Raw genomic sequence first — 129,274 nt, forward strand, 5'->3', positions numbered from 1 at the left:
TACTCTGGCTTCCAGGCCCTTTCACTTCTGAGGAAGAAAACCAAGGACGCAGAGGCCTTGTGCCGCTCTGCGGGTAGGGCTGAAGTGAGAGAGAACTGGGGCCAGGAATGAAGAGAGTGAGCAAGAATGCACAAACATGCTCCCTCTTTTAACTAATCTATGAAATATGTAAATAAAGCCATGTATATAAGATCTAACGTTGTCTAGAAATATAAAAGTGAAACCAATCTTCAATGCACGCTCAGACCCATGATACTGCCACAGAGGGTGATAGGATGAAAATTGCCTTCATTCAAGGTCATTTAGGGGACCTTTTACTAAACCACATTAAGCGCTTACTGCCCAGTTTATCATGCACACAACCGCATTAAGAAACTCTGCGAGATTTCTGCAGTTAATGCAAGATAAACAACTTTAACTGCTTTTTGTGTTAGGGGCATGGAAGACATTTTGTGGTTAGCCTGTTGCATAAAATGCATTAAACTCCAGTTCTGTTGTTAACGCTGGACCACTTACTACCTCCAAAATGGGAGGTGCTAGGCTTCAATGCTAAGAAATGTAAGGTCATGCACCTCGGAAGCGGAAAATCCATGCAGGACGTACTTCTTGAACGGAGAAACTTTAACTAGGACTTCAGCAGAACGAGATTTAGGAGTAATCATCAGTGCAGACATGAAAACTGCCAATCAAGTGGAGAAGGCTTCATCTAAGGCAAGGCAGATATTGGGTTGTATCAATAGAAGTTTCGTCAGCCGAAAGCCTGAAGTCATAATGCCGTTGTACAGGACCATGGTGAGACCTCATCTGGAGTACTGTGTGCAATTCTGGAGGCCACATTACAGTAAAGATGTGCGCAGAATTGAATCGGTTCAACGGACGGCCACCAGGATGATCTCGGGGCTCAAGGGTCTCTCGTACGAAGAGAGACTGAACAAATTGCAGCTCTACACTCTCGAGGAACGTAGGGAGAGGGGAGACATGATCGAAACATTTAAGTACCTCACGGGACGTGTCGAAGTGGAAGATGATATTTTCTTTCTCAAGGGACCCTCGGCCACAAGAGGGCACCTGCTCAAACTCAGGGGCGGAAAATTTCATGGCGACACCAGAAAGTATTTCTTCACAGAGAGAGTAGTTGATCATTGGAACAAGCTTCCAGTGCAGGTGATCGAGGCAGACAGCGTGCCAGACTTTAAGAATAAATGGGATACCCATGTGGGATCCCTACGAGGGTCAAGATAAGGAAATTGGGTCATTAGGGCATAGACAGGGGGTGGGTAAGCAGAGTGGGCAGACTTGATGGGCTGTAGCCCTTTTCTGCCGTCATCTTCTATGTTTCTATATGTTTCTATCTGCAAATGCAATGCAGCAGCTATAACGAGAAATGTTGGGAACATCCCACTTTCGATGATATCACTTCCTGCTTCTTTTCACGAGTGGGGACATGGTAGAGGGAAGCCTGCAGGGCCAGCCCGAATTGCCTGTAAGAATTGTCACCAGCAAAGGCTCTGAGGTAGACCAGGTGGGGGGGGGGGGGGAAGTTTCAGACAGAGACAGGCAGATACTGGACCATGGCCCCCGGAAGAGCAGATGACAGTTTGAGATGAAGAGGAGAACAATGAAGGCATGAGTAGGGGCAAAGGGGATGGAAGGGAAGAGAGAGGAGTGGATGCAGAGGCAGAGGGAAGGTTGAGAAAAAAACTTAAATATGTACGGGCATGGGCAGGGCCCACCAAGGTCAAATCTGGGCCCACACAAAATGGCAGGTCTGGCTTCGCCTCTGGTGACAACTGCAAATTCTACTGCAGTTTACTAAGACGGTCCCGTAGTATCACTAAAGTACAATGTTAGCATAACAGGCATGCAGCATCTCCTTTCTGGAATGGAGAACATGAATCAATTTAAAACAATTCCTAATGTTCTGTCAGCCTAATTGATAATGAATGTGGTTTTCCCAGATTCATATCCCAGTAGGAGAGAAACCAACTTAACTAGGATTAAGAAAAAAACTTCACACTAAGGGAACATTGACTTTCATGATCTGACAAACAATTTAGGGGTAAGCTCAGGCACTTACCGCAGGGTAAAAGCCCAAATTACTACACAGTAAATGCAAAGGCTCTGCAGGAACTATTGACATTGTACCCAGCATGAGCCCTGTAGTTATTGCACAGAAAGCAAAGTTACTTGCTTTTAGCAGATGTTCTCCCAGAACAGCAGGGGCCCAAAAAACAAACAGGATGCAGGGAATTATTAAAAAAGGGATGGTTAATAAGACTAAGACTGTTATAATGCCCCTGTATCGCTCCATGGTGCGACCTCATCTGGAGTATTGCGTTCAATTCTGGTCTCCTTATCTCATGAAAGATATAGTGGCACTAGAAAAGGTTCAAAGAAGAGCGACCAAGATGGTAAAGGGGATGAAACTCCTCTCGTATGAGGAAAGACTAAAAGAATTAGGGCTCTTCAGCTTGGAAAAGAGACGGCTGAGGAGAGATATGATTGAAGTCTACAAAATCCTGAGTGGAGTAGAAACGGTTGATTTTTCACTCCGTCAAAAATTACAAAGACTAGGGGACACTGGATGAAGTTACAGGGTTAAAACCAATTGGAGGAAATATTTTTTTCACTCAGAGAATAGTTAAGCTCTGGAACGCATTGGCAGAGGATGTGGTAAGAGTGGATAGCGTAGCTGGTTTTAAAAAAGGTTTGGAGAAGTTCCTGGAGGAAAAGTATAGGTGCTTTGGGCTAGGCACCTACTTTTTATAGAATCGCATTTTTGAGTTATGCATCTACCTTTCAATTAAGTCCAATTAAGGTCAATTGTGAGGTGTTGAGTGCCAGTATCAGCACTGACTAAGCCTCAGGACCCAAGTGCTAGTAATCAGAAGAAATAGCCGGCTATTTAACTGGTCAGGACCCATTCGTGGCTGGTTAAATAGCGCTGAATATCAGGCAGTGTAAAGTTACTGATTGTACTGAGTTTTATCAGTGTAGGAACCTGTGGATTTTTGTACAAGCATTGTGCATTAAAAAAAAAAGTCTCTCAGGATCTTCCAATAGTATTATATTAGTGACGTGTGATGGTTCGGCTGCTCCGAAAAGAACAAAGGAGAAATGGGAGCATCCTAAATTGTATTGGTGAGAACTCAAAAACAAGAGGAAACTTTAGGAGGGGAAATTCTGAAAACATAAAAGTTTTAAAATTGAGGTCTGTTGGCTTTAGCCTCCCGATTCCTGACCCCAGATGAAATCATTTTGGCTTTGCCATTTAGGCTGCAGTGTTTGCTGGTCCAGCAGCATCTTAAAGTTAGGGGGAAAATCTGAGAACTGTAGAGCAGAAATGTTACCCAGACTTCCGAGGAGTGTGTGGCGCAGTGGTTGGATCTACAGCCTCAGCACCCTGGGGGTTGTGGGTTCAAACCCCGTGCTGCTCCTTGTGACCCTGGGCAAGTCGCTTAATCCTCCACTGCCCCAGACACATTAGATAGATTGTAAGCTCACCAGGACAGGTAGGGAAAATGCTTGAAGTACCTGGATGTAAACCGCTTTAAGTGTGGTTGAAAAACTACAAAAAGGTGGTATCCCTTTCCCTGATGTCATAATGCCTCATTCCTCCAATAAGAGCCAACCTTATCAGTGATGTCACAATGGCTATAAAAGTGTGTGGCGCAGTGGTTGGATCTACAGCCTCAGCACCCTGGGGTTGTGGGTTCAAACCCCGTGCTGCTCCTTGTGACCCTGGGCAAGTCACTTAATCCTCCATAGCCCCAGGTACGTTAGATAGATTGTCAGCCCACCGGGACAGAGAGGGAAAAATGCTTGAGTACCTGATTGTAAAAACCGCTTAGATAACCTTGATAGGCGGTATATAAAAATCCTAATAAACTTGAACTTGCTCGGTATGCAATGAAGTAGAAATCAGGGGAAACCACTTCACCCCAAGCTCCAGATTGAGGGAGAATGAGAAGGCTGTGCCAACCAAGTTCTAGGCTAGGAGAAAAGAGAACAACTACAGCTTTTGCTGCTGCAGCCTTACAACTGGGAAATGAAAGAACTTCCGTAGCTTGGAAATCCACCAGGGCTCGGCATCTGTCTGTCTGACCCCCCTTTGGGAATCTGCAGAGCTGCATGACTAAACTGTGCTGGTTGGTTTGCAAGATTGAAGCGAAACACTGTATACAATGGAAAAGGGTAAATCATTTCTAAGTGACTCTGCTTAATGTCCCAAGAATTTTTCTACTATCAAATTCTTCAGTAATGACTTTTAATGGTTTATATCGGGGCTCTCAAAGTCCCTCCTTGAGGGCCGCAATCCAGTCGGGTTTTCAGGATTTCCCCAATGAATATGCATGGAAAGCAGTGCATGCAAATCCATCTCATGCATATTCATTGGGGAAATCCTGAAAACCCAACTGGATTCCGGCCCTCGAGGACCGGAGTTGCCCATCCCTGACATAGACACTCTAATCTAGGGGTCTCAAAGTCCCTCCTTGAGGGCCGCAATCCAGTCGGGTTTTCAGGATTTCCCCAATGAATATGCATGGAAAGCAGTGCATGCAAATCCATCTCATGCATATTCATTGGGGAAATCCTGAAAACCCAACTGGATTCCGGCCCTCGAGGACCGGAGTTGCCCATCCCTGACATAGACACTCTAATCTAGGGGTCTCAAAGTCCCTCCTTGAGGGCCGCAATCCAGTCGGGTTTTCAGGATTTCCCCAATGAATATGCATGGAAAGCAGTGCATGCAAATCCATCTCATGCATATTCATTGGGGAAATCCTGAAAACCCAACTGGATTCCGGCCCTCGAGGACCGGAGTTGCCCATCCCTGACATAGACACTCTAATCTAGGGGTCTCAAAGTCCCTCCTTGAGGGCCGCAATCCAGTCGGGTTTTCAGGATTTCCCCAATGAATATGCATGGAAAGCAGTGCATGCAAATCCATCTCATGCATATTCATTGGGGAAATCCTGAAAACCCAACTGGATTCCGGCCCTCGAGGACCGGAGTTGCCCATCCCTGACATAGACACTCTAATCTAGGGGTCTCAAAGTCCCTCCTTGAGGGCCGCAATCCAGTCGGGTTTTCAGGATTTCCCCAATGAATATGCATGGAAAGCAGTGCATGCAAATCCATCTCATGCATATTCATTGGGGTAATCCTGAAAGCCCGACTGGATTGCGGCCCTCAAGGAGGGACTTTGAGACCCCTGGACTTTATATGGTCTGAGTTTCTGTGTGGAAGAAGTGTGGAGTGGATGCATGAACTGAGCCTTATTTGGCCTCCTGGCCTACGCTCTAAAAACAAAGTACTGTATACTCAACCAGCTCTATACTTCAGAGTGCATACTAGGCAACTGCCTCGAGCAATCCGAAACAGACCAGGGCAAATTAGAATGCAAATATCACAAGCAAATCACAAGATTAGATTGTAATATGTGTGACTGGTATAATCTTCTTCCCAATTTGTATTTAGAAATGACATTTTCAGAACATTATGAAGGCAGTTTCTATAATCAAGAAAGTTTCTTGGACAGTCTTTTTCATTGGGACTCCTCGCTGCAAAGTAACAGGACACAACCTCTTTTTTGAGGCAGCCTGGTCAGAGTTATTTAAGTCTGTCACAAGGCAGTAAAATGATCCCCAGAAGCAGAGCAGCTGCAGGAGGAACCTTTCAGCCCTTCCTTTGTTTCTCTTTAACATGAATTTAATTCATCGTGCATACATGAATGTACAAGCACAATCCCATTTTGGACAGAACACAAAAATCATAGAAATAAGATTTATTTTTTCAATTTTCTATACCGTTCTCCCAGGAGAGCTCAGAAAGGTTTACATGAATTTTTTCAGGTACTCCAGAAATATTCCCTGTCTACCCCGGTGGGCTCTTAACCTAACTAATGTACCTGGGGCAATGGGGGGATTAAGTGACTTGCCCAGGATCACAAGGAGCAGCGTGGGTTTGAACCCACAACCCCAGGGTGCTGAGGCTGTAGCTTTAACCACTGCGCCACACTTTCCCCAAGGTGGCAGATAAAGGCCAAATGCCCGTCTAGCTGGCCCATCCGAAGTAATCAATATCTCTTTCTCTGAGAGATCCCACGCCTTCTTGAATTCAGACACAGTCTCTGTCTCCGCCATTTCTTCCAGGAGACTGTTCCATGCATCATCTCCTGCCCTTTCTGTAAAAAAAAGTATTTCCTATGATTAAGACGTCCAAGTTAGCATGTGTCAAATTCAGCCAGCATTTTAGAAAACAACCGCTCAGAGGTAGAACCTTTTCTAAAATGCATGTAAGAATGCACATGCATGCACTAGTTACATGTAGTGGGAGCAACCACTGGATGATTGTCAGTATTTAAAATATCAGTGGAGGCAACCAGGCAAAATGACATTTAACATAGAACATCAGTATGGCAGAAGCTGGACCTGCCTGTGCTCTATTTTGGAAACTTATAATTACTGTAAGTAGGAAGCCCCCGATCATTTGGCAGAATTGATTTTTGTGAAATGGGATAAAAATGGGAGATTAAAGGAGTAACCTCCCTAATCCCTCCTCTAAAGAACTACCCATAACCAGCACTTATATGTAGCCGAGAACAGCTGTAAATCCCCATTGATCTTAAATGTGCATTACGCTTCTCAAATGGGGAACACACGTGCCCAAATCAAACCCTCTTGCTACACATATGTATTGAAGATTTACATGTGTAAATCCCAGCTTTCTAAAACTGGATTGTCAAATGAAAATGCTGGTCTATACTCATGTCAGTCATGAATGTTATTGCAGTTAGGTACCATCGACTCGTGCTCGAGTCCTAGTGACAAGTTTCAAGTTTATTTAAATTATACTGCCCAATCAAGCCTTCTAGGCGATGTACAAAAACATTTTAAACAGAAACAGACCAGGGGAAATGACAGTTTTTAAAGATATTGACGAACGGAAACAAAAGGAAAGAAGGGTTAGAACTACAATTGATAGAGAGAAAGAGGACACACAAGGGAAAGAATAACAAACGTAAAACCTTTCTTGAATCTAAGTCATCCTTAGAAGGACAGTTTAAGTTACAAAAGCATCAAGGAAGAGAAATGTCTTTAGCTTCACCTTAAAATTGGCAAGAGATGTTTTTCAGGCAAGTAATTTGGGATACTATTCCAAAGAGAGGGGGGCGCTAACAGAGAAAATTGTAGTCCTCATTGTGCTGATATGTTTCAATGAGGAGATGGTAAGAAGGTTGTGAACTGTAGATCTTAAGGTCCTAGTTTGGTTATATGGGATAAGTAAGTTATTAATAAATTATGGCTGGTTATTTACTCTGGTTTTAAAGGTTAGTAGAAGAATCTTATAGGTGATCCTATGTTCTATTGGTAACCAATGAGCTTTATGTAAAAGAGGGGTAACATGGTTGTATTTTTTTGCATTAAATATAATTTTTACTGCAGTGTTTTGTACTATTTGGAGTCTTCTTATTTCCTTTTTTGTTATGCCTTTGAGGAGGGCATTACAGTAATCTATGCATGAAATAACAAGGGAGTGGATTAAAATGTTCAGGTACCGGGTTCTAACTTGATGAATTGTGGATCTAAAAAGAAATCGGTTTTGTGCTAGTCTGGAAAGGTCCTCCAGCATCATCCCCGTGGTTGGTTTCAACATGTCCAGCCATCTTTGCCTGATTCCTTCGATCTTCCCAAACATGATGTCCATCCCCAGTGATCTCTCTCTTCTGATGGTGTGACCAAAATAAGACGGTCGTAACTTCATCATTTGAGCTTCGAGTGACATAGCTGGTTTGATCTCTTCCAGAATCGATTTGTTAGTTCTTCTGGCAGTCCATGGCATGCCCAAAATCCTTCTCCAGCACCAAAGCTCAAATGAGTCAATCTTCTTTCTGTCTTGTTTCCGTAGTGTCCAGCTTTTGCATCCGTAATTGACCACTGAGATAATGAGCGTGTGGACAAGTCTGATCTTCATTTGGAGTGAACCTCCTTGTCTTTGAATACTTTGTCAAGAGCCTTCATTGACAAGCAACCAAGTGCTATTCTGTGGAGTATTTCCTCCCTGTTAGCTGCTTCTTTGTTTACAAAAGAGCCCAGGAGATAGAAGTTATAAAGAATTTCAATTGCCTTCAAGCTCAAAATCTTCTTCATTTTTATGTTCATGATCTTCGTCTTATGTTCGGTTCTAATCCCATGTTATGACTTTCAGCTTTGACTTTTCTCAGTAGATACAGCCTGTCTTCTTTGCTGCTGGTGATGAGCGTTGTATCATCTGCATAGCGCAGGTTGTTCATGTTTCGGCCACCAACTTTGAAACCGACACTCTCTTCTTCCAAATTTGCGTTTCTGAAGATGGTTTTTCGCCATACGGGTTGAACAGGTAAAGTGACAAAATGCATCCTTGCTTGACGCCACGTTTTCTTGAAAATCAATCAGTGTTGCCGTATTCAGTTCTCACTGCAGCTTCTTGATTTTCACATAGGCTCTCTATCAGCTGAGTTATGTGTTTGGGGATTCCCATTTGCACTAGAGGCCTCCATAGCTTATTGTGATCCACAGACAGTTTTTGGTATTCTTTGCTCTTCTCCAATATCCATCTAACACTGGCTATACTGTTTTGTTCCTCGACCTTTTCTGAAACCAGCCCAAACTTTGGGTAGTTCTTGTTCAACATATGATTGGAGCCTTCGTTGCATTATTTTCAGCAATATTTTGCAATTGTACAGTCCTTGATCTTCTCCAAGCAGGGACCATCTATAAATGTCAAAATGTACAGCGCTGCGTACACCTTTCAGTGCTATATAAGTGATAAGTAGTAGTAGTAGATCTTTACGTCTGTCTCTGTACATCTTATATATTGGCTGCCATACCATATACTCTCATGCATCCTAATGCACTGCCTTACCACGCTTTGTACTGTCAGATACTATTAGTTACCTTAATGTCATACCAAACTCATATCACCACCACCCCATGCTGTATGAGGCCTTGTCCTATCATATCCTATCATGATATAAAATGTCGTGACATGCTCTACATTACTATACCCCATTATAATTTATTATGTATGTAAACTTGCCCCGTTCTGAGATCTTCTGTGAGAATGGGATGTAAATCCAAAGAAATAAACAAACAAATGCACGGCCTTGCATTGTTTAGCGTTAAATCTTAGCTGCCAAATTCCGGACCATTCTTCAACTTTTGCTAGGTCCTTCCTCAAGTTCTCCACAGTATCAGGGGTGTCTACCCTAATGCAGATTTTGGTATCATTCGCAAAGAGTTAAATCTTACAAGACAGCCCTTCAGCAATATCACTGACAAAATGTTAAGAAGAATAGGCCCAAGAATCATACCTTGAGGCACACCACTGATAACATCCCTTTTCTCAGAAAGATCTCCATTGACTACTACCCTCTGTTGCCTTCCACACAACAAGTTCCTGACCCAGTCCATCACTTTTGGGTCCATACCATTGACACATACACCACATTCAATTCTCTGGACACCCAGTCAAAGAAATTGATCAGATTTGTTTGACAAGACCTGCCTCTAGTGAATCCATGTTGCCTCAGGTCCTCAACGTCACTATTCTTTGTTTCAGAAGCATTTCTATTAATTTACTTACCACAGAAGTCAGACTTACTAGCCTGTAATTCACCTTCTTCCTTATTTCCATTTTTGTGGAGAGGCATCACATCCGCCCTTCTCCAGTCCTCAGGTGTCACTCCCGAACTGAAAAGATCAGCCAGTGGAGCTGCCAGAACTTCCCTGTGTTCCTTCAATACTGTCAGATGTACACCATCCGGCCTCATCACTTTGTCCATCTTTAGCTTAGCTAGCTCTTCATTAATAGAATCCTCTGAAAATCGTTCAGGGTCTACCAGACCTCCATCCCTATTTGTGTTTGTCTTCTGCGGTCCTACTCCTGACGCTTCAGCTGCGACTACAGAACAGAAATATCTTTATCAGCTTCTGCATATTTCTGACCTTCACTTTTGAGTCTCACAATGCCACTCTTGCACTTCTTTCTCTCACTAATATATCTAAAAAAAGTGTCTTGTCCTCCCATTTTAAGATGGCTATTTTTTTTCTTTCATTACATCTTTGCTTTCCTATTTGACCAGCGTCTATTAACTTTTCCAGATATTTTTGCCTGTCTTCCTTTGTAGTTTATGAAGCTAACTTCTTTTTCCTTACTTTCTCTGTCTCTACTTTTGAGAACCAAAGCAACCTTCTTTTCTTCTAACTTTTACTTACTTGCCCTTACGATAGCTCCTTTCAATTTTGCCCACTGCTTTCCCACTTCTTTTAGATGTTCCCAACCAGACGACTCCTTGACGTAATCCTCCATCTAAACAAAGATTTTTTTTAGTCTACAACCTTTGCTTTCGAATGAGCCCTCTGTATACATCTTAATATTAAACCACAACACGCGGTGATCACCAGATGTTACCTCAGAGAGTGAAGGGAGGTAAAATTCCTAGACATAATAAATGACTGCTTCTTGGAGCAACTGGTCCATGAAATCAACAAGAGATGGAGCTATTTTAAATCTAGTCCTTAGTGGAATGAGGGGCATATTACATGAGGTAAAGGTGTTGGGTCCGCTAGGAAAAAGATCATAATATGATCAAACTTGAACTGATATCTGGAGTGAAATCACAAAGGAAATATATTGTAGCAGATTTAATTTTTGGATGTCATCTGCGAAGGAGTAAATCGGTCCCACACCGCAGGTTGCTAAGCAAGATGAAATCAATGGGGTTAGGAGAGACACTAACTGCATGGGTCAATATTTGGCTGAGCGGCAGACTTCAGAGGGTGGTGGTTAATGGTACCCTTTCTAAAACATCGGAGGTGACCAGTGGAGTGCCGCAGGGCTCAGTCCTAGGTCCACTCCTTTTCAACATATTCATAGGGGATCTGACTCAGGGGCTTCAAGGTAAAATAACATTATTCGCCGATGACGCCAAACTATGCAATGTAGTAAGTGAATGCAATTTACAGAATTATTTGGCACAGGACCTGCTTACATTGGAAAGTTGGTCCTCAACATGGCAGCTAGGCTTCAATGCTAAGAAATGTAAGGTCATGCACCTCGGAAGCAGAAATCCATGCAGGACGTACTTCTTGAATGGAGAAACTTTAACTAGGACTTAGTTTAGATTTAGAAGTAATTTTTAGATTTAGAAGTAATTATCAGTGCAGACATGAAAACTGCCAATCAAGTGGAGAAGGCTTCATCTAAGGCAAGGCAGATATTGGTTTGTATCAATAGAAGTTTCGTCAGCCGAAAGCCTGAAGTCATAATGCCGTTGTACAGGGCCATGGTGAGACCTCATCTGGAGTACTGTGTGCAATTCTGGAGGCCACATTACAGTAAAGATGTGCGCAGAATTGAATCGGTTCAGCGGACGGCCACCAGGATGATCTCGGGGCTCAAGGGTCTCTCGTACGAAGAGAGACTGAACAAATTGCAGCTCTACACTCTCGAGGAACATAGGGAGAGGGGAGACATGATCGAAACATTTAAGTACCTCACGGGACATGTCGACGTGGAAGATGATATTTTCTTTCTCAAGGGACCCTCGGCCACAAGAGGGCACCTGCTCAAACTCAGGGGCGGAAAATTTCATGGCGACACCAGAAAATATTTCTTCACAGAGAGAGTGGTTGATCATTGGAACAAGCTTCCAGTGCAGGTGATCGAGGCAGACAGAGTGCCAGACTTCAAGAATAAATGGGATACCCATGTGGGATCCCTACGAGGGTCAAGATAAGGAAATTGGGTCATTAGGGCATAGACAGGGGGTGGGTAAGCAGAGTGTGCAGACTTGATGGGCTGTAGCCCTTTTCTGCCGTCATCTTCTATGTTTCTATTTGTGGGCTATGTCAAGGACAGGTCTAATACAGAGGTGGGGGAAGGGGAACCCTAGAAGAAGTGGCAGAAACCTTTAAAAACAGCTTTTTCAGACCCCCCTCCTCCTCCCTCCCCCCTCCCCCCGCCCCCGATTTTGTCCATAAGATGTAATAGCCTCACTCACTGACATATGCTCTGAAGGTGCTGCAGCCTGCCTTAGCTGGATCTGGGAGAAGAATCACTTCCTCAATCAGTCAGTCCTCCAAATGACGAGATCTTCGGGCTGCCAGACGGACTGAAGCCGGACTGATAATCAAACCCCATGAAACCACACACGTGAAGGGGGAGGCAAAATCGCAGCTGTCACCCTGAAGAGCCCCGCTGAGCCCCCTATGGGAGTCTAACAGCCTGCACTCAAGCCCCTGTAATTCAGTAAGTAAGCTAAGCTTCTAAGAGTATGGACCCCGAGCTCCACAAAGTTTCCCGCAGGCTGGCCAAACAGGACCCCATAGGACTAACCTGCCAGCTGCAGACCAGAGTCTGCTTCTCCACATAGACAGAGCTTACCCCCACCTAAGGAAGCTCTGGTGCACCAAAATCCACAAACCTCCCTGTATGCTTGGGATAAACTGAGTTTGTACGTCAAGCTCCTTCCCTTACCTTGTTTAAAAGTAGGCTGAAAACCCACTTTTTGGTATAGCCCTCAATCCATAACCTTAATCCCCACTGCCCACCACCCTAGCCAGCAGATTAACTATCCCCAACTGTACCCCCACTCTGGCATCCTGATTGTCTGTTTAGAATTTGATTGTAAGCTCTTTCGAGCAGGGACTGGCCCCTTTGTGACCCTGTACAGTCATGTGTACATCTGGTTGTACTCTAGAAATAACAGTACAGTAGTAGTAAGCTTAGCATGGTTTAAAAAAAAGGTTTGGATCCAAGATGGATGCCACTACCTGCTAGCTGAGAGGACGCCTTCTATCTTTGTCCTACTTTCCCTGCAAAGGGGTGAGAGGTGCTCTCTATCTATGCCTAAGAGAAGGGGGAAGAGTGTCGGTGGATCCTCCCGATGCTCAGAACCACCAGCTATAACTATAGATGATTTTCTTAGACAACTTCAACATGGACAGATGCCACCGGGGAATCGCCCGCTGGAGCTGCCAGCAAGGAGTAATGCTGGGGCGGCTATCCCTGGGCTAGATGTCACGCTGAGCCCTGACCTCAGGACTCCGCCTCTACAGTCGCAAAGAACAAGTTCCCCGCGAGAAGAGACTATCCCGGAAGAGGAAATTCTCTCAATCTCGGAGGCCAGCAATTTGGAGGACTTGCCTGTGGGAACAGCACAGAGAGGTATTCCCTCTCTGAATGGAAATGCAGTCGGGACGTATTCAGCTCATGAGGCACGAGCATCTCAGGAGGTAAAACAATCTAAAGAACTGTACTGTGTTATTCCAAGTTTCAAATTTCCAAGTTTATTAGAAAAATTTTATTAATCGCCTATCACATTTTCTAGGCGATGTACAATTTCATAAGAAATCATTTGGGGTGACAAATCTGACAAACAATATTCAAAGTGAGTTAAAAATAATAATTACAGACATTGCTATACATAATTTCTACATATAATTTCAAGGCAAAGGAGAGATTATTAAAGGATTACAATCAATATTAATTTAATTTAATTACATTTAAGGAAAAAACAATAGGAGGGGTAACAAATAAAATTTATATTTAATATATAAAGTAAAAAGTGAAAAGTAAAAAAGTTTTTAAAATATAAAATTTATTCATTAAAAGCATCATTAAAAAGGAAGCTCTTAAGTTTGGATTTAAATTGACCTCCGCCAGGCGTGGGGGGGAAGGGGCGGGAGGGATGGCACCTGAAACCCCGGTGGCGGCCAGCCGCTGCCCGTCGGGTAAGCCCGCCGGGTTACACCTGCAGTAACTTTTTCTCCTTCTAAATCCCACAGAGGTTTGGTGGCGAATTTAGGTAATTCCACGAATAGAGTATTTGGACAAAGAAGTAAAAACTCAGAAAGAAGAAATAAAACTTTTAAAACAGGATTTGACACTGGTGACAGTAGATAGTAAAAAAATGGATAAAGAGATAACCACAGTTAAACAAAATGAAGATTTAATCGTAAAAGACAATGTTATGTTGAGGAGGAAGAATGAGGTCTTTGAGAATTGTAATCGTGTTAACAATTTACGCCTGATAAATTTCCCCAAGATTCCCTCAATCGCTCCTCGTGATATGATTAAACGTTATTTCATGGAGGTATTGGAAATACCAGAAAATTCCCTACCTCCCCTCACAAGGGTTTATTATCTACCTATGAAGTCTCAAGAAATTCAGGATCGTGACCATCATGGTCCTTTGGATGTTTCTGCACTTTTGGAGAAATCCGATACAGAAGTAGCTTCTCCAGCTACTTTATTGTTGACTATAGAGTTATCTCCAGATAAAGATTGGATTCTTAAATTGTTCTTTAAAAGTAGAATTAAGGACTTTCTGGGGTTTAAAATACAGATTTTCCCCGACGTTTCAAGAGAAATGCAGAAGAGGAGACGAGAATTTCTAATGTTGGAACCAGGGGTGACCCAACTAGGGGTATCTTCTTTTTACAGTACCCTTGCAAGTGTATTATCAGATACTGTTCTTTTAACTGTGTTTGTAGATCCTGCTCACTTAGTTTTCTCTCCCTAAGACGCTTGGAAAAGGATGGTGCAACAACTACTGTATAGAATGAATAAGTCCTTTGTTTCAGCAGCAGATATACATATCTTTATTATAAATATTACACTTTAGTAATTATACTCTTTTTTTCTACTTCTTGGATCACTTATGAGGACTTGAGTGTAATTAAGGAATGTATTATTTCATATTTGATGAATTTTGTTTAAATTGTTATATCTTAGATTATGCTTTCTGTACAAGATGTTAAGCTTGGAACATAATTTTGAAATTTAATAAAATATATAAATTACAAAAAGAGGTTTGGATAATTTCCTAACACAAAAATGGACTTAGTAAAATGCACTGCTTATTTCTAGCAGAAGCAACATGGGTTCTTGTGATTTATGTTCAAACGATATTCATGGGTTTCTTTTTTTGTTATTTGCATTTGGCGGTCATAGCTCAAGGCGAACTGAGGTGACGCCTTTCCCGCGCCAATGTCTTCAGCTCACCGCGCATGTGCCGACCGGGTCGCCAAGAACCGCCTCTTCCACTTCGACACGCCCACCACACGCGCGCCAAAACGATTCCCGCGGCCTAACCCGCCTCCCCTCGCGTGCCGGGACCGCCAGAGCCCGCCCTGCTTCTCGCGTGGGACCAATCGCGGCCGCCCCTCCTCCGGCTGGCAGCCAATGGGTGCAGGGGGGCGTGGCAGGGGGGGACTCACCTCCGTCTCTGCCGGAACTCGCGCCTTCATTTCTGTGCTGTTGGACGCTCGCTCGCTTGGGAGCTATGGCGAAGTCGGTACAGCTATCTTCCGGTGCCATGATGCCTCTGCTCGGCCTGGGGACTTGGAAGGTATGAGGCGCTCCGCCCCCCCCCAACTTTCTCCAGGGAGAAGAGATGGTCCCTGCTCGGTAGAGCTTACGCTCTCATCAAACAGGGGGAAGGGGGGGGGGTCGAGGAGTCTCTCGCGCAGCAGTTAAAAGGGGTCTTTTGGCGCCGCCCTTCGCCACGAGGATACAGTCAAATGCTAAAAGCCCCGCGCGGGGGACGGGGAGGACCTGGGCTTCCTCTTTCGAGAAACAGCCAGGCCTAGGAGCCAGCTTGGGGGGGGGGAGGGGGCTTGAGCCCCTCCCCCGACACTCTTGGCTTAAAGAAGGTTCAGCTTAGAGCAGGGATGCCAAAGTCCCTCCTGGAGGGCCACAATCCAGTCGGGTTTTCAGGATTTCCCCCATGAATATGCATGAGATCTATTAGCATACCACGAAAGCAGTGCATGCAAATAGATCTCATGCATATTCATGGGGGAAATCCTGAAAACCCGACTGGATTGCGGCCCTCGAGGAGGGACTTTGACACCCCTAACGTAGAGAAAGACCCGGGGACAAATTCCACAGGAACTCCATTTCCCCCGTCCTTGCCCGTGGGATCTCCCTTGAAAAGAGGAGACTGAGAGGGGACATGATGGAAACATTAAAGGTACTGAAGGGAATAGACTTAGTAGATAAGGACAGGTTGTTCACCCTCTCCAAGGTAGGGAGAACGAGAGGGCACTCTCTAAAGCACAGGTGTCAAAGTCGGTCCTCGAGGGCCAGAATCCAGTTGGGTTTTCAGGATTTCCCCAATGAATCTGCATGAGATCTATTTGCATGCACTGCTTTCAATGCATATTCATTGGGGAAATCCAGAAAACCCGACTGGATTCCGGCCCTCGAGGAGGGACTTTGACACCCCTGCTCTAAAGTTAAAAGGGGATCGATTCCGTACAAACGTAAGGAAGTTCTTCTTCACCCAGAGAGTGGGAGAAAGCTGGAACGATCTTCAAGAGGCTGTTACAGGGGAAAACACCCTGCAGGGATTCAAGATAAAGTTAGACAAGTTCCTGCTGAACCAGAACTACGCAGGTAAGGCTAGACTCAAATAGGGAACGATTGCCGTACAGCAAGAGATTAGAGAAACTGGGCCTCTTCTCCCTCGAACAGAGGAGATTGAGAGGGGACATGATCGAAACATTCAAGGTACTGAAGGGGATAGACTTAGTAGATAAAGACAGGTTGTTCACCCTCTCCGAGGTAGGGAGAACAAGAGGGCACTCTCTAAAGTTGAAAGGGGATAGACTCCGTACGAATGTAAAGAAGTTCTTCTTCACCCAGAGAGAGTGGTAGAAAACTGGAACGCTCTTCCAGAGGCTGTTATAGGGGAAAACACCCTCCAGGGATTCAAGACAAAGTTAGACAAGTTCTGCTGAACCGGAACATACGCAGGTAGGGCTGGTCTCAGTTAGAGCGCTGGTCTTTGACCTAAGGGCCGCCGCAGGAGCAGACTGCTGGGCAGGATGGACCACTGGTCTGACCCAGCAGCGGCAATTCTTAAGTTCCTATGTTCACGGTCTGAGCTCTAGAATATTGCTACTTAGGTTTTTAAACTGTTTGAGGCTTGTGCAGATGAGGACGGAGCTCTCCCCCCCCCCCCCCCCCCCAATAATGGCTCCGACGCCCTCCCCGAAGTTCCAACTCGAGCACCCGACCGGGCTGCAGCGAGGGAGCGGATGCTGTCTTCCCCCTTTCCCCAGAAGCTGGATTACCGCCAGGCAGCAACACCCTACCCTGCAGTTACTTTTCTACGGTTGTTTTAGGGCGAGGGCTGCAGCCCCACCCAACCTGGACCAATGCCGGTTAAAAAGTCCCGCTGCTGGCATGCGAACTGCATCCGTGAAAGTGGCTTCTAGCTCCCGTTTTGCTATCTGGCTAAAGAAGCAGTTTAACCAGATCTTTGCAGAAGATGGAATTAATAAAATTATGCCCTAGCAACGAATACAGTTAATTGATGTACAAGCCAGGAAAAGTTCTGGGATGCCTGCTTATGCTCACATAACAAACTTAATGTAATTATGCTTTTTTCCCATAACTGGCATGCTTTCTTTCATGGTGCAGAGCAAGCGGGCCAGGGTTTGTTGTTCCTTTCATGATCTGTTGTGCTTTTTCGCCTCTTTCAGATGTAGCCTTGGTTCGGTTACTGTACTTCATTCCATGAGCTCTGCACTAAACATTTACCTGTTTGCTTTTAAGTGGAAGAAAACTCTAAGTACAGCCAATGAGAAAAGCCAAACTTTTTTTATTATGTAGTATTGTTTTATGTTACTTCTGGTAAGAGCTGTTTTGATTAGATTGTAAGCTCTGTTGAGCAGGGATTGTCTTACATGTTTAATGTACAGTGCTGTGTACATCTAGCAGTGCTCCTAGAAATTACAGTAGTAGTAACTGAGGAAAGAAAATGACTTATGCAGTTTACCCGATTCAGCCTGTGGCCTCTTGTGCTGCAGCCACTTCAATGGACTGAGAATACAGCCTGCTAGAATGTTAGATACCATCCTTTTCTTATTCCCCGGTCTGCTTTTTTTGTTAGTGCTTTTAGCCCCATATTTAAAAAAAGTTATGTGAAACAGACTTTCTGATAATAAAGGGCAGGTGCAGTCTCTTGCTGCCAGACACAGCTAAAAACACTTGGATGGAAGCCTCAAATGATGTTGTCTAGGCTGTGCTTAACAAGGCTCTGAGGAACCTCAAACTGGACTCGCTGCCATATGATTTTAGTAACACAACAGCAATGCCAGAGAAACTCCCTAACCCCTTACTTTTCCTTTTTAACTGTTTGATTAGATAGTCCCTGATATAGAAATGATAGTAGTAGTTGTCGTCATTAAAATTTGATATCCCTTGTAAACCACTTAGATTTTTGACAAATTTAAAACATAACAATAGAATACAAAGTCACAATTGGCAAACAGAAAAAAGATTGATTTCTGTTGCAGAGCCATCTGTAATCTTGACCCTGACACCATTCATAGGGTAAAGTTCAAAGGCTATAGGAAACAAAAACTTCTAAAGCTGTTGCTTCAATGTCAGAGAGGGTTCCTGACTCAAATCCTCTAAAAGAGTGTTCCAAAAAGGAGCTGTAACTGGAGGGGAGGGGGGGGAGGGAGGGAGTCAAGAGCTTGCTTGCTTAATTTGGGCTGTAATTCAATAGCAATCTTAGCTGGACAGGGAAAAGCTACACTCCAGAAGTACTGTATCTGGTCTCTGCTTTCACAAATTATATTTTTGCTGAAATACTAAAGGAAACTTTGTTGGGAGGGGGGTAGGTAAAGCAATGTCAAAATGTATCCTTTCTTAGGACACTGGTTCCTAAATGTTGATGCACATAAGGAGGTATTAGAAAGTCACATCCCCCCTCCTGCTATTCTCCACATTAAATCATCTAAAAATTAGAATCAGCAAAGTGATTCACTAAGAATAATACCAAATAGAGGTGCAAAAAATGTTTTGCCACTCAAAAGATCTTGGCCATTATGGATGGTGCCCTTGAAGTTTTCAGCCCAGTGAGCTGAGGCTATGGAGAACCCCCCCCCCCCTAGAATATTTGGACATTATCCCAAAAGTTAGAGAGCAAAACAGTCCTACATGTATCTGGATCTTGTTTTCTGCAGTTCCAGTTCCATATATATATATATATAATGTTCAGAGGAAGTAAATATAAGAGGGTGGGACACCTTATTAATGGCTAAACAGATTAGGGTTCTTCAGCTTGAAGAAGAGACAGGATGTGATAGCTTAAAATCTTGAGTGGGTGGGAATTCAGAAAAAAAGTGATTAAAATCGCTAGTGACTGTAGATGGCTAGAGGTGCCAGCTCTTTCTGATCTTGAATCCTTTGGGTCTAGATGTGAGAAGGTGTTGCATGGGTCATGTACTCGACTGCCAAAAAGCATCTTAGAGCCAAATGCTTTAAACCTCCTCATTTCTAGTCACTAATTCCAGTACCACATCTGTTTCTAAACACAGGGATCAGGGCCTAAACCCTACTCTACAAACTGCTTGCAAAAGTATGGATCCAGGGCTGGTCTATTGTGCATGCTAAGCCGTTGCCTGTATTGTAACACTAGTCTAGTGGCTTTGTGAACTGTTGAAGCAGCATATGGTGATGTGTCTGAGAGTGAGCTGCTGTGAAGCAAGTGTCCATGAATTTGCATTAGATTATGAGGGAAGAGCAGGAGTGATGCTGAAGGTGAAATGGATGCCTGATCCCTGGACAGGAAATGGCATTGAGTGCTGGTCATTAGTTTATACCCAGTTGATACTGATTCTGTTTTGTTTAATTCAGTCTCCTCCAGGCAAAGTAAAAGATGCTGTGAAGGTGGCCATTGATGTTGGATACCGTCACTTTGACTGTGCCTATGTGTACCAGAATGAGAATGAAGTTGGAATGGGAATCCAGGAGAAGATTCAAGAAGGGGTGGTGAAACGAAAGGAGCTGTTCATAGTCAGTAAGGTATGACAGCTATAGGAGAGGAGAATGGAGCCAGTGGGACATGTTTAGACCTGATGTGGGAGGTGATGGATTGGATATAGATAGGCAGATATTCTGCTACTGCTACAGTTAAGCCCTTAAAAAAAGAATATCTGGAAAGCACTGTGACTGATGCTGCTGTCTGGATAGTACAGCAGTGATATTGAAAGTGCTATTCAGATATTATCTAGATAAAGTTAGAAAGTTAAAAAAAAAAATCTATTTTCTGTAATGATTTTCAGTGACGCTGTCAATTTTGTATGGATTTAGTGCTGAATAGCTATTTTCATTAGTTTTCTTTGTGGGCAGGTCACAGCTTCCTGCATCTCATCTTTGAGGCTTAAATCCTTTTGTAAGAAAGTGCTTTAGCTTTGCAGCAGTAGTATCATGGAATTCATTGTCCACAGAACGTAGAGTGGAGCAAGACCACTTTCACGATTCATAAGCAATTGAAGTTCTGGTTGTTCATAAGGTTATTTAGACTTTGAGTGAAATTTTTTAGTATTTATTTATTTAAAAAAATTTCTATACCGTTTTTATCCAAAACGGTTTACAAGGGGTTACATACATAAAAAGTTAAGAATCCATGCAAAAAGATAAAACAGACATATTTAGTCTAACATAAAATCAATTGTGCATCAATATAATCAAAACATATGTATTCAGTCTAACATGAAATCATTTGCTCAAAAAAAATGCATCAACAAAGAGTTGGGTCTTCAACATTTTCCTAAAGGAATTCCTCTCTCCACATTATCTAATCTGGCCAACAAGGCCATTCCATAACTTGACTCCTGTATTGATTTTGATTTTATTAGCTTGTAAACTGTCCTGAGCTAGTGGTTGACATAGGATTTTTATATATATACTATGTTAAAATCAACAAGTAGCAGATGTTATCCAGATAAGTGTTTGAATTTCAGACCTTTTCTAGTATAGATTTCTCACCATTCTTCTACAGCTATGGAGTACATTCCACGAAAAGTCTTTGGTGAAGGCTGCGTGTCAAAAGAGCCTTAGTGCCCTGAAAGTGGATTATCTGGACCTGTATCTTATTCACTGGCCTTTGGGATTTAAGGTACTGTAAGTGACTATCTGGCTATGCGCCAGGTTAAAGAAGGGGGAGAGGAGTAACTAGACACACATTTTAAGAGGTTAATTGAACATCCAGTGGCTGAAACTGGAGGAAGGAAGTTCTTTGGCTGAGGTGGTGTCATAACAGGGTGAAAATCTGTGATATTTTAAATAGATGCTAAATTATCTAGGGGATCTATACTGGTATTATGCACAGGTCTGAAATACATCTAAATGAAAATTAGCTTATGTTGCTTATTATATACACTGATAGGTACAGTAGTAGAATGCAGCACTTAAGATTTGGGATGGAAAGGAAAACAAGCATTAATATTCGAACAAATACATGATCAACGTAAGGATAATCAAACACTAAGCAAGTTTCTTAATATGCTGTCTTGGTAGAAGTAGTAAATGAGTTTAAAGATTTCTTTATCCAGTTCAGGAACAAATTGTATAAGAGGTCGCTGAAAAGTTCTCAGCCCAACCAACAAAGTTGGGGCAGTCTCAATCGAGGGGCAAATACTTTTTCTGATGAAAACGAAAAAAGTAGAAAATCGCTGGACTAAGTGTATAGATCCTCGATGGAGACTGCCCCAACTTTGTTGGTTGGGCTGAGAATCAGCAGCCCCTTGTATATCCAATACTGAAGGATGCTGAATAGTGCTGGGAAAGCTTCAGATTTAGACCTGGCCACTCAAGTTTTGTATGTCATCTGCTTTGCAGGCTGGAGAGAATCTCTTTCCTACGAATGACCAAGGAGATATAATTGCAAGTGGTACTAGAATTGAAGATACCTGGGAGGTAAGGACAGTCACCTCATTCTTTGAAGCTTGAATGCTGGTATTTGATCCAGAAAGCAAGCCTAAAGCTGAAAAGACTTTGTCACTTTCCCCTTCTAGGGTATGGAAGAACTAGTGGATGCTGGCCTCGTAAATGCTATTGGAATATCCAACTTCAACCACAGTCAGATTGAGAGGATCCTGAACAAACCAGGACTGAAGCACAAACCAGCAAATCACCAGGTAAAGGCTGTAGGGAACCTGCAGAATAAATTGCTATAGAAATGTGGCAACTGTGGTTTTGCATCCTAGGGAAGGATATTTTCTAAGAATAGATTTGACAGTGATCTCTTCCTAAGCATCTGCTCCAGACCATTCTCTGAGTCTGTATGTGTCCTCCTACCAGCAGATGGGGAGACCAAGAAACTAAACCCTGTATAGTCCTGTGACCCTCAGCATCTGGTAAGTAGGTGCCTGTGGGACTTTTGGGCTGATTTTGATAAAAATTTGTTTTTACAGTAAGGCAGAGCACTTAATTTTTTTTTATTTTATTACACATGTGGTAGGGGTGTTCAGTGCTCTGTTTTAGCCTGTGTTGTGGAATCGAAGTATCTTAGGGATCTGTGGTGCACACTCCATGTTGCTTGTGCCTGCCCCCCCCCCTTTCTGCCTTACCTTAGAGAGGGGTTCCTTAAAGCTGTCCTCTAGGCTAGAAATGAGCAAATGGTAGCACACTTGGGTGGGGGGGACAAATGGTAGGCAGGATGTTTCTGCTGATCCTTTGATAGTGTTCCTGCCTTGGGTGGAGGCAATTGAGAGACTGCTGTTTGGATGTTCTTCGTGGTGGCTTCCCGTAGGAAGGGTACAATGTTTTGCCTGTACGATGCACCGCGTGGTCTTGTTTAGCAGTGGTTTATGCCGTGTGTCTGAAGAGGCTTCCGTAGAGGAGTCGGCGGGTTCTTCTGTGACACGACCAAATGGGAGTCTGAAGCAGCACAGATTTATTCTGACTCCCAGATCTTGCCTTTTTGCTTTGAATGCCTGGGGGCAGAAGACCCTTCAGTTTTTACTAGGCAGGACTGCATGCTCTGAAAGAATCGGCCCCGGCAGCAGGAAAGGAAGCTGCCCCTTGAAAATCATGCAAACACCACCCTAGGCAGACTGAGCACCTTAGAGTCCATTAAGGTCTGAACCAGGGAAATTTTGTCAGCTTAGCCTTAGATGCTGCATACGCCAACCAAGCTCAGAGCCACAGAGTACAACAAGGGGCCACCCTGAGAGCAACAGATCATACATGGCATCCGAGAGATAAGCACCCATCTCAATTTTGGTTACTTCATGTTCCACTAAGGACCAGTCATCAGACTCGCGGTCAAAGACACACTCGGCCCACAAAGAACAAGCCCACACCACCACACATCGCTGCCTAGACCGCTAGGGCAGTGACATCAAAATTCTGCATAAGAAGAGACTCCAGCCTACGCTCCTCCAAGTCCCTCAAAGCTGAACTGTCCTCAGCCAGCACCCTATACCATTTTGCGAAGGCTGAAACCACCGCGTCCATCACCACCAACTTCAAGGTATCCCTATCCCCCTCTGGGATGGGATACAGGCGAGTCATAGAGCACGCAAAACGAAAGGGCGACTGGCGCCTTCCACTGTGCAAGCACGATATTCCAAATATCCTGATGCATAGGAAAAGAATGGAGGTTGAGCGCATCCTCCAGATGAGAGGGTCCATGGCACGTGGGGGCTCCTTCATGTCTTCCTCAAAGCGCAACACAGAGGAAATCTGCAAAATATGCTCCTGGAGCTCTTCCTGTTGAAAGATGTGCCCCACTGACACATCCTTGCCAGCTGGCGGAACCAAAAAACCTCCACCAGTGGTATCCATCTCACCAAGAGGATCCTGGAGGTCCACCAAGGGGTCCAGATCCTCACCAACTAAAAACTGCTCCTCATACAAAAATCATTGTCCCAAGAGACCCTCGGCATTTGAATGAAAGAGGAGGAGACGGGGAGGCCACGCTGCTGGCCCACAAGCCGCCTTCCTGAATCGGCGGCGGGTCAGCTTGGGGGACAGGCAGGCTTTGGTGTGGCTTCAGGGGAGGGACAAAGGCTGGAAGGCACTGAGGGGGACATTGTAACCAGTGTCACAACTAGATTTTCTCATTCCAAAGAAAAATGTTAGAATAAGAAACAAATGGGAAGAAAATGGCCTAGGTAAGCTGGTAGATCAGTGGGTGGATCACAAACAGGGTGCCATGAGATGCCGGCGAGGAGAGGCACCAGCTCACTGCCTACAGGATGTGCCTCTGATGATGAGATACGTTCTGTAGGCAGTAAGCCGGCACCCGTGCCTTTCCTGCTCCAGCGCACCATCTGGAGGGCCTTAGCTTATGCACGTGACATCATCACGTTGACACTTCAGGGTGCCCTCCAGCCGCGGCCTGGAGTTTACTGTGCTGCCAAGTAAAAACGTTTGCGGGATACTGTGGTAGATAGAATAATCTTCATAGATTGTGGTAATCCTTGCAGAGTTGGCCATGTTGCTGCCATAATGACATTTGGTGTCTGTCCTCTGTCTAATTTTTTCTTCTAGTTCGAATGCCATCCATATCTCACCCAGGAGAAACTAATCAGCTACTGCCAATCCAAAGGCATCTCTGTGACTGCTTACAGCCCTCTGGGCTCCCCTGATAGACCCTGGTAAGAATGCTTCATGAATTGGATTTGACAAAGAAGAACGAGTGCAGAATGTGCTGCATACATTTGTGTGGCCTAATTGTCTTTGGAGGTCATCTTGCCAGGGAGAAATTATGTTCTTGCTACTAATTTTCTGTCTTTTAGTCCCTCCAGACTGGCACAGAACCCCCACCCTGTCATGTTATTTTGTATTTTTCACAAAGTGTACAGTTTTCTGTGGGTGTTGGGGTAGTTACAGAAGTTGGCGAACTGTGGGACGTTTGGGGAAGGTTTTTGTTTTAATCAGTATCCAACCGTGTTTTCCTGGTCCTCTTGGGCTAGGCTTATGTTTTATCTCCATGTGAGTGCGGAGTAGTATGTTCTACTAGTTGATTTCTGCTTGGCTATTCGTAAAGACTGATTGTAAGAGGGACTGCACAACCCACTTGTACTGATGCCAAAAGTCAGTGTCTGTCTTCAGCTGCTGGCAGAGGAGCGTAAACCCATCTGTTTCTGTGCTGGTCTGGAGGGACTAAAAGAGAAAATTAGCAGGTAAGAACCTAATTTCTCCTTAACTGGCATAAAATTTTTGTTCAAATGGCCACACAATTGCTGGAACCAGGGGAAATCAAGTTTAAGTCAACTGATGAAACAATTTTTGTCAGGTGATGACACATTTCACTGCTGATGTTATCGAAGTAAATCATCCTTTGAGTTTTTAGTTTGTAGCCTGGGCTATATGTTGCTTGCATGTATGAGCTACTGGTGGATTAGTAACGTTTCTGAAATCTCCTTAGAGCATAGTGATGCCTTAATCAACCTCTTGCATTCACATGGCCCAACTCATGGGCCTGTTAAGGAGAATACTGTCTGGGTTTCTGAAGAACATATTTGTATGGTTTTTGAGACTCCAATGACTACATCATCAGGAAAGGAGAATAGCTATTCACAGCTCATCCTGTCCAACATTAACAGCTAGTTTAAGGTATTGTACTCTGGGTAGTAGAATGATAAATAAATGGTATGATTTTTCCTTTTTGCTACCTTTCATCATATTTTGTTGTCCCTGTGTAAACTTTGTTACATTTAAGAATTTTGGGGCTTATTGAATTGAAAACTACCTTTTGTAATTTCAGCATTGGACTGCATCCCACGTGTGTTTTAAAGTTAAGTAGAAGTAGACAGTCTTGATTCACTTTGAAGTCCTTTTTAATCTTAATAGGAACAGTGGGTTTAAGATGCTGCTGGACGAGTTTTGCAGCTTAAAAACAGCTGTTTCTAATGGTATAAAAAAAGGATTAGAGAATGTACAGTTGTGCTACATGGCTTCAAACATAGCTAAAAATATTTCATCAATTTTGATGAAGCTTATCTCATTATCAAAAGGCAAAGTGGGTTTAAGATTTTGCAGGACATCCACTGGTAGTTCTCTTCCATTTCCTGACTTCTTAACCCTGGGATGCTTCTAGTCATGGCTAGTCAAAACATGAGCATCCAATGGGAAACCTTTTTACCAACTTTGTGGCCACCTAGTGATCCAACAAAGCATCTGCCAGTATGTTTAGATTCAGCCTAAAAAGGTGTCCTAGAAATGTGGCTTTCACCCTGGTTGACAAACTTCTTTCCATAATCTGAATCCAAAGTTGACATCTTTTGTATCTTCCACAAAAAAGTGGCCTAAAGGATCCCTAACCGTGGACCTAGTTGAGATCATGCCCCAAAACTTTGGATATCTAAATTAGAGGTTCCAACAAATCGCCTGAAAAAATTTCATCGATTTGAGTGGGGAGGTCTGGACCACTTGACCTGGCATGACTCTACTGAACAAAGTTTGTCAATGTAACTGTGGCCCAATGTATTCAATAGACTCATGGACAATGGGAAACCTTTAGTACAGATGACCCTGCATTCTGTTCACATCCATTTTTCTGCTTTCATTCCTCAGCAGACAACCAGTAACGGAATTGTTTTATTTAGGGCTAAACCTGAGGATCCATCCCTTCTAGAAGATCCTAAAATTCAGGCAATTGCATTGAAGTATAAGAAAACAGCAGCTCAGGTACACCCTTAAGCAGTCTGAAACTATTTTCATTGTAACAGTGTCGGGGTCTCTGCTGTAGGGTATTTAGGCCATGAGGAGACTGACATAAGCCAGACTAGGATAGTGAAGCAGTGCTGCGGTTGGTAAGAGTTGAAGCTCAACAGACTTCCACACTGAGGCGAGTGTTCCCTGAACAGAGTCTGGGCAGCTTGTGACAGCTAGACAGAGAATGAAAAAGTGATGTGGAAGGGGATGAGCCAAAGGGAGGAGCTGGATTGTTGGATCTGTGACTTGCACTATGGAAACTGGAGTTGCTTTAGCCTCTCTCCAGACTGGCACAGTTCACTAGCTCACCATGACCAGCAGGTGGAGACTGAGACAAACTTTTGACTGTAGTACAAGTAGCTGTGCAGCCCTTATCCTAACCAGTCTGTTCTCAGTCTCCAGCAGGTAAGCTGCTGCAGTCTTCCCTGGTTTAGTATAAGGCTATTGGAAGTTGTTTAATGGCTGCCTTGTCCCCCGTCTGGTACCATACTAAGCATAGGGGGGACCCTTTTTCAGGGTCCGTCTGACCTCAGGGATGTCACACTCGACAGGTTGAGTCCCCCCCCCCCAAAAAAAAATTTTTCTAGAGGTGCCTCAGCTGTAAGCCTTGCCACTGATACCGGCAAGGCATATGACTTAAAGAGCCAGTGGAGTCTCTTTTGAAAAAAAAAAATTCTGAGGCAATGCCGGTCTGAAGGGAAGCCTTCAATTGTCTGTAATTGATTTTTTCCAGTGCAATAGGTGAGACATTCCAGACCATAGGGTTATTTCCCACTACTCACATGGTCAGCAGAAGAAATCCATTACAGTTTTTTCACTCTGTCTCTACTGTACTTCTCAGGCTAGTTTAGCGCCCTGGTTGAGGGGCGACTTCCTTTCCTTCTGCCGGTTCTTTCAGCGCATGCCCACCCTGGTGCCAATGGGTGCCCAGATGTGGGAGTTTTACCAGGGGTGGGCCAAGATCACAGCGGATCAGTGGGTCCTGGAGGTGGTTCAGGGTGGTTATGCTCTGGAGTTTTCCCCGACTAAACTAAAACTTAGTTTTATACACTGGGTCATCAAACTAAACTAAAACTTAACTTTATATACCGGGTCTTCAACCAGAGGAAGCTCGACACGGTTAACAATAAGTTAAAAGATAAGCTAAATACAAGAGGATTAGTTTTCAAATGTTAGTTTCAAATGTTTAGCAAATAGAAGTTTTTAAAGATTTACGGAAAGATTGGAAAGAGCTGGGACACCTCAAAATTAAAGGAAGTTCATTCCATAATTGGGGAAATTTTAAAAGCCAGAGAGAGGCTAAAATTTTTGACTCCTTGAATTCCTTTCCTAGAAGGGAGGGAAAGTTTAAATCAATGAGTACCTTTCGCATATGAAAATCTATAAACATTCCATAAAAGAGGAACAAAAATACCATATAAAATTTTTAAAATAATACATAAACATTTAAACTGGATTCTGTGATAAACCGGGAGCCAATGGAAATTCAAAAGCAAAGGAGTCGCGTGGTCAAATTTGCTTTTTCCATAAATCAACTTCACAGCGGTATTCTGAATCAATTGTAGTCTTTGAAGGCATATCTTTGTGGCTCGGTTAACATTAAGAATAGAGTAATACAAAATAAATCTAATTTAGACCCTTGCCAGATCTCTTTCTCGCTTCTCCTTGTCAGGCAGCATGGAAGAAGTATACCTTCTTCAGAAGAAGCCTGTTCCAGATTTTCTCATGGCTCATTCCACTGGGGGGGGCAGGCAGCTTCTTGGGCTGAGTCTTCTCTTGTGCCTCCAATGGATATCTGTAAAGCTGCGGTTTGGTCTTCTCTCCATTCCTTTGTGCATCATTACCATGTGGACATTCAGGAGCTTCGGGACACGGTGTTCGGTGAGCGTGTTCAGGTGGCGGCCCTTCAAAGGTCCCACCCATGATGGGTACTGCTTTGATTCGTCCCATCAGTGAACTGTGCCGATCTGGAGAGAGGCTAAAGAAGGAGAAATTAGGTTACCTGCTAATTTTCTTTGTTTCTCCAGAGACAGTCCGCACCTTGTCTCTGACTGTTCTTTTGTGATTCTCGTGAAGTGTGATTTTTCTGCGGGATCTCGTGTTTTTAGTAGGGTAGGGGAGATTACAAGAACAGCGGCATTGGCGTAGCTGGCGAGCTGTTTTTCTGAAGGTACTTCTATTCAGTTTCCAAAAGTATTGTTCTGTTAGTTGTTACCCCTGTTGGGAGTGTTACTGTTAATGATTAGTACTTAGTTCCGAATGGCTATTCGACAGACTGGTTAGAATATGGGCTGCAGAGCTACTTGTGCTACAGCCAAAAGTTTGTCTCTGTCTCCACCTGCTGGTCATGGTGAGCTATTACCCATCAGTGAATTGTGCCGATCTGGAGACTAAAAGAAAGAAAATTAAGCAGTTAAGAACCTGATTTCTCCTTTTGGGATCACTACACGATCTGTTCTTGACAGTGAGGTTAACAGAGACTACCTAGTTAACGTCATCTTCCTAGATTCAGAGCAGTCCCTTCTGATGTTCAGATTCTTCAAGGTAAAGAAGAAGGTAATGCTATACTTGTAGCGCAAATATTGAAAAAACAGGTCAATGTCTCTCCTAATCTGGGTTTCACTACTCTCATGTTGCTGGGAATGGAAAGCTCCTTTTTGCAAGGACCAGGGCCCAGTCCTGTTCTTGAGAGCTTGGCCATTGGTCCCTATATCCAGATCAGCACTGACAGCTAGACAGTGCATCTTTTACAAGAGGAGAGCTGCAGCCCTAGGAACAAATTCTTCAAAATTATTGGGGGTATTGCCCTTCATTTGGATTGGAGGTGCTCAAATATATCTTTGGTTGTGGCTTTTATAGTATAGTGTTCATTTACTAATGGTTAGTGCCCCAGGGTCCTTAGGAATAAAATAAAGTTCTGAAGCAGATAACATTAGTAAGTGTTTAGCAAAAGATCAAGTATTTAATTCTATGTGAATGAATTAAAAGTAGTTTCCCCTCCTTTCAGATTTTTGAGTTGTGAATTTTTTTGTGGTGTCTTCGAGGCATCTCTTACAATTTTGTGTATCATGTAGTAACCATAAATAACCAAACTGCTTTTGTGCTACAAAGTTGTTTTGTAATTAGAAATTTATTTTTTTTTTGCCACTTTTATGGTGGTGTGGTGTAGGTGTTGATCAGATATCAGATCCAGGAAGAGCGGGTGGTAATTCCAAAGTCAGTTACTCCAGCCCGCATTAAAGAGAACTTCCAGGTAAGACAATCCTCTGTGGCTCTTGAAAAACCATGACAAAAAGTGGATGCATTTAGCAGTGTGGCAGCCTTCAGGCCACCCAGCTCTATGGAAGACATCTTGGAGGGATTCTTTTTAGCTGACTTTGTGAGCAGTTTCTCTTTCCACATGCACAGGCATATTATGTTTTGTCACTTTTCACATCTACTCACTGTTTTATGACCTCTCCCACACTTTTGCTCTTGGCTGTTGGGTCTCCAACTGAGGCAGCTGATTTTGGTGTCTTATCCAGGTTTTCGACTTTGAGTTGAGTAAAGAAGAAATGGCTGAAATTCTCTCCTTTAATCGGGACTGGAGAGTGTGTTCAATGATGATGTAAGTTTACGTGTTTTCTTACTAGACACTGAAAGTCAGCAAAAGGCTGCTTTACCTTTAAAGGTGACAAGTGCATTTATTGAGCTATGGGCTTCACCTAATGGAAATGTCTTTCTAGTTGATATTTACTATTACAGTTATCTTGTTTGTTCAAACTAAGGATATTAATTATAGGATATCTTGGCTCCCAGCTGCAGAGGCTTGATTGTTTGCAGATTTTTGCTCCCTATTTAGGTGGGGTTTTTTTCTATTCTGGGAAGTTAGACTTTCCCCTTCCCCAAGGGAAAAAACCCCAACTTTGTTCCTTTAACTCAAAACCAGCCCTAACTGGCAGTTTAAATGTATAACGGTTCTGGAAATTAGCTCTTATTTATTCATGTAAGTTAATATATACCGCAGGACCATGAAGTTCTATGCAGTTTACAATGATTAAAAATAGTACAAATTGAGTGGAATTGACAAGTTAATACTAGTGAATCGTGGCTCTAGGGATCATTCAAATGGGAAAGATTGTACAAATCAGTTGCCGAAGTAGTTCAGGAACAGATATGTTTTTAGGTGTTTCCTAAATCACTTGCAGCTCATGTATCATAAAATTGGTGAAACCTCTCCTGAGCACACATTGTAACTTTTTAAAGGTAGCATTAAACACATGTCTAAATGCATTAGGGAAAATAGAACAACACTCTCTAGTCACCCAAGTTTGCACAAGCACTGAAAGGTGCAGGACAACATCCTATATATCAGGTTTCAAGAGCCAGAAACTAGAGAAAAAATAAGTTTAGATAGTTGAGCAACTTAGTATGAACAGCTATGGTAATTTAGAATAGTGGCTTCTGGTGAATCCTCAGCCAGCAGACTGTGAATATTCCTGTTCACACCCAGTCAAGGTTTAGGGATCACTACGGTGAGACTTGTTGTTCTAAATTATCTTTCTCTTTCTCCGTAGGTGCAAAAACCATGAGGAGTTTCCTTTCAAGGCTGAGTATTAATGCTCTTGGATAGAGAAGCAGCACACTCCAGAAAAGCCAGTGCATGGTATTGCAGCTCCATTTTGGAAGGGAGTGAAAAGGGAACCAGGGCAGACCATTCTGTAATACATTAGCACTTAGAGTAAAACTAGAACTGCTTATAATCTGAAGCAATGTTACAGTGTGTGTTGTGCCTTTCAACTCTGAAGTTAGGGCTGCTCTTTTCTTGTAGGTGAAGACAGTAGGCACTAGATTCAAGGAACTTGGAAAAATCCATGATGCCGCATTCATTCTATTTGAGCTTGGGAGGTGGGAGTGAGGCTTTGAACAAGGGATCATCAAAATCTTTCCACACTTATTTAATAAATAGTGTTGAAAAAAAATATCACTTTTGCCTGCTTGACTAGACACCTGACATGCCCTCTTACTACTTCTCCCCTCCCCCAAAATAAGTGTAGAAACATTTTGAAGACACCCTCATGCTCAGGTTTTGCAGAAAAGGATAAGAAATAAAGCTGAGCCCCCTGGTTAAAACTAGTCTTTTGCAATCAGATCTTTTTTCTTTTTGTAGAAAATGGTAGGTCTATATGTTACAAACCAAAGAGAATTGACCTCAGAGAATCCATAGAGAAAAGAGTCAAAGAGAAATCCCGCACTGAAATCCGCCAGACGATTGTAAAGGTGAGTAGCCAGTGGCGCACACAGCTTTTCATGCTGCCAGCAGCCTAGCAAGGAGCGGTGCAGGGCTGGCTAGCTGGCAGCACGAAAAGTTCACTGCTGCATGCCGGCTGGGTGTGCCACTGGCTACTCACCTTTACAATCTTCTGGAGGATTTCAGCAGGGGATACATGCTGTAAAACCAGGGAACAAACAGGTATGCGAGGGAGGGAAGGGGGGAAGATGGTAATTGTTAGTGTCGGCCAGGGCAGGAGACGGGAGGGATTCCTCCTGTCCTGGCCTAAGGAAGGCCTGCAGGAAGTCGGGGAGGGTTTCCCTGAATATAAACTGGGACACCCATTTTTTGGCCCAAAAATCCCAGTTTATATTTGAATATATATGGTATTTTTTTTTCTGTGATACTGTTCTGTACTATGTAAAAATAAAATCGTTCTGGTTTATGGTTGTTATATGGGTATACCTAAGTGCTTTTTTTTCTTTCATAGCACAGAAAGCCTTGTACATAAGCACAACAAACTGGGGAGGGGAGGAACAGTCCTAGGTTAAGGATGCTTCGGGGGACCCCGATCCATCCAAAGGGGAGTGCCGCCACAAGACAAAGTACAGAGCTTGCTAAGATAACCACTACTCCTAGCAAACTATGTCATTGTAACAACCAGGAGTGTAAGTTATGGGGGTGAGGAGAGACAAGAACAAACTAGGAGAGACAAGAACAAACTAGGATACCAGTCTGCCCTGCCCCCACCATGGCTCCAGATGAGACTGTACACTTAAAGGCCTTGCATAGGTGGTGGAGAGGTCCAGGGCAGTCCTTGTACCACCAGCAGTATGTGTGCAACCTAAAGCTCTGTCCTTAGGCTAAGCCATGGAAAATGACAAAAAGCAACCTTGTTTCCCCAATCCACTGGAGAAAGAAAATACTAGCTAATCCAGCGCTACATCTCTCAGGTATGAGGCTTGTGTCAACTGGAAAGTTGTCTTTTCAGTCTGCTGAGGCGCATAACCCCTTTTTAGGGACTGGTCGAGCAGAATAAGAAAACAGCTCTGTGTATACCCTTGAGAATTGTGTGCCAAAAACAATGAAAATTTCTGCAAGGTCAAAGTTTGGCCTTGTCCAAAAATAAATAAATAAATCAATAAATCAAAATTAGTGAGTGTTGTGAAGGTTATTTGTTTAGAATTTGTTATCCCTCCGCATTAAGTTGTCTTTTGAATATATGTTGCCTTTTTCTTGGCGTTAAATGTACTCCACAGTTTTTTCACTGATCCTGCCTTGGAAAAAGATGCAGGAGTGTTTTGCTCCAGATACAGAGTTTGATGACCCCACTAGCTATTTGTTTCTGATATGAGAGTAGGCCACTGATGACAATCTCTGATAGCCCTCACAGCCTCTTCCGTGGACCAGGTGCCCTGAGCTGAGTGACCTAGATACAGCCCCCCAACCGAGAAGACTGGCATCCATGAGCAGCACCATCCACTGTGGCTGATCCAGACTCACCCCTTGTACAAGATGGGGGGGGGGGGGGGAGTCTGAAGCCACCAGCGAAGACTGTCCCCGAGCTAAGCCCGGAAGCAGCACAGGGTGATCCAGACTGTGCCTCCGAGGCAACTACATCGAGGGAGGCCACCATCCACCCCTCAGACTTGGAGGAAATCCTGCGCCTGAGGACACCGGGATACTAGAAGTAGGCAAATTTGAAATTGCAATTTGCTCACCCAGGCCTCCAGATGGAAGACCTTCCCCACAGAGGTGTTGAACAAGACACCAAGATAGTCCAGGTGCTGAGACAACCGGCTCTTTGCAAGGTTGACTACCATCCCAGCGACTGCAGAAACTCCACCACCTGAGCCGTGACCCGAGTGCACTCCTGGAATGACTTGGCTCAAATGAATCAGTCGTCCAGATAAGGATGAACAAGGATGCCTTCTTTCTGCAATGCCACTGCGACGACCACCACCACCTTGGTGAATGTCCACGGAGCTGTGGCCAGACCAAAGGGAAGTATACAGAACTGACAGTGTTGCCCCAAGATCGCAAAGCGCAGGAAGCGATGATGGGAGGCCCAAATAGGAATGTGTAAGTAGGCCTTGGTCAGATCGAGAGAGGACAGAAATTCCCCCGGCTGAACCACCAGAACCATAGACCGCAGAGTTTCCATGTGGAAGGAAGGCACATGAAGAGCCCTGTTGACTACCTTCAAATCCAGGATGGATCGAAAGGTCCCTTTGCCACCACAAAGTAAATCGAGTACGAACCTGTGCCCCAATCCAGCGGGGGAACTGGAACCACCGCATGAAGATCCAACAATCTTTGAAGGGTCTGGCGAAAGGCCTGCTGCTTCCACGCCACCTGTGAGGGAGAAGCAAGAAAACGATCTGGCAAGGACCGGGCAAACTCCACAGCATAGCCATCCCGGATCACTTCCAGAACCCAGTGATCGGACATGATGGCTGCCCATAGTGGATAAAAGTCTCTTAACCGGGCGCCCACAAGGAGTCATTGTGCAGGAGACCCATTGGGGGTGCTACCCGCATCCCATGAAAGGACTGCATGCGCTGGAAGAACCTGCCTCTTGAGAGCCCAGGAGACTGAAAAGAAGTAGCCCCTTGACCAGAGCAGAAACGGCAGAAATCACGCCCACGAGCAGCGCCGCCTCGAACCAGCGGCCTAGGCCTATCCTCAGGCAAACAAGGCACTTCAGAATCAGTGAGACTCTGAACCAACCAGCCAGGTCCTCACCAAGCATGAAGCCACAAGGTACGGCATGCTGCCACTCCTAAGGACAGAGTTTTGGCAGAAGCTTGCAAGGGGTCGTACATGGCATCCGAGAGATGATAAGCACCCAATTCAATTTTTGCAACTGCTTGCCTTAGCAAGTCCCAAGTCTCAGATTTAATCATCAAGTACATGCTGGGCCCAACGAAAACACGAGCCACCAGCCCGCCACACACAGCCGCCTGGACTGACAGAGCCCTCACATCAAAACTCTGTTTAAGGAGGGACTTCAAACTTACGCTCCTCCGGGTCCAGAAACTTGAAGTCTTGCAAAGTGCTGTGGTTGATTACAGGACTGTTTTCCTTATAATGGCTGCCAAGTTAAATAAGAAGGAAAACATTTCAAATATGAAGCGAGAGGAACCTTCTAACCATGTTACTAGGATCTGCCACACAGATAAGTAGGGAATGACCACTAGCCCCAAACTAGATATTAATTTCTATTTTGTGTATTCTGCCATTATCTGCAGAACCAAAAGATGTGCCTGGCATATGTTCTTGTTGAATGTTAGCTGAAGGCATGGCACAGTTTAGTACAAGGAAAAAGCATGGTTGCTGCTTGTTTTATAGATTCACAGCTCTTGGTTATATTGGACGTCAACTTTGACTTTTTTTTAGACACCATAACATATTCAACAGAGTATTTATGACCCCCCTGAAGCAGGTGACCTTGTGTTAGGTTTTTTTATCTGTTGGTGCTTTGTTAAGAAAGGACTGTGCTCTATAATTTTGCACCTGTGTGCTATAAGCCCCTTGACACAGTCCTACTTTTAGGAGACTCCCTCTGCAAGAACTAGTTACACTGGGACTGGGAACTTTTCACAAGACCAGTCTTCTCCACCTTTAAATGTAAAATTCATTTTATTTTTGCAGTATAAAAATCAGACAGCCTTAAAAGACTCAGGTAAATGAACAATGGCACAACAAGCAAATAAATAAATAAATAAAATAAAATAAATAAGGGAAGGGTGAGGAAAGGCGACTCACTATTAACTCTGCAATCCTTTGTCCTCTGAGCAGACCAACTCTCCATCCTCTGAGTCATCTTCATCCTCATCACCCATGTCCTGGGTGAAAGAACCTGACCTGGGACCTTTGCAGATCTTGAGATGCCTGGTGAGGTGGTATTTGGTGAGGAAAGCCTTGGAGCACTTCTCACAGACATAGTCCCGCTTCCCTTCATGGGAGTTGAGATGTTTTTTTAGGTGATTTGTCCTCCAGAACAACTTGTCACACTTAGGGCATTTAATCTGGCGTTCCCTAACAAGGAGAAAAAGAATGCTTTACATCTTTAATCTAGCTGAACATCAACAAGACACAAAAATATTAAACAGTAGGATGGGCCAAGGCTTAATATTCAATAATTATTTTTACCTCCTAGCCCATAATATCTAATTTCCTCAGGAGTTGTTCATGAGGTACTTTTTCAAATGCCTTTTGAAAATCCAGATACACAATATTGATTGGCTCATCTGTATCCATGTTTGTTCACGCCTTCAAAGAAATGTAGTAAGATCTCCCTTGACTAAGTCCATATTAACTTTGTCTCATTAATCCGTGTTTATGTATATGCTCTGTAATTTTGTTCTTTATGAATAGTCAATACTATTTTGCCTGGCCCTGACATCAGGCTCACTGATCTATAATTTCCTGGATCCTTTTTTTTTTTAGATAAAAAATGAACTTGCAGAGCTATTGTTAGTAATCTGTAATTTAAATTCTATCAGTACTCTGGGATGTATACCATCTAGTCCAGGCAATTTGCTACTCCTTAATTTGTCAAATTGCCCTATTACATCTTTCAAGTTTACAGAGATTTGTTTCAGTTTCTCTGATCCATCAGTATTAACTACCATTTCTGGCTCTAGTCTTCCTCGGTGAAGACTGAAATAAAGAATTCATTTAATTTCTCTGTTATCTTGAGCCGGTAAAAGAGATAACTTTAAACATCTGTCAGATCCATTCTCGTCAGTCTTTCTTCCGGAAGACCTAAATATGTATACTTTGGAGGAGAGGAGGGACAGGGGAGATCCGATAAAGACAACAGACATTTAAATACTTGAAAGGCATTAATGTAGAACCAAATCTTTTCCAGAGAAGAAAAAATGACTTAGGAGTAATATTAGGAAATTCTTTATTACGGAGAGGGTGGTAGATGCCTGGAATGTCCTCCCAAGGGAAGTGGTGGAAAGGAAAACGGTGATGGAATTCAAAAAAGCATGGGATAAAAATAGTGGATCTCTAATTAGAAAATGAAGGATGTAAATTAAAGAACTAAGGCCGGTATGGGACAGACTTGCACAGTCTGTGTCATTTCTTTGGTGATTCGGTGTAGGACGGGCTGAGATGGGCATCAATGGGAACTCCACTAACTTGGAACATGAGGATGTTACTGGCCAGACTTTACGTTAGATATCCTACAAACAACGGGATGGTTGGATAGGTTGGAGTGAGCTTGGATGGCAACTCCAGCATTTGGAATCTAGGACAACACCAGGTAGCTTTAACAGTCTAAGACCCAGAAATATCAAAGAGGAGACAAGTTAAGTTTAATCACTTATAGTATTTCTTAATGGGTATAACTTATGGGCAGACTATATGGACCGTTCAGGTCTTTACCTGCCGTCATTTACTATATTACTATTAGAGAATGACACGGTGACAAAATTCATCACCGTTCCCGTCATTTTCTAGTGTCTATTTGAACCTCGGTCCTTCTACACCAGCATTCTTCAAAGCAAAGCTTGAGGGTCAGTGGTTGTGGCCATTCATACTCTGATTCTTCCCTCTCTCTTTAAAGAATGACATGAAGATGGTTTCCCGCGGTTATCTGCAGGAACGGGAACGGTGATGAATTTTGTCACCGTGTCATTCTCTAATTACTATATCTCCTAATACACTTTATGACAAAGACCACTAACCAATTCTGTACCAGCCCTCTGGACCGATTCCATCCTCTTTATATCTTTCTGAAGGTGGGATCTCCAAAACTGCACATAGTATTTCAAATGGGGCCTCATCAGAGACTTATATGATGACATATCACCTCCCTTTTCCTACTGGCCATTCCTCCCCTTAGTACCCAAGCATCTTCATGGCTTTGACCACTGCTTTTTCTACCTGTTTTGCCATCCTGAGATCATGAGACACAATCACGCCTAAGTCCTGCTCTTCTTTCGTACACAGAAGCACTTTGCCTCCAGATACTATACCGTTCTGGATTTTTACAGCCCTAGTGCATGACCCTACATTTTTTTAGCATTAAATCTTAGTTGCCAATTACCGGACCATTCCTCAAGCTTTGCTAGATCCCACTATTACAGAGCTTTGCCAGACAATCCTTCTACAACATCACTGTAACTCTCTTTTTCTGGATTTAACTAAGGTCAAGCTGAAAGCCTTGCAGGTTCTTATGAACTCTGCAGCTAGTTTGATTAGTGGCATTTCTATAACAGCACACATTACCCCAATCTTGAAGCGGCTCCTCTAGTTACCTAAATTAAAACTTAGTTTTATAAACCAGATGATCAGCCAATTTAGAGCTCGACTCGGTTAACAATAAAAAAAAAAGGAAAAACACAAAAAGAACTAAAACGAGAGGTAGAAGTAATTAATTTCCAAAGTGTTTGGCGAACAGATTTGTCTTCAAAGCCTTCCTGAATGATAAGAAGGGGCCTAAGCTTCTGAACGAGAGCAAGTTATTCCAGAGCTCTATCAATTTGAAGGAGAAAGAATGACTAAATTGCTTAATAGATTTATTTTTATCCCTAAGAGAGGGAAAGGAAAGTTTTAATTTCTGAGAACTTCTGGCCAGGTGAGATCTACACACATTCCAGTCCAAAGGGACAAGAGTAAGGTGTTATCTTTGGTATACCAGATTTTGTACCAATTCTTCTGGAAGGATTATAAATCAAACAGAGAATTGCGTTCAGATGGTGCTATGAGACTCTTGGCAACTACTGAAGAAAGTGAGATAAGTAGCCACAAAATCTAAGATGTTTTCTGCCGCTGGAATGTCACTTTGGAATAAGCTATCGGGACATCTAAGATTCAGCACTGACCATTTTAGTTTCAGAAAGCTGTTAAAAACCAAGCTATTTGTGGACACCTATTTGTAGAGCTACTCAGCCTTCATATTAACATATTTCCAGGTAGATGTAACCTCTGTCTGACTCTGTGTTTGAGTCAATAAGTGGATTTCTAAGTGCCTTTGTTATTAATTGCATGGGCATTGTTCATTTGTTGGGTGCAATTTTTTTTTTTTTTAATTTAAAGAAAATATGTTTTACGGTACTGTAATTTAGTTTTAATTTTAGAAATGGAATTTTTGTTTTATACTCTGCAATTATGTATGTTTATTTTTTATGGAAACCTGTATAGAAATTTTTTAAATTAAATAAAGAGCCGGCCCAAGGACAGATCCCTGCGGCACTCCACTAACATCCTTTTCCTTCTAGCAAACTCCATTTACTCCTACCCTTTGTTTCCTTCCACTTACCCAGCTTTTAATCTGGTTTATCACTTTAGGGCCCATACTTAGGCATTCAGTTTATTTATCAATCGCCTATGTGGCATTGTGTCAAAGCTTTGCTAAAGTCCACTTACACCATGTCTAGCGCCCCTCCCATATTCAACAGTTTGGTCACCCAGTCAAAGAAATCAATCAGATTTGTCCGACAGGTGTACAGCGGCAACTGAGAAAGCAAAGAGAATGTTAGGACTCATTAGGAAAGGAATGAAGAACAAAACTAAGAATATTATAATGCCTTTGTATCGCTCCATGGTGGAACCACACCTTGAATACTGTGTGCAATTCTGGTCACCATATGTCAAAAACTATATAGTGGAATTAGAAAAGATTCAGAGAAGGGCAATGATAATATTAAAGGGGGTGAGATGACCTATATGAGGAAAGGGTAAAGTGGCTAGGGCTCTTTAGTTCGGAGAAGAGATGAAAGAGGTCTGTAAAATACTGAGTGGAGTGAAATGGGTAGATAAGAATCATTTGTTTACTCTCCAAAAATACTAGGACTAGGGAACATGCAATGAAGCTACTATGCAGTAAGTTTAAAAGAAGCCGGAGAAAATATTTATTCACTGGAATTCATTGCCAGAGTATGTGGTGAAAGCAGTTAGCTTAGCAGAATTTAAAAAGGTCTGGAAAAGTCATTATTAACATGGACTTGAGAAAATCCACTACTTATTTTTAAGATAAGCAGCCTAAAACCTGTTCTACTCTTTTGGGATCTTACCAAGTACTTGTGACCTGGGTTGGCCACTGTTGGAAACAGGATACTGGGCGCAGCCTAATGAGAAACAGGGAAACCACTTTCCTGTCAGTGCCTGAGTGCTGACAAATAAAGTATCTCACAGAAACCCCCAACCCAACATCTGTCCCTGCCTCCCCCCTCGCAAACATATTCCTAGTGACGTGGCAGGGAGAAGGTCGCGAAGCAGCTTGTTCAGAGCACAGCCACCGGTTTTGAGGCTTTCGAGGTATGTAAGGCGATTGGTGGTGGTCCGGTGCACAAAGGGATGGGAGGGCAGGATCTTAACTAGGGCTTATTTTCGGGGAAACACGTTAGCAATTGTAATTGTGAGCAGGAACTTTGAAAAGCATTACTCGAAAAGGTCCAGAGAAGAGCAACTAAAATGGTTAAGGGGCTGGAGGAGTTGCCGTACAGCGAGAGATTAGAGAAACCGGGCCTCTTCTCCCTTGAAGAGAGGAGACTGAGAGGGGACATGATCGAAACATTCAATATACTGAAGGGAATAGACTTAGTAGAGAAAGACAAGTTGTTCATCCTCTCCAAGGTAGTGAGAACGAGAGGGCACTCTCTAAAGTTGAAAGGGGACAGATTCCGTACAAACGTAAGGAAGTTCTTCTTCACCCAGAGAGTGGTGGAAAACTGGAACGCTCTTCCGGAGGCCGTTATAGGGGAAAACACCCTCCAGGGATTCAACACAAAGTAGAGAAAGACAGGATGTTCATCCTCTCCAAGGTAGGGAGAACGAGAGGGCACTCTCTAAAGTTGAAAGGGGATAGATTCCGTACAAACGTAAGGAAGTTCTTCTTCACCCAGAGAGTGGTGGAAAACTGGAACGCTCTTCCGGAGGCTGATATAGGAGAAAACACCCTCCAGGGATTCAAGACAAAGTTGGACAAGTTCATGCTAAACTGGTGAGACTGGACTCATTTGGAGCACTGGGGCCGCCACGTGAGCGGACTGCTGGGCAGGATGGACCATTGGTCTGACCCAGCAACGGCAATTCTTATGTTCTTATTACAGAACATATTGTTGTTATAATTTTCTCTCAATAAAAACTAAATATCTTTCTACCATGTTCAACCACATGTGCAGGAGTTCATTCAGTATTGCCAATGTACAGGAGACCCTCAATTCTACACTAAACTAACAGCAATTGGAGGCTGAGGACGTTGTGAAGACTTACTGTCTTTGGAGAACACTTATTATAGATCACTGTATCAAAAAGTGTGTGCCACGGCACGACACTGGCTAATTACTTACAGGACATGCCTCTTACCGCGAGACACATGTCCTGTAGTCAGCCTGTGCCTCTCCCCCTCCCCCAGCTGGAGGACATCCACGTGATGACGTCACGCATTCCCTCCAGTCGCAGCCCCGAGATTAGTGTGTCACAGCTTATAAGGTTATAGATAAACAACTTTGTTTACTCTGAGGACAAGCAGAATATGAAGTCTTTACTGAAGGGAGGATACATGTTGCCTTTAAGAACTGAGGCCTTTGTACTCCGATTCATTGCTGCAGGCCAAGCGAGACCACGTACCGCGAGTACTTTCAGTTTTTGCAAGTGCTAGTTATGCCTCGTGTCATGCTGCTTCTCAGCTTACCGGGTGTGAGTGAGTGCGTGCTGTTTGAGATCCTGCCTCCTCATAAACATCCTATCACAGAAGTCGCACTTGAGATTCTTCTCCCCTGTGTGGATCACCATGTGCGATGCCACATGAGCCTTCTGGGTGAAAGACTTGTCACACAGCCCGCATCGATAATTCTTCTGTCCTGTAAGTTAGAGGGAAGAGGCCAAAATTAGTCCTTTGAAAAACATAAAAAGCTATAAACCTGAGGAAGAGTGATGTGCAACAGAGAGGAAAGCTTGGACGAAGGGAATAAGAGAAACCATGGACAAACTCAACCCCATTCTGTTTTCCAGAAAAAAATCACCGTGAAAGTTTTAGGCAAATACAAGGCTTGGGTTTGATCTAAAATTTATAGCAGTACTTGTAAGCACATCAAAGAGGTTCTCAGAATCCTCCATAAAAGTAATGCAAGATGCCTCATCCTTCATAATCTCCTTACGTGATTCATGGCTGCATAAGAAACCTCAGACGCCCTCCATCTCACACTTGCCCTGCCTAACCCAAAGCCATATGACCCCCCCGCCCACAGCCCTTTCTTGGTGCATGAAGAGGCTTACCTGTATGTATCCAGAGATGGGTGCGGAGGTTGCTAGGGTCACTGAAAGCTTTACTGCAGAACTCGCACTTGTATGGCTTCATACCCATGTGGCCCATGAAATGGACATTGAGTTTGGTGGAAGAGGTGAAGGTGCGGGGGCACACGGAACACTTCCACTTCCTCTCCTTGCTCTGTCCCTGGACGTGACTACTGCTGCTGCAGCTGTGCCCCTGGCTAGGCAGGTTATTATGGATGTGGCTGCTCAGATGAGACTTGAAATCCGAACAGGTCATGCACTCCTTTCCACAGTGACAAACCCACCACACCTGTAACTCGGGCTCCTCAGGGACAGCTGTAATGCACCAGCACAACATTCTATCAGCACATAAGAACAACCCTTACACTCAGGCATAGTCTATGAATATAGCATCGTGTCTGTGTACAGCGCCGGCTAAAAGATACATGCTTATCACCTGTGATCTCTTTACCTTTCCTCTGAGCTCAGGACATTACAAAACATATTCATACAGCTGGTCTCAATTTAGGATAAACCCACACCTTAATCAGCTTTGTGCAAATTAAGCAGATAATGGGGATAAGACACATAAATGCAAGAAGGGCACAAGAGGGTATACACCACCAAGTCACCATTTGGTGGGGGGAATGGGTTCACCAAAAAGTTGCCGACAAAAGCAAAAGATGTGACGTTCATGAAATATAAAAGAATGCAAGACAAGGAACAAGAGAGATTACCAGATAAAACTGGACGATGTGGAGAGAGAAATAAGGCTGGCGAAGGCTCTGGTGGAAGCAAAGAAGGATGACAAGACTTTTTTCAGATATATCAGTGAAATGACAAAGATTAGAGTTGGAATTGAGAGACTGAAAGATATTAAGAACCGCTGCGTGGACAGTGATGAGGGGAAAGTAGAGTGCTTAAGGAAAGTCTGGGACTAGGGTCCCCATCGGCTGTTAAAGGTGCATCTGAAACGGAAGATGATATTACACTGTTTATGGAAGAAGGCATTTGTGAACAACTCAGTGGGCTAAAGTTAGGACATAAAGTGGTGATGGCAGAAGGTGGTAGTTAATGAAGTTTTCTCAAAGGTCAGAAAGTGCCTCCGGCATCTTTACTGGGGCTGATTCTATTCAACATTTTTGTGAGCAGCATTGCTGAAGGGTTAGAAAGAAAAATTTGCCCTTTGCAGATGACACCAAGATTTGCAACAGAGTGGACAGTATGAGAAAGGATCTACTAAATTTAGAAGAACGGTCTAATGTTTGGCATTTGAGATTTAATGCAAAGAAGTGCAAAGTGATGCACTTAGGGTGCAGAAATCCAGGAGGGGGTAAGAGACCTTGGGGTGACAGTGTCTGAAGATCTCAAGGCAGCGAAACAACGTGACAAGGCGGTGGCTGTTGCCCGAAGAATGCCAGGCTGCATAGAGAGGCGAAGCCAGCAGAACAAAGGTGTTGGTGTCCCTGTACAAGTCATTGGTGAGGCCCCCACTTGGAGCACTGTGTCCAGCTTTGGAGGCTGTATCTCTACAAGGATGTAAAAAGAGATGAGGAGATGAAAATGGTACAAGATGTGCAAGAAGAGACTGGAGGACTTGAATACGTGTATGCTGGAAAAAAGAAGAGGGAGAGGCGATATGATACAGAAACCTCTTTCAGAGACATAGGGGTAGTTGCTGGGAGGTAGACTCAGGAGTAATGTCACAGAGGAGAATGGTGGATGCCTGGAACACCCTTCTGAGAGAGGTGGTAGAGTCTAAAACTGTGAAAGAAAGAATGTGTGGGATGCTTCAATCGAAAGAAGATGCAACACAACATGGTTGTTGAGGGGTTACCTTGGGCAAGAATAGTGGGATGCTGGACAGACTTGTACGGCGAGAGACAGGTAAGGCTTTGACAGCTCCAGTGTGTTGATCATTTTATTGTCACATACGGTGAGAAGGAAAACTGTGCAGCTTAGGAGGGAAGGGAAATTGAATATGGTCAGTATCCCCATCATGTTTGGCTACCTATACGGCTGGCATGGCGGTGACTCCACAACCAGCATTTCAACCTGAGTGACCCAGCCCTATACGGAGTGATGGGCAAGGCTCTGGATACCTTGTTGGGCAGACTATGAGGGTCTTTTTCTGTCTATTCATGAGGGTCCTGCAGCCACACTTACCCAGCTGCCGAGCGTAATCCCTGCTATAGTAAAAGAGAAGCTCTTCCTCCGGGGCAATGTTTCGGGAGGTGCAGAAGAAGATTTTCCCATTGTGAGGATATGCAACCAGATTCTGCTCTGCCACACTCCTAATGCAGCCAAGGAAGAACAGAGGCAGAAACGGTGTGATGTCAATCGACTGGACATTCGCATCAAATGTGGTATGACTAGAAGTGCTTTTTACATTTAAAATATTTATGCTAAAGTTTATTATTCTGATTAATTTAAATAATAGCCACACTGGTTGGGCGGTTCTACTCTAGCAGACTGTGCTATCCCTTATAACATTTTCTCAGCAAATTCCTTCAACACAGAATTTCCCAGCCATCCCAGGGTTCATATGGATGTCAGCAAGGAGAGGAGGAGAGAGTGGATGCTGTGGATGGGAAGACTAGATGGGTTATTTGGCCTTTATGGGTCTATGTTTCTATTGGATTTGATTTAAACCCTGGTCCCAAGCAGCTCACTGAAAACGTTTTAAAGGATTATAAAATGAGAAACCTATAGCTCTAGTAATTCTCACAGCAGTGGAACATGCTTTAAATTTTTATCTGAGGAAGAAGGGGTTACCTAAACATAAACAACATTAAGTTAGTCCAATAAAAAAGTTACTATTGCGTTTCTTTCTATTGGCTAATGTGTAGAAATAAAACAAAGAAAGAGTTGTATCAACCAAAATTTAAATGCATCAGGATAGCAAGATAAACTTCTTATAAAGAAAATCCACTTTTTCATTAGCGTATCCCTTTAAAAGGTAACTAGAGAAATGGCTCACAGTATCAGGTTCATTATGCCCTGCTGCCTGTAACCCAGAGGACAGCTACTGCTGCAAGTACAGACTTGTAGAGTACACCATTCGTGCCCAAAATGTACCCCTACATCAGCAGGTGGTACGTGGCAACTCCCCAGCCCAAACCGTGACCTTTCCCTCTGGCCCACTGTCACCACACCAAGATCACTGCCAAGTGTGTGGCAGCAGTTTAAGTACTAAAAAGAGCAAGTTAGACATGTGGAACCCTTCTGCTATGCACGCCACCGCTAGCTCCTCTGGCCCTGCCCTGCAATGTAGGTAGTTTACATCATAGAGTCTGGGATCAATGCCACGTGCAGAGAAATGATCCTGCTGTTCTTACCACGGCTACTACCACCACAGCTCACCCAGGAAGAGGATAAGCAGAAGGGAGGGAAGAAAGAGAGATAGCAAACGAGGAGATGTGGCAAGACGGGGAAGGGGAGAAGATGCTACATGGGAGAGAGAAAAAATGCTGTGTTGAGAGGGAAGGGGAAGAGAAATTTGTTTGACTTAGGGGCTACTTGGCTTTAAGTGTCACTTACCTGGCTTTGCGTACAAACATCATCCAGTTACAGGTGCTCTCATCACTGGTGGTAATACAGAACTGAAGTATGCCATCATGGTACATCTGTGAGCAAAGTCAATAAACACTCCTCAGTAAAGAAAGTGCACCAAGGAATGGAGCCTTTCCTGTTCTGTCTCATGGGAACAGCTAAATGAGTCTAGTGGATCTGCTCTTACACATGTACAAGACCCCAGTCGGCTGGGAATAGATTCGGCATCAAAAATGAGAACTATCTGAGGCACACAGTTTTCAATTGGATTGCAACTCTATACAGATTTGCTGTTTCTTAATTAAGCACAACAAACAATTATTGCTAAGTTTTCAATTCTTGGTTTGAATGGTTCGATCCGCTGCCTCAGCACTCTGAGGTTCTGGGTTCAATCCCAGTCCTACTCCTTGTTATCCTGGGCAAGTCATTTCACCCTCCTCTGTCAAGCGGGACAGATAGGATATAAGTGGTATATAAATAACAAAATTAATTAATGGAGTAAGAACACAGACAGATAGGGGTCTGCAACAGAGAGCTGCACGAGAATGGGGATTGCAAGAATCCTGCAGTATGGAATTTTCCATGGGATTCCCACAGGAATGTAAGAATAGCCAAAATCTCTGATGACTCCAGAATGAGGCTTAAAAAGCAGTGAGAAGGGCAACTGGAGCACCAGAATGAGGCTTGGAACGCAAGGAGAGAGGCACTTGGAACACCAGACTTGAGGTGTAGAGCACTCGTTGGTTGAATAGTGAATACCATCCAAAAAAAACACAGGAGGCTGTTGAGATTGGGAGGAAACAGAGGGCCGCGAGCAAATAAACAGCAGCTTCAACTCCTGCGGGTTTGGGTGGGGATGGAATGGATCTTATAGCAGGTAAAGGATGGGTGAAATTTCTGTCCCCATGCAATCATAATCTTACACATGAATATGAACAGAATAGTGGAAACCCAAACCAGAAAAAGAGTGGGGAAGGGATACCGTCAACCAACTTCAAGGATAATCAATTTATTGAGAACATAGAAATAACTAAAACATATACAAAGAATTAATAGAAGCCTAACATGATCCATGTTTCGGCGTAAAAACCTTCCTCAGGGGTGTATAAATGAGGAAGGCTTTTCAAGCCAAAACACGGACCGTGTTGGGGTCCTGTACAAAAAGACTCTGTTAGGCTTGTATTATTTCTTTGTATATGTTTTAGCTATTTCTATGTTCTTTTGATCATCTTTGAAGTTGGTCGACTGTGACCTTTTTCTGGTTTGGGTTTCCAAGAACAATCATCACAGCACCATTTCGGCTCCCATCATTCTACACTTCTAGTCTCTTGTACATATATTAATTTACATAAAAGCATTCACAAACAAATATGTCTTCACCATAACCAGCTATTACTCATTCCCCCAATGCAAATTAATCACATTTTCTCCCAAGCAGTCTGTTATTGAGAAAGACATGGGGGAAGCCACCAGGGCTGTGGAGTCGGAGTCGAGGAGTTGGAGGAAATTTCGGGTACCTGGAGCCGGAGTCAGAAGTACAAAAAACTGAGGAGTCGGAGTCGGAACATTTATCTACTGACTCCATTTATGAACTTGGCATACCAATCACGAGCGATTCTTTCAGCTATAGCACCCACTATATACACAGCACAAATGTTGCGAGCAGCTTCTGCGGCCTTAGAACCTTGATTAAAAGCAAAAAGAAGGTGGTGTCAAAAATGCTCATTTCTCTCAATTTGACATTCCATTTTAACGATCTGAAAATTAACCAGTGCTGTGGAGTCGGAGTCGGAGGAAATTTCGGGTACCTGGAGTCGGAGTCTGAAGTACAAAAAACTGAGGGGTCGGAGTCGGAACATTTATCTACCGACTCCACAGCCCTGGAAGCCGCTGCTTGCCCTGGATTGGCCACTGTGAGAACAGACTACTAGACTTGATGGACCATTAGTGTGACCCAGTAAGACTATTCTTATGTTCTTAAAACAGAAATGTTGCAAGGTAGAACAAAATCTAAGATAACCTGGCAACTTGTTCCATGCAGCAGAAAAAGCACAAGCTGATGTACAGTGTTCAGAGCTGGAACCAGCAAACGTTGCTTTGCATCTGTAAAACAGTCATTATTATGATGTACAAACCTTCCAAATATGGCAGGCTGTCTTGTCCGTCCACTCAGGGACATCCACAGATGAGTGTTCCTCCCCAATCAGAGGTCCAAAGCAAGTTCGGACTGGGATGGTTTCCTGAGCCCACACACCTGTTAGCAAGGATACGTGCAAATATCACAGTGGGATGGATAGCTCAGAAGTTACACTGGGCACTTGCATCGGATATTACAAGTCTCTCTTCAATCCCACAGCAAATAAAAGCGACATTCCTTTATCTGCCTGTCTTTTAGCTCTAAGAAAGTTCAAAAGCGGCATTCCAGTTAGATCAGGGGTGTCAAAGTCCCTCCTCGAGGGCCGCAATCCAGTCAGGTTTTCAGGATTTCCCCAATGAATACGCACGAGATCTATTTGCATGCACTGCTTTCATTGTATGCTAATAGATCTCATGCATATTCATTGGGGAAATCTTGAAAAGTCTACTGGATTGCAGCCCTTGAGGAGAGACTTTGACACCCCTGAGTTAAATGGTTCTAGAAACAGACAAAGGTGACTTAGTCTAATTCCGTAAGCTACCTTTCCTTAGAGTTACCATATGGCTCCAGAGAAAGGAGGACAGATTGGGACATCCAAGTTTTACTTTCAATTCAAGACGTATCAATCCGTCCTCCTTTTTTCTGGAGCCATATGGTAACCCCACCTTTACTTTCCCCAGCAGGCGCTACTCCTATCATTAGGTCGCAATAAGCAAGGTTACCACACGAGAAAAGAACAGCTTTGTCCTATCTCCAGAGCTTTAAAATCCACTTACACTGCAAAAGGAAATTAGATCCTATAGGGAAAAAAACCAAGAGAATGGGGGGAGGAAAGGGTGGCTCACAGCACAAAAGTACGTTGAATAGGGTACACTCTGTTACCCATACATTTGAATCAGAAACTATCACAGGCTGCTTACCAATGTCACTGCTCACAATGGACTGGCGGAGGAGAAGCTGCTTAGGAAGGGAAAGCCTGGCCCGGCTCTCTATGGGAGTGTCAGGAATGAAAGTGACAGGTCCGTGATCCGGGCAGTCTGATGGATATGCCCTGTCACACAACGTACACCCTACAACGAAGAATGAGGCCATAAGAAGCAGCGCTGCGCCATATTGAGAGGGGTGCGCTAGCTTTGCATCCTGGTGCTTCATTTGGTGGGAAGGACAATTGTGGATGGTGGTGCATGTGTGGAGACGGTGGAGACGAGGACTGTGTCTGGGACAAGCAGAGAATCCCTAAGGGAGGGGAAGTGACTGCAGGGTTTGAATAGGCAAACTGGATGGTCTTTGTACACTTCCCCCTCTGGATTCACGGTTTCCATATCTACGGATTTGATTATTCGCGGTTTTAAAACAAAAAATGCTTTTTCATTTTTTGGGCTATTTTAAGCCATATAAGCCCCCCCTTAAGCCTTGCCTAGTGGTCTAGCGGGTTTTCGGGGCAGGAGTGATCTTCCCACGCTCCTGCCCCGTGCAGATCGCTCACAGGAATTGGCTGCCTTGAGCTCCTGTAGTCTCTAGCCATTTCCTGTGAGCGATCTGCACGGGACAGGAGCGTGGGAAGCTTGCTCTTGCCTGAAAGCCCGCTAGATCACCAGGTAAGGCTTAAGGGGGGCTTTCAAGGCTTAAAATAGCCAGGGGAAGCAGTGGTTAGGGGCCCGAATATTCTTCACGTTTTTTTTTAATATTCGCAGGCCGGCTCTGCTCCTAACCACCGCGAATACGGAGAGGGAAGTGTATGCCATTATGCTTAATCTTTTACAGTGTCCTGTTCTTTTCCTATCCTTCCTGGTCTTGTATGAGAATGTAGAATACCACCCTCCCCCCCCTGCCGCTTTTATCATGAAGTCTGGCATACAGTAGGTCTGGCACTAGCAGGTAACATCACCATTGTCACCAAAATTCACCTCTTCCTCCAAGGACACTACCCGGACCCTTGTAATCTCATGCTTAGGACTTCTGCAATTTACTTCCAACAGGTCTCCCACTAAACCGCCTCCCCCCCCCCCCCCTGCAATCTGTGCAAAATTCTGCTGCACGACTTATCTTCTGCCAACCTCACTAGACTCACCTCACCCCCTCCTCTGATCACTTCACTGGCTCCTTTTCCACCTTCGCATCCAGTTCAAACTCCCATGACTAACCTACAAGTGTGTTCGCTCTGCAGCCCCTCAGTATCAAAAACTCCATTCCTCAGATAAGTTGCTTTTATCTGTACCCTTCTCCTCCTCTGTCAATTCCAGATTTCATTCCTTTCCTCTTACCCGAGTCTGTGCATCATGGCCCTTCCCTTCCTCAAAAGGATGGTTCATAACCCTACTCCCCTCTGCTCACAACCCTAGCCAGCAGTTTAACCACCACCCCTGTCTGTCTTGATTGATTAGATTGTAAGCTCACTCGAGCAGGGACTGTCTCCTTCGTGGCACTATGGAGCATTGTGTACATCTGGTAGCGCTTTAGAAATAATTAATGTGCAGGGTAACACTTAGCAGTAGACATCGTAATCAGCAGAACTCCCAATTGGATCACACAAACAGAACTAGGAATAGAACTCGGCATCTTTAGCTATAGCCATTCTAATACCAACACTGGACTAATTCAAAAAGCGGGCAAGAACAATTGACCACATCAGTCAAAACTGCTTTAACATTTTATTCCTGGAGAATGGCACGGGGACAAATTTTCCCCCCGTGGGAACTCAATTTCCCTGTCCCATCCCTGCACAAGCCTCAAACACTTTAAAATCCAAAGGGTTCCTTTTACAAAGGTGCACCAACGCCTGCATGTTAGTCTATGGACGTGTTAGCACAGGGGTAGGGAACTCCGGTCCTCGAGAGCCGTATCCAAGTCGGGTTTTCAGGATTTCCCCAATGACTATGCATGAGATCTATTTGCATGCACTGCTTTTCAATGCATATTCATTGGGGAAATCCTGAAAACCCGACTGGAATACGGCTCTCGAGGACCGAGTTCCCTACCCCTGGAGCGGTTAGTGCATATTTATTTAGCGTGCACCTTCGTAATACAGGAGGTAAGTGTTCGAGGCTTGTGCAGTTAAGGAATGGGACAGGGACAGGGAAAAATTTGTCTAGTGCATGTTTTCCAAAGCGTCCGGTTCCTTCTCTTATTTCCTCAGTGGAGTATGTAATTCCGCTGGTGCGCCCTTCTCCTACTCACATATTGTGAACAAAGTAGCCATGTTTTCCTTATTAGAAGTGGAGTCTTCCATCTGCAGAGAAGATGGCACATAGGTGAGATTTTCCGAGGACACGTCCACGTGGCTTGGTGCCATGGAGACTTCCTGGGTTACCGAAGACACGGTCACTGGCTCAAGGTTCATACCAACTCCATGGAGAGAGACAGATGTCAGAGATGAAAGTGGGTGAGAGGTCGAGAGGGCCACACTCACAGAGTTTGTGCTCATGGCCACAGTGTGAATTGAATCATGGCGCCTGCTTTCCGAGATGCTCACCCGGCCGGCAATATGATGATCCAGGGTACTGCCATGAACTGAAAGAACACTCCCATGTCCCACGGAATCCGACGCCAAGTTTCTGCTCACAGAGTCCACTGCTAACGGTTCATGATTTCGGGAGCCAGATGGCATTTGCTGATGGTCCCCCGTTACACTATCTATAGTAAGCTCTTCTGTCATGCGATCGGCTGCGATTGGACTAGTTACCCTGGAAACATTCTCCATGGATATTCCAGAATCCAGGGGCACTTCGTGGCCGTCGCTGGGATGCAAGTGGCCTCCATGGGTGCCCACGGAGCGGGAGTCCAAAGACACAATCCCTGCTTCCAGGCCCACAGTTCCATTAGGCTGGTAGGGATCCAGGGAAGAAGGATTACTAGGGATAGATAAGCCTGGTCCATTATCCACATTGAGAGAACTGGGATGAATATACTGTGGTGGTGGTCTGTCAGCCAAGTAAGACAGGATACCTAATTGAAGGAGAAGTAAGAATATTAATTTGGTTCAGAAAGTGGGAACATTTCAAAAGCAGCGAATTAAATTATCCAATTTGTTTAAGGAGATTTTCCATCATCCAAAAGCAAGATATGACTTTCATAAAGTATGTACCAAAGCAAACGCATATACCTCACAAGTTTCAAGTTTATTCAAATTTGATTAATCGCTTTACATAAAATTCTAAGCGATTTACAATTAAAATGGGGGGGGGGAGGGGAGATACAAGTAACTGTATAAAACAAAGACGCCAATTGACGAACTGGAACGATGGGAAAAAGGGAGAACTACAATTTGTATAGGAAAGAAACATAAAAAGGGCAGAACGAGAGGAGAGGGAAGAAAGCCGAAAGGGGGGGGGAAAAAAAAATAAAATCATGTTTAACATTGCCAAGAGTGAGGCGATATTAAAGGTTCAGAGATATGTCAGAATTAGAATTCCAAATGCATTTTCAAAAAGAAGACATTTAAGAGATCCTTTAAATTTGTTGCTACTTTTTTCTTCCCTTACGCCATTGTTTTGAAGTGGTTAAAGTGTGTGTGTACATTTTTGTTGGAAAACTGGCTTGTATGCATGCAACTGAAAATGGTACTCATTATGAAGCTCCTTCTCTTCCGCAATCACACATAGAACAACATATAAAATACTAATCCTTGCACACAAGATCCATTACAAATTTCTTTGGCAGGATACTGCAATCTAGTCGCCTCTTCCCAATATATTTTCCTGGACACTACCGTAACTCAGTTTCCAGGGCATTTAAGGACTTAAAAACCTTTCTATTTCAGTATGATTTTGGAGACTAGTAAAGTGCGTTGAGGATCAGTTTGCAATGGCAGCTGATACTGGTCTGGAGCCAAAGCTATGTATCTGTTTATGTATTCTTACTTCAGAAATGTGACTTAAGACTTTTTTTGTCTATAAAATCCAGAGTGGTATAGAACAGGTACAAGTGGACTGATTTTTTTACTCCATCAGAAATTACTTGATGATGTTATAGGGAAATAGTTTTTAAAACCAATAGGAGGAAATATTTTTTCACTCTGAAAATAATTGAGCTCTGGAACACATTGACAGAGGATGTGGTAAGAGCAGAGAACGTAGCTGGTTTTAAAAAAGGTTGGAACAAGTTCCTGGAGGAAAAGTCCATAGTCTGCTATTGAGACAGAAATGGGGAAGCCACTGCTTGCCCTGGGATCAGTAGCATGGAATGCTGCTACTCTTTGGGATTCTGCATGGAATGCTGCTATTATTTGGGTTTTTGCAGCCTGGATTGGCCTCCGTGAAGACAGGATATTGGGCTAGATGGACCATTGGTCTGACCCAGTAGGACTATTTTTATGTTCTTTTTTTTCCCTCTTCTTAACTATTTTTATACTAAATATGCCTTTGTACAAATTTTCTACTGCCCGATTGTTTTATATTTTGTAAAGAGCTAGGAAGGCTACGCCATATGGTTCAAATCAAAATGAAACTTGGAATCTGCAGCTGTAAGCCAACATCCTTGCTCTAATCTCTCTACTGAATTCAGCCTCTTTTCAAGTCATCCTGGAGTAGATGGTATGGGCAGACAGAATGAATACGCCATATGAGCTATTTATTCACCATCACTCTCTATATTTTGCTCACCAGCAAATTGCCATCATGAGTAATCTGCAAAGTGCCCGAGGACAGATTACAGGACAATTATGAACCTTCAATATCTGCTCTAGATGGACATTTACATAGCAGACGGGTTATGATCACCTGATGTCTTGTGAAATTTAATTTAATTTAATTCTTATATACCACTAATAACCGTGAGGTTTCTAAGCGGTTTACAAAAATGATGCATTAAAGATACAATAAATAAAAACTAAATAAATAAGATAGGTACTTGGAAATTCCCTAACTGTCCCAAAGGCTCACAATCTAACTAAAATACCTGAAGAAACAGTATGAAAAATAAAAATAAAAAGACAGAGGTAGAGATAGAGATAGAAATGAAATATTCCACAAGTAATGAATAAATAATTTAAAGATAGAATTAAAATAATAATTAAAGTAAACAAAATAGAGATAAAATAAGCATAGAGAGAAACAGAAACACACTCCAAAAAGCATCAAGATCTTTGACTTGTAATTATTACGATCATTTAACACCAGATCTTAAATGCCTTTCCGGAATACATCATATCCCTATCCCTCTCCATACCCACCTCCATCTCCACCCCAATTCACATCAACCACCATTCCCATTCTATTCTTTTTTTTTTTTTTGTAACTGTTTATTTATGACAAGAGAAAACAGCACAGCAAAACATCAGGAATATCCAACAACAATACAGGCAGGCAATCTGCAGATCAACAAATCTCCTGATGTCACCCCCCACCCCCTCCCCCCCTAGTGACAGCACCCTGCTCCCCCCAAAAACCCAAGAACACCACCAATAGGCACACTTACACCCCAACGTGAGGAAAAGTAGAAAAATCAGAAAAGAAGTGGACCAAAGGTCACAGACCCCCAATAAGAACCCCAAGAAGACAAACCCCACAAAACCCATCCGGCCGAAGCCAATAACTCAGCTGACAACAGAACTATTCATCCCCAAACCCTCCATTGCCAGGTATCTCCCCCAAATATCATGATATTGCTGCCATTTTCTAGTCAACAGGGCCGAGAGCTGATATTTCTCACACACCCATCCCAATTTCTCTCGCACCAGAGCCAAAGTAGGTGAAGCAGTACTGCGCCAGTGTTGAGCCACAGTCAGCCTAGCCGCTGTAAAAGCCAAGCGCACCAATCTATCCTGGGTGTCATCTACCCCTCCAGAGGGAAACCCCAATAAGGCCACCTCAGCTCTTTTCGCGAGAGGCACTTGAAGGAGAGCCCCCACATACTTAAACACCTGGCTCCAGAAATCTTGAATGGAGGGGCAACTCCACCACATATGAAAGAATGTTCCCCGCTGCCCACATCCCCTCCAACAGAAGTCTGTGCCCGTAGCGGACATCTTGCTCAGAGTCACTGGGGTGAGATACCAGCGCACCAGCATTTTAAGCGCATTCTCCACCAACATAGGGGCCACAGCTAAATGATGTATCCTAGACGAAATAGTTTCCCACAGAGATGCCTCAAACACCTGCCCCAAGTCCCCTTCCCAAGCCAGTAAATACGGAGGCTTCCGGTCTTTATCCTGATGCACCCATTTATACAGCAGCGAAATGCAACCTCTACGCACTGGGGTCCCCAAAAGCTGCTCAAAGTCGGAACAGCTATCCCATTCTATTCTTTAACTGCCGTCAACCCCAGTTCCGATGGCTACCATCTGGGTCATTTCTAAAGCGCTGAGTAAAAGTAATGGCTCCAAGAGGTTGCCTGATGTGATGCTGAGAAGGCTATAAAGAAAGTCCGTTTTACATTATCCTGGAGAACATTACATCACATATCAGGCTCCCTTCAGGGACCCGTTTACTAAAGTACAGTAGTTGTTCAAAGTAGGTTTTAAGGAGAAATTAGATTATTACCTGCTAATTTACTTTCTTTTAGCTTCTCCAGACCAGTAGAGGTTAATCTTTACGAATGGGATTTTCCTCCAAGTCTTGGGGTCGATGGCAGCGTTCCTGGATGTTGTGTGGTGGGCCCACATGTCTCTTCAGCACCACACAACATCCAGGAACGCTGCCATCGACCCCAAGACTTGGAGGAAATCCCATTCGTAAAGATTAACCTCTACTGGTCTGGAGAGTGCTAAAGAATGTATGTTTTTTATTTATTTATAAAATTTACTCATTATTATCAAGCATATCATCTTGTACAGAAAGCGAGAGACTCGGATAGGGGGTCTTTTCTTTGTATTTGTAGAACCAGCTCACTTGACTGCTTTCTTTTCTTCGAAACGTCTGTACCCATGCAATAATTAATTAGCTCTCTTTTCAGTAGCAGTTTAAGTGATTTTCTTTGTTAATATATTCTTTAATTTCTACTCTGGATCCCAATTTGAGGACTAGTGTGTGATTAAGATATGATGTTTATTTTTTTTCTAAATATTTTGATTTATTTTCAGGTTTGAAAGTAAATAATAATATTATGTAATGGACGTTAAAAATGTCTTACTGCAGGATAAAACTCGCTAATATAAAACTCTTTTCCCGACCTCCCCCATTCTCCCTCCCTCCTCTATCAAGTTCGGTTAAATTTGTTATATAGCTGATAAATTGTTAAATCTGCTCTCAACGCGGATCCTAAGTTAACTGATGTAAACCGCCTAGAACTCGCTGGGTATGGCGGTATATAAGAATAAATTATTATTATTATTATTAATATGTGTTAGCAGCAGACCCTTACAGAGCTCTGAGAAAGCGAAGTTTCTCCGCTTGTCTGGTCCTTCAATCCAAGCCTTTAATAGGGTGACTGACACCTATGTATGACCTATGACATTCTGCACCAGGACTAACTTGCCATATACTGTACACTAAGTAAATCAGTTCCTTATAACTTGTTTAACTGCCTTGAGTTTAGCTTTCCATCTGTTTATCCCAAAGCACTCTGTACCACCCATCTGGTCACCATCTAATATCTGGATTTAACCCCAGTGTCATATCAACAGCATGTTATTTGAATGTCTGATTTGTGCTTATTAGGTCTCCCTCATTTGAATTCCAGTGCTGTTAAGTAGATAGGCGGGATCTGAATAATTTTCAATAAATAAGTTTCAATTTACTGATTTTAACTCTGCCTCATTCATTGTTTTTGTGTTTATATTTGGTCTTTTTACTTTTAACAAAATTGTAAGTTTTATGCTAGGTGAATCTCTTCACAACTCCCGTAGTGCAGTTTTTAGCGCTGGCCATAGAATTCCTACGACCGGCACTAAAAAAAACACACTACAGTTTTGTAAAAGGGGGAGGGGAAGGTGATTAAGAAATCTCAAAAAAATACATACTTACATACACACAGAGTGATTTTTAAATGCTTTTTAAGTAATTCTCCCATAATTCCCAATAGAGGTCAACTGAATTTCAATTTCGGTATTGAAACCAGCCACACAATCCATATTCAGCCTTATTTTGGTTTTGGTCAAAAACACATCCTTGAGAATTTAAAAACAGTTCAACTAATGCAGGGGTGTCCAATGTCGGTCCTCGAGGGCCGCAATCCAGTCGGGTTTTCAGGATTTCCCCAATGAATATGCATGAGATCTATTTGCATGCACTGCTTTCATGCATATTCATTGGGGAAATCCTGAAAACCCGACTGGATTGCGGCCCTCAAGGAGGGACTTTGAGACCCCTGGATTAGTTGAACTGTTTTTAAATTCTCAAGGATGTGTTTTTGACCGAAACCAAAATAAGGCTGAATATGGATTGTGTGGCTGGTTTCAATACCGAAATTGAAATTGTCTATGTCAGGGATGGGCAACTCCGGTCCTCGAGGGCCGGAATCCAGTCGGGTTTTCAGGATTTCCCCAATGAATAGGCATGAGATCTATTTGTATGCACTGCTTTCAATGCATATTCATTGGGGAAATCCTGAAAACCCGACTGGATTGCGGCCCTCAAGGAGGGACTTTGAGACCCCTGGATTAGAGTGTCTATGTCAGGGATGGGCAACTCCGGTCCTCGAGGGCCGGAATCCAGTCGGGTTTTCAGGATTTCCCCAATGAATAGGCATGAGATCTATTTGTATGCACTGCTTTCAATGCATATTCATTGGGGAATCCTGAAAACCCGGACTGGATTGCAGCCCTCGAGGAGGGACTTTGAGACCCCTGGATTAGAGTGTCTATGTCAGGGATGGGCAACTCCGGTCCTCGAGGGCCGGAATCCAGTCGGGTTTTCAGGATTTCCCCAATGAATATGTATGAGATCTATGTGCATGCACTGCTTTCAATGCATTATTCATTGGGGAATCCTGAAAACCCAACTGGATTGCGGCCCCTCGAGGAGGGACTTTGAGACCCTGGATTAGAGTGTCTATGTCAGGGATGGGCAACTCCGGTCCTCGACGGCCGGAATCCAGTCGGGTTTTCAGGATTTCCCCAATGAATAGGCATGAGATCTATGTGCATGCACTGCTTTCAATGCATATTCATTGGGGAAATCCTGAAAACCCGACTGGATTGCGGCCCTCAAGGAGGGACTGAGACCCCTAGATTAGAGTGTCTATGTCAGGGATGGGCAACTCCAGTCCTCAAGGGCTGGAATCCAGTCGGGTTTTCAGGATTTCCCCAATGAATATGCATGAGATCTATGTGCATGCACTGCTTTCAATGCATATTCATTGGGGAAATCCTGAAAACCCAACTGGATTGCGGCCCTCGAGGAGGGACTTTGAGACCCCTGGATTAGAGTGTCTATGTCAGGGATGGGCAACTCCGGTCCTCGAGGGCCGGAATCCAGTCGGGTTTTCAGGATTTCCCCAATGAATAGGCATGAGATCTATTTGCATGCACTGCTTTCAATGCATATTCATTGGGGAAATCCTGAAAACCCGACTGGATTGCGGCCCTCGAGGACCGACATTGGACACCTCTGAACTAATGTTTTCCTAATCTTTACTAAGTTTTACTAAGGGAATATTGAAAATATTGGTAACTGAAATGTTCTTTTAACAAATGTAGAGAAAAGTACTCATTCTATTAGTTACTTTAATGAAATCAACACATCTGACCAAAGGCCGCCTGTCCCTTGAGGCAGCGATATTCACCAGGAAGAATGTGTCTGAAGTAGGTGCTCTCCAGGTGAGGGTAAGGTGGTGGAGGCAAAGAGTAGTTTCTCTCTGGTATACCACACATCACTCCTCGATCGCCGATACCCATTGGAAGCATCAGAGACAAAGCTGATGGCAAGGAGCTGAGGGAAGGTCCTAGATTTGGAATTGCCACAGGTAATCCTGCAAAACAGCATGATGAGATTCAGCCAGTGTTCACCAAATTCACAACGCATTATTTAGATCTTCAAAATTGCACATTATGTCCTGCATTTTCAGAGCAGTTCATCCAAATCTTCCAGTGTATTTAGCTATGAGAACAGAGCGCCTGCAACCTGATGTAACGCACTTACCAACGCATTGAGCTTTCCAAACCATTGAATGCATGTCCATAACAAAGGTTTCTTTTTTTTTATTAATTCAAAAATGGGAATATTCTACATTACAAGACCTCTTGAAAGCTAAAGGGAAATATAATGAAATTTCTTCTAAGTTAATTAGGAAAGATTTATTTTCTCAACAAGCATTGTATTATGGAAATTCAAATAAGGCGGGAAGATTACTGGCAAATTATCTAAAAGCTAAAAAAAGAAAAACAAAAATAGCGATGATAAAAGACGAAAAGGGAAATAGTTATTCTCAAACTGGACCGATTTTAAAACAATTTTTAAGTTTTTACAAAAACCTGTATTCTTCTGAGCCTTATTTGGATAAGGAAAGAGATGGTTTAAAATTTTTAGAGTCAATTACGGGACCGAAAATTCCTAAGCATATAAAAGAAAGTTTAGAAAAGCCAATATTAATAAACGAATTGCAAACAGCATTGAAGTCCCTTAGAGTTGGATCCGCTCCAGGTGGAGATGGTTTTACTGTAGAGTTTTATAAATCATTTCAAATTACCCTGTTACCATATTTATTAAATTTATATCAGACTCAACTTACTAAAGGATATATTACGGGTACCATGGCTGAATCATTAACTATTGTTTTGCCAAAGCCAAATAAAGATCCCACACTGGTTTCCAATTACAGGCCTATTTCTTTAATTAATGTTGATGGGAAAATTTTAGCTAAGATTTTGGCTATTCGTTTAGCTAAAGCTCTCCCTTTTATTATTGGTATACACCAAACAGGATTTGTTGCTCAAAGACATTCTTCTAACAACACTAGGCTTGCATTACATATGTTGACTTTGTCCAAAGCCTTAAAAGACCCAGTTTTCTCTGTATCTCTTGATGCAGAGAAGGCTTTTGATCGTGTTGAATGGACCTTTATGTATCAAGCGATGGAGTGGTTTGGTATTGGATCAGGATTTGTTCAAATGGTTCAAACTTTGTATAGCTCTCCTGTTGCTAAATTATATATTAATAATAATTTTTCAGAAGTTTTCAAGTTGCAGAGGGGAGTTAGACAAGGCTGTCCTTTATCTCCTCTGCTTTTTGACATTGTATTGGAACCCTTGTTATTAGCTATTCAACAGACAGAGGAGATACAGGGTATTCCTCATAAAGATCGGGAATATAAGATTTCAGCTTATGTGGATGATATATTGCTCTATTTGAGAAATCCTGAGATAACCATTCCTTGCTTACTTGAATTAATTGAGAATTTTGGGAAATTTTCAGGTTATAAGATAAATTGGTCTAAATCAGAAGTTCTTCCACTCAATGTACATTGTACAAAAGGTTTGTTTGATTCATTTCCTTTTCTCTGGAAGGAAGATGAAATAAAATATTTAGACATTTGGATTAAAAATACATTGGACGAAACAATGAAAATAAATGAAAAATTGTTATTGCAGAAGGTTACGGAAATGTGTGAGCAATGGAATCCTTAACACCTTTCATGGTGGGGGAGAGTCCAAACTATTAAGATGATGATTTTGCCTGTGGTTTGTTATCAGTTGGGCATGTTAACGGTATATTTTCAAGGGTCCTTTTATAAAAAGTTAAATAGCATTCTGTTAAAATTTATTTGGCTGGGTAAAACTCCTAGAGTAGCTTTGGTATCTTTACAAAGATCAATTTCAGAGGGAGGGGTAAATTTTCCAAACTTTTATAGGTACCATCAAGCCTATATTTTGCGTCATGGTATGTATTGGATCCTCCCAGAACTCATGGAAAAACTCCCAGATTGGTTATGGATAGAATGGCAACTCATGTCTCCATTGCGACTGTCCCATGTTCTCAGTATCAAAATGCCTAATTATAGTAAAAACAATAGAATACTAGCAGATACATGGAAAACTTTATGATATGTAAGCAATTTAACAACTATTCCAATTTACAAATCAATCTATATGGGTAAACTCCAAGATTCAAATTGGCGGAGAAAGACTTGTCTGGAAGCACTGGATGATAGCAGGAATACGTATATTGGATGATGTCATTTCTAATGATGCTATGCTTGAATTTTCACAGTTGCAACATAAGTTTGGACTTAATAAATCAGAAAATTTTAGATGGATGCAACTGAAGCATGCCATTCAGACGGGGTTCCCTGATTGGAAAAACCTTAATAATCATTATAGTATGGAGTTTCTTTGTTTTCAGACAGACTTCTTGGGTCATCAGGCCGCCCAGTGGTATAAATTATTAAATGGATTTACTAAGAAGAAATTAAAAATTGGTTTAAGAGATATTTGGAGCATTGAGATTAAGCATGAAATTACTGCATCTCAATGGCCACGAATTTGGTCTCGGAGGATGAAATGTACGGTTTCAGCATCTATGAGACAAACTTGGTTTTTTCTGTTGCATAGAGCGTTATGGACCCCTGTTAGGTTGCAAAAACTAGATAGTTCTTTGTCTAATAGATGCTGGCATTGTCATCTGGAAGCAGGAACTTTAGATCATTTATTGTTTCATTGCCCATACATTATGAATTTTTGGAAATCAATTTGGAACAAAGGTTTCTTTAACTTACACAGTTAAGAGGAAGGTGGATTAGATGATCCAGTTTCCTCCTTCTAACTGCTTAAGGCAGGCTGACCATTTTCAAGAAAAAAGGACCACATGGAAATGCTTTCTGATGGAAACTAGGCTGTGGGTAGAGGCTGCCCAAATTTAAAAGCCCTCTTCTAATAAACAAAATTGTGCCACGGTACAAACAATTCAAAAGAAGTTATTTGGCAGCTGGAAAAATGCATAAACTTTACTAGCTTATATAGATATATACACTTCTCCCTCGTTATTCGCGGGGGGATAGGGGCAGAGCCGGACCACGAACGGCGAAAAACCGCGAATATCCGGCTCTGACCCACCCCTGCCTCCCTTCCGCCTTCCCCTGGCATCCCGGCCTTACCTGGTGGTCTAGCTGGTTTTCGGGGCAGGAGCAATCTTCCTACGCTCCTGCCCCGTGCAGATAGCCATTAAGAAATGGCTGTGGGGTGTTCCCGTAGTCTCTTGATGGCTATCTGCACGGGGCAGAAGCGTAGGAAGATCACTCCTGTCCCGAAAACCAGCTAGACCACCAGGTAAGGCCGGGATGCCGGGGGGAAGACAAAAATATGGGGGGGTTTCCCTCCTCCCCCCCCCAAAGAAATTGCGAGTAGGGAAACCGCGAATGGGGAGGGGGAAGTGTATATAGTAAAACCTTGGTTTGCGAGCATAATTTGTTCCGGAAGCATGCTCGTAATCCAAAGCACTCGTATATCAAAGTGAATTTGCCCATAAGAACTAATGGAAACTGAGACAATTCGTTCTACAACTCAGAAACTTTAATACAAAACACTGTATGTTGTGAGCGCTTGAGCAATGGGTGAATTGGGCCTGACACTTTAATTACGTTCAGCCACGCAGAGCATAAGATGTGCGCGCTTCAACTGTGGGTTCTGATGACGTGACGTGTGCATACATGCTCGTACTGCAAGACAATGCTCGATTATCGAGTTACAATTTAATAAAATGTTTTGCTCGTCTTGCAAAACACTTGCAAAGCACGTTACTGGCTATCCAAGGTTCGAAATCACTGCACAGCTGAATTTTATCTTTTTGTATCTTCTTTCCTTGTTTGTGCCTCTCTCTGGCTTCCATCCACGTATTCTACTGAAACAGTACTCATTAATATTCTAACAATCTTGTGATGCCCAAACCCTAAGGACCTCAGCCCTCGTCTCTTCACTAATGCCAGTTCTCTTGTCCTCCCTGAGACTCATTTACTCAGGTTATTAACAGGGACCGCTCCTGTTCAATATATTTATTAATGACCTGGAGGTGGGAACAAACTGCGAAGTTACTAAATTTGCGGATGACACCAAACTCTACCGCAGGGTAGAAACCATGGAAGACTGCGAAGATCTGCAAAGGGACCTAACGACACTAGAAGAATGGGCCAAAAAGTGGCAAATGAGCTTTAACGTAGGGAAATGCAAGGTCATGCATGTAGGGAAAAAGAACCCGATGTTCAGCTACAAAATGGGGGGATCACTGCTAGGGGTAAGTAACCTTGAAAGAGACCTGGGAGTGATGGTAGACACAACTCTGAAGGCGTCGGCACAGTGCGCCACAGCCTCAAGAAAAGCAAACAAAATGTTGGGTATCATTAAGAAGGGTATCACGATCAGGACGAAGGAGGTCATCCTGCCACTGTATCGTGCAATGGTGCGCCCGCATCTGGAATACTGTGTCCAGGCCTGGTCGCCGTACCTCAAGAAGGACATGGCGGTACTTGAGGGAGTCCAGAGAAGAGCAACTAAGCTGATAAGGGGTATGGAAAACCTCTCATATACTGACAGACTGAAAAAGCTGGGGCTGTTCTCCCTGGAAAAGCGGAGACTTAGAGGAGACATGATAGAAACCTTCAAGATCCTGAAGGGTATAGAAAGGGTAGACAGGGACAGATTTTTCAGATTATGGGGAACCACAAGTACAAGGGGGCACTCGGAGAAATTAAAAGGGGACAGGTTTAGAACAAATGCCAGAAAGTTCTTTTTCACCCAGAGGGTGGTGGATACATGGAACGCGCTTCCGGAGGCTGTGATAGGCCGGAGCACGTTACAAGGCTTCAAAGAAGGTTTGGATAGGTTCCTAGAGGATAAAGGAATTGAGGGGTACAGATAGGAGTGGAGGTAGTTTTAGGGATAGTCAGGGACCACTGCTCAGGCAATGGGCCTGATGGGCCGCCGCGGGAGCGGACTGCTGGGCGAGATGGACCTCTGGTCTGCCTCAGCGGAGGCAACTTCTTATGTTCTTAATTCTAGGCAGTGCTTTTCTGAGCCACTTTCGGAGAGATCTGGGTTTAATTCCCAAGCCCAACTTTGGTTGCAAGTGTCAGAGATACTCTGGATGGAGCCCCAAATTTAAAACATTTAGAAGTAGCAAATGCAGAAAACCTTTTTTTGTTGGGTGGGTGGGGAGAGGGAGGGGGAATTGTAAACAAATGGTTAGCTTGCTCCGGGCAATGGGTTCAGACAAGAGAATGACACCGGGACAAATCTGTCCCCGTCCCCGCAGGACCTCAATTTCCCCATCCAGTCTCCACGAGTTTTGTCCCTGTTCCATTCCTGCAAGTTCTGCCTTAACCACACAAGCCTCAACCACTTAGGATTTTAAAGTGTTTGAGGCACGTGCAGATGAGGACAGAGCTTGCACGAATAGAACTCACCAGGACGGGAAAATGAGCTCCAAGGGGATGGGGGAAAATTTGTCCCTGTGTCATTCTCTACTTGGGAGAACAGTATAGAAAATTGAATAGTGTGAAGAGTTTTCGTCTCTGGTAACCAGAGCCGAGATTGTGATGTCATAGTGCCTCATTCCACCAATAAGAGCCAACCTCATCAGTGATGTCACAAGGGCTTGATTGTCCTATACTTGGCTCACTTTCACCCTCATTATGATTTCTAGAGTGGTGCAGTGTGGAGAATGACACAGGGACAAATTTGTCCCCGTCCCCATGAGTTTTGTTCCTGTCCCATTCCTGTAAACTCTGCTTTAACCACACAAGCCTCCAACACCTGATTTAAAGTATTTGAGGCTTGTGCAGATAAAAACAGAGCTTGAAAAGAACTCTCCGGGATGGGACGGGGAAAAATTTGTCCCCATGTCATTCTCTAGTTGAGACTAGGATGGTTTGTAAATAAGTTCTCAGATAGGGAATGATGCTTCTTTAAAAGGAAACCCTGCCCCTCCAACTCACCTGGTGCAGGTATGGCATTAGGAGGAGGTGAGCTGCTCAGTCCCAAGTGGCTCCCATTGCTGACGGAGCCTGAACTTAGCTGTTCTATCCCCACTGGACTTAGATTCATCTCATTCATCCTGCGGAAGAAAGAAAATGTCAGCACATCTGCATCTAGGATCCCCTTCAGAAGCACCCCAAAGTACCAAGTTTCAAAATATGCAATAACCACGTGCCATGAACCAGGAAAACATAGTCCCTTAAAAGGCAATTTACAAATAAAACCACCATGAAGGCTCTTTTTACTAAGGTGCGCTAGCGTTCTTAGCGCACGCACAAGATTAGCGCGTGCTAGCTGAAAAATTACCGCCTGCTTAAAAGGAGGCGGTAGCGGCTAGAGTGCGCTAAAACCACTAGCGCATCTTTGTAAAAGGAGCCCGAAGGTTTCAAGAAAAAAAAAAAAAAATCACTTCTTCCCGGAGCTTTCAATTCAATCTGAAGATTTACTCAATTTAACCTTAAAAACTTTTTTTAAAAAATCTATATTTTCCTTCAACCTGGTCATCCCCAATTATTTTGTCTAAATGAATAATTTAAAAAGAGAGGCAATCAGATAAACCAATTCTAACGTGCGTCTCTAAGGCAGTTCCAGGAAATTATTTTAATGTATTTACAACCGCCACAAAACTACCCGAGGCAAGTTATAACAAAAAAAAAGGAACAGAACAATCAATAGAAACCTAATTTTACTCTTGCGTCTTGAGAGGATATCTGGCTGCCCAGACTGAAAACGTCAGAACTCAGCAAGCAGAAGACCTGGAGGATGTGAGACGCAGAAAGAGGGCAAGAAAAAGAGAAAACCAGACAAGAAGAAATGGAAAAGTGAAAGACCCAATCGCGTGATAAATGCCAAAACAAGTGCAGCTATCAAGAGATTTAGGTGCAAATGAATGCTTCCAGTCTCCAGTGTTTCTGAATTGACCCCGAGGCAGCCGTTTTATGCCAAAAACAGGTCCAACGACAAGACATACCCATCGATGTCCAGTGCAATGTGCTTTTTCTTACCGCTTCAAGCTATGTTGGGACATTGGAAGTGAAAGGATGCTGACCATGGCAACCCAGGGAAAGAGCCCAACTTCAGCTGTAGCATAGCCATGTTTCCTGTGGCAGACTGGGTTTTGTGCGCCTTCTCTCCCCTCCCAGCCACTGAACATTGAAGCTGTACCTTTAGCGGGGAGTTGTTGGATCACGGGATAGGGAGATTCTGCGTTACTTGCGAGGGTAGGGAAACAAAGGAGATGGGGGGGAGATGGTGGGTTACAAGGGTGGGTGAAGAGGGAGAGAAGGTACTGGTCCACTAGGGTGTAGGGAAAGAGAGGTAAGGGAAATTAGAGAGCGATTCAGGGACAAAGATTCATTGCCGTCCCCTCACTCTTCATTTTCTTCCCCAAATCATCCCCCATCAAAGCAGAAAGATTATTTTATGCAATTGTATGGGCCTAAGGCATTGCAAACAATTTTAAGCCTGTAGTGTCTGTGTCGGGGGAGGGGGGGAGGCTGTAACTTATTTTGATTGAAAGAAAATCAATAAAAGTGCAACTTGTGAGACATGCCGGGTTCTGCATTGCGCGCAGAAAAACCAAACATCAGCTCAATACTAATGATATTTTAGTTCACCTCTCCCAAAATTTTTCGGTTCTTATTCAATTCACAAAATCTCAACAAATAAAGCAAGAAGTGGGTGTGGGGTTTTTTTTTTGCAAACATTCCAAGAACATCCCTCACAATATCACACACAGTGTTTTTTTAACAGTGTAAAATCAGACCATAGCACATGGCTTAGTGCTTTACTCAGTGTGAACAAAAACCAAACAGCATAAATAGATGAAGTTAATTTCCAAGCAACAAACAAAGCCAGCAAATAAAACAAAAATTCAATCAAATACAGCTCTCTTAATAACTCAGGGCCTCTTTTACAAAGCGGTAATGTAGACCTTTAAAACTTTGGCTACATTACCGACGCCTACCTTTAACGGAAGCTGCAATTCAGCAAACGGCGGTGTAGCACGACTGATACACGATTGGCGCCATTTTTGTCGGCAGCCACCGATTATAGCTGTTTGCAGAATCTGGCCCTAAATGCCTAAACAGGGCAGCCCCGGACAATTCTAGTAAATGCTAAAAGCCTCTCACTGTCAGTAAATACACTTTAAGGTTGGCACAACCACTGCACCATCCCCCAAATTCTAAGCCTAAAGCTGGGCGTGCAAATGTGTACCCAGTTATAGAATAGGGTCAGCTATGCACGTAACAAGTGGATTGCAATAACTGAGAGAATTGTATTATCCTATCTGTGCTACAACTCTGAAATCCTCCTGCAATAAAAAAAAAAACGCCACAAGAAATAGAGCTTATATAGGACTGCCCTCACAATCTTCAACTATGATTTTAAAACAATCTATCATTTAAAACTACACCCAAATTTTGAACTACAAACCAAAGAGGAATAGAGTCCCTGCTTTCCAACGGTCATAGTCAGATCTTGAAAGTTGGGAACGTTTAGCAAAACACTGACGAGTGAATTTCTTCACGAAGGTAGTAAATTAATCTAAATATATAAATTAAATAGCGTTGAACTTCTACAGAAAACAGATATATTTTTTAACTGATTTTGCTTTTATGCTTGTAAAAAGCAATTGCACTAATTGCAAACTAATTAAGGCCAGAAGACTAATACAGTACAGTCAATTGAAAAATGTATTCCACTTCCTTTCTTAACGAGGGTAGTTTCACAATGTAATCAATCCCACAAGCAGAAGGAAAGAAGGTCCTGCCTCAAACAACAAACAGGAGATTTCAGTGTTTGAAACTTGGATCCTTGTTGGGACCATTAGCTTGAATCAAGATAGTTCTTTTCCCTCTTTCTCTGAACTATCAATCCCATAAGAACACATTGTCTGATAATTCTGCACTTATAATGATCTCTTTGCTTCCACCGATGCCTTACACCAGGGCTAGGCAATTCCTGTCCTCGAGAGCCGAAGCCAGGTCTTCAGGATCTCCACCATGAATATGTACAAGATGGATTTGCATGCACTGCCTCCTTGAGATGCAAATCTATCTCGTGCATATTTATGGTGGCGATCCTGAAAACCTGACCTGGCTCTGGCTCTCCAGGACCGGAATTGCCTACCCCTGGACTAGACCAGTGGTTCCCAACCCTGTCCTGGAGGAACACCAGGCCAATCGGGTTTTCAGGCTAGCCCTAATGAATATGCATGAAGCAAATTTGCATGCCTATCACTTCCATCATATGCAAATCTCTCTCATGCATATTCATTAGGGCTAGCCTGAAAACCCGATTGGCCTGGTGTTCCTCCAGGACAGGGTTGGGAATCACTGGACTAGACTAATGCAACCTGATTCTCACTGGCCTTCCACTAAACCAGGGGTAGGCAATTCCAGTCCTCGAGAGCCGAAGCCAGGTCTTCAGGATCTCCACCATGAATATGTATGAGATGGATTTGCATGTACTGCCTCCTTGAGATGCAAATTTATCTCGTGCATATTTATGGTGGAGATCCTGAAAACCTGACCTGGCTCCGGCTCTCCAGGACCTTACACTATGGCAGGGATGTCAAAGTCCCTCCTCGAAGGCCACAATCCAGTCGGGTTTTCCGGATTTTCCCCAATGAATATGCATGCAATCTATTTGCATGCACTGCTTTCATGGTATGCTAATAGACCTCATGCATATTCATTGGGGAAGTGGGCTTTGACGCCCCGATGTCAGCTCAGGCGTGTGGTGTCCTCTTACCCCTCCATGTCGGCCGGGTCGCCGCCTAGTCTGCAGTTGGCAGTGGAGGGTCCAGAGAGTCCAATGGGGGAGACATAGGGGGGGGACCGGCCCTCTCGTCGTTCCGGGGAAGGGCTGTCAGTGCCGCGTCCCTCCCCCGCCTCGCGCGCACCCGCCAAAGCCAAGCGACTCGGGCCTTCCGCAGCTCCCCTTAGTTCCGCCGGAAACCGGAAGTGACGTCGGAGCGGGCGCTGAAAAGAGCTGAGAAGGTTTCTCTCCCCCCCCCCCACTAGTCGACACATGGTTGAGTCCGCGCGCGGAGGGGGGAGCGGGTGACGACCCACCACAGAACCCAGCTCTTTATTTCTATAGGGCTAGCAGACGGTCCCTGCTCCAGAGAGCTTACAATAGGATGGCATGGATACAGTTAAGGGGAAGGGTTGAACAGGACGGTCGAGCCATTGTGACATCACTGAGGAGGTTGGCTCTTATTGGTGGAATGAGGCATTATGACGTCACAATCTCTCAGCTCTGCTTCACACTACTGCTAGGAATTATTTCTATAGCGCTACCAGGCGCACGCAGCGTTCTACAGAGTCGTGGAAGACACAGTCCCTGCCCCAGAGAGCTTACAATCTAAACAGGATGGCATAGATACAGTTAAGAGAAACAGTTAAGAACATAAGAAGTTGCCTCCACTGGGTAAGACCAGAGGTCCATCTCGCCCAGCGGTCCGCTCCTATAACCTACCTCAAGTTCTATCTGTACCCCTCTATCCCCTTATCCTCCAGGAACCTATCCAAACCTTCCTTGAAACCCTACAGAATTCTGGCTTATCACCTCCTCCGGAAGCGCGTTCCATGTGTCCACCACCCTCTGGGTAAAAAAGAACTTCCTAGCATTTGTTCTAAACCTGTCCCCTTTCAATTTCTCCGAGTGACCCCTAGTGCTTGTGGCTCCCCACAGTTTGAAGAATCTGTCCTTATTCACTTTCTTTATGCCCTTTAGGATTTCTATCATGTCCCCTCTAAGTCTCCTCTTCTCCAGAGAGAACAGCCCCAGCGTTTTTAACCTGTCAGCATATGAGAAATTTTCCATACCTTTTATCAGTTTAGTCGCCCTCCTCTGCACTCCCTCGAGTACCGCCATGTCCTTCTTGAGGTACGGCGACCAGTATTGGACACAGTACTCCAGGTGCGGGCGCACCATTGCGCGATACAGCGGCATGATGACTTCCTTCTTCCTGGTTGTGATACCCTTTTTGATGATGCCCAGTATTCTGTTTGCTTTCTTTGAGGCTGTCGCACACTGCGCCGATGGTTTCAGTGATGTGTCGACTATCACCCCCAGATCCCTTTCAAGTTAATCAACAGGCTGGGTTGGTGGGCACAGGAGTAGGGTTAAGGATTGAAAGCTATATCTAAAAGGTGGGTTTTCAGTCTGCTTTCTAAATCACAAATAGCCAGTGGCATAGTAAGGGGTTGGGTGGACCACCCCAGGGCACAGGCACCTCTCCTCCCCTCCCCCTTTGTAAACATTTGCCATCATGAGCAGCATCTTCCACTTGCTCCTTCCATCAGCCCTGGCTCCGTTCTGACATCACTTCCTAGTCGCAGGACCAGGATGCAGCCATGGTCACGCTCACACCGGCACACATTTCGAAAGGACAGGTGGACACTCCAGCAGCAGAAAGAATGAAGGGGGGAGGTTGCATTCCAACAGCGGAAAGAGGGGGGCACACAGCAAGGCAATACAAGGTGACACCCCCCTCCCCAGGAACTAACCTCCCTTGCTACGCTCCTGCCAACAGCCTTCCATTTCTATCTGATTTTGGTACAACCTTTCCCAAGATCCAGTTGGCTATGTTTTTACATCATCAGGGAAGGTAATTGCAGTCTTTCAGACATGAGTATAGAATGGATGAACAGGAAAATAAGTGTCTAATAAAGATTGGGATATCATGTTTGGAGGGATCAGAGGGAGGGGAATGGAGGATCGGCTGTGGAGATGACTCTACAAGAACCTTGGCAGCCTGGCACAAAACCAATTTCATTTTAGATCTGTAATTCAAGGCACTAGGACTGATGGCACTTGAGAAGAAGAAATGTTAGAAATGCTCCTTGATGCCAGTAACGATGGATGAATCGGTTGCAGTAACAGAAAATGCTCAAGCAGCTGGGCACACGATAATGACGTTGCAGATGGCAGACAAAACACAAATGATGTCATTTAACATTAGTTCAATGAAATCCAAAAGCAGCTTCTACAGTTTTTTGTTTTTTTTTAAATCATTGAAGTCAGATGCCAGTTGTCTAAGATATGTTAAATTTTGATAGTCCCCAGTTTTTAGAGAAAGGCGGGGGGGACAAAGTTTGTCCCTGTCCCCATGGGCTCTGTCTCCATCCCAGTGACCTCACTGATGTGTCCAGATTTAAAGAAACCTGTCATTTTTGTTTTGTACATAGTATATTGAACTCTTTTTAGGTTTAATAAAACTGGGATGTACGCAGGTGAGGCTGGACTCATTTAGAGTACTGGTCTTTGACCTGAGGGCCGCCGCGTGAGCGGACCATTGGTCTGACCCAGCAGCGGCAATTCTTAGGTCCTTAATATAGCCTCTAATCATTTTAATCTTTGTCACATGTTTGGTTTCCACATATCGTGACAACAGTCAAGGCTTAAAATCCATTTGGGCTCATTTGCCTTGTAGTGTTCTTAAAGTTACTGTTATTGAGAAATGCGTTTTCATTGCATTACTGTAACTTCTCAAGACTGTTACTATTTTTAGTATTTATACACCACTTATAGCCCAAGCAGTATTTACATTCAAGGGGAGAGTGTGGCGCAGGGGTTAAAGCACACTGCTCAAACCCACACTGCTCCCTGTGACACAAGTCACTTAATCCCCCAGGTTCATTAGATAGATTGGGAGCCCACTGGGGTAGACAGGGAAAAATGCTTTTAAGTATCTGAATAAATTCGTGTAAACCGTTCTGAGCTCCCATATAGAAAATTGACTAAATAGTGTGAAGTTTCAGCCTCTGATAAGCAGAGCTGGTATTGTGATGTCATAATGCCTCATTCCACCAATAAGAGTCAACCTCATCAGCGATGTCACAATGGCTTCATTCTCCTACACTTGGCTCTCTTTCACTACATTTTGATTTCTAGAGAGGTGCAGTGGTTAAATCTGTAGCCTCAGCACCCCGAGGTTCTGGGTTCAAACCCACGCTGCTCCTTGTGACCCTGGGCAAGTCACTTAACCCCCCATTGTCCCAGGTACATTAGACAGATTGGAAGCCCACTAGGACAGACAGGGAAAATTGCGCGAGTACTTGAATAAATTCATGTAAATTATTCTGAGCGCCTCTGGGAGAACGATATGGAAAATTGAATGAGTCTCTGGTTGCATTTCCAATATGCCTCCTGCACGCTTCCTCTTCCTCTCCTCTGGACCCCATTCCCTTCCCCAACCAACATCTCTCTCTCTCTCTCTGTCTCTCCATAAGTCCAACTTTTCTTCCTCTCTCCTCCACCCCTATTGGCAAAATGTCTCTCTTTTTCTCACTGTCCATCCTGAGAGATCCAGGCATCTCTCCCCCCCCCCCTCTACTGCCACATCCAACATTTCTCCCGCTCTCATCCCCCAAATCATGTGCAGCATTTTTCACCACTGCCCACCAGCTCCATGCCCATTTCTCCTTCTAATACTCCTCTCCAGGCACAATGCCACATTTCTTCCTCCATCACTATGTCAAACATTCCTCCCTCTTGCATCCCCTTCAATCTGCCATCTCCATCACCATATCCAACATTTCTCCCATCAAACCTTCTATTCCCCTTGCATCTCTACCTTACGCCTCTCTATGCCCAATTTTCCTTTCCCCATGTGCAGCACCATCTCTCATTCACACACTCATGCCCATCAATTCTCCCTTTCTATTCCCTCCTTCCTATGTCCCAAATTAGCACCCCATGTGTCAACTTCGTGCCCCCTCCTCCCCCAAAGCCAACCTGTCCACAGAAGCTGCAGGTGCCACCGGAGGTCCATGCCTGCCCCCCGCTGAAGCCGAAGCCACTGGGGATGCTTCCTGCATGCTGTACCAGCCCCACCAAGCCTGAGCCGACACGCTCCATCACCCCACCCCCCCCAGCAACAACTCCGCACAGGGATGGGCTACGATGGCATGTGCAGTGACTCGCATGCTGCCGGCTCACAAGCCTCCCCCCCGGGCCATCCAAGAACCTTGGCCTGTCCCTACACCGAGTTGCTGCTGGGGGCGATGGAGCGTTCTGGCTTGGTGGCAGGGTCGGCTTTGAGTGTGGTGCACACTTGCAGACAGGGAGATAGGGAAGGATCCCCAGCAGCAGCTGCTTCAGTGGGGGGAAGGCAGGGATCCCTAGCGGCGGCCAGGCCGCATACCCCCAACAGGTATAAGTACCACATCTTGAGAAACACTGTTTTACAGGGAGGCTGCTAGACTGCCAGGGCAAACAACTCTTCCATGCTCCCTCAGACCCAGTGCTAAAATTTCTCAATTAGAACGTCCTGTGGATTTTTCTGCCTTACTGTACCAGAGAAACCCAGCAGCTGGTATCCAGGGACTGAGAAGTGTCTGAGGCAGATATTCTTGAAGGGGTTTTGAAAGAAAGCCAGGACCCAGAAATGGAATGAGAACAAGCCTTTTTCCCAGAGCTCTTCACAGAGGACGAGAGCATGGACTTGAGCACTGCCTAATTGCACTTTCAATTTTGTTGCTACAAAGTTTGTGTTTCACATTCTTCCTGTTTCACAGAGGGAAGTTTGTTGGACTCCTGTTATGGGGGTGGAACACCCAGGACTGGACATTTAAAGGCAGAAGCGTTTTGCCCGAGCTGGAATTTTATTTTTCCTTTTTCTGGTTCTTGAAACCCTTTTTGTGTTGTGGTTACTCTGTTCCTGGACAGCGAGAAATATTAAATATAAAAGTACCAGTCTGAAGAACTTAAGGGATGTAGCTCGACTGTTGGCCCAGCTGGTGCATTGCAGTATTTGGGAGGGAGGAATCCATTGTTGGGATAAGCTCTTGCCCCCCAGTTAAACCAGAGCCTGAAAAGCCAAAGGAAGAATGCTGGAAAAGGAGTGTGTTTCTGAAGCCAGATGAAAAGGCACGTACCCTGACAGGGGTTTGTTTTTTCCCTGAGCAAGTGACTCAGGTGGGACTATGAACCATTGAACTGTTGGGTTTAGTTTTTTATTTTTGGAACCTTTTGCTTTCTTGTGCCCAAGATTGCTGAGGGCAGGACTGTTCAAGTTTGCCACAGCCTGGAGGAGCTTTTGTTTAAAAGTTTACTTTTTCCATATGTTTGGCTATTTGATATGGATTCAATGACAAACTGTGCTTTAATTATTAAAGGAGAATTACTTTGCCTGAGAGTGAAGACTGCTGATCCTTGCACAGATAGAAAAAGCAGCTAAGCTTACAGGCTCAAAAGTATTACCTAACAATGGGCATGGGAGTCATGGTCTCTTAAGGCTGAGGTCACACAGCCGTCCATCCAGGCAGGGCACCTTGGCCGGCTACGCGCCCCGTCACACTGTATTCTGGGAATGCCCCCTGATCTGACACCCCCCCCATTAGAGTTCCATGTCGTACAATATAGGACGGAGGGCAGATCTGTGCATTTAACTCTTAGTCGCTGCCAATTAACACCAATTATTGTTTTAACAGCTCATCAACTAATTACTGTACACATGGATCTGTGATCCACAACCAACTTAAGGCTGTTCTTATGGGTAAGTTGCCCTACTGGATCAGACCAATGGTCCATCAAGCCCAGTAGCCCATTCTCACGGTGGCCAATCCAGGTCCCTAGTACCTGGCCAAAACCCAAGGAGTAGCAATATTCCATGCTACTGATCCAGGGCAAGCTGTGGCTTTCTCCCATGTCTGTCTTTCTCAATAGCAGACTATGGACTTTTCCTCCAGGAACTTGTCAGTGCATTCCAGAGCTTAACTATTCTCTGCGTGAAAAAAAAATTTCCTCCTATTGGTTTAAAAAAATATTTCCAATAAGAGGAAATTTTTTTTTCACTCAGAAAATAGTTAATCTCTGGAACGCATTGACAAGTTCATAGTCTGTTATTAAAAACACTAGTGTTTAAGCCCGTTACATTAACGGGTGCTAGAATATATGGCTGTCTGTCTTTCTTTCTTTATGTCTCTCTCCCTGCTCCTGTTTCTTTCTTCCTTTCTTTCTGTCTTTCTCCCTCCTGCAATTTTTTTCTCTCTCTCCCTGGCACCCTTTGCCTGTCTGTCTTTATTTCTGTGTCTCTCTGGTCCCCTGTCTGTCTTTATTTCTGTCTGTCTCTCTCCCTAGCCTCCTTTGTCTGTCTGTATTTCTTTCTGTGTCTCCCCCCCCCCCCCCACTTTCCTTTGCAGAAGCAGCAGTGCTATTTCCCTTCCCCTCCAGATCCCTGTGAAGTAGTAGCAGCATTTTCCCCCACCCACCCCCCATTCCCTTCTCTCCCCCCCCCCACTTTCCTTTGCAGAAGCAGCAACGGTATTTCTCTTTCCCTCCAGGTCCTTGCTGAAGCAGTAGCAGCATTTTCCCCCACCCCCCATTCCCTTCTCTCCCCCCCACTTTATTTTGCAGAAGCAGCTGTGATATTTCCCTTCCCCTCCAGATCTCTGAGAAGTAGTAGCAGCATTTCCCCCCACCCACCCCCCCATTCCCTTCTCTCCCCCCCCCCACTTTCCTTTGCAGAAGCAGCAGCGGTATTTCTCTTTCTCTCCAGGTCCTTGCTGAAGCAGTAGCAGCATTTTCCCCCACCCCCCATTCCCTTCTCTCCCCCCCCCACTTTATTTTGCAGAAGCAGCTGTGATATTTCCCTTCCCCTCCAGATCTCTGAGAAGTAGTAGCAGCATTTTCCCCCACCCACCCCCCATTCCCTTCTCTCCCCTACCACCACTATCCTTTGCAGAAGCAGCAGCGGTTTTCCCTTCCCCTCCAGGTCCCTGCTGAGTAGTAGAAACATTTTCCCCCACCCCCCATTCCCTTCTTACCTTGAGCTGCCCTGCTCCGTTCGGCCCCTCCCCCTTCCCTTCCCGTGTGCTGGCCTGCTGCGGCTGAAGGTTTTTTTTCGGCGACTCCTCCTATTAAAACTCCCCCCCCCCTCCCGCAACCGCTCCTGTTCAAAGCGGCCTGCTGAGGTTCGCGGCCGCTGTAACGAACCTCGCAGGCCGCTCTCCAACTCGGTAGCATGTTCCCTCTGACGCGATTGCGTCAGAGGGAATGTGCTACCATGTGGAGAGCGGCCTGCGAGGTTCGTTACAGCGGCCGCGAACCTCAGCAGGCCGCTTTGAACAGGAGCGGTAGCGGCTGTTGCAGGAGGATTGGGGGGGGGGGGGAATTTGTGAGCGGCGGCAGGACCATGAGGCGGGATTGAGTTTTTCGGCTTCCCCTATCTGGGGAAACCGCCGTGCCGAACTGAGCTGCGCGTGGGGCCGTAGTAAGCGCGGGGCATGCTGCAGTCTTGGCGGCCACGGACATACGGATCACGGAAGCACGCCGATAAGACTGCGCATGCGCCGCCTACGGTTTTATTATATAGATGGGGGAAAGCCACTGCTTGCCCTGGATCGGTAGGAGTCAAAGCAGATTCCCTTGGTTCTCAGCCTATTGCACTAGCCAAGAGGACATTCCATGACTCAGCATAGTTAATCTTAGATTCTTAATCTTAGAAATATTAGCCCCATCCTCTCATTTAGCTCATTAGAAAAACAAAGCATGACTGCAGGTAAAGACTGTATGGTTTACCTAGTTTGTCTATGGTCGCAGCATAAAAGAAAAGCTTGCTGAGTCAGGTCCAACACTGAATAGCCAGGTTTATATATACACAGTACTCTCCTGATATTTGCAGGGGTCCGTTCCAGGAATCCCCACGAATGTTGAAAAACCACGAATACGGTTTTTAGCATGGGAGACAGGAGAGGGCAGCCGGAGCACCAGCGAGTGAAGGAAATCACTCGCAGTATGCTCCAACCGCCTCTTCCTATACTAAAGTCAGGCCTCACCAATCAGGGGCTGCGTGTCAAAGCAGCTCCTGATTGGTGAGGCCCGACTTTAGTACAGGAAGAGGCGGTCGGAGCATACCGTGAGTGATTTCCTTCACTCGCCAGCGCTCCGGCTGCCCTCTCCTGCCTGGTCATTCATGGTCGGAAAATACCGCGAATGACCGGGACCGCGAATTCGCGGGGAAGCACTGTCTATAAAAACAAAACAATCCCAGGTGTGTATTGTGCTTTATAAAGTGACCACAGCTAAAAACAAAAACCAAACACCCCCTGAACACATACACACTTTGCAATGAAGTCTTTTTTGATTGCTTAATCTTTTATTTCTAGTCTGAAAGATTCCAGCATGACCCACAAATGGTCTTTGCCAGCGATGCATGAACTTTTAGGTCTCCATAGAAAATGGGACCCTGAACAGCAAAGAGGAACCAAATAATACATAATGTGGAAATCTATTTTCATCAAAGGAAACCACATGTAAAGGGGCTGAGCAAACTCTGCTGCCTGAAATTTAACTCATGGTCTCCACAAACAAATAAAAACACTTTTCAAGTCCAACATGACAGGTCTATGCTCCATCAATCTAACCAGCTGGAGCCAGACCTTAGATATGTGGGAATAGAAAAAGAAAAAGTCCCTTCTGAAACCATGAAGATGTTGGTGTTCCTCTTGTCAGTCTTTTTTGGGGATAAGGAGGAATGGGGCAAAGGACCCAATATGGTTTAGGTCAGAGACAGTCTATTAGATTGCAATCCAAAGCCCCACCCAAATTTACTAGCGGGAAGTATCAGATCTGCTGAAATGAGGGAAATAACGTCAAAGCCATCAAACCTAGACTGATCTGATAAAGCCAACTGGTGCTAATTCCAGAAGCTGGGCTGCCGTTTCAGAATGCGAGCTCTTGGACCACTTCAGGTTGGAATAATTCCAGCCTCGTCACTAGCCCTTGATAACTGCAATTGGTCGGAGTTTGATGGCTTTCTTGCTGATGCCAGCATCATGACATGTGTTGACCACATCTGTCACATTCTTGTACGACTCTGGCGCCTGGAAAGATAAAAGAAATCAGTGATATGCCTAATCTAATTGTAATGTAGATCTTTCACTAGAAGTCCCAAGAGGAAAATATTTGTAGTCTCAGCTCTTAGCAGAAGTTGCAAAATTCATCAAAGGTAAAACATGGACTGTGTTTTGAGTCAAAACTTTTGACATCAATGTTAGCATCAGGATCCACTCTTTAAAGATATTCCTGAGAAAAACCAAGCTAGAATCTCTAATCATTTAGAACATTAGGAAGTATTTCTTCACCGAAAGGGTGGTTGATCGTTGGAATGATCTTCCACTTCAGGTAGTTGAGGCCAGCAATGTGCTCGATTTTAAGAAAAAATTGGATAAGCATATGGGTTCACTTTGAGGACGTGCTTAGGGGGGAGGGTTCTTCGAGAGGGCAGACGGCCCTTTTCTGCCGTCATACTCTATGTTTCTATGTAACAAGTGGTCTGTTCCTTCACAAATCAGCTCAAGATTTTTTATTTGGATGTTGCAGACCATTGTCAAAGTACATTGTAGAACCCGATAGAAACTGACCCAAGTGTGTTAGATCTTCTTTGCTGACACTAAGCATTTTCAACTTTTCTATACAGGACTCACAGGGAAACCGTTAAGACTTTTCTTGACAGTGTTTGCATATCAAGGCACTAGAAAGGACATATGGTTCTTCTGTACCTTGGAAAAAGTGGAGTAAGTTTCAGAGACACCTGCTTATAAGAAAATCTTTCCTATGGGATGATGTTTAGTGGACATTATTTTTTCCTTTTCTTGAAAATTCCAACATGCTTATCATGAACTATAAGAGATCTTAAACTGCAAATAAAAATACCTCAATAGTCACAACCCAGATTATGGCTACTTCACAAAAACAGCAAGAGGCCACCATAGAAAGACATGGTGTGATCCAACTTTAGATGCCGAGATACTAGTCGGGAAAATGTTGCCACGAGACACCTGCTTTTTATACCTCTTCCATGACCAGCTTTGGCGATGCCACTCGGATGGCTATACCCATGTCCGCCAGTTTGTCTAACACATCCTGAAAGTCCAAGTTTCGGCGAGACTTGGCTCTGGACAGCGCACGTCCCTGAAAAGACAAGCAACACTCTAGATTCTGTGACAACAAATTCTCTGTGCATATGTGTTACCATACAAAAATTTGAAAGTAACAGATTTAAAGTGCTTTCTTTTTAAAGATGCTTTTAACTGAACTATTGTATTTTAGAGATTCTTTTTTTACATTTATTTTCCCAGTCCCTTTTGTGTTTACCTTATATGTTCCTCACATTTTCTACATCAATTGTATTTCCCCCCCCCCCCTTCCCTATTTGTGTCCATGGCCTGTTGGTCCATAATTACCTAGTATGTATTGTTGTCAGTCTTGCAGTTTTCATAGATAAGTATGTTTTAATTGTTATATTTTTGTTTAAATGTTATTTTATACCTTGTACAACGCTTTGTAGTATCGATAAAGCGTTTAATCAAAAAACTGAATAAACAATAAACAGAATAAACAATTTAATTTATTATGGCAGAAGGACTAATTAGAAAAATATTCTGTAAACAACTGAATGATTCTGGGAAAGGTCCTACTCTCACACTGAGGATCAAATAAAGTCACAGCAATGTAATCAACATTTAAAAACCTGTCAGGATGGATGCAACACTCCCTAAAATGAGCCACCTTTCCCCCTTTGCCCTTCTTCCAAGCCTTATTCCCAAGTCCCCATTTTGTTTGAAACTCACAGCTCCGTGGCAAGTTGTTCCAAAGGTCTCCGTCATGCCTTGCTCAGTCCCTGTCAAGACGTAGCTGCAGGTTCCCATGGTCCCACCAATCAGAACAGGCTGCCCCGTCAGCTGAAATGCCAAGCACACAACTGTCCTGCTTAATTTCCATCTGAAAAAGTCCTTAACATATAATATTTTCCACCAAGAAACAAAAACATTAATTCAGAAAGCTTCTGCTCAGGTGTGAGCAAGCTTAAGGAGAAATTTGCTAATTTTGTCCTGCTAATTTTCTTTCTTTCAGTCCCTCCAGACCGGCACAGAATGGATGAGCTCCCAGGTCACGGCTCAGGTTGTGGAGTTTCTTCAGTCACTGGGCTGGGTTGACAACCCAGCCCAGCGAATGAAGAAACTCCAAAACCCGAGCCGGGAGCACATCCGTTCTGTGCCAGTCTGGAGGGACGATAAAGACCTGTATATTGAGCACAAGAGGGTTTATCTGAAGGGGAGATAAACCGGGACTCTATAGCAGAAGTAACAGCATGGTAAATAAGGGAAATATTAAGTCACCATTGCTCCCCTTTGCTATGGGAATCACAGGGGCTTTTCTATCCTTGTTGGATACAGTTACATTCTTACTTCATCGGTACCATGCAGATTGGACCCCCCCCCCCAGAGTACCTGGTAATCCACAGCAATGAGTGGATGGTGGGGGGGAAAGGCCCGCGTAGATCCTTTCCTGTGCACCAGCAAGGTCTTCTCCTTCCCATCCACCACATGCTGCTCCACCTTGGCAATGTTGTGAGACACATCGTAGATCACATGCAAATCCAGGTCGTCTGGAGTGGTGTTGAAGACTTTCGCAAAAGCCTGAAAGAAAACCGTTATTTATAGGCCACTTCTCCCCCGTTAGATAGTCAGTATAGAACAAAATGCAAGTGCAAGAACCTGATCGCACTCATTGTCTCTGGTTACTCAGAAAAGACGCATCTGATAAGTCGAACAGCAGATGAAGCTATGTCAACACGGGCGAGAGGGAGAACAGATTCTTCCTCTACATGGAGAATAGGAGCAAAAAGACCAACTGACCCATCCTGTCCTATGGTTTTGAATGCTCAAATGAGCTCTCCTTAACCCAGTTATTGGTGTCTGCCTCTTCGGATCTTAATCAAATACTCAAGCACTCCTACCGCCGTTTGTGAGCTAAATAAGAAGAGGTGTCCAAAAAGAGTGGACTGGGCTGCGTCGTATGATAACACGGCTCTGCTAATATAAATTACCCAACCATCATCAATCTACCTTTCTCCCCTTGCCCTTCCCAAGTCATCGGAAAGCCACCAACATCCAGCCCCCAAGACTGACCCCCAGGATCTGCAGTGTTAAAACTACACCTTTATTTTCTCATCAACTCTCCTCGTGCCTGTGCTGCTGTGAAGGTGAAGGATGGGTTGGTTGTGATACTGCATCCCTAAGCCTGCCCTGTCCCCCGGGCTTGCCCAAAATCACTGGTTGCAGTAGATTTTGACCCTGGTGCTAACCATTTGACTACACTAAGATTAGCTATTTTTAGAATTGCTGTCTTTAGCTCAGATCTCCAAGAAATTCCCAACCCGACGGTGCTTTTCTAAAAGTGCTCCCCCATTTTAACAAAGTTGTTGCTCCTGAATTCCAGGACTTTGCCTTCCTTAAGACCCTGGAAGCTCAGGTGTAGAGAATGACATAAGAACATAACATAAGAAGCGCCATCTCCGGAACAGACCCTAGGTCCATCAAGTCCGGCGATCCGCACACGCGGAGGCCCCGCCAGGTGTACCCTGGCATAGTTTTGGTTCCCATATCACTCCAAGCTTCTCGTAAAGAGAAGTGCATCTAGCCTACCCCTACCCATGTCACTTCATGCCACTCATAAGATGTACATCTATCTTACCCTTGAACCCTAGAATGGTGGATTCCGCAATTACCTCTTCTGGGAGAGCATTCCAGGTGTCCACCACTCGTTGTGTGAAGCAGAACTTCCTGATATTTGTCTTGAACTTGTCCCCCCATATTTCAGCCCATGTCCTCTTGTCCGCGCCACATTGGACATTGTAAATAACGTTTTTTCCTGCTCTATTTTGTCGATTCCTTTCAGTATTTTGAATGTCTCGATCATATCCCCTCGTAGTCTCCTTTTCTCAAGGGAGAACAACCCCAGTCTCTTAAGTCTTTCCTCATAATCCAGGTTCTCCATATCTTTCACCGGCTTTGTTGCTCGTCTCTGCACCCTCTCTAGCAGTATGATATCCTTCTTTAGGTATGGAGACCAATGCTGGATGCAGTATTCCAAGTGTGGTCTGACCATCGCTCTATAAAGCGGCACTATGACTTTCTCCGATCTACTCGTGATTCCCATCTTTATCATGCCTAGCATTCTATTCGCGTTCTTTGCTGGGACAAATTTTTCCCTGTTCCCGCAGGAACTGAATTTCCCCATCACATCCCTAAGAGTTTTGTTGCTGTCCCTTTCTCATTCCTGTAAGCTATGCCTTAACCACACAAGCCTCGAACATGTAGGGTTTTAAAGTGTTTGAGGCTTGTGCAGATGAGGACGGAGCTTAGGCATTGGTGGAATGAGGCATTATGACATCACAATCTGAGCTCTAGAATGTTGCTACTTAGGATTTTAAAGTGTTTGAGGCTTGTGCGGATGAGGACGGAGCTTAGGCATTGGTGGAATGAGGCATTATGACATCACAATCTGAGCGCTAGAATGTTGCCACTTAGGATTTTAAAGGGTTTGAGGCTTGTGCAGATGAGGACGGAGCTTAGGCATTGGTGGAATGAGGCATTATGACATCACAATCTGAGCTCTAGAATGTTGCTACTTAGGATTTTAAAGTGTTTGAGGCTTGTGCGGATGAGGATGGAGCTTGCATGAATGGGGCAGGGACAGGAACAGGAAAAGAACTCGCGGAGACAAGGACAAATTTGTCCCAGTGTCATTCTCTATTCAGATGCTTAACATTAGACATAAGACAACAGGCCCAGACTCCTACCTGTCTAGTGAGGAAGGTCATAGAAGAGCGGTTGACCCAGGCATAGTTGCCAGCTCCTGCCATTCCTTTCAGGTAGTCCTGTCCCTCGCTGGAGGAGATCCTGGCACACGCTAACTGTCTGTCATTCACTATGATCTTGTCCCGCTTCATGGCTTTTTCCATAGCCACCAATGCATCTAAAAAAAAGAGCAGAAGCAGCTCAGCAGCTATTTTTTGGCTAAAAGGGGGATCTGTTGTTTCTTGCAAGGTACAAGGAGATCTGTCCAAATGAAGATGCCAGTTTCAATTTCCATTCTGCCCACTCTTCTCAGCGAAAACGAACAAGTTTCACATGATCTCACCTGTCGCAACCTGATGGCCCAGGCCTCGGCTGCCACTGTGGATCATCACACACACCTGCCCCTTGTGGTCGATACCCATTTTCTTGGCTGCATACTCGTTATAAATGTCATCCACCACCTGAATCTCAGCGTAATGGTTTCCTGCTCCCAGGGTTCCCAGCTTCATGTAACGAGAAAACAAGGAAACATCAGCTCATAGAGCAAGAGCAATGTGCAATAATATTTAAAAAATGATAATTATATATAGCGAGAAACACAGCGCAAGGCAAAGAAAAGTCAAATTTACAAACAGGCAAGACACACCGTCCCCTTAAAACACTAGGAATTGAAATCGTTTGTTATGGCAAAGAACCACAGTGCCACAAGACAAAAAGATCTTATTTTTTGAAAAGATGCAGGAACTCTTCTACCTGCTTGAGATAGGAAGGTGCACACTGGTGCTGCCCAGTTCTTACACCCTCTTGAGGCACCTTCCCTTTCAGCCAGATGATCGTTGAGTCAGGAAAAAAAAAACCCTTGGTACATATGCATATTTTCTAAAACAACTACCTAAGTGCCAATTCTGCCCTGCTTCACCTATTCCCTGTCCCCACGGAAACATCACATATCATGAAAAATCAGGAGCCTTTTCTGTATGCCTGCTTTTTATACATATACACCCGTCCACATTACCAGCACATGTAGGGCTCCTGGTCGGGTTTTCTAATAACCCTTGTTTACTCGCAAACATATACGCAGAATTGAAACGGTTCAGCAGACGGCCACCAGGATGATCTCGGGGCTCAAGGGTCTCTCGTACGAAGAGAGACTGAACAAATTGCAGCTCTACACTCTCGAGGAACGTAGGGAGAGGGGAGACATGATCGAAACATTTAAGTACCTCACGGGACGTGTCGAAGTGGAAGATGATATTTTCTTTCTCAAGGGACCCTCGGCCACAAGAGGGCACCCGCTCAAACTCAGGGGCGGAAAATTTCATGGCGACACCAGAAAGTATTTCTTCACAGAGAGAGTGGTTGATCATTGGAACAAGCTTCCAGTGCAGGTGATCGAGGCAGACAGCGTGCCAGACTTTAAGAATAAATGGGATACCCATGTGGGATCCCTACGAGGGTCAAGATAAGAAAATTGGGTCATTAGGGCATAGACAGGGGGTGGGTAAGCAGAGTGGGCAGACTTGATGGGCTGTAGCCCTTTTCTGCCGTCATCTTCTATGTTTCTATTCTGGACACTCTTGGAAAGTATAAAGAAACAGAGGCTCAGGGAAAACAAAACTCTATACTTTTAACTTTTATCTCTCAGCCCAGTGCAAAAGTCTGTTCTCTAGGCATTATCATTTCATTTTCAATTCAGCAACCCTCAGTTTTTAGTCAATTAATCCGCTTCCAGCCTCCTCAAAAAAAAAAATGAATGGCTTACCTCAGCCAAATCAGACATTAGCCGTCTCTTTCTCAGCAGTATAAGTCTCTTCAGTGCCCAGCTTCAACCAAGCAGTAATTGGCTTACCTTGGCCAATACCTTTACTGTCCAAAACTCCAATACATACAGCAAGCTTCTCATCCGGCCAGACTCCCTCTCACCATCTCTCTGGAGGTTTCTTCCCCGAGACCTCTCTCTCTCTCTGGGGCTTCTCTCCCACGAGGACCTCTCTGAATGACTTACAGACTGGGCATATGAACCTCTTCCTGCCTGGGTCCCACCCCATGAATCAGTAGGGTAGCATGTCCATGCAGTTCAGCACCACCTGCTGGATGAGGGTTGAGCTCTACGCTACAGAGCTCAGTGCATCCTGGACCCTGTAGTTTACCCACTAATGGGTCAGCGCCCTCTGCTGCCCATTGACACAATAATACCACTTGCTCGAGACCCCCCGAGGTCGGACGGACCCCCAAACAGGGCCTGCCCGAGCTCTGTCCGGCCAAAAACAGGGACTAGAAACCCCCTAAACAAATTCCAACAGCCCTACCCAGGGAGATGGGTACAGATCACTCAACATCTGCTGATAGAGAAGGGGATATCTTATGTACTATTCCACAGTTTTGTTTTCAGTCTCCACCTGCTGGTCATGATTGGATATATACCCATTCGTAAAGATTAACCTCTACTGGTCTGGAGAGTGCTAAAGAATGCTGTTTTATACCCTCATATCCTTTAGAACACAGGTGTCAAAGTCGGTCCTCGAGGGCCAGAATCCAGTCGGGTTTTCAGGATTTCCCCCAATTAATCTGCATGAGATCTATTTGCATGCACTGCTTTCAATGCATATTCATTGGGGAAATCCAGAAAACCTGACTGGATTCCGGCCCTCGAGGAGGGACTTTGACACCCCTGCTTTAGAATGTTATTTACACCGGGGGTAAACGTTTCATTTTGCTCTACATGTATTTAATTTGAATTGTTGCAACCGCTTTGCATCAACTGTTGCTAATAGAGACCATGTTAAACTAAATGTTTCCCTTTTCTATCTCCTCCCCTCCCCTTTGTTTAGATTCTGCAAAGTTTCACCGTTTCCTGTTCTTACCTGGGGCAAACCCCGTTTCTTGGCCTTGGAAGAGACCTTACTGGGATCAGCCTGTAGCATACGACCATATTCCTCACAATGTTCCTTATCCTCCGCCCAGGCGTAGCCCTCCCGCAGAGACCAGTCCACACCCATTTCCAGGGCCTCCTCCAGGTCCCTGACAAAACAAATCAGCGTGAGTTCTTGATCTGTGCCAGTCCCACAGTGCAGAGTTTTCCAGCCATTTAACCTAGGACTCCACTTTCTGGAAAAGATTGCACTTAAGTTTCATTACCCAAGAAATAAAACTTCTGTAATCTGGCATTTGGTGTCATTTTGAATCAACCTCTTACTTCCCCATCTGTAATTGCCTTTTATCCCTCTCGCCCAGCTTCTGCCACCACTTCCCATATCTAGGCTTTCAGTGCCTCTCCCTCTAATCACAAAATTCATTATCTCAACCGAACAATCTATGGAACATCACATGGTTCAAAATATTGAAGCTCAGACTACGAACCACATGAGGGAGAGGGGCTCAAAGGAATGGGAAGAGATGCACGGGGAAGGCCAGGTCAGGCTAGCAACTCACACTATGCTGATTGTTCTACATAAAAGATGCTCTGCTATACTGAGTTTCCTCATATAAGTACACTTCTCCCTCCGTATTTGCGGTTTCAGCATTCGCAGTTTCGATTATTCAAGGTTTTTAGCTTGCTGGCTCCTCCCTCCAAATTACATCAGCTTGCATAAAGAAATCGCTGATTCTAAGCGTTTACAAAGAAAATCATTGATTTCCAGCACTTTCTTCATCGTGTTTTGCCTCTCCTTCAGGAACAGGCCAGGTCTCCCACCATATTAATGATGGTTTTTAATAGAAAACAGCGAACAACATATGAAAAAGTTATTCACGGTTTTTCTGTATTTGCGGTTCTGTTAATCCCCTATCACAGCGAATATGGAGGGAGAAGTATAAGATGCTTATCATACCAGAATTGCATAATTTAAGCATGATAAACTCAACGATGACACCTGCTGGTTAGCCAGCTGTTTGCAATTCTCTCCTTCCCACCTTCATAAAACCACCTCTATCTTGAAAGCAAGATGTATTCTTTATAATCGACTTTACTAATAATACTTAAAACGCCACTAGGTATACACAGCTGCGCCAACCGAGAGTCATCCATGTGACTACAGGCACCATGCTCCCTACTGTTCCTGTGTAGAAATTCTTACTTTGCATTCATGGGGATAACCCCCTTGGATCCCACACCGACAGGTATGTGGTCAAACATGGCCTGAGCCAGCTGTTCCTTCACAGGCTGCACGTCACCCTCATCAAGGTTTGTGCGCAAGAGGCGCACTCCACAGTTAATGTCAAACCCGACGCCACCTGAGGAGTAAAAAAACAATACAATCAAAACCCAGTCAAACCTTGAGTGGGTTGGATAGCTTACTGGGGGCACAGTGATGGCACAAAAAGGGAGAAAGAGAAAGCACAGGCTGTACTCCTGTTCTTTCGTTCAGACCGTTTTTCAGAGCCACATTACCTCCCTCATCTGAAAATTATAATAACATAACTTTATTCTTCTATACCGCCAACAATCAAACGACTTCTAGGCAGTTTACACAGAAGAGAAGCTGGACAATCAGCGAAGTACAAAATATTAGTAGTATAGACAGTATTAGATATTTGTTATAAATAAAACTTCAGTTAAGAAATGAATTTATCAAATAGTACAGTCAATCTCTTTTCGAAATGCGCCATAAGACTGCATAGTTCCACTAATATAATTACCCAGCCAGGACTGTTGTTTATTTGCTTGAAATGCTAGCATCCTATCCAAAAAAGACCTGTATCTACAGCCAGTGATCTTTGGATAGGCAAATAAATTGCAATTCCTGGTTATCCTTGTAGGGCTGAATAGCACAAAATAAGATAAGATAGGTAGGGGCTAATCCCCAATCAGAATGGGTCTATATGGTATTCATACATTGGGTTATATACTAGGATCTAAGGCTTAGCATGACAGTGTATCTCCTCCTTCTATACATAGAAGACATGATGGCAAATAAAGGCTAAATGGCCCATCAAGTCTGCCCATCCACAGAAACCATTATCTCTTCCTCTCTCTAAGAGATCCCAGGTCTATCCCACCCTTTCTTGAATTCAGACACAGTCTCTGTCTGTATAGACAGCGAGAGCTATTTTATCATGCCAGAAAATAGCACTTGATGAGGGAGCCAATACATGGTAAACAGTCTGTGAACCGCTTAGAATACTCTCTAGTTTATTATATTCAAAATATGATTAAATCTGAATCCAAACCCTGAAGAATGAAACATAAACCTCACTGAATACATAAAATATTTGTTTGCAAATACAAACAAGCAAATAGTTGATACAGAAAGCTGAATCTTTTGGAGGAAATAAAAGTGAACCCTTTGTTAAATAACTGGTGGCACCTTCAAGTGAGCATGCCAGTTTCAGCCCTGGCATTCAAATTGCAACATTTCAAAAGGTCAGGATTTTGACAGACTTTCTTCAGCCATTCTGTAGTAGTTTCATGCAGCTGTTTGGACTCAGCTTGCAAAATTGCTCAGCTCACAGATGGATGACCCGACATTCTCCTTTAAAATATTTGGATATAAACCAAAATTCATCAATCATGGCAAGTCATCCAGTTCCTGACGGAGCAAACTGGCCCCCACTAAATACCTGCATCACCCCAAATTATTTTGACTTATCTGTCCAAATGATAACAACATAAGAATTTGCCTCCGCTGGGTCAGACCAGAGGTCCATCCCGTCCAGCAGTCCGCTCCCGTGGCGGTCCTACAGGCCCATCACCTGTGCAATGGTCCCTGACTATTCCTATAACCTACCTCAACTCCTATCTGTACCCCTCAATCCCCCTATCCTCTGAAGTGTTGTGGATCGCTTACATTATGCAGCAAATGTAGATTTTAAAGTGATCTTTGATTATGTGAGCAACACTGAGTGCCTAGAAATTATCATCAGACATGGTGACATCCCGATGCTGAGGGCGGAACAGTTCTACAAGAAGCTGCAAATTTCACTTCCTTCCACAGCCACTCTTGTCTTCTTACCTGGCGACACCACTGCTTGCGAATCATCCATGTCGAAGGCAGCCATGTTGCCAATGGCAAAGCCATAACCAGAATGTACATCAGGAAGCCCTATGGATCTCTGCAAGAAATCAGCCAACAAATACATCATTTGCCTTTAAACAGTCCCCTTATCGCTCATTTTCTCTGTTGATTATGCCCCTGACTGGTCTTTGGTATAACAGTGCAGCAATCAGTCATCACCTCTGACTCTCTTGCCAAAATAACGATAGGCTGGGCAGAAATGTTCCAACTTAGAACCATTCTGCTAGTCTGATGCCTTAACTTAAGTCAGAGCATCCTGAGAAGCTGAAAAGCCATGCATTATGGCCCAAAACTAAGAGGTGCGACAAACAGCATTGGTGCTTCCTGCGCGCAGAGGTCACCTAAACGTCAATGCATGCCAAGCAAAGTGAAATGTGGATGCTCGACAGGCCAAAAACATGATTTCATGCTTTACAGCAGTTCTTCTCAAACCTGTCCAACAAATATGCACAAGATAGATTTGCACTGAAGAAAACAGGCCTCGATGACAAAAACAACAATCCAAACAGAGGAATCGATCACTCAGCAGCGTTGTTGAACGCTGGAGTCACATAGCAAAAGTATTTGGCGAGTCAATGAGCAGCTCAGAGTCGCACACTACCAAATATTGCCTAGTCCATTTGCACTACATGATAATCGCCTCATCTCTGAAGACTCTTGGCAAAGGCAGATTCGCCGAACCACTATCAGTGTCGAGTCAACCCATTCATTTTGTGCTGTTTACTGCTAAAGCATCTTTTGGATTATCCATTGCTGAGTGATTGACGTCTCTTTCCTCTATTAAGATAGATTTGCATACAGTGGCTCTCCAATATATGCAAATGTTTTTATTCGTATTTAGAGTAGCAACCATAAAAACACAGTTTGTTAGGATGTGCTTTCAGGAAAGGGTTGAGAAGTTAAAGAAGCAGTAAACTCCTTAAAACAGTAACTCACGTGAATAATTCCTGGCAGGGCAGCAACATTGCCGATCTGCTTCATGGCAGGCAGGAAACCTCCCGCACCTGAAAAGAGAAATTAGTTACAGGCACCCAAACACAGCACATAAGTCCCCATATTCAGAAAGTGTTTTCAACAGGGCAGCGTGTGCCACACAAAAACTATCACCAGCAAACAAACAATTTGTTTTTTCATATTTATATACCACTTATAGCATAAGCGGTTCATATTCAGGTCCTCAAGCATTTCTCCCTGTCTGTCCTGGTGGGCTCACACTCTATCTAATGGACCTGGGGCAATGGGGGATTAAGTGACTTGCCCAGGGTCACAAGAAGCAGCATGGGAGATACTATTTTAGTGGACTACAAAGAGAGCTTTATCAACTTTGACAGGTATCAGGTTAGTCCAATAAAAAAGGATTAGAAACCTACGATTGGGATGTTAGTTTACTGTTATTTCCACATATCCAACAACCACAATTCACAAATAAGAAACAAACCCATCCATATTATGTTAAATCTTATATCCCACCGAATCCTTTAGAGTTCTAGGCGAATTACAGGCAACATATTGTTAAATAGAATTTTGTAAAGGGTTATGTTACATAAAGTTATCAAATTATACATACATCTGAGCTAATATATTATAAAGAGCAGCTATCATTAACATTGTTCAAAAGCTGGCTCAGTAGCTCAGGGACATAAGCATAAGTCCCATTTCAGGCTCTCTGTTCCTCACAATGGAAAGGGCTGAAGATTTTGTCATGCTTGCGGGGAATGGCAGGTAAGACTACTGCGACATCCTCTACCTGCCATACCCCGCAAGCATGACAAAACTGCAGACAGTGCAAAACACAGCCCTCAGCCTGATCTACTCACTAAGCAAATATGACCACATCACCATCGCATACCTAGACTCACACAAGTGCGAAATTTTACTGTATATTATTCAAAGTAATGAATGGCCCTCCTACCTAATCGATCGCCTAAACAGGAACAAATCAACCAGACCTAGGAGAACCGAGACCCCATTTACTCACCCCCCAATCAAAGGCACACAGCGCAAGAAGATGTACGAAAGCCTACTAGCAACTCAAGCAGTGAAACTAGACCACCACCTCTCAAACATACTGACAACTATGTCCGACTACAAAATATTCCGAAGGGAAATTAAAACCCTGCTATTCAGAAAATTTATCAAGAAAAACTAAAACATCTCCTTAGTTGTCCCAAATCTTGTAATTTTCCAAACAAATTCTCAACCATGTAATTAGCACATTATGCTGTAACTTTTCCTGGAAGTGTCCAGTTATCTTCTTCTGTAATCCATCTAGAACTGCAAGGTATCAGCAGAATAGAAGTCACTAATGTATTGTAATTTTGCAGAGACAGTATTCATACGTATTCAGAGGAGAGGAAGCAGTCATTACACAGACGACAAAGAGTGTGAGTGTGTGTACAAAAATACATAGAGAACTTTCTTAGATTTACTGTCTTCTTGCTTCCAATATAAGAATCAGTTGGACTGCTAGATGACTTGAGGGGTAAAAGAAGCATTCAAATGAATTCATTGCTTCAGCTTTCACTGAGGAATATGAGGGGGGGGGGGGAGATATCTGTGCCAGAAATGGTATTTAATGGAAGATGTAATGAGGCAATCTGTCAAACTAAAGAGTAGCAAATCACCTAGACCAGATGGTATACATCCCAAAGTAACGACAGAATTTTAAAAAAATGAATTTGCAAAGCATTATTAGTAATTTAATTTTAAAGCTAAGCCTAATACTGGAAGACTGGAGGGTGGCCAATGTAATGCCAACTTTTGAAAGGGGCTCCAAAGTTGACGCAGGCAATTATAGACCAGTGAGCCTGATGTTACTGTGCAAAATGAGACTACTATAAAAGTAATGAATAGATGTAGTCGTTGGGATTCTGCTGGGCACTCGTACCCTAGAGTGGCCAATGGGCTCGATAGATCTGAAAGGACTTACCACCACCACGACAAGAATTGCGAAGTTCTTCAAACATCAACTTCTCCAGAGCATCATTCACATAGAAAACCCCTTCCACCTGCAGCCACAAGAGACAGGGCAAAGCAAATCACAAACCAGTAAGAACAGAAAAGAAGAACTGGAACTGAAAGCTGTCAGGGATAAAAATTAATTAGGTTCATGAAGAATGACTGCGAACATAGGTGGCACCATTTTACGCCAGCACTCTCCAGATACAAAAGAAGGCATATGATCAGATTTTGCAGTGCTGAGCACCTGCAGATCTGGTGGTGGGGAGGGAAATAGAGCAAAATTTCTCAATAATACAGCCGACAAAAAAATCTCACACCAGCACATAAATTTTTACATAAAATGTGCTCCTGTAGAACAAATTGAAGCAGCGTACAATACTTGAAGGAGGGGTAGCAAAACAAAACGGGTAGAGAATTTTTGCGGCAATATCCAAATGCCTGGGAAAGGATTGAAGATGGACTCTCATGGCTTTCTTGAATTGATCTCAGCTTGGAGGCTCGTGGGATGTGTTCCAGAGCGCAGGGCAGAATCTAGTCTAAGGCTGTGCTGTATTATAAATCATTTATTTTATTTGAATTTATATCCTGTCCTCTCAGAAGAGCTCAGAACGGGACAAGTTTATATACATAATAAATCTTAACAAGGCATAACATGGGTTAGTTAATAAAATATAACAGGGTATAGAAATAGAGCATGACATGATAGGGGAGCACAACAGTAGTCAAAAGCATGGCATTTCTTAATAGGATATGACAGGACAAGGCCTCACATGGGATGACATGACAGTACAAGGAACGGCAGGAACATGACGGTGCCTGGCAGGATAACACGTAACTGCTAGGTGTGGTATAGCATGGAATGGCTGGCAAAGTGTGGCACTGTCAGCTGTTTATCAATTTTATATACCGTTTCACCCTAAGTAGTTGACAATGTTTGAGTCTCAAATAGCCAAGCTTCAGAGTGCTCTTGCATTATATAATTGTCTTTGGGTTCCTATAATTTGATACCAAAGAATGGGGACTTTACAAGAAAAAACTGCTTTTCAATCTGTAGAAGACCTTCTTTAGCAGATCTTAAAACATACAGGTACAGTAAACTGGAAATCAAAGTCATGGGCAAGGACTGTGTGAAGCAGTGGTTAGAGCGAAAGGCAAAAAAATCCTACAGTACTGCAGTAATATGTCGAAGAGCAAACAAAAAAAAGAAAACTGCAGAGATGATGTACAAAAAACAAGTCTTTAAATCAAGAAGGAAACAGTTTGTACCCAAAGAATATGGTTCACAGGACTTTCAAAGCTCTGTGCAGTGCAATGAAAACGAAATGCGGTCAAAGTGAAATAAACTCAGACTTCGCACAGAGCTTTTTATTTTTCCAGGGGAGGTTTTTTTTATGCTTATGAGTTTTTTTGCCTGAACACCTTAAGTCACTTTTGTGGCAGGGGGAGGGTTTTCTTCGGAGGCTTTTTCCTCCCGTTTGGGTTTATTTCTGGCACGTGCTGTACCTTTGCCCTTCTATATGGTATTGTCTATGTGAAAGTGTTATTCAATCTGATATTTGATTTTCACTGCATCCGTGTAATTTATATCAAGGAGCATTCCAGACACTTATTTTCCTGTTCATCCATTCTTCTACACCCATGTCTGAAAGACAATTCAATTACCTTTCCAGATGATGTAAAAACAGGCAACTGAATCTTTAGGAAAGTTGTACCAAATAAGATCAAAATGGAAAGCTCTATTGTGATGTATAATAATTGTACAGAATATTGACCCTTTTTATACTTTAATTAAATGATTTAAATATAAAATCATAAGAGTTTCAGGCTTGTGCAAATGAGAAAAGTGTCCGCAGGTTTGGGACAAACTTTGTCCCCCGTGTCATTCTCTACAGTCAGTTAAAATCGCACAAAATGGGTCAGCAGAGCTGTGGAGGAGTCGTACAGTAAGAAACAACTTGTGTCTGAGTTCAAGAAACCATGGGGCAGGCACATGAGATCTCTTAAGGAGAGGAGAAGATAGTGGATGCTGCGGATGGGCCATTTGGCCTTTATCTGATGTCGTGTTTCTATGTGCGGCGTAAGAGTTAGTACAAATATACCGCCTCAGACTTCAGTTTCAAAATAATAATGATAAATAAAACCAAAAAACCAAACTTACATTACAATGTATAGCAAATTTGTCATTTAGATGTAACAAAAGTAACTCGTAATAACAGCAGGAGTCAGAGTCAGAAGGTAGAAAAATAGAAGATTCGGAGTCAAGGGTTTGGTTTACTGACTCCACAGCTTTGCAGATCAGCACTTGACTACCCTGCTGTTCTCTAGGCAATGCCAGGTTCCAGGGGCAAGAGGGAGTTATGCAGGTATCAGCAATATTCAATGCCAGAGCTAACAAAGCTCACTGGGCAAGTTCCAAGTATCACTGCTCACATGTATATTTAATGCTAGTGCCTGGATATTACCTAGTATTATACATCTCTGTCTTATGTGGCTGAATATCAGATAAATTAATTATAAATAATCAGTTCAATATCCAAAAGAATTTCTTTGAATAGCAACAGCCAGTATCCACACCATATCTGTGAATTTTCAGTACTAAAATAGTCTAATAGTATACAGTGATACTATCTCAGTAATATCTAAATGGTACCAGAGCAGAGCAGGGCATTCTGCCCTACTGGGTCACACCAAAGGGCCACCTATCCCAGTCTTGTTTATTCCCCAACTGCAAACAATCCATGTCACAAGGATTCCATGTTACCGATGCCATATACTCTAGAGTAGACAGAGTAGGAACCTCTATCTTACTATCTGCGTAGCCAATACCAGCTACAGCGGAATACATTCAGTATCAGCAGTTCCACAGGTAGTGATGCTGAGTTTAGGTGGGCTAAATTAAAAGCCACAGCCTGTGCTTCAAGCATTGGACATAAGAACAGCCATACTGGGTTAGACCAATGGGCCATCTAGTCCAGTTTCCTATTTCCAGTGGCCAATCCAAGCCAGAAGTACCTAGCAAAACCCCAAATAGTAGTAACATTCCAAGCTACCAAACCCAGGGCAAGCAGTGACTTCCCCCATATCTGCCTCAATAGCAGACTATGGGCTTTTCAAGAACTTGTTCAAACCCAGCTACACTAACTGCTGTCACCACATCCTTTTGCAACAAATTCAAAATAATAACTATTCTTTGAGTGAAAAAATATTTCCTTCTATTGGTTTTAAAAGTATTTCCATGTAATTTCATTGAGTGGCCCCTAGTCTTTGTACTTTTTGAAATCAATTGAAGTTTCAAGTTTTATTTAAAATTTTTCATTTCGCTTAATCAAACTTCTAGGCGGTGTACAATACAACACTCAAGATTTTGTAAACCATAATCATTTCCTCCTTCAGCTGTTTCTTTTCCAAGCTGAAGAGGCCCAACCTTTTTAGCCTTTCCTCATACGAGAGGAGTTCTAGCCCCTTTATCATTCTGGTTGCTCTTCTTTGAAACATTCCTAATTCTGCTATATCTTTGTTGAGATAGTGACCAGAACTGAAGGCAATACTCAAGGTGAGGTTGCACTACTCGATAGCATTTGAATTTAACCTAAACTGGGAGAACGGTCTAATGAATGTTTGGCAACTAAAAATTCAATGTAAGTGATGTATTTAGAGAGTAAAAATCTGAGCGAGCCATATGTGCTGGAAGGTGAGAGGCTAATATGCATGGACAAGAAGAAGGACCTTGGGGTGATAGTGTCTGAGAAATGAAAGGTGACAAGACAGTGGCTGTAGCCCGAAGGATGCTAGGCTGTATAGAGAGAGGCGAACCAGCAGAAGAAAGGAGGTGTTGATGCCCCTGTACAAGTCGTTGGTGAGTATTGCGTTCAGTTTTGGTGGCCGTTATCTGGCTAAGGATATAAGAAGGCTTGAAGCAGTCCAGGGGAAGGTGATAAAAATGGTAGGGGGGTTTGAGCCAAAAAACATACAAGAAGAGACTGAAGACCTGAATAGGTATATTCTAGAGGAGAGGAGGGATAGGGGTGATATGATATACATGTTTAAATACTTGAAATGTATTAATCTAGAACTAAATATTTTTCAGAGAAAATGGTAAAATTAGAGAGCATAACTTGAGGCAGTAGACTTAGGAGTTATGCCAGGAAGGAAATTATTTTCGATGGAGAGGGTACTGGTTGCCTGGCATGTCCTCCTGAGGGAGGTAATGGAGAGGAAAATAGAAATGTGTGGGATGAGCACAGGCTCTAATTAGAAAATGAACTGAAGAACAAGGACCAGTTCTAGACAGACTTGCACAGTTTGTAAAAAGGAAATCTGGTAACCCTAGCATTAAGCTAACAATGTATAGCAGCAAATTTGTACACTTGCTCCATAATAGCAGCTTAAGTCAAGGCTGAAGTACCATGGCAGGTTCTTCCTACAGTGTTTCCCCCAAAATAAGACAGTGTCTTATATTAATTTTGGGTCCAAAAAAACACAACAGGGCTTATTTTCGGTGGATGTCTTATTTTTTTTTTCATGTACAACCATCATCTCTCCCTTCCTCTCCTCCACCTTCTGTGCAGCATTTTTCCTACGCTCTCACACTTCCCCTTTTGCAGCATCTTTCTATCCCACCCTCCCATTCCCCGGTGAGACCGACATACCTCCACTCCGAGGTCTCCTAAAGCAGGAGGGGCAGCAGCAGTCCGAATGGGCTGCGTCGTGGCCTTCCGTCTGCTGCATCACAGATGATATAATCAGAGCGCTGCCACTGCTGCTTTAGGAGGCCTCAGAGTGGAGGTATGTCAGGTCTCACTGGAGGGGGGTTGCTGAATCGTTGAGGGGGGCTTCTGGTGTCAATCTTAACTAGGCCTTATTTTTGGTGTAGGGCTTATATTAGGAGTGCCTTTAAAAATCTTGCAAGAGCTTATTTTTATTTATTTATTCAATTTTCTATACCATTCTCCTAGACAAGCTGAGAAGAGTTTATAAGAATTTGTTCAGGTACTTGAACATTTTTCCCTGTCTAATGTACCTGGGCCAATGGGGGATTAAGTGACTTGCCCAGGGTCACAAGGAGCAGCGTAGGTTTGAACCCACAACCTCAGGGTGCCGAGGCTGTAGCTTTAACTACTGCACTACTCTAGAAATCAAAACGTAGCAAAAGTGAGCCAAGTAAAGGGCAATCCAGCCATTGTGACATCATTGATGAGGTTGGCTCTTATTGGTGGAATGAGGCATTATGATGTCACAATACCAGCTCTGCTTATCAGAGGCTGAACTTTTCACACTATTTGTTTAGTCAGTTTTTTTATACGGTTCTCCCCAGGGAGCTCAGAACGGTTTACATGAATTTATTTAGGTTCTCAAGCATTTTTCCCTGTCTGTCCTGGTGGGCTCACAATCTATCTAATGGACCTGGGACAAAGGGGGGATAGAGTGACTTGCCCAGGGTTTGAACCCACAACCTCAGGGTGCTGAGGCTGTAGCTTTAACCACTGCGCCACTCTAGAAATCAAAACGTAGCAAAAGTGAGCAAAGTGTAGAACAATCCAGCCTTTGTGACATCACTGATGAGGTTGGCTCTTATTGGTGGAATGAGGCATTATGACATCACAATACCGGCTCTGCTTATCAGAGGCTGAAACTTTTCACACTATTTGTTTAGTCAAATTTTATACGGTTCTCCCCAGGGAGCTCAGAACGGTTTACATGAATTTATTAGCATTTCCCTCTCTGTTCCGGTGGGCTCACAATCTATCTAATGGACCTGGGACAATGGGGGGATAGAGTGACTTGCCCAGGGTCACAAGGAGCACTGCGGGGTTTGAACCCACAACCTCATGGTGCTGAGGCTGTAGCTTTAACCACTGCACCACTCTAGAAATCAAAATGTAGCAAAAGTGAGCCAAGTGTAGGACAATCCAGCCATTGTGACATCACTGATGAGGTTGGCTCTTATTGGTGGAAAGAGGCATTATGATGTCACAATACCAGCTCTGCTTATCAGAGGCTGAACTTTTCACACTATTTGTTTAGTCAGTTTTTTATACGGTTCTCCCCAGGGAGCTCAGAACGGTTTACATGAATTTATTTAGGTTCTCAAGCATTTTTCCCTGTCTGTTCCGGTGGGCTCACAATCTATCTAATGGACCTGGGACAATGGGGGGATAGAGTGACTTGCCCAGGGTTTGAACCCACAACCTCAGGGTGCTGAGGCTGTAGCTTTAATTACTGCACTACTCTAGAAATCAAAACGTAGCAAAAGTGAGCAAAGTGTAGAACAATCCAGCCTTTGTGACATCACCGATGAGGTTGGCTCTTATTGGTGGAATGAGACATTATGACATCACAATACCGGCTCTGCTTATCAGAGGCTGAAACTTTTCACACTATTTGTTTAGTCAAATTTTATACAGTTCTCCCCAGGGAGCTCAGAACGGTTTACATGAATTTATTTAGGTACTCAAGCATTTCCCTCTCTGTTCCGGTGGGCTCACAATCTATCTAATGGACCTGGGACAATGGGGGGATAGAGTGACTTGCCTAGGGTCACAAGGAGCACTGCGGGGTTTGAACCCACAACCTCATGGTGCTGAGGCTGTAGCTTTAACCACTGCACCACTCTAGAAATCAAAATGTAGCAAAAGTGAGCCAAGTGTAGGACAATCCAGCCATTGTGACATCACTGATGAGGTTGGCTCTTATTGGTGGAAAGAGGCATTATGATGTCACAATACCAGCTCTGCTTATCAGAGGCTGAACTTTTCACAATATTTGTTTAGTCAGTTTTTTATACGGTTCTCCCCAGGGAGCTCAGAACGGTTTACATGAATTTATTTAGGTTCTCAAGCATTTTTCCCTGTCTGTTCCGGTGGGCTCACAATCTATCTAATGGACCTGGGACAATGGGGGGATAGAGTGACTTGCCCAGGGTTTGAACCCACAACCTCAGGGTGCTGAGGCTGTAGCTTTAATTACTGCACTACTCTAGAAATCAAAACGTAGCAAAAGTGAGCAAAGTGTAGAACAATCCAGCCTTTGTGACATCACCGATGAGGTTGGCTCTTATTGGTGGAATGAGACATTATGACATCACAATACCGGCTCTGCTTATCAGAGGCTGAAACTTTTCACACTATTTGTTTAGTCAAATTTTATACGGTTCTCCCCAGGGAGCTCAGAACGGTTTACATGAATTTATTTAGGTACTCAAGCATTTCCCTCTCTGTTCCGGTGGGCTCACAATCTATCTAATGGACCTGGGACAATGGGGGGATAGAGTGACTTGCCTAGGGTCACAAGGAGCACTGCGGGGTTTGAACCCACAACCTCATGGTGCTGAGGCTGTAGCTTTAACCACTGCACCACTCTAGAAATCAAAATGTAGCAAAAGTGAGCCAAGTGTAGGACAATCAAGCCATTGTGACATCACTGATGAGGTTGGCTCTTATTGGTGGAAAGAGGCATTATGATGTCACAATACCAGCTCTGCTTATCAGAGGCTGAACTTTTCACAATATTTGTTTAGTCAGTTTTTTATACGGTTCTCCCCAGGGAGCTCAGAACGGTTTACATGAATTTATTTAGGTTCTCAAGCATTTTTCCCTGTCTGTTCCGGTGGGCTCACAATCTATCTAATGGACCTGGGACAATGGGGGGATAGAGTGACTTGCCCAGGGTTTGAACCCACAACCTCAGGGTGCTGAGGCTGTAGCTTTAATTACTGCACTACTCTAGAAATCAAAACGTAGCAAAAGTGAGCAAAGTGTAGAACAATCCAGCCTTTGTGACATCACCGATGAGGTTGGCTCTTATTGGTGGAATGAGACATTATGACATCACAATACCGGCTCTGCTTATCAGAGGCTGAAACTTTTCACACTATTTGTTTAGTCAAATTTTATACGGTTCTCCCCAGGGAGCTCAGAACGGTTTACATGAATTTATTTAGGTACTCAAGCATTTCCCTCTCTGTTCCGGTGGGCTCACAATCTATCTAATGGACCTGGGACAATGGGGGGATAGAGTGACTTGCCTAGGGTCACAAGGAGCACTGCGGGGTTTGAACCCACAACCCTCATGGTGCTGAGGCTGTAGCTTTAACCACTGCACCACTCTAGAAATCAAAATGTAGCAAAAGTGAGCCAAGTGTAGGACAATCCAGCCATTGTGACATCACTGATGAGGTTGGCTCTTATTGGTGGAAAGAGGCATTATGATGTCACAATACCAGCTCTGCTTAATTATCAGAGGCTGAACTTTTCACACTATTTGTTTAGTCAAATTTTATACGGTTCTCCCCAGGGAGCTCAGAACGGTTTACATGAATTTATTTAGGTACTCAAGCATTTTTCCCTGTCTGTCCTGGTGGGCTCACAATCTATCTAATGGACCTGGGACAATGGGGGGATTAAGTGACTTGGCCAGGGTTTGAACCCACAACCTCAGGGTGCTGAGGCACCGCCCGCCCCACCTGCATGTTGGGCACGAAGCCATTCTTGATGCGCCAGCAGTTGCGGGTGGTTTTCTCCAGATACTGGAGCTCGTCGTTGTAGCTGCGGCTCATCCTGCTGCCCTCGCGATCAGCGCGCACAACGTCCCCCGATGATGACGCGCGTTACGTCACCAAGGGGTGGGCTGTGACGGAGGCCTCTGAAGCCCAAACTTCCTCCCTTCCCTTTCACGGCCACTTCTTCCTGAATGGACAGCGTCGGCCCCTCATCGGCGTTGCCCCGCTGGCCGTTATAAGCACCGGCACAGGTGACTTTTTGGCTTCCGCTTCAGCCCTCGCTCTAGGGGGGGCTCGAGGGTCCCCGCAGGCAGCAACTGGCGGGGCCCGTGCCTGAGGGAACGCCGCCTTCTGCGCATGCGTTGGGCTGCCCCTCCCCCCCCCTTTTACGCCCACTCAAGATGGTGGCCGGAGCCGCTCGTGCGCGCGCACCCCTACATCCCTCCCCAGTCACGTGGTGGGAGGGAGGGGGCGTGTCTTCGCGCGAGACTCCGAGAGCGCGACGGCGGATACCAGGTAGCAGAGCTTGGAAGAGCCGGGGTGGGGACCCGAAAGGTCGGGGTGTCTCTCAGCCCCCCCCCTAGCGGGAGCTCAGGGTATTGGCGCCGCAAGAAGAGGGCCACGGATGGGAGGGGGGAGGAAGCGCCCCAAGAGCAGGGAGTGGTGGTGTGCGCATGCACACCTTGCTTGCGCTTGTCACCCTGTTGGCAGGAAAACAGCCACCTCCCCTTCAGATAAGAGGCGAATAGTGCAAGAACATTGGGGGGGAGGCGGATAGTGCAAGAACGTTGGGGGGGAGGCGGATAGTGCAAGAACGTTGGGGGGGAGGCGGATAGTGCAAGAACGTTGGGGGGGAGGTGGATAGTGCAAGAACATTGGGGGGAGGCGGATAGTGCAAGAACATTGGGGGGAGGCAGAGAGTGCAAGAACATTGGGGGGGAGGTGGATAGTGCAAGAACATTGGGAGGAGGGGGATAGTGCAAGAACGTTGGGGGGGAGGCAGAGAGTGCAAGAACATTGGGGAGGAGGCAGAGAGTGCAAGAACATTGGTGGGGGAGGCAGAGAGTGCAAGAACATTGGGGGGGGGGAGGCAGAGAGTGCAAGAACATTGGGGGGGAGGTGGATAGTGCAAGAACATTGGGGAGGAGGCAGAGAGTGCAAGAACATTGGTGGGGGAGGCAGAGAGTGCAAGAACATTGGGGGGGGAGGCAGAGAGTGCAAGAACATTGGGGGGAGGTGGATAGTGCAAGAACATTGGGGGGAGGTGGATAGTGCAAGAACATTGGGGAGGAGGCAGAGAGTGCAAGAACATTGGTGGGGGAGGCAGAGAGTGCAAGAACATTGGGGAGGAGGCAGAGAGTGCAAGAACATTGGGGGGGGGAAGGCAGAGAGTGCAAGAACATTGGGGGGGGGGAGGCAGAGAGTGCAAGAACATTGGGGGGAGGTGGATAGTGCAAGAACATTGGGGGGAGGTGGATAGTGCAAGAACATTGGGGGGGAGGTGGATAGTGCAAGAACATTGGGGGGGAGGTGGATAGTGCAAGAACATTGGGGAGGAGGCAGAGAGTGCAAGAACATTGGGGGGGGGAGGCAGAGAGTGCAAGAACATTGGGGGGGAGGTGGATAGTGCAAGAACATTGGGGGGAGGTGGATAGTGCAAGAACATTGGGGGGGAGGCAGAGAGTGCAAGAACATTGGGGGGGAGGCAGAGAGTGCAAGAACATTGGGGGGGGAGGCAGAGAGTGCAAGAACATTGGGGGGGAGGCAGAGAGTGCAAGAACATTGGGGGAGGGGGAGGCGGAGAGTGCAAGAACATTGGGGGGGGAGGCAGATAGTGCAAGAACATTGCAGGGGGGTGCTTCCCTAATACAAGAAAGATTTCCTTGTGCAAACCAAAGGCAGGATCCCAGGCTCAGCAGCTCCAGGGCTAAGTGAGCATTAATAATAATAATAAACCGCAGGACCGTGAAGTTCTATGTGGTTTACAATGAGTAGAATTCACATAGTTAAAAGCTAGTGATTAACAGCTCTAGAGATTGTGCAAATCTGTTGTTTTCAGGTGTCTCCTAAATTCCCCAAAGGTAAGTAGTTCTTTCAGATCTTTGTCCCATAATGTTGCTTGATAAAAGAGATGTTGGTGATATCTTTTGAATTTACATCCTCTAACTGTTGGCTTCAAAGCTTTCTTGTACACCTCCAGCACTGGCGTTCAGAAATATGGTACTTAGTTCAAGTTTCTTCTTAAAATTTCCTTCTTTCAAAAGCTCTTTAAAAAGTTTCTTGTATAAGGATGTATTTGAGATATAGACAGGACAACTCATCTATCAGTAAATCTTATGATCTAATACTTAATCTTAATTAGACTTATGTATAGGTTGCAAACTTCTCTTCTATGCTTATTCTTGCTCATATATTTATTCTTTGTTACCCTCCAGATGTGTTTTCCCTAAATGTTTCTTTATTTTCTTTAAAGAGTGTATGTAGTTCATTCCCCTTACATACTATGGGGGTAATAATAAAAAATAAAAAAAAACCGTCTAAAAAGTGTCCTAAATGGCTACTTGGACGATCAAAAAGCCTGATCGTCCAAGTACCCATAACCAAAGCTGGTTTTTAGACGTATCTAAAAACAGCTTAGGCCTTTCCCCTGTCTCTAAACGCAGAGAGAGAAAAGAGGTGTATTTAGAGGAGGGGAAAGGGCGGGAGGTGGGCCGACCTACACCTAGGCGTACAACACCTATAACCAAAACAGTTTAGTCGGCACTTAGACCTGTTTGACTTAGACGAAAGAAAACCAGGTCTAAGTGCCGAAAAAGGGGCCACTGAGCTGATGGCCGCTGGCGCCATCAGTTCAGCGGCCCGGCAACCTAACCATCGCGGCAGGAGAGATGCCTCATCTCCCCTACCGCGATGCTATCACTCTTCTACCCGAACTGCCGCAACCCGTGGCAGTTCGGGTAGAAGAGTGATGGCATCGCGGTAGGGGAGATGAAGCATCTCTCCTGCCGCAATGCATCATTTCCCCCCCCCACACACACACAACATCGGGGCAAGAGGGAGCCCAAGCCCTCTTGCCCTGCTGCAACCGCGACCCCCCGACTCAATCGGGCCAGGAAGGGCCCTCCTGGCCCAGGCGACCCCCTATCCCCACCCCTCACTACATTACAGGCAGGAGGGATCCCAGGCCCTCCTGCCCTCGATGAACCCCCCTCCCCCCAATGTCCGCCCCTCCAGAACCCCCGACCGCCCTCCCGGCCGACCCGTGATCCCCCGGTTTGGTTTCTTCAGTATGGTCTTCGCCCTGAGTGTCACTTTTACTCCATGATAAGATGAGAGTCCAACTGAAGCTTCCTGCTTCTACGGTAATATATCTAAAAAAGTTTCAGTTTTGCGGGTTGTGAAGGAATAGTCAGAGGCATACCTGTATTATTTATGTTTGGCCGGAGTTCCTGGTTTATCTTTGTTACTAGCTACTGCTGGTAATAATTTGTTTTTTGCTTTATTTTTGTTGCTTTTTAATTCAACCTGCTTTGGGTAAACCCACTTAGTATTTTGGTGCTTTACTTTTGCCACATCAGCAGAATTAGACAGAGTGCAAGACATTCTCTGAAGTAGAGAATGACACTGCCAAAATTCATCACCGTTTCTGTCCCCACGGATAACAGTGGGAAACTATCTTCATGTCATTCTTTAAAGAGAGAGGGAAGAATCAGAGTATGAATGGGCAGAACCATTGACCCTCAAGCCTTGCATTGAAGAATGCTGGTGTAGAAGGACTGAGGTTGAGATAGACACTAAAGAATGACACAGGACGGTTTCCAGCCACTGACCCGCAAGCCTTGCATTGAAGAACGCTGGTGTAGAAGGACCGAGGCTGAGATAGACGCTAAAGAATGACACAGGACGGTTTCCAGCCACTGACCCTCAAGCCTTGCATTGAAGAACGCTGGTGTAGAAGGACCGAGGCTGAGATAGACGCTAAAGAATGACACAGGATGGTTTCCAGCCACTGACCCTCAAGCCTTGCAAAAATACCAACCAAGAATACAGATCCCTAAAATGTAATATAATCTTATTTGTAACTTATTTGTAATATTACCTAGAAATGTCCAGTCATTTTACTATCCAATTTGCAAGTTCTCCTGGAAATTATCCAGCTATCTTACCTCTTTTGTAACCAAAAAACAATTGTAACGTTACTGGAAATGTCCAGTTAGCTCTTTTATAATCCGCCTTGAACTGCAAGGTATAGGCAGAATAGAACTCACTAATGTAATGTAAGAGAGACGCTAAAGAATGACACAGGATGGTTTCCAGCCACTGACCCTCAAGCCTTGCATTGAAGAACGCTGGTGTAGAAGGACCGAGTTTGAGACAGACAGTAAAAAATGACATGGGATGGTTTCCAGCCACTGACCCTCAAGCCTTGCATTGAAGAATGCTGGTGTAGAAGGACCGAGGCTGAGATAGACGCTAAAGAATGATATGGGATGGTTTCCAGCCACTGACCCTCAAGCCTTGCATTGAAGAACACTGGTGTAGAAGGACTGAGGTTGAGATAGATACAAAAGAATGACATGGGATGGTTTCCAGCCACTGACCCTCAAGCCTTGCATTGAAGAATGCTGGTGTAGAAGGACTGAGGTTGAGACAGACAGTAAAAAATGACACGGGATGGTTTCCAGCCACTGACCTTGAAGCCCTGCATTGAAGAACGCTGGTGTAGAAGGACCAAGGTTGAGATAGACACAAAAGAATGACACAGGATGGATTTCCGCCACTGACCCTCAAGCCTTGCATTGAAGAACACTGGTGTAGAAGGACTGAGGTTGAGATAGACACAAAAGAATTACATGGGATTGTTTCCTGCGGGGATAGGAACGGTGATGAAATTTGTCATCATGTCATTCTCTACTCTGAAGTACTTGCCTGTTTGCTGAGTTGTTGTACACCTTATAAGACTTTACCCAGATTCCTAACCTGCTTCATTAATCACTAGTTATCATGCAGCCGATTCACGTTAACATTAATTCTGTTTGGTTTTGACGGAGTAAGGATGTTTATAAACAGGGTGATTGCCCTGAGCCTCCATGCAACAGAGGGTCCGAAGTCTCTCTGTAACTAAAGGACTTAGAGTCTCCTCCCAAATTTTTGCCCTGGGCCCCTGCATGTTTAACACCAGCCCCAGCTCTGCCTTTCACCTACTCCGCAGGCCTTGACTCTGGTCCATGCAGCAAACAAGAATGGATGTTGTTGGCTTCCATGACATCTGGTGAGCCCATCATGTCAGTAGTGGTAAAAGTGATTGCACTGTCTGTGCTGTTTAGTTTCAGTTATCATGATGGCATAAGTAACATACATTAATTATCTAGGTGCAACAGAGGGAGCTCAGCTGATGAAACATCTTTCCAGACCCTCTTAAGATGCATTGAGCTACGTGGAAATATCCGTACATCAACATCAGAAACTTCAGTGCTTGTGCCATCCTGGTGTTTCACCAGAAAGTTACTGCTCTCCAGGTGACTAACTATTTGCTAAACACTTTGAAAATTAATCTCCCGAAACTTACGGATCTTTTTATCAAGCTGCGGTAGGGGTTTAATGCGCATTAAACCGCCTGCCGCACTAGCTGCTAACTCCTGCATTGAGCAGGGGTTAGTTTTTTAGCGGGGGCTAGCGCGGCTTGATAGAAGGACCCCTTGGTCTTATTCTTTATGGGTTTTATTTGTTAAGTTAACTATTGTAAACTGAGTCGAGCGTTCTTGCAGTGATGTCTTGGTATATAAAGCCAAGCCTTAGATTAGATTTGTTTGGGCAAATATCTGGCATAGCCAAGATGTTGATTTCATGTCTGAAGCTGTAAAGTGAAACTGAGAACCGAAAATGAAAGTTATTAATCAAATCTGGAACATATTTAAGCACATTTGAGACCTTGGAGCAGTTGCTGTGTTTGACTTGTTTTTATCTCTAAATTATTTTATAAAAATGAGTCAGCCCTGTTCAATTTTCATGAACACTTTTTAACTCCAGGATGTCGGATTTCACAATGATTTATCTGCCGGTGGACCAGTTGTGCTGAAATTTGTGCTTGGACTGTTTGGTTAAGATGTGGAATCCAATTGATAGGTGCAAGATTAAGGGCGTTTTTAGTGCACGCACCGGATTAGCGCGCGCTAGCTGAAAAACTACCGCCTGCTCAAGAGGAGGCGGTAGCGGCTAGCGCACGGTATTCTGCGTGTTAAGGCCCTAACGCGCCTTCGGAAAAGAAGCCCTAAATCTGTAGAGCAGAGCCTGTTGGGGAGATGACTGTAAATACGATCCTGCTCCTCTGGTCTTTCCTTTATTTGTCTTTGTTATTCTAGATGCGTAATTGTGAGTTACAGCTTTTACTCTGCAGCTCAGTCAGGGCTTCTTGTTCCAACTCGGAAGAAACTGTGTTTGGAAATTCTGTAAGGAAAAGTACTTTTTCATGTGCTGGACCAAATGAATGGAATAAACTTCCAGTGTATCTCCAACAGCAGAAAATTTGTGTCAGTTTAACCCTTTCAGGACCATAAGGATCGTAGGCCAATTTTTGTGGTTTTGACGACATTTTTATGGTAAAAAGGGCTTGCAGATGCCAAAAAATTGATTTTTTTTGTGTGAAATATCATTATTTTTATTTAATAAAATCACACTTCTGGCTTATGGACAGTGTGGCAAGTGAATCTTCTCGTCAATCTGGCAACGACGCTAATGAATGAATGTCGGAACCAGTTTGTTTACATAAAGGCAGTATCCTATGGAATCCGTACATATCAAATTTAGAACTGTAGACTATCCCAATCAAAATTTATAGGATTTTAAAGTTATGGGACAAATATGTCCCTTGGTCCTGAAAGGGCTACGACACATCTTAAACGTCATCTTTTTTTGTCAGAGGAAATATACGCTTTAATGTACATGTTTTGACAAAATGGAAAGGTTTTTCAAGGTTTGTTTTAGAGCGATCTGTTATGCTTACCTGATGAATTCTGCAATATACGTCGTATAAATGTCAAGTACGTAATGTTGTAATCCGCTTTAATTGAAAGCGGAATATAAACTATAGCTTTATTTTTTTTTTTCATTTTCATCTCTTTTTTTTTTTTTTTCTCTAGTTTGCATAGCTGTTAACAAGCATTAAAACATTGAACCGGACTGAAATTTGTGGGTAGAAGGTTAAATATCACCCTGCAATGTACAGTGTTTAAAATATGACCTTAAATTGTAGGCAAAAAAGGAATACTCCTGGCAAAATTCTGTGCAAAAAAAAAAAATCAAAAATTCTGCACACAAAGGCCCCCTTTTCTGAAGCCACATTAGGCTTTTTTATCGCTGGCTGCGGTGGTATTAGCTCCGACAATTAAAAATCAAATGTTTTTTCTTCTACCTTTGTCTGGATGTTTTATTTTTCCATTGTGTTGGTTCCAGTTTCTTTTTTCTGCTTTCCTGTCGTCTGCTAATTCTCCATTTGTCTGTTCTACTCTCTCCTGTCTATTCCCATATTACAGCTGCCTCACACGTATTGATCATTCCTCTTTAGCTCTTTTCTGCCTCTTTCTTACCCTTCTCCTCTTTTTCACTTTTCATCTTCTCTCATTCCTTCCTCAGCCCTCCATTCCCTTTCATCTTCAATGTACCTCTGTTACCACTTTTCTACCCTCTGTTATATCTATCCTCTCATCCATTTCCTTGCCACCCTCTCCTCCCCTTCAGGGTTCTACCATTCTCTTCCTTCCTCCACCCTTATAGCCCAGCAACTTCTCTCTCTTCCTTCCCTCCCCATCCTCATAGCCTAACATTTCCCTTTCTCTTCCCTGCTGCTGCACTCTCTGCCATGGTCCAACATTTCTCCCACTCCCTTCCCTCACTCCCATTTCTAGGCATCTGTCCATCACCCCATTCTTCTCCTGCATCCAACATTTCCCTCCTTCTCCTCCTCAACCTCTTATGTATCTCTCCCTCCCTCTCATCCACCTCTATATCCAACACCTCTCTCTCTCTCCCATCCTTGTGCCCTGTGTCCAATCTCTCTGTCCCCTTCCATGCACCATCTCTCCCTTTCTCCCCTCCATTAAATGCAATTTCATCCTTTCCCTTCACCATGCATGTCTCCTTCTCCTCCCCTTGTGCCAGCATCTTTCCTTCCCCTCACCCCTTCCCTCCCTCTGTGCCACCAACTTTCCTTCCTCTTTTCCCCTGTACTCTAAGGCTTGCTTCTTTGGGTCACGGTATCAGCAGCGACTCTCTCTCTTGCTATCTGCCACTAACCCGGAAGCCTCCCCTTTGCTGCAGAGATACTTCTGGGTTAGCGGTAAGTAGCATGTGGGAATTCCTGCCAATACCGTGACCCAAAGATGCTGACATGATTGAGATACTGTGCGGGAAAAGGGAATTGTGCAGTTGCGTAGAATTCTGCCAGGAGTAAAGGAAGTAGAACTGTAGCACCAGGGGAAGGGGACAGGTGGGCCGAGGTGGCAGCATCAGGAAAAGAGAGACTAGATCAGGGAGTAAAGGGACTATTTTCTGCTCTGTTCTGGGCTCCCTACAGGCTTTCTGAAAAGGAGCAGAATTTAAGCCCTGCCTCAGTCCGATATGTGTTATTGTTGGTGGCAAGTCAAATACAATTGCGCAAAGACAACTCAGCGCAAGACTATTGTCTCGTCCTCAGTTGTCTTTGCGCTTTTGTATTGCACGCATTTGACTATGAACCGTTATTGTTAGATGGGCTGAAGTGGAATAATGCTCCAGTTTGAGATGCACTCATGCTGTGATTCTGCTGATTTTGAGGGATAATGCCTGGAGTTGTTAGCACAATCTGTTCCCTCCTTTCTGTGAATGGTTGGTTGTTGTTTTTTTTTTTTTTGGGGGGGGGGTTTGTGCTTTGCATGCCTTGTTTGGGAGATAGGGGCAGGGGATGAGATTTGATAAACCACCTTTCTGTGGTTATAAGCAAAGCAGTTTACATATTAGGTTCAGGTACTTATTTTGTGCAATAGAGGGGTAAGTGATTTGCCCAGAGTCACAAGGAGCTGCAGTCAGAATCAACCCCATCTCCGCAGGTTATCGGGCTGCCTGGAATTTTAAAACTGGTAGACTTAGGCAAAAATGGAGTTTGAAAATGGGAAGGGGGATAGGTTTGTTTCTTGATCTAAGAAGAGAGTTTTAAAATTGAAGAAGTCAATATTTTGTTCACAACTAATTTTTAGTATGCATTATAGAGTGCCACAAGGGCTTGTCAGGCAGGTTTATGCCCTGTGCCTAAGAAATCCTTTGGTGCAGGTTGTTTCAGAGCTGTGGCAGGGCGGCATCTTGTAACTGCCTTACACTGAGCATTTTCTTTCTCTTCCAAGAGTCCCTGACCATGAAGCTCCGTGTACGGGTGAAGAAACAGACCAGTTGGGTGGAACTGGAATCGGAGGAGTGCACCCTGAGTGACCTGCAAAGCAAGCTCTGTGACTCTGTCTTACCTGCCTTGGGTTACAGGTACAGAACAAAGTGCACATCTGGCGGCTGAATTGTTATCTCAAAGTGCATTTTGCGGGGATAGAGTAAACAAAGAGTATGAGTCTGTTTCACATGTGTAGAAAATGTGATTGAACTATAGAGATGACAGAGCACCAAGTGTGGTTCAAATAAATTGGGATTATTCTTTGGATTTCATTGCTCATATTTCCAAACTAGCTAAGGGCTAAATTTACTAAAATGTTGATGCTTTGTAATGCACATTAACTAATGCAAACTCCATTATTTTCAGGGGGCCTGTTTACCAAAAACTTACATTAATTGCATTAACATCCATTAACTGCGAATGAATTCTTGATTGTCTCAAGTACAAAATTAGATTGTGAGTAGAGAATGACATGGTGACAGAATTTGTTCCTGCAGATAACCGTGGGAAACCATCCTGTGTCATTCTTTAGTGTCTATCTCAACCTCTCGGTCCTTCTACACCAGCGTTCTTCAATGCAAGGCTTGAGGGTCAGTGGCTGGGCCCACTCATACTCTGGTTCTTCCCTCTCCTTAAAGAATGGCACGGGGATGGTTTCCCACGGTTATCCATGGGGACGGTGACAAATTCTGTCATCCTGTCATTCTCTAGCTGGGGACAGGGAAATGTCTAGTGTAGTTGAATTAACTTACCTGGAGCTGCTCGTGAAATAGTGTAATAATTTTATTCTTATATACCGCCAAAGCCGTAGTAGTTCGAGGCGGTTTACAATAAGAGGAGCTGGACAATCAGCGAAGATAGGTACAAAGTAAAGTTATAGAGTACATGTAAGCGGATACAGGGAAGGAAGGGCTGGAACAGTCAGCGAGAATAGGCGCACTGTACAGTCATCAATACATGTAGGCAGAGAACAGAGCGAGATTGAGAGATCGTGGTAAAAATCGGTTGGAGTAAAGCAATAGGGAATAGGAACATTTAGGTTACAAATCGGTTGAACAAGTTTGTTTTTACTAGTTTTCTAAAACTTAGATAGGATTAAGTTACCCAGCCAGTTGATCGTCTACCCCTTTCCCTTTTTTTGGAGTAGGAGTGTAGCTTAGCAGTTTCACCAGTGAATTGAGGAATCGGGGAGGCCAAGATTCAAATCCCACATCTACATGAATGTTCCTTGTGACCTTGGTCTAGTCCTTCTTTATCTTAGGTACAAACCCGAGGTTAGATTTATTAACAAGCATTAAAGTGCTGATCCTGTAAAAGGCTGCCTAAATTCAAGCCATGCCCATCTCTCTAGGCACCTGTGTTTTTTTCTTAGGGCAGCCATAAATTTATAGGTGACTTTTTACTGAATTGAGTTTTCTTTCTAGGCTCCTATTTTCTAGTTAATCCTCGTTAACAGCATTGACTGACCTTGTTCAATTAATGTATCGGTAGGCACCATTTATAGAATCAAGTCGTAAGTGACTTTGCCCAAGATCAAAAGGGGCAGCAGTGGAATTTGAAACTGGCTGTCTTGGTTATTAGACTAGATGGGACTTGGATTGAATTACATCTCTTTTCAAATCTGATCTCGGGGTGAGTTGCATCCAGGTACAGCAGGTGATTCTCTGTCATGTAGTCCTGACAGTCTATTTCTGTGAGGTGATGGAAGCTGGTGTTACCTATCCAGTCACAAGGAGCATTAATGGAAGAAGAGAGATTTGAACCTTGGGCTTCTTCTGGATCTCATCTTACTGCTGTAACCATTTGGCTTATCCTTATAGTTTGCCTGCATTAGCTGAAGCCAGGAAGCAAAAAGCAGGTTCAGTACAGATGATACAGTATAAGCTTCACGCATGCATCTCCACTGCAGAACAGGCTCCAGTCTCAAAAAGTAGATAGCAACAACTATTTTGACAGGAAAGAGGACATGGGCAGAAGCAACTGGGTCTGGGAGGGAGAACTCTTTCTGTGTGCGGAGGGAGGGAGAAGGCGGGGGCTTGTGGGCAGCTTTGGCCAAAATCGAGCTGTGAATTTGGGTGCCTTCAAACTTAATTGACGACCTTGCTGGAGTGAGCATTGATGGCAGATCCACAGGTTGGCAAGTAAGACCAATATCAGGCAGACTTCTGTGGTCTGGGTCCCTAAAGTGGCAAGGTCAGATCAGGATGAAGGCTGGAGTAGGTTTCAACAGCAACTCTAGAGGTTGGGAAGTAGAACCAGTGCCACACAGCACTACAACAGCACTACAGTCTGTACCCCAAAATTAGCAGAGAGAGAGATTAGGTATGTGCATATCATATCACAGTCTCTTTGGGAGGACGCATGGAATCATAAAGTTGATATTAGCGAATGAATCAAGTGTCAAGTTTATCGAAATTTGATAAACCACATTAACAAAATTTCTAAGCGGTGGATATGTTTGCAAATCTAGAAATTAAAAAGGTAATCACAGTGACTAAGAAAGATGGTACAGGAGTAGGTAGGAGAGGGGGGAGAAATACAATGATGGAAAGGAAAGGGAGACATCAAAAGGGTACTAGAGTAGGGAGGCTGTTAAATCCTGTCCAATAGAAAGAGCTTATAAATGATATTAACAGTCAAATGCATCTTTGAATAGAAATGTTTTTAAGTTTGGTGAGAGGAGAGTCTTCTTGGAAGTACAAAGGCATACTTTTCCATAAAGATGGAGCAGTGACAGAAAAAAATTGATTCTTTAGTGTCTGTCTCTCTAGAACAACAATGTGAAAAATGTTACAGTACTGTAATTTCCAGGGACAGGATCATGGCTATTTATGTTTCAACTGTGGGATTTATCGTTGATTATTATTAAAACTGGAAATAATTCAGGGAACAGCTGGCTAAAATAGATCTGAATATGTTTTCCAGAAATGTAAGCTTTCTGGCTTTGGTAGTCAACAAATTGCTCACATCATGTGTTTGAAGAGGATTCTGAGGCCTTGCCCCTGCCTTATCTCTCTCTCCCAGCTCAAACGATGGCATCTGTATTTCATGATAAACCTTTTCTGTTCAGGTTGTTGAAATGCAGTTGAATCCTGCTAAAACCCATAACTGAATGGTCTACGTAGAACTAAGAAAATGTCAACATTCAGATGAAAGCAGGAGAAAGGGAACAGCGGGACATTTTGAGCGTCTCTGATGTGACAGCTTCTTGTGCTTTGTGCTCTCTCTTTCTCTCTACAGCTCTGACACATCCTTTACGATCACACTGAATGGCAAAGATCCCCTCAGCGGAGAGCAGGAGACGCTGGTTTCTTATGGGATAGTTTCTGGAGATTTGATTTGTTTGTTACTTCCAGAATCTGCCACGGCACACCTTTCACCTCAGCGGTACTCCCCACTCTCTCGCGCGCCTCAGAGCAATCAGGCGGCTCACAGTGTAATCACTGTCCGTAGCCAGGCCAGGACAGAAACTGAAGAAAGCCCAGGCGAATCCCTGCAGAACTGCAACACTATGGCTGGGATTGAGGATAACTTTACGGTGAGTACCAAGCTGAGACCAGCAGACTTTGATTAAAAATAGGACACAATCCAATGTGTGTGCTGCAGGTTTTCTGTGATGAGTGGAGTAATAATAATAACAGTTTATATACCGCAGGACCGTGAAGTTCTATGCGGTTTACAATGAATTAGAAAGATTCTACAAATTGAATGGAACATTCATAGTTGGAGATTAGTGGTTAACAGTTTACGAGATCAGATTTGGGGGGTGGGATTGTGATGGGGTCTTTTGTACAGATTCGTTACCTAGGTATTTCAAGAACAGGTATGTTTTTAGGTGTTTCCTAAATTCACCATAGTTGTTTGTGTGTGTAATTAGTTTTTCCAGGTCTTTGCCCCATAAGGCTGCTTGATACCATAGAAGACCTGGGGATGGGTAATAAATGGGGGATGGGTAATAAATTAACCACAATCAGGTGGCATCCAGTAATTCTGCTCTTGTGGGGCCTAATTGCCACTAGTGGGATGTGATAGAACTCATGGCTTGTTTTGGTTGCTTTATTGATTTCAAAAGTGCCTGCATTTGAAATACAAGAGAGGCTGAATGATGCCCCAGGTGAACCTTCACCCGTGCACCTTCCCCACCCCCACAGTACTCTTTCCCTTCCTTCCTACCCTCACCAAAGGGAGCGGGCATTTCCCTTCTTTACCCTCCTTTGAGTCATTTCAGTTACCGGATGCTAGGGTCCACCTTGGGGATTAGCACCCAAGAAAAGGATCTGGGTGTCATCGTAGACAATACGATGAAACCTTCCGCCCAATGTGCAGCGGCGGCCAAAAAAGCAAACAGGATGCTAGGAATTATTAAAAAAGGCATGGTTAACAAGACTAAGAATGTTATAATGCCCCTGTATCACTCCATGGTGCGACCTCATCTGGAGTATTGCGTTCAATTCTGGTCTCCTTATCTCAAGAAAGATATAGTGGCACTAGAAAAGGTTCAAAGAAGAATGACCAAGATGGTAAAGGGGATGGAACTCCTCTCGTATGGTTAGGGCTCTTCAGCTTAGAAAAGAGACAGCTGAGGGGGTGATATGATTGAAGTCTACAAAATCCTGAGTGGAGTAGAACAGGATCGATTTTTCACTCCGTCAAAAATTACAGAGGGAAATTTTTTTTTTCAATCGGAGAATAGTTAAGCTGTGAAATGTGTTGCCAGAGGTTGTGGTAAGAGCGGATAGCGTAGCTGGTTTTAAGAAAGGTTGGGACAAGTTCCTGGAGGAAAAGTCCATAGTCTGTTATTGAGACAGACATGGGGGATTCCACTGCTTGCCCTGGTTTGGAAGCATGGAACATAAGAAATGCCTTCACTGGATCAGACCGAGGTCCATCAAGTCCAGCGATCCGCTCACGCGGCGGCCCATTTAGGTTCTCTATTATGAAAACCTGAAATTACCGTATCCCTCAATATGATTTGCAAGAAGGTGTATATCCAACTTGTGCTTGAAACCCCGAAGAGTAGTCTCCGCCACAACACCCTCAGGAAGAGAATTCCAAGCGCCCACCACTCGTTGTGAGAAACAGAACTTCCTGGCATTCGTCCTGAACCTGCTGCCACCCAGTTTCAGGCTATGACCTCTTGTCCGTGTCACATCTGAAAATCTTAGTAATGCTGCTTCTTGGTCTATTTCATCAAATCCTTTTAATATTTTAAAAGTCTCTATCAAATCGAATGTTGCTGCTACTTGGGTTTTGGCCAGGTACTAGTGACCTGGATTGGCCATCGTGAGAATGGGCTGCTGGGCTTGATGGACCTTTTGTCTGACCTAGTAAGTCTATTCTTATGTTTAAACTCTGTGCCCCCTCCGGTTCCAATGTCCTCATCTTCAATATCCTGGTCCAGTGTTCAGACTCTTCCTTCTGCTGCCATTGGCATCTCTGTCTGGTTACGTCAAAAGTACTGGGTTAAGAAAGGGGAAATCAGGTGATGCTACCCTGCCATATCACTGGCCCCTTAATGCTGCTGCTTTGAGCCATCCCTGGAGGCCGGAAAGCAGCAGTGAGTGAGGAGAATGCACTCTAGAGCAGTTTGGGCCAGATTCTGTAAATGGCACTTATATTGGCAGTCGCCTACAAAAACGGCGGCGACCGCATATCAATTGCGCTTAAAGAATCAGCTAATGACACCTAGCACAGAAGTTAGGCGTTTGCAATGTATCCCAGGGGTTTATTGGCCTATATTGCAGATGCCTAAGTTCTTCCGTGTTTCCCTGAAAATAAGGCCTACCCCAAAAGTAAGCCCTAGCATGATTTTTAAAGGTGCTCCTAATATTACTCCTACCCCAAAAATAAGCCCTAATTGGATCGGAGGGATGGAAAGATGGGAAGGAGGGAGGGAGGGATAGAAAGATGCTGCACATTGGGGGGGGGGAGAGGAAAGAGGAAGAATTGGGGTGGAGGAGAGGAAGGGAGAGATGATCGTTGTACATGAAGAAAATAAGCCTGAGTGCTTTTTTTGGACCCCAAATTAATATAAGACACTGTCTTCTTTTCGGGGAAACCTGGTATTTAGGCGCCAATAGGCACAGTTTTAAGGTCAACTCTACCCCTAGCCAAGCCTACTTTGATCTTTGTTGGCTTGGAGTAGACGCCTTCTGGCATCTACTTTTTAAAAAATTGTTTTTTAATGGCACGGTCAATTACTGCGCCGATTAAAGCCAATTAAAACAAAGTAGAGTGCCTACCACCGCCTAACTTACAGCGCCGTTCACAGACTACCACCCTTTGTGTGCGCTGTCCTGCCAAATGTAATCCTTTGGGGCACTGTTAATCAATCTTGTGTGTTTCTTTTCCTGATTTTTAAGTCAGGAGGAAGCGGGGTTCCTGGAGAATCCAACTTCAGGGTTTTGCCGGCAGACATGGATACAGAAGACGTTCCATCACCCTGTCCCTTGGAACCAATGCTTTGCAGCGAGGCTACAGACGGGCATGTGCCACACTCCTTAGAGAAGTTATACCATGCGGCTGAGTGCACCAACTCCAGCGATGCACTAATTGTGGTGGTGCATCTGCTCATGCTGGAGACAGGCTATTTACCTAAGGTAAGAGAAGAAACGGGGATTAGACTTTAAAGGGGCACAATGGCCCTCTCGGGGCTTTCACTGACTCTGGGGCGGATCCTTTCGTGCTGGTTCAGTCCTTGAGAGCTGCAAACAGACAAGGGATATCCTCAAAGCCTGAAGCACATGCACGAGTGAGATCTGTGGGCATGCCAGTGTTTCTCAGGCATATTATCAAAGATATCCTGAAAACCTGGCCAGTTTGCAGCCCTCAAGGACTGAAGCCTGAATTATACACTTCTGTGCCCTGCTGATCTCACTGATTTGGTTTTGTTCTATTGAGGTTTTTTTGCGCATTTTTATTTTGCTCTTTTCCCCGTGTTCAAGAATTCAACCTCTTGTAGTGAGCCTGTTCTTGAGTTGTTCGTTCTTGATTCAGACTTTACAGGTGCCAGTCCCGTGTATGAAAATGCTCAGCACAGTTGCATCCTAATTTACACAGAATCATAATGTCGGGGAGCACTAACAGATCTTTAGGGAAGAAATGAACAGAAGGTCTCGTCTTCCGATACTTTCCCTACATTTCCCTCCATACTTCTTATGTATGATACACAGCTATTTCCGCCATTCACCATCTTCAGCTTTGCAGTCCAAAGTATCCAAGCCCTCTTTTTCCCTCTTACAGGATCTGCTGGAGTTTCTTTAAGGTCACACAGTGCACCCACCATGAAAATAGTTCTGTTTTTATTGTCTCATGCTGACACAGTAAAAATTAAAGTAAACATAGAAACATAGAAGATGACGGCAGATAAGGGCCATAGCCCATCAGGTCTGCCCACTCTACTGATCCACCCCCAAGTCTACTATCCTAGGGATCCCACTCCTGGTGTCAGGTTCCCTTGGCTTAACCCTCTAAGGGATCCCACATGGGCATCCCATTTGCTCTTAAATTCTTGCACGCTGTTTGCCTCGATCAAGTATAGCTGTAGCCCGCTTGAAATCATTAATGTGGTGTTAATTTGAGTGTAAACTTCTGTATGGATTCTAGCAAAATGTATGGGGAGAATCATGAAGTAATACTGAGAGTTAAAATCACAGTCTCTGTACTTTGGATGTTGCTTTGGAGATTTTTACTTTTAAACAATGTTTTCATCCTTATTCTCTGCACACAGGGATCAGACAGCAAAGTCCTACTGATGCCAGACAGATGGCGAAATGGAGGCATTTACAAGCTGCAGTATACGCACCCCCTCTCTGATGTAGGCTTATCAACGCTCACCTGTGTGCCCATGGGGAATCTGATCGTTGTCAACGGTACTGTGCTGCCAGACCTCTCTGCTCGCAGCTTTACCATTCCAAGCCGTGGCAATAGGCAGTATGAAAGAACTTGGTTAGGGTCAAAATAATATCCAGAGAATCCAGTGCTATAGCAATGTGTATGTGCCACAACACAGGCTTTCAATGTTTCCACAATGAATGAGATTAATTTGCTTGAACTGCTTCCATTGCACGCAACTAGGTCTCGTGCCTTATACATTGCAGACACCTGGAAAATCTGACGGTTGTCCCCTGTGCTAGCTGACTGCAGGAGTGTGTGCAGTGGTTTATCTTCCCTGTTAAAAGGCAGTAGTATACAGAGCCTTTTAGAGCTGTTAATATGCTTTGGACTGAAGTACAGAAATTAATTTAGAAGCTAATATGGCTGTTAGCACACTCAAATTGATATATGTAATGTAATTTATTTCTTATATACGGCTAAACTCCGTTAGGATTCTAAGCGGTTTACAGAAAAAATAGACAATAGGGTACATTAAAATTATAAGTAATATAGGTTTACAGAGAAATATACATTAAAGGATAAAATAAAAATAAGATAAATAAATAAAGAATAGGTACTTAGAAATACCCTTACTGTCCCGAAGGCTCACAATCTAACTAAAGTACCTAGAAGACAGTTATTGAGCAGTAGGAATAAAATAAAGATAGAGATATTGAACAAGATATTAAACATTCTAACAAGAGTACACAGATCACTCTGAGGCCATAGTACTTTTTAAAGTAAAGTATACATCTCAGTAATAATTAAATAAATAAACTAAATGAATTAAATTAAATTTGTTTGAGTTAAAACTAAATATGGAAAATTTTAAAAAGAACATATATGGACATAATAAATGTGAAAAAGAATGAATAACAAAGGAATGTGAGTGGGGAAAAAGCGTTGAGCAATGGAATTCTGAGGAATAATTTAAAAATAAAGATATAAAACAAATACATAAAAAACAGTAAAATTAGGATATAATAAATATGATGATATAAGAGACAAAAGGGACCAGCATCACTTCAGTCAGACCAACAAATATGTCCATGCAGATCCAGGTTAAATGAAGAGATGAGGTGAATTAAAGTTTGCAAATGTTTAACGCCGTGTTTAAAAAATCTTTTTATTTAATAGAAACATGAAGGCAGATAAAGGCCAAATGGCCCATCTAGTCTGCCCAGCCGCAGTAACCATTATCTCTTTCTCTCTCCGAGAAATCCCACGTGCCTATTCCAGGTCCTCTTGAATTTAGACACAGTCTCTGTTTCCACTACCGCTTCCATGCATCGACCACCCTTTCTGTAAAAAAAGTATTTCCTCAGATTACTCCGGAGCCTCTCACCTCTTAACTTCATCCTATGCCCTCTCATTGCAGAGTTTCATTTCAAATGAAAGAGACTCGACTCATGTGCATTTACACCACATAGGTATTTAAACATCTCTATCATATCTTCCCTCTCCCTATTGGCTAAGACTCTTAACATTTGCATCTCCTCTTCCTATAGGCTAAGGCTCTGTGCACCTGCATTGTGAGGTCATAGAGCTGCCCATCTGCAGTAACCATTATCTCTTCCTCTCTCTAAGAGATCCCACGTGCCTATCTCAGGCCCTTTTGAATTCAGACACAGTCTCTGTCTCCACCACCTCTTCCGATCGACTGTTCCATATATCTACCACCTTTTCTTTAAAAAAGTATTTCCTTAGATGACTCCGGAGCCTCTCACCTCTTAACTTCATCCTATGCCCTCTCATTGCAGAGTTTCCTTTCAAATGAAAGAGACTCGACTCGTGCGTATTTACAATACGTAGGTATTTAAACGTCTCTATCCTATCTCCCCTCTCCCGCCATTCCTCCTAAATATACAGATTGAGATCTTTAAGTCTGTCCCCAGACGCCTTATCACGAAGGCTTATTTTAACTTGGAGTAAGTTAACATACCTCTCTGGAGTTGCAGTACTTTTCCAGCATGGTGTGGTCCAGGGTAGGACTTTAATGTGACGTGTTCTTCTCTACACATTGGAAAGTGAGAACTGTTGAAATGCTTTTGTCAAACAATTTGCTGGCTGCAGAGCTACTGCAACTTCTGATTTTCTTTTTTATTTGCAGCTACACTGAAGGTCGATAACACCATTAAAAGTGTGAAGAGGCTGCAGCTGTCACCAGCATCCTATGTCATTTTTGACCATGGAAGTACAGTATCTGTTTTCTCTCTATTCTCACTTGAAAAGTGTCTGGTTCTCATCAGGGAGCCTTTTTGTGGTGGTGTCGATGATTATTTCTGTGTAGTATTTATTTATTCCATTTTCTATACCGTTCTCCCAGTGGAGCTCAGAATGGTTTTACATGCATTTATTCAGGTCCTCAAGCAGTTTTCCCTCTCTGTCCCAGCGGGCTCACAATCTTTCTAACGTACCTGGGGCAAAACATAGCACTGGGGCCAAACATAGCAGTGGCTTCTCTCAGGAAAAGAGGATCAGAGTGCATCTTCCTATAGAGCTACTTCCACAAGGAACCACTATAGCCCCCATGCTCCAGGGCAGCGAGAACTACCCAAGCACCATTTTTTTTTTTAGATTCTTATGTAATAATTTGGATTTTCAACCTGCCTTAGCAAATAATGCTCAAAGCAGCTTACTGTCAAATTTTTAGAATTAAGGTACAAAGTCCCTTTCAAAAGAGTGAGTACTTGAGAATAGGGGTGAGATCTGAATGCGCATCTCATTGCATTTCAGGTCCATTGCGATAACCACTTCTATTAATGGAATAAAGAAGCTTTCTTTTTCCACACACACAGGAGACAATGTGACATTTTAGTAAAATACTGCCTGCAAACTTGAAATCTATGAAAGCAATGCATTACAAAGGCTATGATATGAGAATATCAGTTTGAGCTCTGATGGAAAGTATTTTTCTTTGCTTTCCTTTTTATTGTTTTATGTATTTTGTTTTGATTCTTATGTATGTTTTATTCACGGTCGAGTCACATTATCATGACCGCTGCCTACCTCTGACATCAGTCACTCACAGCCAGTGAATGAACGCTCATGTCGCCTGCAAACTTTGTGGGTTGTCAGCAAGTTGCCAGTATAGCAACTGTGGCTGTCGTGGGGGGAAAAGTGCGATTTATCGGACATTGAAAAAGACTTGATCATCAGCTACTGGGCCAAAGGCGGCAGCATTTCAGAAACGTTGGAGTTTGTTAACTTTTCACAGGCTGCTGTGGTTAAAGTGTACTGTGAATGGACGAACAGAACCTTTTTGATGACCCAACTTGGTAACTGTGGGGCAGCACGAGCCATCGATGGGAGAGGTGAACATTGGCTGCGCAGGTTGGTGTGGACCGATCAGCAGGCTATCATGGAGCAACTCGCTTCCTGATGTGTCTCTCTGGAGCAGACAACTGGCGGCTGCACCTTGCTTACGAAGGTTCATCTCCAAAAATGGCTGCAATTTTCACAGGAATACCGACATTGGATGTACACCGACTGGCAGAGGGTTGCCTTCTCCGACAAGTCACGTTTTGAGCTCCATCGAAAGGAATGGGTGCTGGCACGTCAGGCTTGAAACCACCACCAACAAACACAAGCCAGTGGCGGCAGTGTTATGGCCTGGGGGATATTTTCTTGGTACGGTCTGGGTCCCTTGGAAGGCACTCTCAGCTGAAATGGGTATCTCTCCATCCTTACTGAACAAGTACACCCGTACATGGCCAATGGATTCTTCCAACAGGACAATGCGGCATGTCAAACCACCAGAATTGTTTGCTTGACTTCCAGCTACTACCCTGGCCTCCAAATTCTCCAGACCTTAACCCAATTGAGCACATTTGGGACCACCTCAAACAGCATGTTCGACAGTTGGATCCACCACCATGCATTCGTCAGGCTGCATGGCTTCAGATATCTCTAGCAACCACCAAGCATCTTACTGAGTCATTCCCACGGTGTCTGGCTGCTGTCCATGTTGCCAGAGGCAGCTATTCTGAATATTAGAAGGTGGTCATAATAATATGACTCAACAATGAATTATCTTGTTTTTATTGTAATTACAATCTGTATTACTTTGTTCCTTGCCTTGAGCAATGATGATTTGTGGGTTATAAAGTTTTTTAATCAGTTTTTTAAATCAGTTACATTGTCCAGGGAAGGCTCACTCAAATGCAGACTCTGCTTCGAACTGGGCTAGTTTGAAAACCCTGGTCCCACCTTGGGTGAAGAGTCTGCATTTCGTGTACTTAAGAATCTGTAATCCTAAAACTGTGACTATCGGTTTTATATGATACAGTTGTGTACTCTGTTCTCTGTTTTTATACAAGTGCAGTGATGTTGCTTAAGCTGTGGTTTTGTTTCCCCCAGAGGAAAATGTTGCCAATATCTACAAGGATCTACAGAAGTTGTCACGAATGTTTAAAGATCAGCTGGTGTATCCTTTACTGGCCTCTGCCCGACAAGGTAAGAGCCGCACCTCCAGAGTTCTCCTTTGCCCTGTGCTTGAAAAGGGGTCCTGGCTGGACTCTTGACAGAAGCCCACAAAAAGCAGATCTCAGGGGAAGAGCTTTGCTTTGCTGTCTAATTCTTTCACTTTGAAGAATGTGGGTAGGATAATAAAAGAAAGGAGAAAATAATTTTATCTATTAAATTGGGTACTTGAAGCGTTTTGGATTGGGTTTTTTTTCTTTCAGCTGAGAATGTCTTGTTTTGTGTTACAAACATACATTTATACAAAACAATTACATTTTTGGTCTTTAAAAACAGGCGAGAGTGCGTTGTGTAGCAGCAGTTGAGCTGTTTGGCCTCCTTGTAAGTTTTTCTCTTCCCTCCTGCAGCTCTGAACCTCCCGGATGTCTTTGGCCTGGCCGTGCTCCCGTTGGAGTTGAAACTGCGTATTTTCCGGCTCCTGGATGTGCGCTCGGTTCTCGCTGTTTCTGCTGTGTGCCACGATCTCTGTGCGGTAGCCAACGATTCAGCACTTTGGCGGTTCCTGTACCTACGTGACTTTCGAGGTGCGTCTCCTCTCACGTCCGCTATGTGCTTCTGTATGGTAGCGAGACTATGGTGTCTTGTACCTTCAGCTGTGACGTTTTAGAGATGATCAGCTAACTTCAGCTTAAGTGCAAATTTAGAAAACAAAATCTCATCTGTTTGAAGGCTTTCGTTTAAAGATGATAAAGTACAGTTTATTTTTATTTTCTTTACAGATCCTATGTCCAGGCCTCGAGATACAGACTGGAAAGAAGTAAGTGATGTGGATACTCTTAGCAATATTCCCACCTTCTTCTGTGTTGACAGGTTATCAGGACTGAAATGTTAAGCCCTGGATGGACGCCAGGGTGTCAAGATTAGAATATAGTTAATAGTTCAACTCTTCCACTGTATTATGCTCAGCTCACTCAGCACTCTGCTCCGTCACTTCTTATCTCCTAGTTCCCTTCAAGTGGATACCCAGTACCCAAAGGCAGCTTTATACTAGTGAGACCTAATATGTAAAGCTCTTTAGCTCCCAGTTTACATAATCTCTTAACACTGTTCAGGATTAAGTGCTGCTTGCTTTTTTTGCCTGGGATGATATCGTGCATTATTTTGACTATGTGACACAGCAAGCAGGGAAAATGCATCTTAGTCTTCTCACACCGGTTTCACTGAGCATCATTAAGATTTGTAGTAGATGGATTTTAAGGAGGAAAATTTTTCAGCATTCTCTTTGCACAACACTGGCAGTTACTCCAGGGTTTACTAATCAACCCAAGTGGCCACCCTGCACAGCAAAGAAAAAAAGAGGAAAAACCAGAAGCAGGTCTAATAAGCAAACAGTAAAAGGTGGGACAAGTCACGAATTGACTGATTAAATGACAGCATAGAAGGATTGTGCCCAGTTCAATTCCTGTCCTTTCCAGTTGACTTCTCTCTTCTTTTGCCACTTTAGAGAATGACACAGGGACCAACTGTCCCTGCCTCTTCCCCGCAAACTGTCTGATCCCATCCACACAAGCCTCAATTGGTTATGATTTTATATTGAAATCATTTTATTAAAGTATAAAAAGAAACGATATTCCGTACAATTGTCATTTTATAAATCATAAATAATGCAGAACAAGAAAACTGAACCAGCCAAATTACTACAGAATTCTGCATAGAAAAGTCATGCTAACATAATACTTCAGTCGCACATGGCTGGAATTGTTTGTTTATAATCTACCTTTATCAAAGCGGAGCACAGTAAAATTACATACAATATAAATTTCACATTACATAGACCAAATCCATAAAATCAACATAACGACACCATTGCTCATCTTTTCCATACCAAGCATCAGTGACGAGCCCTAAAAGTAATACAAACTCAACTTGCATACTTCATAAAGCAAGACAGAATCCCAAGGAATAGCAAGATTCTGGAATCCCAAAGAGTAGCAACATTCCATACAGAATCCCAAGGAATAGCAAGATTCCGGAATCCCCAAAAGTAGCAACATTCCATACAGAATCCCAAGGAATAGCAAGATTCTAGAATCCCAAAGAGTAGCAACATTCCATACAGAATCCCAAAGAGTAGCAACATTCTATACAGAATCCCAAGGAATAGCAAGATTCTGGAATCCCAAAGAGTAGCAACATTCCATACAGAATCCCAAGGAATAGCAAGATTCTGGAATCCCAAAAAGTAGCAACATTCCATACAGAATCCCAAGGAATAGCAAGATTCCGGAATCCCAAAGAGTAGCAATATTCCATATAGAATCCCAAAGAGTAGCAACATTCCATACAGAATCCCAAGGAATAGCAAGATTCCAGAATCCCCAAAAGTAGCAACATTCCATACAGAATCCCAAGGAATAGCAAGATTCCGGAATCCCCAAAAGTAGCAACATTCCATACAGAATCCCAAGGAATAGCAAGATTCCGGAATCCCAAAGAGTAGCAATATTCTATGTCTGGGTTTTATTTCATAGCTACGGTTATATCTGACTGTTATTATTTGCTGATCAAATTAGTGAAGTATTTTAGGATCTATGTACTGTATTGCCTTCTATAATATTTAATCATTTTTTTCACCATGCTAATACACTTCAAGTAAGAAATATCTTTTGTCCTACAGCTATACAAAAAGAAGCAAAAACAGAAGAAAGAAGCTATTCGGTGGAGGCATATGTTTTTCCTGCCATCACCCCCTCATCCTATCCCATTCCACCCAAACCCCTTCTATCCCACGCCTTTTGCTCCCAGTCCTATCTACCCCCCAGGGATCATTGGTGGAGAGTATGACCAAAGGCCAGTGCTACCATTTGTTGGAGATCCAATCACCTCTCTCATCCCAGGCAGTGGACAGACCCCTGGCAGGTTTCCACCTTTCCGACCTCACTTTGATCCGATTGGTCCGCTGCCAGAGCCTAGCCCAACACTGCCGGGACGCTCTGGTCCAAGACCCAGCCGTGGACGGCCATCTGATATCCGTCGAATGTTCATCTGATCACTGATTTGCTTTGTGCTATTGTTTTGAGCCACTGGGGAGTTTTTGTGCTACAGGAAATAACATCTTGGATGGGGTCTTCCTTTCCTTAAGTGAAAAACCAAATTTCATCGTGGTGTTGGACTGTGTACAAGTGTCTGTTTCTTCAGTGCACCGAGATGGGGCTGGCTGAGCTGAGAACTGAACAACTCGGCAGTCTAATGAGAGAGTGGGACGTGGCAATATTTCATGCTGAAGCCAAGCACTGGGTTCCTTCAGATCAACCCCCCCTCCCCCCACACACTGTTAACAGGAGCTTAGTAGAAAGTGAGGGACATTTGTGGTTCTGGGGTCACATAGCATCACTAGTTAATGGAATAGCAGCAGCAGCGGCGTGGTCTGCCTGTGGCAATCGGAGGCATCCTCATGGAGGAGTAACATTGAAGGGCAGGACAGAATCTGTGGTTGCAGGTTCAGGTTAAGAGTTTCTGTTCTGACAATACAGTTTAGCAGCGTTTTGAAGAAATATGTGACTTTGTGAATAGGTCTTGTTACATCATGAACAGCTTCAAGAATACCATCTATACTTGGGCAACTGGCCTGAGATATTAGTTTAGCTTTTCTCTTGCCTGTGTGTGTCTCTGCCCTTCACGGCAGGATAGCAGAGAAGCTCAGTATGACAGACAGCATATGATGTCTCCCTAGTACCCTCAGACTAGAGAATGGCACAGGGACAATTTTTTCCCCGTCTCTGGAGTAACTCAATTTCCCTGTCCCATATTCTCCCCCCCCACCCCGGGCTTTGTCCCTGCCCCATTCCTGTAAGCTCTGCCTTGACCGCACAAGTCTCGGACACTTATGATTTTAAAGTGTTTAAGCTTGTGCAGATGAGGATAGGAAATGAACTCGTGGGGACGGGGGAAAATTTGTCCCCGTGGCATTGATTACACTGTTTAATGCATTCTCCTCCAAGGCTCCATGCAAAAACAGAACAGCAGAATTACTGGTTTAAATGTGAGTGTAAAACATAAATAAAAAGAGAATATGAAGATAGCTGGAGACTGCAAAGTAGAGAATGACACATGGACAATTTATTTTGTCGTGGTCCCTGACCCATTCTTGTAAGCCCTGCCTTAACTGCACAAGCCTTGGACACATGATTTTAAAGTGGGGCAGGAAAAGAACTCATGGGGATGGGATGGGAAAATGTGTTCCCGAGGGGACGGAAAAATTTGTCCCCGAGTCATTCTCTACCTCAGACTTTTTTTTACAAGTGATTTGACAGTGAAGCAGTGTCTGGAATGTGTTTTCACACTCTGGAAAATTGTGTTTCTTGTTTAACTGTTTTGCCAGACAGGTCAGGTCAGTTCTGAGAATGCCCCAGTGATTTCCTTGATTCAGGTGGGTTTCTCTCAGCCCTTGTAGTTGTTTCTGCTGCACTGTGCACATGCAACCAGAAGGTGGCAGTCATGGAGCTAGTGTGACTGCATAGAGGGAAAAGTCTGATCCAAGCATGTTTTTCATCCTTTTCCCATCAAAAGCTTCTCTTGGAGGCAGAGTGCACCCTCAACTCATACTAAACTGTTGTCTCTGAGCTTGCTGTGGCACTTTTTATAGATATAGATACAACATATTTTTTAAGGCAGCAGGAAGGTTCTTTTCTTGATTACTGTAGTTGCCGAGTCACAAAAATGTGCACTTTATTGCCACCTCTCTTAATGGTATGTTCTAGTCATCTCTCCAGTGTTTGTAGTGCTCTCAGTATATGTGCATCTGTGCCTTCTAAAGCAAAACTAACCCTTGCTGCTGCCGCCCCATTGACTTTGCACAGAGGTATTTCATGCAACCCTCAAAGGGTGGGATGTGCAGGAATGAGTCAGGTGGCCGGCTAGCACGTCCCTTTCCTCCCAGCAGCTGTACCTGAGAAGTGGTTGGAGATTAAACCACTTCTGTTACTGCCCCCCCCCCCCCCCCCCCAAGTTAGAATCCTGAAAATGCCTTGTTGTCAATTCTTCTATCATCTTGGTGGTATAATTCATCTCCCTTTTTCTTCCTACTGTAGGATATGTTATGTAATGTGTAGTTTAGAAAAAAATATAAGTACTCTATTATTTTTTAATTGGTTTCTGATGAGGGTGGATCTGTATTCTCCAGTGCCCAGCATTTGCAGTCTAAGTAAGAAACACTTTCTGAATTGTTTTAAACCTTAATTCTGTCTAGAGTTAGGTGAAAATTTGAACCAGTAAAAAAGCATGTTAACAGAATTATCTATGACCATTATTTTTTTAATAGATTTGATCTGCTTGCCTTTCTGCTCACATGAGAAGCCAAGGGCTTGTTTCTCCCTCTTTGTACCAATAATGTGGTGTGATCCATGTTATGGGATTTTAAGGAGAGCTAGACCAGTGGCTTCTGTGTCGTGTTATTCCAACAGGTTGCCAGTAAATGCAACATGCTGGAGTGCTGTCTTTGCTATACAGAAAATCAGGACTAGAAGTCCCCAAGTGGACCTCCCTGAGCAATAAATCTTTCTTGTAATGAAGATAACATTTTAATAAGGTAATAAAGTGCTGTTGTATTGTATTGTACTGGTTGTGAGAAGCGAGAGCTATGTCGATAAAAGCTACCTGTAAGCACTTGTTAACCCTCTAAAACAGTGTCTCTCAAACTTTTTTGAGCCGGGGCACACTAAAGGTAGTAACCACGACTCGAGGCACCCAGAAGTGCACCGATGTCGCCGTGATGACATCATGCGCAGAGGCCCTCCAGACAAGCCCTGAAATACCAGTAGGGCGTGCCATCAGGGAAGTCTAACAAATATCAACTGAGTACCCCCAACCAAGACCCACCCAAGCTCTTCCCCAGATCCCGCCTCCTTTACTAATTGCAATGCAATTTTTTCCATTAATTTTTCATATACACAGCAAATATAAATTCTCAAAACTGACACATTTCAATCACTATATTGCAAATAAAATCATTTTCCCTACCTTTCTTGTCTGGTGACTTTATTTTTCTGAGCTTTTAGCGATGTTTCCAGGGCCTTCTTATCCACTGACTGGTTTTCTCTCCGTCTTCACTTTCTGCCTTGCATCCATCTTTGCCATTAACTTAACATTCAATATTTCCATTTTTCTGTTTTCTTCTCAAAATCTACACTCTCTCTCTCTCTCTCCTTCCCTCCCTATTTCCATGGTCTGACATCTCCCTCCTTCCCCCCAGTGGTCTGACGACATCTTTCCTTCCTTTCCCTCCTTCCCAGTCTGGCATCTCTCTCCTCTCCTTCCCATAATCTGGCATCTCTCTCTACTACTACTACTACTACTATTTCTATAGCGCTACCAGACTCCCCTCCTTCCTTTCCCTTGTCTGATTATCTCTCCCTTCCTTTAGTCATATCTCCTTCTCCTCCCCCCCTCATGTAACATTTCTTTTTCCCTTCCTCCTTTCTGCCCCCTGCAATCCATCTCCCTTCCTCTTTTCTGGCCCCCCTCCTGTCCAACATTTCTCCCTCCTTTCCACCAGTCCAACATTTTTTCTCTCCCTCCTGCATGCTTCTCCTCTAGTCTTCCTCCCCCAACCAACATCTCTCTCTCTCCTTCCATGAGTCTAACTTTTCACTCTCTACCTTCTCCCCCTTCCCCAGAGTGTAACATTTCTCCTTCCCTCCTTTATAGGGTCCACCTTGGGGATTAGCGCCCAAGAAAAGGATCTGAGTGTCATCGTAGACAGTATGATGAAATCTTCTGCCCAATGTACTGCGGCGGCCAAGAAAGCAAATGGGATGCTAGGAATTATTAAAAAAGGGATGGTTAACAAGACTAAAAATGTTATAATGCCCCTGTATCGCTCCATGGAGTATTGCGTTCAATTATGGTCTCCTTATCTCAAGAAAAATATAGTGGTGCTTGAAAAGGTTCAAAGAAGAGCGGCCAGGATAGTAAAAACTAAAAAGGTTAGGGCTCTTCAGCTTGGAAAAGAGACGGCTGAGGGGAGATAGGATTGAAGTCTACAAAATCCTGAGTGGATCGATTTTTTTTTTTTTTTTTCATTCCGGCAAAAATTACAAAGACTAGGGGACACTCGAAGTTACAGGGAAATACTTTTAAAACCAAGAGGAGGAAATTTTTTTTCACTCAGAGAATAGTTAAGCTCTGGAACGCATTGCCAGAAGATGTGGTAAGAGTGGATATCGTAGCTGGTTTTAAGAAAAGTTTGGACAAGTTCCTGGAGGAAAAGTCCATAGTCTATTATTGAGAAAGACATGGTGGAAGCAACTGCTTTCTCTGTATCGGTAACATGTTGAATTAGTTCGCGGTGTTGCTTTCTTTTCTTTCTTTTCTTTCTTTAAAAAAAAAAAAAAATATTTTGTTTTTCGTTGGGCTCCGGGGGTCCCGGAAGCCGTGGCCGCGGGACGTCGTCCGTTCCCGGCCTTCATCTTCGTTGATGTCCCGTCCTGTTACGGGATTTAAAAAGTGCAGCCGGTGTGAGAGGTTACTTTCCATCACTGACCCTCACCGGTGGTGCATTGTCTGCCTTGGGCCGGATCATCCGACAACCTCGTGTGATCGCTGTGCGACTTTCCAGAACAGGGCCCTCCGTCGCCGCAAGGCCAGAATGGCGGAATTGTTCGCCGTCGACGCGCCGCCTAAGGCCTCGACGTCGGCCTCGGCTTCGGCCCCGCCTTGACCTCGGCCTCGGCGTCCTCGGGGGCCTCGGCTTCGCCTCGCCCTCGTCTTCTAAGGCCTCGTCAGGGAAGCCGGCTTCGGGTAAGTCTTCTGTTCCATCCCCTTCAGCAAAGAAGCCATCCTCTACTCAGGTTAAGGCGGGTGGGTCGACCCCGGCCCCGCCTCGGACCTCGACTTCGCACACCCCGAGGGCAATACATCGAGACCGAGGTCGCCCTCCAGGGAGTGTGCCCCGGACTCGGAACTCCCC

General features: G+C 43.9%; 4 protein-coding genes across 8 annotated transcripts; 2 read left to right on the top strand and 2 right to left on the bottom strand.

Annotated features, from left to right (window-relative positions):
• The first annotated feature begins 15,240 nt into the window (after positions 1–15,240).
• AKR1B1 (aldo-keto reductase family 1 member B) lies at positions 15,241–32,219 on the top strand. The gene is made up of 10 exons (XM_033950702.1): positions 15,241–15,397; positions 19,702–19,869; positions 20,849–20,965; positions 21,688–21,765; positions 21,864–21,986; positions 24,346–24,452; positions 26,406–26,487; positions 29,684–29,767; positions 30,039–30,121; positions 31,071–32,219. The coding sequence occupies exons 1-10, from the start codon at positions 15,332–15,334 to the stop codon at positions 31,111–31,113; spliced, it is 951 nt and encodes a 316-aa protein (XP_033806593.1). The 5' UTR covers positions 15,241–15,331; the 3' UTR covers positions 31,114–32,219.
• Positions 32,220–35,388: 3,169 nt separating this feature from the next.
• PRDM4 (PR/SET domain 4) lies at positions 35,389–68,478 on the bottom strand. 2 transcript variants are annotated; one of them, XM_033950700.1, is made up of 11 exons: positions 68,284–68,478; positions 64,488–64,606; positions 58,350–58,535; positions 50,868–51,635; positions 48,611–48,760; positions 47,689–47,807; positions 45,542–45,627; positions 44,168–44,295; positions 42,005–42,337; positions 41,421–41,589; positions 35,389–35,806 (listed from the first exon to the last, which is right to left on the bottom strand). In XM_033950700.1, exons 1-11 carry the CDS (start codon positions 68,289–68,291, stop codon positions 35,536–35,538), a joined length of 2,337 nt encoding a protein of 778 aa, XP_033806591.1. In that variant the 5' UTR covers positions 68,292–68,478; the 3' UTR covers positions 35,389–35,535. The 2 variants fall into 2 exon arrangements, with proteins under 2 accessions (XP_033806591.1, XP_033806592.1); XM_033950701.1 differs by lacking the exon at positions 48,611–48,760.
• Positions 68,479–76,609: 8,131 nt separating this feature from the next.
• Positions 76,610–99,802, bottom strand: RTCB (RNA 2',3'-cyclic phosphate and 5'-OH ligase). Of its 2 annotated transcripts, XM_033951024.1 has the most exons (12): positions 99,564–99,802; positions 91,071–91,149; positions 89,078–89,145; positions 88,079–88,178; positions 86,204–86,360; positions 84,992–85,148; positions 82,471–82,630; positions 82,130–82,305; positions 79,776–79,964; positions 79,116–79,226; positions 78,337–78,456; positions 76,610–77,366 (listed from the first exon to the last, which is right to left on the bottom strand). In XM_033951024.1, the coding sequence occupies exons 1-12, from the start codon at positions 99,654–99,656 to the stop codon at positions 77,259–77,261; spliced, it is 1,518 nt and encodes a 505-aa protein (XP_033806915.1). In that variant the 5' UTR covers positions 99,657–99,802; the 3' UTR covers positions 76,610–77,258. The 2 variants fall into 2 exon arrangements, with proteins under 2 accessions (XP_033806915.1, XP_033806916.1); XM_033951025.1 differs by lacking the exon at positions 91,071–91,149 and having other exon boundaries at positions 99,564–99,695.
• On the top strand, positions 99,720–126,924 carry FBXO7 (F-box protein 7). 3 transcript variants are annotated; one of them, XM_033951023.1, is made up of 11 exons: positions 99,720–99,850; positions 104,972–105,118; positions 108,974–109,106; positions 112,252–112,549; positions 115,374–115,610; positions 116,741–116,882; positions 118,997–119,080; positions 121,246–121,341; positions 121,716–121,892; positions 122,088–122,125; positions 123,986–126,924. In XM_033951023.1, exons 3-11 carry the CDS (start codon positions 108,985–108,987, stop codon positions 124,355–124,357), a joined length of 1,566 nt encoding a protein of 521 aa, XP_033806914.1. In that variant the 5' UTR covers positions 99,720–99,850; positions 104,972–105,118; positions 108,974–108,984; the 3' UTR covers positions 124,358–126,924. The 3 variants fall into 3 exon arrangements, with proteins under 3 accessions (XP_033806914.1, XP_033806913.1, XP_033806911.1); XM_033951022.1 differs by lacking the exon at positions 99,720–99,850 and adding an exon at positions 100,020–100,115; XM_033951020.1 differs by lacking the exon at positions 99,720–99,850 and adding an exon at positions 101,413–101,680.
• The last annotated feature ends 2,350 nt before the right edge of the window (positions 126,925–129,274 follow it).

This window comes from Geotrypetes seraphini, chromosome 7, assembly GCF_902459505.1.
Source record: "Geotrypetes seraphini chromosome 7, aGeoSer1.1, whole genome shotgun sequence".
In the NCBI taxonomy this organism is placed as follows: Eukaryota; Metazoa; Chordata; class Amphibia; order Gymnophiona; family Dermophiidae; genus Geotrypetes; species Geotrypetes seraphini.

Bases quoted from the DNA above. Each gene is read 5' to 3' on its own strand.
- RTCB (XM_033951024.1), bottom strand. From the start codon at position 99,656: ATGAGCCGCAGCTACAACGACGAGCTCCAGTATCTGGAGAAAACCACC. The intron at 89,146-91,070 runs GTAAGTCCTTTC...TTCTCTTTTCAG, and splicing joins CAATTCTTGTCGTGGTGGTG to GTGCGGGAGGTTTCCTGCCT. The intron at 78,457-79,115 runs GTGAGTTTCAAA...TTGTCTTTTCAG, and splicing joins GAACAACTTGCCACGGAGCT to GGACGTGCGCTGTCCAGAGC.
- FBXO7 (XM_033951023.1), top strand. From the start codon at position 108,985: ATGAAGCTCCGTGTACGGGTGAAGAAACAGACCAGTTGGGTGGAACTG. The intron at 109,107-112,251 runs GTACAGAACAAA...TTCTCTCTACAG, and splicing joins TTACCTGCCTTGGGTTACAG to CTCTGACACATCCTTTACGA. The intron at 119,081-121,245 runs GTACAGTATCTG...TGTTTCCCCCAG, and splicing joins TGTCATTTTTGACCATGGAA to AGGAAAATGTTGCCAATATC.
- PRDM4 (XM_033950700.1), bottom strand. The intron at 42,338-44,167 runs GTAAGTGTGGCT...GGTGCATTACAG, and splicing joins GGATTACGCTCGGCAGCTGG to CTGTCCCTGAGGAGCCCGAG. The intron at 41,590-42,004 runs GTAAGCCTCTTC...TCTAACTTACAG, and splicing joins CCATCTCTGGATACATACAG to GACAGAAGAATTATCGATGC.
- AKR1B1 (XM_033950702.1), top strand. From the start codon at position 15,332: ATGGCGAAGTCGGTACAGCTATCTTCCGGTGCCATGATGCCTCTGCTC. The intron at 20,966-21,687 runs GTACTGTAAGTG...TCTGCTTTGCAG, and splicing joins ACTGGCCTTTGGGATTTAAG to GCTGGAGAGAATCTCTTTCC. The intron at 21,987-24,345 runs GTAAAGGCTGTA...TTTTTCTTCTAG, and splicing joins ACAAACCAGCAAATCACCAG to TTCGAATGCCATCCATATCT.